The sequence below is a fragment of the Hyperoodon ampullatus genome (genome assembly GCF_949752795.1).
Source record: "Hyperoodon ampullatus genome assembly, chromosome: 9".
NCBI lineage: Eukaryota > Metazoa > Chordata > Mammalia > Artiodactyla > Ziphiidae > Hyperoodon > Hyperoodon ampullatus.
Genome location: NC_136922.1, coordinates 96,416,297 through 96,560,475, shown reverse-complemented (window position 1 = coordinate 96,560,475; position 144,179 = coordinate 96,416,297). Strand labels below are relative to the sequence as shown.

The window sequence follows — 144,179 nt, the reverse complement described above, 5'->3', positions numbered from 1 at the left end:
TCCTTTCAGTTCATTGAGTTTTCATCATATGTCTTCTCTACAGAGCAGATGTTCTTTAATTTGTTTCGTAACTGTATTTAAGTTTTATTTTTTGGTGAAGACACATTTTGCATTTTCAATACATAAAATATTGTTTACTTTTTGCAGAGAAAGATGTTCTCTCCCATTTTTCTGAAAGCATATAGACTCTTCATTCTACTTTTTGTTTTCCCTCTTTCAGAGACTTTAAACAACTCTTGCTCTACTCCAGGAAAACAAAATGGCTATGTAAACATGACAATAGCTTGTACAGTAACTGGATTCCTCCCAGTGAGATGGTGAGATAGGAGGCAGCCGGAGCGAGCCCCAGCCCCTGCTCCAATAAACTACTGCCCGGAGGGAATGTGTTTTCAGCAGTGTCAGATCTTCTAGATACCTGGATAGCTACTGAAACCTCCAAAGCTTCAAAATGTTAATTCAAATTTCTTTCTGTTTAACAGATCAAACAGAATATAGCTGCAATCTGTGGGCCACCAGTTTGTAACCTCTGCCACCAATTTGCAGCCTCTCCCTAATGGGATGTGAGAGAGTATTTTTCTGTTTGAGCAGAAAAGAAATGAGGAACTGAGACAAAGAACCATGAGATAAACTCCTAAGAAGGTGCTATTTAGGCTGAATAACTCAGAATGTAATGTGGGACTATTATCTACTGGTGCACATAGCCCTGCAGAATCCTCCTGAAAGTTGCTGAGTTTCCAAACTAGAGAGAAGGGTAGACTCTTTCATCTTACTAAGCTTCCTATCCGTTAGGCCTATAGTCTGGAGACCACAAAGAGGCTCTGAGAGCTCCCAGTATGGAGAGAGTGGGGGCTGGGTAGAGGTCTAACAGCCACAGCCCATGAGCAATTACAAGTCAAACTCTGTATTGCACTTGACTTAGTTCCTAGATCACAATGGTTCTCCATCAGAACTTTAGATATCAATTTATGGTCTTCTGGGATTTAGAATTTTTTTTTAAAAAATCTGAAGATTTTTTTTTACCTCCTTCTTAGGTTTTTCTACCTAGAAGCCTCTGGAATGTATTTTACCTACTTTTTTAAATTAAAACAAATCACTAGAATTATGCAGGTTTGAATCTAATTTCATTGATTTTGCCTGACTTTCAGCCTTTTCAATTACATTTTCTTCCACAATTTCTTTGATTATTACTGCTGCTTATTAAGTTTTCGTGTTTTCTCTTCTGCAAACCACAGCATATGTAAATGACCTGCTAGATCTGACATCACATCTCTCTTTCTCTCTCCTCTAATCACATTTCTTTTTTCCTTTTTTCTATGAATTCTGAATTAATATTTTAGTAATATCTTCAAATATTCTCATTTTTTTCTGGAGTATCTAATCTGCTATTCAGACCTCTTCCCTCCACTGATTTTTTTAAATCAATAATTAAATCTTGAAGCATTTGTTTTTTAATTTCATTATATTAGGTCATATTCTTTTTATAAAATCAGTGTTCTCTAAACTCTGAATGAAAACATAAGTGAGATGTTTTCTAACATTTCCTATGACTTATAATGACTTTATTTCACAGACAGGCATTGGATCTTTTTTTTTTCATAATGCTCATCTTATTTTAAGTTATTATATTCTCACACATCCATTGGTTTTTTTTTGTTTTTGTTTTTGTTTTGTTATATATTAAACTTTGAAGTAGGAGGTTAGCGAGTCTTTTACCCCACATTTGAAGTTGTGATGGGACCTGATAGATGTTGGAAGCATTAAATATTGTAAGATTTCATGAAGGAAGATGGGGGAAGTATTTTATTTTCTCTGGTTCTGTTTTGCCAGGCTACAGACAACCTGAGCAGAAAGTCTGATCACTGAACATAGTGTTTCTTCTGCCTGGTGCTGTGGCAGCTTGATAGAAATGAAGTCATGTCCTCCCTACCCAATTGAATGACTGTCCTCAGCAGAAGGACTTCTAATTTATTCAATGAGCCACTGCACAATGTGAAAGCCAAGTGTGAGCATCTCCCTCGGATCTCTGTGCTAGAACCTGACAGCCTTCCCACAGGCTCTACAGCATCCCTTCTCCAAGCTCCACAGCCACACCTCACCTCCAGGCCCTAACTCTTCAGATTAGGGTATATATCATAGAGTTCTCCTAGGGGGTCCTTCTAGTTATTCCCCAAGCAGGCTTATTCTGTGCATTCTGTGAATTCTGGATTGTCACCTTGTCTGAGTGGTAATGTACCTTAAAATAACACAGTAGTGGTGATATGTATGTGAATATAAATTAACTCTATCACAAACTAGGGGGCGGTTAGCTACCATCTGAAGTACTAGAGTCATAATTCATACTCCAGGGTGGTTATTTAAGATATGAAGCTTTCTAATCGGGAATTAATATCTTCAGAAATGGTCTAGCACTTAAAGTTTCCTTATTGAAAACTACAATAGCAAATGTGTTAATTAACATGAAGAATACAACACAAATTTTTAACTGATTAGGAATATTTTGTGGACCCTACAAATGCAGAAATTGCAAAAATCCAACAAACCTAGAAGCCTAATGTCATACTGCAGTGTTCTAAGCAGTATGGATGAGCTGCAGTTACAGCAGTGATGAAGACAGACTCAGCCCTGCTTCCATGATTTCACAGAATCTAGGAGGGAAAGCAAACAAGTGCATTAGCATGCACTTTCCCCTCAAGGATAAAATATGAGACTGTATCATGAGACCATAGATATGGGGCACCTAGAGCCAACTGGGGCAGGGAAGGAGAACTGGCAGGAAAATTTCCCTGAAAAAAGTAACATTTAACCAGAGACCCAAAGGATGAATCAGAATTATCTAGTTAAAGAGAGTATACAGGAATATAGGACTTGCCTGGCAGTCTGGTGGTTGAGACTTCACCTTCCAATGCAGGGGGTGAAGGTTCGATCCCTGGTCAGGGAGCTAGGATCCCACATGCCTCACAGCCAAAAAACTAAAACATAAAACAGAAGCAGTATTGTAACAAATTCCATAAAGACTTTAAAAAAAATGGCCCCCATCAAAACAAAAACAAAAAAAGAGAGTATACAGGAATATATATGTGCTTGGGAAAGGGGAGGTGGTTCTATTAGCGCTTTGTACATACTACATGCTCAATAAATATGTGTCAGGTGAATAAGTGAAGACTGGAATCCAAAAGAGAGTATATGAAGAACCAAAAGTTTAATGTTGCCAGCAGACAGTGCTAGGGGGCTAGCAGATGTAGTGTCATAAGATGTACTGAAAAACCAGAACCTATATCCCAAGTGCCTAGCAGAGTCTCTGGCACATGGTAAGCACTCAACAACATCTGCTGAAAAACTGAACGTGCAAAGACACATAGACCATGTTAAGGAGCCCAAAACTTATCCTAAGAGCAATGGAAAGTTACTAAAATATTTCATCAAGGGAATGATATGATCAAGTCTGCATTTCAGAAAGATCATTCTGACTAAGAGTGGAAAACTGTTAAAGCCAGATTATGGCAGAGAGGTTTCTTTAGAGACTGTTGAGGAGGTCCAGGAGAGAGCAGATGGTGACTGGATACAGGGTAGCAGGGAGAAAGTGGAGGAGAAGACAGGTTTGATAAGCTCTGAGGAGACAGAATCATCATGACTTGGGAGTTTTATTGAATGGGAAGGAGGAGAGAGAGAGAAGTCAAGGATAATACCCTCATTTCATGATTTGGGCAACTAAATAGATGGTCTTCCCATTCAGAGATAGGGAACTCAAGAGGATGAACATGTTTTTAGCAGAGGATGGCAATTAATACACTCGGGGGCAGGTCGACACTGCGCGGTCTGTGGAGCATCTCAGTGAAAAGTGAAACCAGTCAGAAGACACACCGATCTGAAGCTCAGTAGATACTGGGGCTCAGGTAAAGACTTGGGAATCATCTTCATGAACTTGGTGACTGAAATCATGAGACTAAGAGAAGAGGGAAAAGTACAGAATTTGAGGAATAGGCAGAGGAGAAGTAAATAAAGGAGAGGGCAGAGAGAAAGAAGGAAAACCAGGAGAATGTAGAATCATAGAGGCCAAGAAAAAGAGTATGTAACATAGCATGATATGGGCCCCTGTTGCAAGATCAGGCAATATAAAGACCAAATGGCGTTCATTTAATCTACTGAGAAGGAGTCATTACTTGGGGATGTGGTTGTGGTGGAATTCAGACTGGAGGGAGTAAGGAGTAACTGGAAGATAGAGGAGGCAGTGAAAACTGACCATCCTTTCAGGAATTCTGACTTTGGGGATAAGAGGAAACATCAGGTCTCTTTCAATTCCTAGTTTTCTCATGAAATGTCTTGAAAGAATTCCTGTAATATATACATTTAAATGTATATATGCCTAATAATAAAGCTCAAGAGACAGCAGTCTTCCTGTGCTTGAGGTACAAAATAACAACTTTTTTGTAAATATTTATATTCATATCACTCCAAAACTCCAATCAATGAATCACAGGATGTCCGTTCTTCTTCTAGGTTTCCATTCTCAGACATCTTCCTGTAAGTATACACATGGCGGCTAATCAACCAAACAGGTCAATCACAGTTCCTACTGCCACAAAGGCTCACCAGCCCACCGAGCTGGTGTTGTTGCTGCCATTGTCACCATAGGGAGGTGACTCTGAAAATATGCAGTCCATCTGTTTGGTGCCGGACTCTGTCAGTTTCAACAGTGGATGCTGGAAGATGGCATAAGGAAAACTACATTGTCCCTATTTTTGCTCTTCCTTAGAAGAGTTCTTGACTATCCATTTCAATCCACACACACACACACACACACACACACACAAGCTGTTTTCCCCACAACACACCCACAGTACACCTAGAAGCCTTGTTTAACCATATACTACGTGTCCCCTACAAATTTTTTCCAAGAACAACTGTGGGCATGATCTTCATCTCCCTTAACTCTCTGGTAATTACAGTTTACAGCAGACTCCACTGTCTCAGTAAGATAATTATAACATTACATAATACACTTCCTAAAAACTTAGCGTTTTCATCTTAATATTACTTGAAGACTATCAAAGTCAAATCTGTTTTGCTATGTTTTTCATTGCTTAGAATTGTGGTAAATATACATAACATAAAATTTACCATCTTAACCATCTTTAAATGTACAATTCAGCAGTATTAACTACATTCGTGTTGCACAATCATCACTACCATCCATCTCCGTGGCTCTATCCATTTCGTAAAACCGAAGATATTTTCAACATATATAACTGAAAAACAAGTAACATCTAGAGCATTTATAGAAGTCCTATGAAGCAATATTTTTAAAATTTAATACACAAAATTTTCAAAAGACATAAAAGAGTTTTTCCCAAAAGAAACATTATTGTCAGAAGGAGAAGGAAGAGGAGGATGGGGGCAGAGGATGTTAATCATCACTACTAGTAAAGGTAATAAAATTAAAATGATAATAAGATATTTGACAGTTAATCAGCAAAAAAATTAAAAAGCTTGACAATACCCAGTGTTGGGAGAACTCCTAAATTGCTGGAGGGTGTGTAAAAGTGAACATTTGCATGCTCTATGACCCAGCAATTCCACTCCTAATTATATGCTCTAGTTATATACCAAGAGGTGTACTTACAGATATAAAATGATATGTGAATATACCAATACACACACACACACACATACACATATATACAAAATATGTATCACATATATATATATACAAGAATACTTTCTAAGGTATGTGGTACAAGTACATTTACAGTAACACTGTTCAAAATAGCAGAAAACTAGAAATAACTCAAATGTGTGTCAAGAAAAGAATGAACCAGTGTGAATTCATATTGAAATATAATACAGCAATGAAAAATAAAATACCATCACATCTAGCAGTTTTGGATGAATCTTAAAAACATTAAGAACAGGGCTTCCCTGGTGGCGCAGTGGTTGAGAGTCCGCCTGCCGATGCAGGGGACACGGGTCCGTGCCCCGGTCCGGGAAGATCCCACATGCCGCGGAGCGGCTGGGCCCGTGAGCCATGGCCACTGAGCCTGCGCGTCCGGAGCCTGTGCTCCGCAACAGGAGAGGCCACAACAGTGGGAGGCCCGCGTACCGCAAAAAATAAATAAATAAATAAAATTACTGGTTAGTGGGTTCAACAAGTTAGATAAAAGCTTGCTTTCTCCAGTTTAGGAAAGGACGGAGGAAAATATAAAACTATTAATTTTTTAAAAATCTATGTTCTAATTGGGGCTTCTCTTGCTATGTCAATTTATATTTCTGGGTCTATTGGTTTTTCATCTATACACATTACATAGTAAAGGAACAATGACTTGTACAATATCCCCAGCATTTAGCACAATGTCTAGCACATAGTAGAAAATCAATACATATATATTATACAAATGGATTAATGAGAGATTAGAACTCACTTTGTGTGCAGGGGTCCACTGGAAGGCTATGAAATTAATGCAATGGTTTTATGGATTCATATGTGAAGCAAGCATCATCAGAAGGCTAAAAGTTAATATTATGTATACATATGCATGTACTTTTTTTCCAAATCTATATATGCATGCATTTATTTTTTTAATTTACTGAATACTTATATGTACCAGGAAATATTGATATATTGGATGTTAAATATAAAGGGGTATCCAAGAGAAAAGCAGACTTTGTCTTCATGAAATGAGGGAGGTAGACAATAAGCAAATTGTGATAACACAATAAAAAAAAAATTGTGATGAGACAGTAACAGTGTTTTATGAGAAAGAATAATAAGGGCAGTAAATGAAAAATCTAATTTACTTTGGTTGGCAAAGAAGTACTTGCTGGGAAAGTGACCATTAATCTGAGACGTAAAAGATGAGAAAAAACAGCCATGGGAAGGTTAGGGTAAAGAGTTTCCCAAGAGAGGAAATGCATGTGCAAAGGCTTAAAAATGGGGAAGAACTAGGAGTGCTCAGGAATCTGAAAAGAACCAGTGAGACTGAAGCCTAGAGAGCAAGGAAAATATTGGCCTAAGGTGAGCCTGGAGAGGAGGCAGGGACCTCATCAAGCAGGGCTTCAAAGCCATAGTCAGGAATTTGTATTTTATTCTAAGCGTAATAGAAAATTTTGAAGAATTTCATGTATGGGAGTGATATGATCCTATTATATTTTTAAAACATCGCTTGCTTCCGATTAGACACAGGGTTAAAAAAGGCAAAAGTAGCAACAGGTTTATTGAAGTAGACCTAGCAAAAAGTGATGTGGCTTGTGTTAATGTGGCAGCAATGAAGATGGAGAAGGTCAGATAAGTAGATGGATATGAGACCTATTTCAAAAGTAGAGTGGACAGGAAATCCAGTTAAATACTATTTTGATAATAAAATACAAATTGCTTTAGCATGTATAGTTAATTCACCTTTCTGTTATTATATAAGTTTTTAATAACATCATAAAAAGACTCAAAATATTTTAAGACTAAAAGGGGTTCTCATGCTCAAAAAGGTTGAGAACCACTGGCATAGGTAGTGTTCTCATTCCTTCTTACTCTAAGCTCTTCCTGTATATAAATCTAAGTCTTATTTAACTCCCATAATCTATCCCTGATTCCAGACCATCTCTCACTAGCTTCTAAGTCTGCACTACCACTAGATCCAACTTCTCTCTAGCAACAAGATATCCAGGGTCCCTTGAAGTCACTGGGACTTCCAAGGAAAGGTGAAGAACAGATCTTCTCCTAATTAAGACTGAGTTATGTACCTGGCTGAGCCCCCCAACTAAATATTGGTCATATACTCTAAATGTGTCCAGGTTTTTTTCCACCAAAGCCTTCATGCCCTGTGACCCAAGGTACTGTGTCACTCTTAACAGAGCTTTATAAAGTCACTGATTCTAAGAACTCATTAGAAACTTATACATTGACTCTTTTTCCCCCTCCATTTCTTATCAGACCCTGCCTGTTTTTACTTCCCTCTCTACCCAAGTTAGATTCCTTTATTTATCATTTCAACTATGCTCTTATTCTTTGGAACTCCCTTGTCCTAACACCCTTGAGCCATACTTCAACTGGCCAAATCTTAACTCCATTTTAATGCAACTATATGCCTTCACTGTATCTGTAGCTTTAACTTTCTTAATTTCTCACAGGCTCATTAACTACACTCTCCTCTTAGAAACAGACTCCCCTGACTTGTATAAAATCACATTTTTATTCCCTCCTGACCCTTAAGGTACTTCACTGGTCTCTCATCTTCTACCCTCCAAAACATGAAAGCTCAACTTCCAGTTGATCCAAGATGGAGTAGCCCCATTCCTCCCAGCTCCTCCCTTTTACAACTAAAAGAACCCTGCACAACAAGCACAACAAACAAACATAGACTCAAAGTTGAAAAGAAGGAAGTGTACTGCCTAGAAAACTGGAGACTTAAGGAATAACATGGCAGTAACTTCCCTGCGCTTACCTTTTATTTATATCTCCAAAGATCCAGGACAGGGCACAGGAGCAGCCCACAACCCAGAACCTCCAACCGACAAAGACAAAAAACAAACAAACAACAACAACAAAAACCCAAAATGACCTCCAAGTAAAGACCTGCTGCTCCTAGTTACAGGAAAGGGAAATGGGTGGTCTAACAGGACGTCTTATGGACAATACCCACCCTACTCTAACCAAACAACAAAGGAAAAAATGCCCACACACCATGGCTTCACCAGGGCTGAGCAGGCAGCTCATCTTCTATCCCCAATCCCAGTGGAAGCAGGCTTCCTGTTAGACCACCTTTTTCCCTTTCCTGTAACTAGGAGGAGCAGGTGTTTACTAAAGGCTCTAATGGATAAAGGAGGCAGCATGCAATCACAGAAGGGAAAATATAAGCAGAGAATTGGAAATCTCAAGAAAGAACCAAAAAGAAATGTTAAAAATAAAAAACACTAACAGAAATATGCCTTTGACAGGTTTATTAGTAGACTGGACATAGCTGAGGAAAGAATCTTTGAGCCTCCACATGTATCAAAAGAAACTTCCAAAGCTGAAAAAAGAGAACAAAGACTGAAAAAGACAGAAGAGAATATCCCAAAACTGTGAGACAACTATAAAATGTGTAACATATGCATAACGAGAATACCAGAAGAAAAAGAGAGAAGGGAACAGAGGAATATTTGAAATAATAATAACTGAGAATTTCCTCCAAATAAATGACATATCAAATCACAGATCCAGGAAGCTCAGAGAACACCAAGCAGGATAAGTACCAAGAAACTACACTTAGACATATCACTTTCAAACTACAGAAAATCAAAGATAAAGAAACAATCCTGAAAGAAGCCAGAGGGAAAAAAGACCTTACCTATGGAAGAACAAAAAAAAAAAAAAAAAAGAATTACATCCAACTTCTCCTCAGAAGTCATGCAAACAAGAAGAAAGTGGAGAAAAATATTTGAAGTATTGAGAGAAAATAAACACCAACCTAGAATTCTGTACCCTGTGAAATTATCCTTCAAAAGTGAAGGAGACATACTTTGTCGACAAACAAAAATTAAGGGAATTTGTTGCCAGTAGACCTACCTTGAAAGAAATGTTAAAATAAAATCTTTAAGAGAAGGAAAATAATATACAACACAAACTCAGATCTACATAAAGAAAGGAAGAGCATTAAAGAAGAAATAAGCAAAGGTAAAAAACTTTTTTCCTATTTTTAATAGTAATTAATATCTATTATATCATAATAGATAACAGCTTGCTTAAAATAATAGTGGCAACTATGTATTCAATTATGTATGCTTACATATACACATATATATGTTAAATGACAGCAATGATATAAGGGACAGGAGGAAGGAAGTAGGATTACTTTGTTATTACAAGGTACCCCACACTACCTGTGAACTGGCATAATGTTATCTGAAAGTGGACTAGGATTAGTTGCAAATGTATATTGCAAGCTCTGGGGCAACCATATATAAACAGGAAAGTATAAAGAAGAGAAGTATAACTGATATGCTAAGAAAGGAGAGAAATTGGAATCATATAAAATGCTCAGTTAAAACCACGAAAGGCAGAAAAAGAGTGGAAGACAAAAACAAACATTCTTATTATTGTTAATAAGAAACAGTAACAAATATGGTAGATATTAATCCAACTATATCAATAATCACTTTTGAATGTCAATGGTCTAAATGCACCAGTTAAAAGATGGAGATTGTCAGAGTGGATTAAAATATAAGACTCAACTGTATGTTGTCTACAAGAAACCCACTTTAAATATAAAGATGCATATAGATTAAGATTAAATGGATGGATAAAGATATATCACAGTAAGACTAATCAAAAGAAAGCAGGAATATCTATACTGATTTGAGACACAGCAGACTTCAAAGCAAGGAAAGTTACCAGCAATAAAGAGGGGCATTATATTATGATAAAGGTGTCAATTATCCAAGAAGACATAACCACCCTCAATGTGCATCTGCCCAATGAGAGAGCCTCACATTATATGAGGTAAAAACTGATAGAACTGAATGGAGAAATGGTTGAATCCACTATCATAGCTGGAGACTTCAACACCCCTCTATCAGAAATGGATGGTTCCTCATCAACAGACAAATGGATAAAGAAGATGTGGTACATATATACAACGGAACATTACTCAGCCATAAAAAGGAACGAAATTGGGTCATTTGAGGAGACATGGATAGACCTCGAGACTGTCATACAGAGTGAAGTAAGTCAGAAAGAAAAAACAAATATCGTATATTAATGCATATATGTGGAATCTAGAAAAATGGTATAGATGAACCAGTTTGCAAGGCAGAAATAGAGACACAGATGTAGAGAACAAACATATGGACACCAAGGTGGGGGGGTGGGATGAATTGGGAGGTTGGGATTGACATATATACAGTGATATGTATAAAATAGATAACTAATGAGAACATGCTATATAGCACAGGGAACTCCACTTCGCTGTACAGTAGAAACTAACACAACATTGTAAAACAACTATACCCCAAATAAAAAAAAAAGAAAGAAATGGATGGTTCCTGAAGGCAGAAAAGTAATCAGGACATAGTTGAACTCAACAGCACCTTCAATCAACTGGATATAGTAAAAAAATTACAGAATACTTTATGCAAAAACAGCAGAATATATATGTTTTTCAAGCTCACATGAAAAATTCATTCAAGACAGACTACATTCTGTGTCATACAAGACACATAATAAATTTAAAAGAATAGGAAACATACAGTGTCTGCTCTCAGGCCACACTACAATTAAATTAGAAATCAATAACAGAAAGATAGCTAGAAAATCCCAAAATACATGGAGATTAAACAACTTACTTACAAATAACACATGGGTCAAAGAAATCTCAAAAGGAATTTAAAAATATTTTAACTAAATTAAAATTAAAACACAATTTACCAAATTTGTGGATGCAGGAAAAACAGTGCTGAGAAGGAAATTTTTAGCATTGGAGGTATATATTAGAAAAGAAAAAAAAAGATCTAAAGTCAATAATATGTTTTCACCTTAGGAAGCTAGAAAAAGTGGAGCAAATTAAATCCAAAATAAGCAGAAGAAAAGATATTACAATATTATAATAATTAGAGCAGAAATCAAAGAAAATGAAAATAAGAAATAGAGAAAATCAACAAAACCAAAAACTGGTTCTTTGAAAAGATCAGAAAAATCAATAAGCCTTAGCCAATATAACCAAGAATAAAAGAGAGAGGACACAAATTACTAATATTAGAAGTGAAAGAGGAGATATCACTACCGACCCCATGGACAGTAAAAGGACCATAAAGGAATACTATAAACAACTCAACGCGTGCAAACATGAAAACCTAGATGAATTCGGTGAAAAACATAATCTGCCAAAACTCAAACAAGAAGAAATAGACAATCTAAATACGCTTATATCTATTAGAGACATCGATTAAACAATAACCTTCCAAAACAGAAAACACTGGGCCCAGATGAGCTCACTTATGAATTCTACCAAACATTTAAGTAAGAAATTATACCAATTCTCTGCAAACTCTTTCAGAAGATAGAAGCAGAGGGAATATTTCCTAAATCATTCTATTAGGCCAGCATTATCCTAATACCAAAAACAAAGTCATTACAAGAAAACTACAAAAAAATCCCTCATGATCATAGATGCAAAAATCCTCAACAAAATATTAGCAAATCAAATCCAACAATGTATAAAAAACATTATACATACACTAAGACCAAGTGGGATTTCTGCTAGGTATGCAAGACTGGTTCAACATTTGAAAATCAATTAGGAGCTTCTTCCTTATGTTTTCTTCTAGGAATCTCATGGTTTAAGTATTTAGTTCATTCTGAGTTAATTTCTGTGAGTGGTGTAAGACAGTGTTCCCATTTCATATTTTGCATGTGGTTATCCAGTTTTTCCAGTACCATTTGTTGAAGAAACTATCCTTTCTTCATTGAGTGTCCTTGGCTCTCTTGTCAAGTGTCAACTGACTGTACATACATGGGGTTATTTCCAGGCTCACTATTCTGTTTCACTGTTCTATGTTTCTATTTTTATACCAATACCACAATGTTTTAATTACTATAGTTTTGCAGTATAGTTTGAAATCAGGAAGTGTGATGCTTCTGGCTTTGTTCTCAGGATTGCTTTGGCTATTTGAGGTCTTTTGTGATTCCATACAAATTTTAGGATTTCTTTTCTATTTCTGTAAAAAAAAAGTCATTGGAATTTTGATAGGGATTGCATTAAATCTATAGATGGCTTTGGGTAGTATGGAAAATTTAACAATATTCATTCTTCCAACCCATGAACATGGGATATCTCAATTTGTTTATGTCTCCTTTAATTTCTTTCTTCAAAGTCTTATAGTTTTCATTGTACAGATCTTTCACTTCCTTGGTTAAATTTATTCCTAAGTATTTTATTGTTTTTGATGCTATTGTAAATGGGATACCATAAAACTCCTTGAAGGAAACATAGAGAGGAAACTACTTGACATGGGTCTTGGCAACGACTTTTCTGACATGACACTAACAGCACAAGCAACAAAAGCAAAAATCAACAAGTGAGGCTACATCAAACTAAAAAGCTTCTGTACAGCAAAAGAAACAATCAACAAAATGAAATTGTAACCTACAGAATGGGAGAAAATATTTGCAGACTATATAAAGAGATAAAGGGTTAATATTCAAAACATATAGAGGACTCATACAACTCAAAAACAACAACAACAACAACAAAAACAATTTAAAAATGAGCAGAGGAATTAAATAGACTTTTTTTTCCAAAGAAGACATCTAAATGGCCAACAGGTACATGAAAAGATACTCAACATCACTAATCACTGGGAAATGCAAATCAAAACCACAATGAGATATCATCTCACACCTGTTAGAATGTCTGTCATCAAGAAGATACAAAAATCCTTAACAAATATTAGAAAATTAAATCCAATTGCAAAGGAAGAAATATAATTGTCCCTTCCTGTAGGCGACATGATTGTCTACATAGAAAATCCCAAGGAATCTACAAAAAACTCCTAGAATACATGAGTTCAGCAAGGTCAGGGAATACAAAATCAACACATAAAAATCAGTCTCACTTCTATATACTAACAATGAACATATGAAACCTAAAATTAAAAATGCAATATGATTTACAATCACTCCAAAGAAAATGAAATAATTAGGCATATAGCTAACAAAATATGTACAGAATCTTTATGCTGAAAAATTTTTAATGTTGAAGAAAGAAATCAAAGAACTAAATAAAAGGAATAACATGCTGTGTTCATGGACTGGAAAACTAAACATAGTAAAGGCAGCAGTTGTCCCCAGACTGATCGATAGGTTTAATGAAATTCCTATCAAAATTCCAGCAAGGTCTATTAATTATGGAGAGAAGCTTATTGAACATTTATCAGACATTCAGATGAGGTTTTAAGCCCATAATAAAAGTTTTAGGACTTCCCTGGTGGCGCAGCAGTGCAGGAATCCACCTGCCAATGCAGGGGACACAGGTTTGAGCCCTGGTCCAGGAAGATCCCACATGCAGTGGAGCAACTAAGCCTGTGCACCACATTACTGAGCCTGAGCTCTAGAGCCCACGAGCCACAGCTACTGAGCCCGCATGCCACAACTACTGAAGCCCACATGCCTAGAGCCTGTGCTCCACAACAAGAGAAGCCACCACAATGAGATGAGAAGCCTGCACACCACAACGAAGAGTAGCCTCCGCTCACCACTAAAGAAAGCCCGTGCATGGCAACAAAGACCCAATGCAGCCAAAAATAAAAATTAAATTAAAAAAAAAGTTTTAGTTAGGTTCTACAAATGACTGAGCCTGTACTGAAAATGACTAGTATATTACCTACTTCCCAAACCTTCCTGTTCCTAATCCATCTGCTCTCCCTCTCCAACAAAGCTCCACAGCCTCATCTCCTAGTAACGCCCCAATCAAGCATGAGATACCTTCAGTCAATCACCAGTTATCATCAGCAAGGTTAATAGGATACACTTCATGTTGATGCCTGAATCTTGTCCTGAGGATAAGGCTGAGGTGGAAACTAACAGGCACAAAGCAGGGATAGAAGGTATATCCTGCTTGGGGATTCTGAACAGCAGGAGAAAGTGCAGGCGAGAGAACTGGGGATGAGGATTCTACAAGTCTGTCATTTAGAGGCTTCTCCTTCCAGTATTGATCCTTGGTGTAAACAAAATCCTTAGAAACAAAATCTGAGTAAAAGAATGGCAAGTTGAGCAACAGTAGAGAGGCACATGCATTCGTTCAAGTGAGACAAGATTATGGCCTGGGTTGGGGTGACAGAAGTGAGAATGGAAAGATATGGATGGCTTTAAGAGACTTCGGGAAGTAGGACGGACTTTGGGATTGAGTGGTCAGAAAAAGAGAACATTTTGTAAAGTGGAAGGTAGAATTGTCTTCTAAAATAAGGAAAACAAGTAGAAGAATGAATTGGAAAGGCTGGAGGAGTAAGGAGTTTAATTTTGACATGCTAAATTTCAGGAGCTGAGAGGAGACACAAACAATGGTTTCCAGGAGGCAGCTGTATATGTGGGACCAGAGCTCTGGGCTAGAGATACCAATGTGAAGCTCATCAACAGGCAGCAGTCCCCAGTGCCAACGCCTCCAGAAAATCTGCTTTTCTGCTCTTAGTCCTCACATCCTCGAACAAGCCTCAAACTCCCTTCCTGGTCCAGACTCTTTCCAAAAGATCTAGGAAAACAACCTGAAAGGAAAGTATATCTCTTTCCCAAATTTTTACCTGTTTTAACTAATCCCACACCCACCACAGAAAACCTTCCATAACTCCATCCTGTCTAGGAACCTCAAATAGACTTCATAAACCAGCCCTCCTCCCAATGTATCTCTGTGTTCATTGTGAGGTTCAAGAAAGTATGTGTCGTGTTAATTTCTCATTCCACACTTCAGGGAATTTGTGTGAGGGACTGTATAGCTTTCCCAGATCCATGAATGCTGGTTAATGAGCTGAAGCCTGGAGGATGTGGTTGAAAAGTGGTGGGTATCCAGTAGTAAGATGTAGATTGTACTTGTAGTCTTTCCAGCCATGTGTGATTTGAGAAAATCATTTAAAGTCTCTGTTTTGGGTCTGTCACCTACAGGTCAGGAAAAAAGAAAAAATGATACCAGCCCCACCCCTGTCTCGTCTTTCCAGGGTTGCTGTGACACTGGAATGAGATTATGAGTTTAGGAAACTTTCAGGGTCTAGAATGATACAAAGCATAATTAATTTTACATCTCAGACTAACCTGATATAAAATCACCACTAACAATGTCTGTAAAGAACTTAGCTCAGTGCCTGGGATGCAGTAAGTGCTCAATGAATGTTAACTATTAGCATCCCTGCTCTTTGTGTTCCCAACTAGTCAGGGATGATGGTGGCAGTCTGTTACTGGCTGAGAAATTTTTTCATTAGGTAAAAAACACTTAGAGGTACTGCCTTCTGAATTGTCACCAACCGTTCAGTAGATCCTAGATCTAATGTAATCTAGAATGTAAGTCATTCTCCAACTGTCAAAATAACCGCTCAGTGAATGCTTTCCATGTCCACATTTCCATAGCTCAAAGCTGCTGATCAAACAACCAGACCAAGCTGGTGATGATGGCTGAGTGATGAAATAGTGACCACAGGGAAAGATGAAGTTAGTGTAATAAAGAAGGGAGGGGCTGAAGGAAAGTATAAGTAACTGTCAGGGAGTTCAGAGCAAACCTGAGCACACTGTCTTCCTGAACTAAGGTGGAGAATCCTGTCTCCCACAGCCCTGGCCTGAAAAACTCCATGGGGAGATAAGTCCTAAGCCTGGAGCTCCCTTTCCCACAGACGGTTTAACTACTTTTAGGCAGATGGGCTTTTAGGGACAGCAAATAGAGGGACCTGGATCCAGAAGTCTAGGAACTAGGCTTCCTTGTCCTTCCCTAAGAGACCCCAATAGAGGCACAGTTCCCCACCTTCCCTGGAGCAGAAGGGCCTCCATCTGCCTATCTGGAGCCCTCTTCCTCCTTCCTGTTTATGCCCAGAGCTGCTTTTCAATCCCGCTGCGTGCCCCCATGCCTAACCACACCCACTGACTCTCCTAGGTGTTCCTGAGGAAAATACTGAGCTGAGAGCTCCATTTTCTGCTGGAATTCCGCACCTCACAAGGAAAGATTTAGACGGCTATGAAATTTATCTTCTGTTTGAGTGTCCTTGCTGGTATGTATCCATGACTTTCTACTCTGTCCTATAAGGCACAGGTTAATATAGGATGGAGTGAGGCAGGGGCAGGATGTGTGGAAGGTGCAAAAGAAGAGTCAAGAAAAACTGTCAGAAGCATAATTAGGGGTCTCCTCTCTCAGACTCCAAAGGCTCTCGGGACAGGCTGAGCCCCCAGTGCTAGGCTATGGGGTAGGTTATGGTGTACACCTGCCTCAGAGAATGCTCGACAGTGAGTGTTCCACCCTGGTTATTCCAAAATGTGGGCTTCATCACAGTGGGCAAGCCTAGTGTAGTCACAAAGACAGAGTACTCATTTTGACATCTGATATGCCCCCTTTGTCAAAAGCTTAGAGACTCAGAATGCAAGGAATGGAGAACGTGGGAGCAAAAGATCAAATGCTAGGGCCCTATGTCCTACACTTCCTGACTACCATGAAGTTCTTCTGATGGCAGAATTTGCTGGTGAGGCCTTTCCCACCACACCCTGACTTGCCTAGGTTGCATCACAAATTAGCTGTGTGAGCTTGGACAAGTTAATTAATCTATCTGTGCTTCAGTTTCTACAGTCAAAATGGGGATATTACTACCTACACTATAGAGTCATTGTGAAGATTAAATAAATCCATGTAAAGCACTTAGAACAAGAGCTCAATGTCTCTTGCCCTTAATAATAGTCCACCCTTTTTTCCTTGGGGTTTCTAACTGTGTGACCTCACAGAGAAGGGTGTGGTGAAGTACAGGACTGGGCTTGGGGAGGATTAACATAAGAACCAAGGGCAGCTGAGACAAGAACAATATTTCTGATACTAGAATCAGCCTTCCTCCTCTTTATTCTCTAGTTTTTTTAAATAATATAATTCATTTATAAAAGCACTGCATGTTCATACTAGAAAAGTTGGAAATATTAAAAAGTAGAAACAATAAACATCATTCATAATCCCACCTCAGTCAACACATGCTAATGCATTGTCTGAATTTACTCCCAGGCTTTACTTATTTTTAATGGTTTATTTTTGTTTCTTTACTTGTTTTTAGACAATTAGATTACTGGATTAAATGTACATTTTTATTTTTTAACTTAAAGGTCATCAATATTTCCTTTGCTGTTTAATATTCTTTACAAATGCAATTTTAATATATATGACGTTCCATTTGTTCATATACTTTTGTATTTCAATGTCCAACGTTACTGCATTGGACACTCATATTTCAACCATTTAGCTATTATAAATAGTGTTAAAATGAGCACATTTATTAATAATCTTTGTCTACATCTGATTATTTCTTTAGAATCAAGAATTCTTGGCTTTGGAAATATTAGGTCAAAGTTGACGAACCATTTACAATTCTTGATGCCCATTTCTAAATTGCTTTTCAAGAAAATAGAATAAATTCCCATTCCTATAAGCAGTAAATGAGAGTCTCTCTCATTGTACTTTCTTAGACTGAATATTACCAATATTAAACAAAAATGATTAGTATAAATATTAGATGAAACACTATGTCATTTTGATTTACATTTTTATTCGAAAAAAAAGTCAAACATTTTCACATTTCCTGGCCAACTGATTACTTCTTTAAAATCATCCATATTTCTATTCAACTAGGAAGTTGTTGATTGTCTTATTCGTTCTAAGAACATCTTATGTATGTTTCTCAGGGATATTTTTCCCCGCTCACTCATCTGTGCAGAAAGAAGACCATGCCCCCTATTTGGTATACCTCAAGTCTCACTTCAATCCCTGTGTGGGTGTCCTCATCAAAAGCAACTGGGTGCTGGCCCCTGCTCACTGCTACCTACCGTGAGTGCTGGGCATCCTTACCCACTACAACAGCTACTACTCATTCTGCGTCGGTGGTTCTCAAGTAGAGGCAGCTTCCCCTCCAGGGTATTTACATTTGGCAAAGGCAGACATCTTTGGCTGTCACAATGGGATGAGGGATGGGGGGAGGCTGTGCTAAGGGCGCCTACCCAGCGAACAGAGGCCAGGGCAGGGATGTGGCTAAACACCCTCCCGCGCACAGAGCAGCCCCACCGCAGAGCAGTACCCGGCCCCAAACGTCAGCAGTGCTGCTCTTGAGGAGCCCCGTTCTATGTACTATGCCTCCTCAGTCTCCCGTTGGTTTTTCAAGTTTTTTACTGGCAATAGGAATGTGTTTTGTCAGTTAAGGGACCAGCAGGTAACTGATGGTACACTCAAATTTGATTAAGTTGAGGAGAGTTCATAAAAAGAACTAATGACAAAGTAAGTTATGGTCTCGTTATAGGGAAAACACAGGGAATAGTTCAGTCCCCCCGTGTTTAGCATTAGAAAGGTGCAGTTACTACCCCTAGACCTAAAGCGGCGGGGGAGAGAATGTTTACAAGGGGAGAGGGGGAAAGAAAGAGAGAGAGAGAGAGAGAGAGAGAGAGAGAGAGAGAGAGAGGAGAGAGAGAGAGCGCTGTGTGCAGGGACTGCCTGATAGGGGCTGTAACCATTGGTCAAGAGACAGCCAACAGCCACGCCCTGTGGCAACCTTACAGGAAGAAAGATGGGAGGATAAATACTCCAACCTCTCCCTTCTCCCTCCCCTTACTTTCTGGTGCTTCTTATTGGCCAAATACCAATCAAACGCTAGAGGACCAGAAAGCCCACTGACTTAATCCACATATATCGCCTTCCAAAGTACAGAGCAGGATGAAAGAGTTGTGAGTAGATCTGATGAAGCAAACAGGAGATACCCAACACTCAAGTCACCTCATTCTCTTACCTCCACCAGAATGGAAATGCCCAATCTGATAGGCTGGAGCTGGAAAGGAGGGAAAATAATATTTCTATGCCATGCATCCTTTTCTTCTCCACTACATTAAGGACACTACATGAAAACACAGTGGTTAAAGGTTCCACCACTCAACTGTGTGACATGGGGGAATACTCTTACGTGCCTCCATTACTTCATCTGTAAAATGGGGATTCAAAATAGAGTCCACCTCACAGATTTGTTGTGAGTGGTAAATGACGTAATCCAGAATCCAGATAAAGCCCTTGGCAAAGTATCTGGCACACTATAACATTCAACATCAGCTTAGATGATGATGACGACGATGATGATGATGACTTCCAACCCTTTATCCCTCCAGGAACCTGAGAGTGATGCTGGGAAATCTCAGGAACAGAATCAGAGACGGGACAGAGCAGATAATTGACCCTATCCAGATTGTCCGCTACTGGAACTACAGTCATAGTTCCCCCCAGGATGACCTCATGCTCATTAGGCTGGCTAAGCCCGCCAACCTCAACCACAAAGTCCAGCCCATTCCCCTCGCTACCAGCACCGTCAAGCCAGGCACCGTCTGTACGCTTTCAGGCTTGGACTGGAGCCAAGACAACAGTGGTGAGTGCACCTCCCACAGAAAGTCAGGGTCATCACAGAAAGTCAGGGTCATCAGTGCTCCCTGAAGAGGAGCACCCATGTCTGTAGAGCTGAGAAGGGAGGAGAATGGATGGAGACCAAAGGGAGATATATTATACGAGTGGTCTGACAAAAAGAGACCCTCCCCAAAGTCCAAAGCTCCTCCCTTCCCAGGGTGACTAATGCTCCACTGCTTCTTCAGAGCTTTGGCAGAGGGGGCCACCAGGCCACCTGAGTCTGCACAGAGGCCACGCCATTCCTGATCGTCAGAGGTACAATTCACATTAAAGAGTCTGTGCTCGCCTCTCCCATACTGGCTCACTTAACACGTGGAGGACACCTGAGAACTTGAGTCAGGTCACCTCTTATGCCTCCAAGAACAGACACAGAGAAGAAAGAAAACTCTGCTTTTTAAAGGGACATAAAGGCTATTTCAAAATCCTCAAGGTTAACTCTCATAACCATGCACAAAACCATGTCTTCCCTTTGTCTCATTATTTTCTTCAGACATACACAAAACACCAGTTGAAATAGAAGGTGGTAATTGGAGCGCTAAATAACAATTGTGAAAAAAAAAAAACAATTGTGAACAGGAAGGTTTCTTTTATCCCTGTCTTCCCTCAGGCAGACACCCTGATTTAAGGCAGAATCTGGAGGCCCCCATGATGTCTGATGCAGACTGCCAGAAAACTGAACAAGGAAAAAGCCACAGAAACTCCATATGTGTTAAATTTGTGAAAGTGTTCAGTCGAATTTTTGGGGTAATCTTTTCTCTCTATTCAAATTTCACTTACTTGTATTATATATGTCCAGTTAACTATTTAATCATGATATTTAAAAAACTGAAAGCCCACAGCTTCAAAATTTTTTGAAAATTTGATAAGGCTGCAGCAAAGCCCCCCATTACCTTCAGTAAAGGGCCCTCCTTAGAGATGTCTGTATTCGTTAAAGGGCATCATGCAGTACCTAGAGTTAATAACACTTTGCTAGGTTTTTATTCTCGTAGATGCAACTTTGAAACGGGCATTGCTTTTAAAAATTAATTCAAACTTTTCACAAATTGAAACTGGCTTCACCAGTTCAAACAAATGGAGTTTGACTCATTTTACATGTGAGTTCTAGAAAGGTTTTTCTCTGACTTTCTCAAAGTCACACAAGACTAGTTACGACAAAGCTAGATAAATGACTCAAGCTTCCAGTCTCCCAACTCAGTGCTCTTTTCTTGATGCAGCATGCTACCTCTAGACAGGGCGCATCCACATTGCGGACGAGAGGGCTCCTATAGGGAGAAGATCTGACCATATCTGTCTCTCTCCCTCTCTCTGCATGATCCCTTGTAGGAGGTGGCCGTTGCTACTGTCATCTGCAAAGGCAAGCTACAGGGGATCGAGGTCGGACACTTCATGGGAGGGGATGTGGGCATCTACACCAATGTTCAGAAATATATCACCTGGATTGAGAACGTCACTAAAGACAAATAAGACCATGCTACTCCCTCTGCATCCCAGTGGCTCTGCCATTGACAATACTAACCACAACTTTCCCCAAATTCAAAATAAAATGTCCAAATAGAAATATTTGGATGTATCACACCAGTATCCTATGTTTCCTTATTTGTGTCTCTGTCCATATCCCATAATGATCTGAAGAACCAAGAACAAAACATGAAATAAGCACTTTCTACACTGTACTGGGTTATATCCATTATCTCATTTAATGCTTATAACAAGCCTTTGAGGTTATCGTTTATTGCTACTTTACAAATAAGAAAATTGAGACTAATATAGGTTACTTAACATTATTATAGCTGGTAAATATCAGAACCTGAAATGGAACCCCAAAATGTCAGATTTTCACCCCTGTGCTCTTAGCCTCGAAATTACAGGCAAGTCCATAGCATCACAACAGATGCTGGCTTCTGTTTTCCTGCTACTTCTCTTAACATTCAAAGGGCTTGAAGCTCTCAATTGTGTCTCAGATCTTGGGTACTGAAATAAACTCTCCCAAAAATGCAGCAGGCTGAAAGGAGAGAGCTAGTGGATGGGTAGGAGGTTGAAAAGAAATGTCAGGACAGTGACAACAATCACAAATCAAGTCCAAAGGGAGGCCTGGCAGCTCCAGAGCAAGATGAGGAAGTCATTTAGATCCAAGGAGAGCACAGTGTCAGGGCAGCAGCAGAGCTTAAGAGGTAGAGATAGCTGAGAGGAGGTGAAAGAAGGGCAGAAATTGGGTTTGGCCTCAGACCATGGGATTAACAAGGTCAAGAAAGCAGGTACCAGTCCTCTGGTTGAGAACTTGGTAAAACATCTCTCCAGGTATCCCAGATCTGGAAGTGATAGAGGAATTCAAGATACCCAAGAGATTTGGTCATATAGGACAAGGAAGGTTAAAGTAATCTCCCAGCAGATGAAGATTCAGGAAACAACCCCACACTATCCTTGAGTAATATTTTCTATTCCCAAGGTTTAAAATACAATCTATACTTTAATGATGTCTGTGTTAGGCAGAATAATGCCCCCCCCAAAATGTCCACACCCTAATCTTCAGAACCCATGAATATGTTACTTTACATGGAAAATGCAGCTTTGCAGATGTGATTATGCTTATGGACGCTGAGATTATCCTGGATTATCTGGGTGGGACCAATGTAATCACACTGGCTCTTAAAAGTGGAAGAGGAAGGCAGAATATTTGGCCAGAGAGATGTGACAACAGAAGAGGCAGCAGAGATTCAAAGCATGAGATGGACCTACCTGCCACTGCAGGCTTTGAAGATGGAAAAAGGGGGCTACAAGGCAAGGAACATGAGCGGTCTCTAGAAACTGGAAATGACCCTCAGCCACCAATTAGCAAAGAAATGGGGACCTTAGTCCTACAATCCTTGACAACTTGATTTTAACCCAGTGAAATCTGTCAAATTTCTGACCTACTACTAGTACTGTAAGATAATAAATTTGTATTGATTTAAGGTAATACATTTTATTGATTTAAGGTGTTCGTGGTAATTTATTACAGCAGCCATAGAAAACTAATACAACTTTTAAATCCACAGTCCAGTCCCTAAAAGAACTGCTTTTTATAATGGGATTTAAAAACCTTCAATGGTTCCCGATTGCCCTGAGAATATCTAAACTTATTAGAATGGCATCCAAGCCTCCTTGATACTTCCCACCAACCTCATCCCACTCCCAAAATAGAATTTCTAATACTGTCTTGCCACTTGGCATTGCTTCCTGACCCTGTGAAATGTAAATCAGGTTAAAAAGAATGTCAGAGGAAGACATAAAAAAAAAAAAAAAAAAAAGCCCAATGCCCTCTTTCCTTTTAAGGTAGCAACCTGGTCAAGGCACAAACTTAACAAAGTTAGATCCATTCAAAAAAAAATTCCTTGAGTTGAAGTCAAGTCTTCGAGTGTTGAATGCAAAGGCAACAATACTCCAGGCAAAGTATTTCCTCTACTCCCATTGCCTATGACTTAGGCATAAACAAATCATATCAGTCACTCTTAGTAGATTGAAAACTGTGTGTGCTATGTTCAAATGTGTGAAAACTCCCTTAAATGCTGCCACGCGGCTGCTGTCTCCTCAAATGATGCAAAGAACAATTAGGCAACAGAAGCAACAAGAAAGATTAGGACTTGTTTAAATCAAAATTACTGCCAATATGACAAAAGATAACTCAAACAGCAGTGTAGATCTGGATCACCATTCCAAATCATCTGTCCTATAGCCTCAGCCAGAGGATGACCAGAAGGAAGTCTGAGAAATGAAAATAAAATCCATAGTCCTACCTGTCAGAAAATTATCAATTCTGCAAAACAAGCAAGAACAAACCACAACCTACCTGGAAAGAAAGGACCACAAAAGTTTCAGAATCCAGATGGAAAAAGAAACACTGAATGCACTCTGTGCTCCAAAGCCAATTAAAAGTGACCAATCCCTATTCACTGCCCATTTCCAAAAGCTCACCCAGTAAAGATCACCCAATTTATAACCATAAGAGCTAGCCCTTTAAAAACCTTCTGTAACTCCCCTTCTGTGGACATCACTGATGTTCTGTTCTTAATAAAGTATTCCCTAGCTGGAACGATTATTAATAAATGACTCTGCTCTTGACATAGGCTTTCCTGATGATTTTGTGTGGATTTTAACAGCGTGTATCTAAAGCAAAGGCTCCACTTATTCACTAGATCCCATCCCCTCTCTTCTAGTCAAGAAAATCACTCTGGTACTATTTCTCTTTTGGTCTCTCGGTCTCTCGGTCTCTCTGTCTCTATCTCTGTCTCTCTCTCTGTCTCTCTCCCCCCCCCCAGCAGTCCCATAAACACAGAACCATGTTGTTATATCTCCCATTAAAAAACTGTATTTAGATCTCATGTCCCCTGCCCCGGCTGCTATCCTCTCCTACAATTTACAGCAAAACTCCTTGAAAAGGTTGTCTATTTTCACTTTTTTTCACCAATTCCTCTCCATCCCAGTCTCTTGATCCAACTCAAATCTGGCTTTTGCACAGCACTCCCTCTAAAACTACTCTTTCTAAAGTCACCAATGACTTGTATATTTCTAAATCCACAGGTCAATTCTCAGCTCTCATTTTACTTGACATTATCAGCATCAACTGAAAATGTTACTCATTCCCTCTTCCTGGAAACATTTTCTTTACTTGGCCTCCAGGACGTCATCTTTTTTCCATCTATCTCACTGGCTACTTCTTTTCAGTCTCCTCTATTGATTCCACCACATTCCTCCAACCTCTTAACATCAGAGTTCCCCAAGTTTTAGTCTTGGCTCTCTTCTCTTATCCATATCATCCACTTCCTTAGTGATCTATGCTAGTCTTAAGATTTTAAATATGATGTATAATCTAACAGTTCCCAAATATATATCTCCAGTTTGGACTTTTCCCTTGATGTCCAGTCTCATGTATTTTACTCATATAGTCTACTTTGATATCTAATATATATCTCAAACTTAACATGTTCAAAACTGAACTCCAAGTCTTACCCACAAGTCAACCAGCCTCACCCACGATCTTCCCCATATGAACTGATGACAAGCTGATGACCCTGCAATTTACTCAGGCCAAAAATTTTGGAGTCACTTTTGATTCCTCTCATCTCTCATATCTTATATCTAATCTATAGGTAAATCCTGCCAGGTCTATCTTCAAAACGTTTCGACAATCTTACCACGTCTCCCTGTCTCCACTGCAACCACCCTGGTAAACCTGGAGCAGTGCAATATCCCCCAACCCATTTTTTTTTTTACAACTTTATTGGAGTATAATTGCTTCACAATGGTGTGTTAGTTTCTGCTTTATAACAAAGTGAATCAGTTATACATATATATCTGTTCCCATATCCCTTCCCTCTTGCGTCTCCCTCCCTCCCACCCTCCCTATCTCACCCCTCCAGGCAGTCACAAAGCACAGAGCTGATCTCCCTGTGCTATGTGGCTGCTTCCCACTAGCTATCTATTTTACATTTAGTAGTGTATATATGTCCATGAGTAAAAGACCAAAGTAAGTATATAAGTGAGGGCCTTGGCAGAAAATAATTTGCATAAACTGGGTAATTCTAGAAGAGTTTTTAAAAGGGATTATTTACAAAATGACGGACAGAGTACAGGGAAGCCATAAACAGATAGTGCAGTACCTCAGGGCTAGGAACAGTGGGGCACCATACCATGATACCACTGAGAGAGAGAGAGAGAGAGAGAGAGAGAGAGAGAGAAAGACCTTTGTGGAGGGGACCTCCTGACCGTAGCTGAGATTTTTCAGTTGGGAGACCCTGAAGAGAGTGAGCTGAGAGAATACACTTCAAAACACAGATCAGCAGACTAACAAGGCATTCTGAGATCATCTTCCACTCCTTCGTTATTCTTGACACTTTCTCCACAAGGACTTAGACATCATGGTCCAGGTCTTTGCATCATTCCCGCTTCTGATACTAATCTGCATGGCAATTGTGTTGATAAACATCCCGAGTACACTCGGACTGACATCAAGACAAATCATAGATAATATCCATTTCTACCAATCAAAGTTCAGTAATCTGAAGAACACAGAAGGAAATCAGTAGAGTTGAGTGTACACAGCAGAGATCAGCAATATATATAAAATGATAAGTGGTATGCAGCCTTCCAAGTCCCTTAAAGTCTTGACCTGGAGAATGCACAATGGCCAGTAATAAGTCTAAGTGAGCATCTTATCAGGATCCTAAAGGCCCACCCTCAAACTATAGATGCATAAATACATTCTGTATGTGGCTAACATGGATGATTTTCCATTTCCATTGCCTCCACCGTGGTCCAAGCTACCATGATCTCTCATATGAACTGCTCAATGGCCTCCTAACCCATTTCTCTACTTCTAATCTTTTCTCCCGTAATACATTCTCCATACAGCCACAAGAATGATCCTGTTAAAGTGTAAATTACATCTTCCACTTCACTACTTAAAACACTTCACTGGCTTCCCAGTGCAACTGCACAAAATATAAACTCCTCATAGTATACTGTATACTGAGAATCTCTTCTAAATATCCTTCTGCATGCAACAGAATTCAAGATAAATTTTATAATATCACATGGTCTGAGTTAAGGAATAGGCTTTATTGGATAAGAGAAAACTTCTACATCCACAACAGAAATGAAAGCATGGTTCCTCCTCGTCCTCCTATGACTACACAGAGGGACCTGGGCACTGTTAGGGTAGCAGTATACATCTGTATGCCCATGGAGATACCTCATCCTCTCTATTGGTATCACTTCTTGTAACAAAAGTGTGAAAGCAACTTTATCAGTAGGAAAATAAACAGTCTGCCTAATCCCAGAAAATCTGGACTTGGGAAGCCAGCTATTACAGGAGCTGTCTAGGAAGGCCAGCTGACCAACACCTGGGGACCTTAGATGTTCTAGTTCCCAGTGTTAGAAGGAGAAAGTCATCAATTCTGTGGGAATTGAGCTTATGTGAAACACATAAGTGCTTCACAGAAGTGAAAGAAAGATAAACAGGTTATCTTTTCCCAGATAACCTGTTGTCCAGGCAACCTAGATTGAACTCCTAGGGTTATTTTTGGATGACTTTCATCTTTGCAGTATAAATTTCCTATAAGAAGAGTGTTCAAATTTCCCAGTTTGTCCGGGACAATTATGGTTAGGTGCCTGTTGCTCCGAGTAATTTGTTAATAATGCACCCTTTTGGTGTTTTACTCACTGAATACCGTCTGGCCCTAAGCTCAGTCCTTGGAACACAGTAGAACCTCAATAAATATATATGGAATAAATAAATTTTCCAGAAGTTTCATTTTTGCTTTTATCTCAAGTTTTAGATTCATTTTCTAATATCGCTGGATTTCAGGAAAAATAATGGAAAATAAATGAACTAGAAATTAAATCTTATTTCTGTACTGCCAATCATTCATCTAACATTTCTTGAGCATCTACTATGTGACAGGAAGTGTACCAGGTACAGGAAATCATGGACTAGAAAGCAAGAGAGACATATCTACAAAAAAATTACATAACGATGTGACCAATGCTTTAAGAGATAGATACAAAATATACATGTTTGCACAGAGAAGGGACAAAATTCTGCCTGGAATAGTCACAGGATTGAAAGAGGAGATAACATTTGAGATATGTTTTTTAAAATAAATGGGAGTTCACCTGGAAGGCAAGGTAAAGAAATGGGAATTCCATGCACTACTGAAATAGATGATGATTTATCCACGAACACATACCCACAGACTATCCAAGCAAGAAAATAATAAACATACATAATACTTAATTTCATGCTATGCACTGTTTTAAGGTAGCTAGAGTAAGTCACTTAATTTTCAACACATGAGGTGAGTTCTATTATTGTCCCCATTTTTAAGGAGGAGGAAACTAAGGCTCAGAGATTCTCATAGAGTTAGTAATCAGTACAGCAAGGATTCTGACCCAGGCACTCTGGCTTCAGAATCCATTGCCTTAACTAAAGACCTCAAAGATCACCTATTGATGACACCTCAATAAATACAAGAAAAAAATGGGGCCTTGAGCAGTAATGTTATGTCAGAGACAAGATCTTAGATCCCCTCTTTTTAGATCACACTGCGTCATCTGCTCTGGTTCTTACTGACCCCTATAAACTCTCAAACCATGGGCTGCACCTCAAACCAACAGGTGTTTTATTGAGAACCCTCTGTGTCCCATTCTCTTCCTTTAACATTACTCATTTATCCGTATAACACATTTTTATCAATTAGGGATCTGCCACTATGGCAAAATGGAAAAAATCCCAGAAGATAGTAACCTAGGATACTTGCATCCTTCCCATAGAAATGCTTTAAGCTAATGATGTGACAGTAGGCAAGTGTCTTGATCTTTCTGATCCTCAGGTTGGAAATAAATAAAATGAGGAGGTACCAGATAGTCAATATGAATGAATGGTTTAAGGACCTGGGTTCTGGAATCAGGCCTGGATTTGAATCTGAGTGCCACTGCTCATTAGCTACGTGACCTTAGGCAAGCTAATCTTCCTAACCTTAGATTTGCTCATCTGTGAAATAGGCATAATAATAATAGTACCTATTTCACAGAATTGTTAGAGTGACTAAATAAGATAGTGACTATAAAAATGTAAAATGCAGGAGTGTTTTTGAAACGTCAGCTATTAATAGGGTCACTGCCCTACACATTACCCATACTTAGGATATTTTAATGAAAACTGCTATTCTTTTAATGTAATATTTAATACATATAAAAATACATGTAATATATAGGTAAATTATAAAGCAAACGAAGTAAGTACCCATAATCCCACCACCCAACTTAAGTAAAACATCACCAGTGGTACCATGGCACATGTGTGCTTCTTCTTTGTCCTACCCCTTGTTCCTTCCCTCAGCTTCCTATGGTAACTCATCTTGAATTCTGTATTTATCATTCCTTTTTGAATAGTTCTATCATACAGGTATCTATCCATTAAAATATTGTATACTTGATTTTAACCTTTATAAAAATATTCTCTGCAACCAGAGCAACATTGTTTATAAAAGCTATTCCTGTTACAGGATAACTGTAATTCATTTACCCAGCTGTATGATAATCTACGGTGTGAGCATTTATTTATCCATTCTCTGTGGATGAACCTTGGGGTTGTTTGCTGTTTTGTACTATTACGTCCATTATTGCTATGAACACCTTTGGACCTGTTTCTTGGGCCACATGGGTAAGAGTTTCCTACAGAGTGTACCTTAAAGGTTGAATAACTAGGTGAAATTTCAACAATATCAAAATGATTTCTCAGACAAGGCAAGTTAATTTCCCTCAAAAAGAGGTGCCAATTTACACTCCCCCCACTAGCTTCCATTGGTCTACAACATCCTCCTTCACACTTTGTTCCTTCAAATGTGTTGAAATTCGCTAGCATGGAGGTCTTGAAAGTTCATTGCAGTTCCTGGTTTTCATTTCCTGGATTAATGAGGTTGACCACTTTTTCATATATTAATGGATTATATTTCCTTCTCTGTGAAATGCCTCTGTCTTTGACCATTTTTGTACTAAGCTGTCATTTTCTTATTGCTCCATAGGTTTTCATATATTCTAGATCATATTCTTTTTGCTTTGTAGGTCTTTATATGTTCCAGATTGTATTTCAGTTATATTATTTCAAATATCTTCTCTGCCAGTTTGTGACTTGTCATTTTGCTTTCTTTATGGTGATTTTTGGTTTAAAAAAAGGTTATTTTTAACAGTTAAATTTATCACTCTTTTCTACATTCAAGTTTTTGTTTAAAGAAAAAAAAAAAAACCTCCGCACCCCCAAATTATAAAGCCATTGTCCTATATTTTCTTCCCCCAAAATTTTTTTTCTAAAGAAGGGGGAAAGTTCCCCCATAATTTTTACCTCCTATTTTTTATTTATTTAGGCCACCCCACACGACTTGCAGGATCCTAGTTCCCTGACCAGGGAGGAATCAAACCCAGGCCCCCAGCAGTGGAAACACCGAGTCCTAACCACTGGACTGCCAGGGAATTCCCCTCTTCCAAAATTTTTGTTTTCCTTTTTTTTTTTTTTTTTTTACGGTACGCGGGCCTCTCACTGTTATGGCCTCTCCCATTGTGGAGCACAGGCTCCGTACGCGCAGGCTCAGCGGCCATGGCTCACGGGCCCAGCCGGCTCGGCGGCATGTGGGACCTTCCCGGACCGGGGCACGAACCCGTGTCCCCTGCATTGGCAGGCGGACTCTCAACCACTGCGCCACGAGGGAAGCCCTCCTTTTACTCTTTAAATAACCAAGAATTGACTTTTGCATAAGGTGTAAGGTAGAGATCCAATTTCACTTTTTTCTATTGATTTATGGATGACAAATTTTCCTAGCATAATTTATTGAATAATCTATACTTTACCCAGTGATCTAGAATGCCACTTTCGTCATATATACTTTCCACATATGCATGGTCTGTTTGTGGGTTCTCTATTCTACACCACTGTTCTATGTTTATTCCTGCATCCATAGTATACTTATCACTGTAACGTTACTTTCAAAAAAGAAAACTGTCTTGCCAACTGGCAGAGCAAGCCCCCCATCTCACTCTTCCTCTTCAAGAACATGCTGCCTGGTCTTAGATCTTTGCTCAACAATACATCTTTAGAATCAACTAGTCCAGTTGCCCCAAAACACTTCTGGGAATTTTTGATCTGTAAACATCAACTTGGGGAAAGTTGACATCTTTACATTGTGATGCTTCCAATAAATAAAAATGGTGTACCAATGTGTTTAAGTCTTCTTTTAATGTATTTCAATAAGTTTTATGTCCTCCATAGGAACCACACACCTGGAGACATCTTTCATCTTCTGATGCTCTTGTATATGGCATCTTTTTAAAACTACATTTTCGCTGCTGTTGTGTGCGATTGACTTTGGTATACTGATCTTATTTCCAGCAACACTTAATTACTCATCCATAGATTCTTTTGTATCTTCTATGTAATCACAGCCTTGTAACTTTCTTCCTTTCCTGTCTTAAAACTTTTTCTTTCCCTTCCTAACTGTGCCCTGATACAACAGATTAGTTCCTCCAAAGAGATACCAGAGCGCTCTCATTCTCTCTCTGCCAACACTCACAAATAAGAGGTCATGCGAGCACACAGTGAGATGGTGGTCACCTATAAGCCAGGAACACAGGCCTCACAAGAAACCATGCTGGTACCCTGACCTTGGGACTTCCAGCCTCCAGAATAGTGAGAAAACAAATGCCTGTTGTTTACATCTCCTAGCCTATGGTATTTTGTTATAGCAGCCCCAACTAAGACAGCCAATGATGCAAATAAAAACTATGTTATACTTAGGATCCAGTTATTTTCCTGTGGAAAATCTCCTCACTCCAGATTATCTAGTCTGCTATACTGCCAGGAGAAGCGTAAGGGCAGGGCAGTACTTCTGTTCTTAAGTGTTCCTTTATTTAACAGGGGGCTGTTAACTAAGGGTCCTCATTAGGGACTTCAAGCAAAATTAAACAATATTTATTTGATGAGAGTGTGCTCATATTCATGCTTTTTAAGGCTAATTGCTAAGGTTTTGTGTGTCTTTGTTCCAATCCCCTCCTCAAATTTAGAATGAGACATAAGTTAAAAGCCTCAAGGATTGTGGGAGCAGAGGTGAGATTTTACTTCTACTTACAGTGGAAGTCGTACAAGAGAAAGGCAAGAGTAAGGAGTTGATCACGTATATGGAGATAAAGGTAAGAATGTGTAAATCCGTAAGGATTAGGTTTAACTGCAAAGCACAAATCAGTGGCTTAAACAAGGTAGAGATTTATTTGTGTCTCCAAAAGAAGTCCAGAAGTAGACTGTCCAGGTCTGGTATGGTGGTCCCATGGTCATCACAGATCCCCATTTCTTCTGTCTTCCATCCTGAAGATAGTATCATGCTCCAAGACCACAAGTGGAGATTCAGCCCCAGAGTCCACATTTCAGACAAGAAAAAGCCAAATGAGGGTTTAGAGAAGCACACAGGATGAGCCTCCCAACAGAGTTAGTTCACTGAAGGAATTTCCCTGGAAACACCATCAAATAACTTCTGCTTATAGCCCCTTAGCAATCCTTAACTGCAAAGGAGAATAGAAATACAATATTTTAGCTGTTCACACTGTCATCCCCAATAAGATATGGATTCTGTAAATGTAGAAGGAGTAATAGATATTGGGTTTCATATTAACAACGTTTTGTTTTGTTTTTTTAATGACGTTTCTCATTTTCTGTATTTTACGATGCTTTGACATCTTGGGGCCTGGCAGACCCTGGGAGGGACTTTCCCCACTCCACCCCCAAATGATAGCTGATTCCTAGAAATAGTAAAGGACTTGCCCATGAGCATGCCTTTGATATGCACACCAAGCAAACCTGAGTTCATACCCTTCATTAGCCTTTCATCAGGCTCCTGAAGTCCAGGACACTATTCCTCTGCCTGAAATCACCCCAGGGCAAGGTACCTGACAACCAGGGACCACCCCTATTACCCACTGCCTGCTGAAATGTATTCCAGCTGTCCAATCCTAAACTTGCTCAGCTCTCCTATCCTGTCTCACCCATTCTTTCCCCATGAAAACAACAATAAAAGCTCTGACCCATGCTTTTCCCTCGGTCCTTCTGCCTCCTGACCTACCCTGGTACCTCTCCGTGTGGTCCTGGCATGGTGTGTTGCAAGCCCTCCTCTTGAGAACTGTAAGTAATAAACTCTTCGTTCAAAGGCAGTTGTCTCTGTGTCTGTCATCATACCATTTCTGATTAGAACAAATCCCATGTACATCGTAAAACAGGTAGGCAACTGGAAATCCTTCCCACAATATGGTTTTCCACAACAGGAAGCTGGAATCCTGGCATCATCTGAAAGTTATCTCACAAAAATCTGCTTACAATGTGTCTGGCAGAAGAAAAATAAAGTCACTCTTGCCTCAGCATCTCTTCTGAGCGCCAGACTCGTTAACTAACCTTCACCCTCCCAAATATAAGCTAGAAAGTCTACAGTTAAACTATTTTCAAAACTAAACTTATTATCTTCGCTTTTCTCAAATCTGCTGCCACATCCATGTTCCTTAGTCTCTAATAAAATGTCATCATCTACACAGCTGCCCAAGCAGATGTTTCAAAATTATCTTCTGGAGTCCCACGAAGTGGCCTCTGGGATGCTTTCAGGCACCCGGGTAGACCCACGCAGTCCACCAGGGGGGTCACTAGAGGCCACAGAGCTCTAAATTGCGGCCGGACAGCGTGACCGGGAGTAAGTGTAACACACACCGGATGCCAAGACTGAGGACGGATGGGAAGGGAGTGTATGATATTCCCTTGATGACTTTTTATATTGACATGTTGGAATATTTTGTATACGTTGCGTTAAGTAAAAGTATTAAAATTTAGAAAAAAAAATTATCTTCTGATGGCCTTTTCTCTTACCACCAACACCTGTTCTGTCACCACTAGGTCCTGGACAGGAGCTATGCATTCTCGGTTATCTCCAACCCAGAGCCTAGCACAGGATCTGGCACGTAGTTGGTACGCGACGAATGAGTCAGTGTGAATCCTAAACATCCCTCGTGTCACCTCTCATCCCCACTTTACTAACCTTTCCAGGCTTATTCAGTGGTTTCCTAACTACCGCCAGGCTTTGCTCCTTCTAACCCTTCAACTGTCTTCACAGTTCTTTCTAAAGCACAATTCTGATGAGACGTCCCTGTTTTAAAACCTTCTATGGGTCCCCATTGCCAAAGTTCTCTGCAAGCTTTCAACGCCCTTTACAATCTAGCCTCGAACACCTTTCGTGTTTTATCTTTGAATGCTTTGTATACTTTTAAGTTTCTGGACCTTCGTTCGTGTTGTTTCCTCTGCTGAAAACTAACCTAACTATTCTCTTCTGGGCCCCACAGGACTCTGTTTCTACCGTGACTAGAGTGTCCCTTCCACCGTATCACACTTGTCTACACAACTCCTGCTTTTACCTCCCCCATCCAACCCCCATCACCCTACACTGCGAGTCCCTTCAGTGCAGGAGTCCTGTTATATTCACCGCTACATCCACGCTGTATGGCTGCATGGCATATAGCAGGTGCCCACATGGCCTCTAAGTGTAAAAAAAGATGCCCAGGTTAATTGTAAACAGCCATAGAAGATTAACAACAAACCAAAGAAAAAAAAATGACCAAAGTGGAATATGTGCTCAGTAACCCACGGACATTAATAACTCAACAAAAAAAGGTCAAGTACAATAAACTGAAATTAAAATGCTCTCCTAAGTATCTCCTGAGACTTGGTGAGATGGGCATGGTGACTGAGAGATATACCTTGTTTAAAATAACTGCAACAACAGTAATAATAGCCAGCATGTATTGAGCACTTGATTTAGTTACTATGTGCTAAGTAAGTTACATGTATTACTTACTGTGTTCTTCACAGTAGGCCTATAAAAGTACGACTACTATTATCCCTGTTTTATTCACAGGAAAACAAAACAACAAAAATCAAAGGCATGGAGTGTTAACTCACCAGAGTTCACCCAGCTGCTCTGAGTAAAGCAAAAATTCAAATGCAGGCTTTCTGACTGCACAGCCTTAAGTGAACTATTATGACAGACCACCTTTTTCCCAAATTACTGGTACAGTAGAAAAACTAAAAAATGTCAAGATGTAGACTTATTTGGACAAATAGGACCCTAAGGTCCAAAGCACGGCAGAGAGCTAATGGATGAAGGGTAAAGAGAGAAAAAGAAAAATTTCAACATTGTGGATGCATGATTCTGACAGCCAAAAAAGCTACACATCATCCTATCACAGACTGTGGGACTAGCACAGGGGCCAAGAATAGTAGTTTTGAGAGGGGACTTCAATGCTGTTGGTGCCTGCCAAAAGTCTCACTCTCTGAAAAGTGAGCCTGACAAATTCTTGAACAATCTTCCTGACAATTTCAATGCTCAGTAGGAAGGAAACCATTGTAGGAAACAATAAAAGGAGCAGACAGTCTGAACTTATTTTAACCAGTAAAGAGACACTGCTTGATAAAAAGGAAGCAAGAGGAATATGTAAAGATAACCTGGTAGAGAAATTAAGCGTGACTTATCTTCCTGTGGAATCATCGGACTGAAAATGAGAAAGAATAAAGAGGCAGAGGTATTTCTCCCTCACTCGTAATTCTCCCCCCCAACCAAAACCTAGTATGTACTGAACTCCTGGTGTGATCCAGATGCACCTTGCATAGGGCGCTGGTCACAAGTCAGCAGTGGGGTTCTGGTTATGCAGGGCCAATGTGAGCGGGAAGGCAGCAGGAAGGAGACCATAAGGCAGAAAGCAAAATGCAAACTTCACGTACCCAAGTTCAAACCCCAGGTGTGCCTCTTACAGGCTGTGTGACTTTGACATGTCTCTTAACCTCTCCATTTCAAGTTTCCTCACCTGTAAAATGGGGATAATACTACCTTCTTCTCAGGGTAATAGTTAAATGAGACAATGATAAACAGCACTTAACTCAGGGCCTTGTGTGCAGGTGGTAAGCACACAATAAATGTCAGTCATTAATATGATTATTGTTACCTTGTTAGATATTTCTCTGTAGCGCATTAACCTTGGGATTATTTCTCATTTTCTGCAATGATCTGCTTGCTGTTACTCCCACCAAGTCTTCAGGGCACATAATGCAAACCCTGACAGCAAAATAAGTAAAGTGACCCTGCCCTCATTTTCATGTTGATGTTTCAGGGCAATCCAACTGAACAACACACATTTACAAAGCCCGAAAATGTCACTGTGCTCGGCTGAGCTGGACAAGGGCAAAAGGGTAGTCTGAGTAAAAGACAACACTGCCTTCAAGAATTACACAGTATCTTTTGGGAACAATGAGAAACTACCACTAATTTCCCCTAAATAAGCTGCAAAGGTTAGACTGAAACGCAGTTGGCAATGACAAGTAATCCCCAAAACAGCCAGAGAAACATGTCTCTGGTGTTTGCAGATGTCTTTGGACTGATCAATCATCCAGAGGTTTTTAAGAAATGGATGACTCTCTGAGAACTGCACCTTGCAGCAAACAGTGGATCTTATCTTGGTTGGTCTTTAAAGTCAGCCATCCTGGGTTGTGTATGTTTATTAAGAGAATACAAAAAAAAAAAAGAAGAAAAAAAAAAGAAATGAAGTGCTTAAGCATGAGATGTTATGATACAGATAATGGGGAAAAAATGCATGAAAGAATATCTTGTTCACCTCTAGCACATGAAGTAGTACTAGCTTAACGTGAATGAGGAGAGCAAGCCTGGCTTGGAAATAATGGAAAGATTTTTTTCCCCAAAAAATGTAAAGAGCTTTATTTACTTCTTCTTCTTATGAAGGTAATACATACTCAATGCTAAAAAAAAAAAAAATTACAAAATTGTAAAAAATAAGGAAAATCATACATAATCTTCTCAGAGATCATCAGAGCATTTTGATTTTTCTCCTTCCAGACTCTTCTAAGTATATATTTATATCAATTACTTTTTTTCAAATATGGGAATAACACCACACATGCTGTCTGATACTTTTTCTCCCACACTTCCATGTATCATACTCATCTTTCTACCTAACCCTGAATCCCAAAATAAAAGTCACAGGGCAGTTTTCTGCAGGTACATCCCCTGACACTGTAAGAACATGAAAAACGGAAATGCAGAACACAAAACTTGGACTAGAAGACCCCTACGGTCTGTTACTGCTATCAGATTCCACAGATCTACTCTGAGACTAGGCTGGGAACAGTAGAAAGTTTCTCAGGAGACGGGGCTGCCTGCGGGGGGAGGGCAGACTTTATGCTCCCACAGCCTGCGTGGTGGTGGCCCCCGGGTCTGCAGTATCACACGCACGCTGAGGCCTCCGCACTGAACACCTGACTCTGAAAGCCCTGCTGCCCAGCCTCAGGGCCTCTCAAGCAGTCTCCAGTGGGAGTCTGCAGAAGAGCCCCTTGGCTCACAGGGATCCTGGAGGACACACTCTTCTCCTGCCCTTGCACCCTGGACTCAGAATCGCTTGGGGTTGGTAATTAAGCAGTTTGGTTCAACATGTCACTTACCCAAAGCACAGATTCATCACTCAGTTTAAACAGGAATACTAATCCGCATTAACTTCTCACAACTTTGAAGGAGCATAAAAGTACCTTTGCTGAAGAAAAAAATTAAAAGTTGCCCAAAAGACAAATTTTATCTACTTTACAATTTTGCCTAAGGAATGTGGCGTAAAGGAGTGAGGACTACATCACCAGACAGTTTTAATGTGGGAACTCAAGAGAGCAGACTTAATATGCTGACTAGTGGTCCCAGCTACAGGAAAAAAAGAAAAAGATGGTTGAAAAAAAATAATTAAAATTTAAAAATAAATAAAGATAGCTGATATGAGGAAACAGTAATTAATTTTCTACTGTCCCTGGGAGAAAGAAAGGATAAAGCTAAGGAATTCCATTTTCCCTTAACCAAACTGTGAGTACAAAATGCTGCTGATGTGTGCAGAAAATACCTTAAAACAAAAAGTCAAGGGTCCATAAAATAATGTGTGAATTCTGAACCTGTTAAAGTCCAGCAGGGTCTAAACTACAGTTAGCACCACACTCTCTCAGGCAGTGGGGAGAGGACATGTTAAAGTAAAAGATGCATTAAAAAACTGAGTTTGTTTTATGTAATCTTTACTAGTAAATTACTAGTACTCTGTCAGAATCTTATAATAACTGTGCATACACAATTGTACACAGTATGTACATCAAGACACCATGTAGAAAAATAAGAGGAAAATGTCATACCTGAGGCGCTAACCTAGAGAGGCAGGGACTACCCTGAGAGCTCTGTATGAGACTAAAAGGACAGAGAATGGGGTTTAGAAAGATAGAAAATAGTGAAACCAGAGCCTACATCATCACCTGGAGATGGACTAATCATCCCTAGTTATACTTTAGGTTTTTACTGCTAGTAAACTCTGTTTCACAAATGCTACTAGTGAAATTGTCCAAAAACATAAGATGTGAATAACGTAGGTTCATCTTGAAGCTATTTAGATTAGAGATTAACCACTGTTCAGCAAGCCCCTACAATTTAGGCTAAAGCTTAATATCCCGTTGGGATCATTCATGTGTCAACGTTTATTGCCTATTCTGTGCCAAGCAATGGTTAAGACGCAGGTACATAAAGAAGATACAGTTCTTGCCTTCTAGTCTATAAACCAAACAGATAAGGAAATCAGTATTTACAACCATGGGATAAACGTATGACGTACAGCAATGCTCAATAAACACTGAGTGGCTAAATCAATACTATAATAGAAGTGTGCACAGAAAAGCGGGGGGGGCCTTCCGAAAGGACAGTTATCCCTCTGCCATAACACGGATGAACCTAACAGTTCACTATTTTGTATACTTATACACAGAAACCATCTCTTAAAGAATAAACAACTAGTGAATACCATAACATACAGGAGCTACCAAGGTTCATGACACAAAAAGGGGAAGGAGGACAGCAGCCAGGGAAAATATTATCACTCATTTTACAAAGAGTATTTTAATTCTTGTCCTCAGAAACTATAAAGACTACCAAGATTTGGAAACGAGACTGTACCAAACAATGGCCAAAGAAGCATCGTCCATTCTATGCCTTGTCTTTCGTCTGGTCGCTCAGAAATATAATGTTATCTGTAAAGAAGCCAAAGCATAAATGTTATTTTCAGAACGCTTTCTCCATCTCGTTTAATCATTCCCCTCTACCACATACATATTTTAGTGCTATTCACTGAAAAGACTTTAGACAAATTCTCAAAATATTATGTTCTTGCTATATTGCTTGCTATGTCCTTGAGAGGTATATACAATAGTTATAATGGAGCTAAAAGCTGGGCTTCAACCGTTTATCGACAACTCAGACCTTGTGAGAAAAGGTGGGATATTTCTCATCTTCCCTGAAGGTAGCTAAGGTCTTCTCAGTAATAACTTTCTACAAAAGAGCTAGTCACAAATTCTGATGCTTGCAGTGCTCAGACAGATGCCATTAAACCAGGGAGCACATCCTCACAGAGAAAAGGATCCCGGCCTCACAGTCCACAGGCTGGAGGGATGGAGGAAGGACAGGGTTCAACAAATGGCCCCATCACACAGACAGACTTACAAAATTTATGTTTTTTAAGTCTGAACACTTATATAGAACACATTTTATTTTTAAATTTTAAAACAGAATGAGTTTTATATATTCACTCTTGAGAAAATTTTTACTAATCAGTATTTCAGAGAGAACATTTTTATCTAAAAACATCAGACATTGCTCTTAAAATATTGTGCAGAAAGAGTTAGTTTAGGACAAGCAAAGGAAAAGAAGTAGTATCTCCCGTATAACACCGAAAGATCTACATTCTTAAAACTTCAGAATTATTCAAAAATGGTTGTTATATAGTAATTGAATATTTGTTGATGACTAGTCTTCTAAAACTAGAATGTTTTGGAACAGAATGGTTACTATTTTAGAAGAGATTATCAGAATTGACATCACTGTGTAAAAAAGACAAGCGTGCCACCTGCTGGTGGTTATTTTTAAGCTACATTGATCCAAAGGAGAAAAAAATATGGCCTATAAAACAGATAAGCCAAATTAAAACTCAATTCCCTTCCATTCTAATGTCACTAAAGACCTGTTCAATTTTATTATTAGCCATAAACCTATGTCAACTGCTTAATCATTCATGCTAGTGAATACTGGTGACAAGGAAAAAAAAAAGGCAGATAATTTGAAATGCTTCTATTTGGCCTGGTTTATAACAATTTTCACAATCCAAAATTTGCCCTCACAACAGGCTGACAGTGGAATATGAAAGTGTTAAATGCTTCATAAATACATGATCAATAGATTTTAAACTGTCAGTTATTTTATTAGAAAGCTTGATCTTCCACTGCTGAAATCACAGGGGTAGTTCTATACCATATACAGGTCTAGAAAAAACTTTTTGAATAGGTAAGATATGTCTGGAGGCTTGACCCAAGGAGGAACAGGGCAGGCAGGAAGTAATTTACTGTCAAAACACTCAAGAATTATGAAAGCAAACCGGTCAGAAAAAGACCTCATCTAAGTTATCAAGGTCAGTATACTTTCAAAGAAACCAGTAAGAAAATATACGATTATTATTTACAACAAATTATAATTTATCCATATGGCACGGTAGTTAAGACAAATTCTGGAGCAAGTGACAAGAGAAAGATAAGAGGAAAATCTGTCAATTAGGAGACTTAAGTTGTCAGACTTTTTGCCTCCAGAATTGTGAGAAAATTCATTTCTGTTGTTTAAAAAAAGAAAATAAGAGACACTTAAGATACATATAAACCATGTAATATGATGTATGGACTGGTATTTATGAAGCAGTCAAAGAAATTTCAATACTATGACATCTGGTAAAAAAAATTTAACAATAATTTCTTAATATTAGGTGTGATAATAGCACTATAGTTATGTTTTAAAAAGGAATCTGTATCTTTCAGAGATACCTACTGAAATATTTACAGATGATATAATGTCTGAGATTCCCTCAGAATAATCCAGGTGGGAGAAAAGGGGGCTGGGGCATAGATGAAATAATATTGGCCATCTATTGATAATTGTTAAAGCTGCATTATGGGAGTTTTCGTTTCTTACTGTTCTCTCTCCTTTTGTGTATGTTTGACATTTTCCATAATAAAAAAATTAATTTTTAAATGATATCTAATTTGGGCATACCTCAGAAGTTCATAAATATTGAGATACTACTATAATAAAAGTTCTTTTATTCCCATCTACTTATTTATCAAAACAAGGTTTCTCAGTTTTTATATCGATAAAAAACAAGAGAACAGAATGAATACTTAACTATTTTAGCAATTTATCCAAAAGGCAAAAAATGCATCATCTATCTCATTAAGATACATTTTCAATAAAATTTTAGTTTGTATACATATATACTGAAGTTGTTTTGGTCAGTTATGTTCTAAAAACAACTGTAACGATAACCCAATTCAAGGAGAAACCTAACATATAGAGCTCTACTGTTGCAGAATTTTTTTTAATATTTTAAAATTTCTATTTATGCATGTACTTTTGTTACAGGTAATCGAATGAATGACAAAAGAGTCTTGACTATACAATATATTAAGGTACACTTCTGAGGAGAAAATGAAATTGAAAAACAAGTTCAGAGAAAAGGGAATAATGTAAAATTTCCAAATGTTGAGTTTGTATCTTTTTTAATGATGATGGATATCAAATTACCATAATATTTAGATCCATTAATACCTTTAAGAGTAACATAATTTTATATTAAAAAAGTTTAATGTCAACTTAAACATGTCCAAAGGGGTATATTATTTTCAAAATTCTTGTAGAATTTTCAGAAAAGCTTGAAAACTCTGCTCTAGAGGATATCTTCTTAACCTCCTGAAGCTTCATGTGTCCATCTTTTCTATGTTGTTTTGTATTTTGTTTAATGAGAACAAAAGGAATTTAAAACAAAATCATCATGTTAAGTACCAAACAGGTTCTGAACAAATCTGCACAAATGTCTAATGCCACTCACTTTAGTATAACTCTGTCTCGACACATGCTTTTTCCTGTTTAGGCCATGTCCTTCAAAGACACTAAAGGTTTCCTAAGTCCAAATAATAAGTACTGGCATAGACAGTTCAACTGATAAGTTACTTGTGAACTAAAACTGTGAGTACAGAGATAATTTTCTAAAGGAAGAGATAAATGTAGAAACCTGGAGCAAGCCCACAAACCTCACTTGGAATTCTCCTGGTGAAGTGCCCTACAATCTCATTGGCATCAGTACTGACAGCCTCGGGTAAAGTTACAACATAGCCAAGCTTTCAAAAAAGGAAAGGAGAAAAAAAAAAAAAGAATAGCTATTATCACAAGAGCCTTACCAGCTATAATTGTTGTTGCTTGTCGTCTCACATTATTTTTATCCATATATTCACCATAGTCTACTTTCCCTTCCACATAAATTCGAGACCTGATATAAATAAAATTTACAGTTTTTAGTCTGGAGATTCTAATGTACTTTACAGGAGAGAGTCAGGACAGAGAGGGTAAGTATACATTAAGGATGAAACAGATAATCATACAGAACCTCATTTTTGCTACCACTTCTCAAAATTCAGGATTAAGAGTACTAAAACAGAGAGTTCCCTTGTGGCCTAGTGGATTCCTAAGGAATGCTAGCTCTAGGATTTCAGGCTTTCACTGCCAGGGCCCAGGTTCAATCCCTGGTCAGGGAACTGAGATCCCACAAGCCACGTGGTGCAGCCAAAAAGAAAAAGTAGTGAAAACAGAATGTGCACAGACTTGCCACACTTAGGAAAAAGGACAATGTTTTCATCCTTGAGCTAACTGTGGTCCTTATGGAAGTTTTTTGTTTTTGTTTTTTGTTTTTTTTTTTGCTATACGCGGGCCTCTCATTGTTGTGGCCCCTCCCGTTGCGGAGCACAGGCTCCGGACATGCAGGCTCAGCGGCCATGGCTCACAGGCCCAGCCGCTCCACAGCACGTGGGATCTTCCTGGACCGGGGCACGAACCCGTGTCCCCTGCATCAGCAGGCGGACTCTCAACCACTGTGCCACCAGGGAAGCCCTTTATCGAAGTTTAAAAAAAAAAAAAAAAAAAAAGCTGTTCAAAATTTTAAGCCAAAATTAAAAAAAAAAAAAAAAGCAACCTTAAGACCATGAAGAGCAACCTAGTGGCATCCTTTAAATCTCTATGGTTAATTTCCAATGTGTTATTTTCTGTCACTGCTGATTTTGGATTCTCTAACAGATTTGCTGATTTTTTCATTTATTTTTTAGTTAGTTCCTTTCTATATTAAGGTTCATAAACTTACTCTCAAAAGACTTAGATTATTAAAATGCAAAATTTTCAGTTTTAGTATTTCACTCAGAGTTAATTTCTAAGACTATACTGCACTCTCTAGAAGGCTGAACTAGAAGACAACTGTAACTCTGATTTCAAAGAGTAGAAAATGGCCATAATGACACCAATTTTCAGAGTCTAACACCACCAAAAATGTACAATACAGAAAATAGACAAGACTGGTAAAATGACTGGGTGCCAAAGGGAACAGTCACACAGATTCATCAATCAGTAGGTGAAACTGCATATAGACATTTTCCTTGAAATTTCCTCTGTGTTTATATGTGTATATATGCACATATCATACATACATGACAATGGAGGTACATATAAAGAAAAGGTATGCACTTATTTTAAAAAAATAGAAATTTTAGTTACTGCTGAAATTATTTTACATGAAATGTTTTATTTCTATAAAACAAGTACATTTCTAAACATACTATGACTACAACTGCTGTTAAACACATCCTTTTGTCCTTCTGTGGGTTTGGAAAAGATACTTTTTATACATAATCAATCCAAGCATTCCAAAAGGGAACTACTAAGCTTACATAAAATTATCAAATATGAAATAACTGCTGTGAATATTACCATAATACCTGTGTCAGGCTTCCGACATTCCAGACCCTCTGTTAGGCCATCGTGTGATGCCAAGAGGCAAGACACCTGTCTTTAGGATCCCTGGCCGTGGAGGTACTTGCTCACATGGTACTCGGTACCCTGTGCCTTCTCTCTTACCTCATCAGCTCCACTTAAGTACACATCCTCTTTGCCCTAAATTATAAGTTCTTAAAAGGCTAAACCATGTTAAAACCTTTAGTCACATATGGCAATGTGCTATGTTTATAGTATTAAGCATTGCATGAATACCTCTTGGGTTAACACAGAGTAATTAGTGGTACTACATAAATAAAGGAGCTACGCAGTCCATGAGAACACGTTACCAGTTTCTTAAACCAGCGGTCCCCAACCTTTCTGGCACCAGGGACCGGTTTCGTGGAGACAATTTTTCCCTGGACGGGGGTGGAGGGAGTGGAGGGGGTGGGCGGGTGGCTCGGGTGGTAATGCGGGCCATGGGCAGCGGCAGGTGAAGCTTCGCTGCTCGCCCACCGCTCACCTCCCGCTGTGCGGCCCAGGGCCTAACAGGCTGTGGACCGGGACCGGTCCGTGGTCCGGAGGTTGGGGACCCCTGTTTTAAACCATTCAATCTGTAAGATCCTTCCTTCCTCAACTTACCCCTTTTTCACATACTGATATGCCACATCTCTCAGGCCTGGTCGGAATACTGAAATTCTGTGCCACGTTGTCTTTTGACTGACATCACCTAAATCACAAGAATAGGGAATGTGGTTACAAATGCAAGACAAGTGCCAAAGGACGACGTGTCCCAGCAAAACCAACGCCACGATTTCTAAAAGAGCAGAACAGAATGAGAGAAGGTCGTTTCTAAACGTATCTAATTAGATAACTCACAATAAATAATGTCTACTTACTGCTGATAAAATTAAGAGCCCGGGCTTTTGTACTCACCCATGTGGTGTGTTTCATTTTCCCCTGATCGCCACATCTCATTTGTTGCTAGAGAAAATATCGTGACTGGGTTTTTTCCTTCTACCTGTCTCATGACAGGGTCCTGACCTACTCGACCAAGTAACTGCACACGATTCAGAGCTGAAAGGCAATGTGTAGATAAAACGAGACTGAGAGAAATGTCTGGGGAGGAACAGCTACAAACAGTACTCCAACTTCAGTCTTGGCATTAAGCAAAACCCAAGTTCTAGAAGGTTTGAAAATAAGTTGAAGGGGCAAAGAGACAGAGGTTGGGAGGGGAAAAGAGGATTGGCAAGAAAGGAGAAAATATTCAGAGGAAGTAGCCCCACAAAACAAACGTTAAGCTCTTTATCTAAATTCTTCTTTTAAATACCTAAAAAAACTTCTTTAAACTGTCTGTAGAGTTAAAAGAACAAATCTGAATATCTTCATAAATACAAGGGACTATTTCTGTGAAACAACAGCTTTCACAAACATTCACTACTTCAGCCAAATAACACATACCCTTGGAAGACTTAGATAACCAAATAGGACTCAAGGAAATTCTTTGGCAGGAAAGTGACAAGAGTGAGTAAAAACTGACTGGTAAAGGAAGAAGGGCCCAGTTTACAGGAGCCCTGCAGCCTGGTGGGGCAAGGCCAAGATCTGAGAGGCAAATATGAGTCAAGAGCGTGACGACTAACAGCTTATAACCCAACGAACATACCTCTTGTGCAACACTGAGAATATTAGCACACTGCTATAAATAACACACTTTAAACTTGGAAATCAGCTACTACTTACATCTTTCGAGAACCAAACTGCCAGCTATTTCAGACTCATGTCTTACAAACTGATGAAGGACCTAAAGTGGAACAAAGGAGTAAAACAGCTTTAATCCGGGGGGAAAGGCAAATACAAACAGAAGACCCGTTCACACGTGGTCACCATCTAGTCAGTAGCTCCTATGGCATACATCCACACAAGACAAGAGGTGTGCCCAGCACACAGAGCCAGAAGCACCATGCAAACACTTCAGGGCAGCCTACTGCAGAAGCCCACAGGTACACAGGAGGTGTTACACAGTATACCCAAGAGAGCTCATCTACAGTCCTCTCCCGCTTCTTTCGGGGCAATCTTCCTGATTACGGTGCCTCTGTGTTTGCACACAAAAGGTAAATAAATACATGTTGGAAAAAGTCATGCTTTCGACAGACCAAAGAAAAAAGTCTAAGGTAAACAAACATGATTCTTTGATAAAGTGCAAAGATATGCCTGCCCAAATGGGTCTGTCAGACAAAGGGAATCACTGCCACGTAACAGCAGCACTCAATGATAACAACAGCTATCATTACTGAGTACCCGCTAACTGCTTTACCTCATCAATTATTCCTCAGACTAAATCTATAAACTATGTAAAATCACCATCACTTTATCGATGAGAAAAATGAAGTTCAAAGAGACAGAGTAACTTGCCCAAAATCCTACAGGAAGTAAGTGGCAAGTCATGCCGAGATCCCAGGGCCGTCTGACCCCAAGGCTGCTGCTTTTCCCCCTGCCCTCTGCTGCCTCTTCAAGGACGTTCTGTGTAAGGGCTACTGCCAAGATATGAGGACACATCACTGGGAGCATCACTGGGTTCAGAGAGCTAAGCATTACATCAGAGAAACATGTGTCAAGTGGTGGCACTGTTAATAAGCGACCAATTAAAACAACACCCACTCCAGGGGTGGTACTTCTGGCTATGGAATCCTAGCGCTATGTTTGGGAGCAGAGAGTGGGTAAGAAAATAAAAATGTGAGTTACAACCTATTAAAGATCAAACTGCTAACTGCTACCTGAGTCATGATTCCAGAAAGGTGCTAATCTGAGGGCTCAGATGAGCCAGAGCTCCTAAGTTTCACGGGAACAACAGTTTGCCTCATTGGGGGCACACAAAAATCAAGACCTACTGGAGGAGCAGAAATGGGGAAAGAATTAATTTAACTGGGATACTTTTTTAAATTAAACATTTAACTCTTTTATACACAGCTTTAAAGATACCGTAATACTGTAAAATAGTGTATTAAGACAGGAATAACTTTTCCATGCTTCACATTTCAACACATGAAAAAGTATACGTTTCAAAAGTACGTTATAAGTTAGTACGGATCCAAGAATATAGGGCCAACTCTACAGCAGAGCGGGGGAAATGTGAACAGGTTTCACGGAGGAATTGCTTCTTCCTTATCTTCACAAGATGAGTGAGAGAGGTGTTCTAAGGGAGAATCTACAGCACTTGGTGCCCAGATGAGCTTAAGTGAGCAAAAAGGGGTCTAGGCTGGCTCAAGGCTGGCGAGGCTGACTGAGGAGATCAGGGGAGGAGTCTGACTGGGTGACATGGGAAGCAATCCTGGACCTGGAAAACGTGTGGTGATGCTGAGACTTCCCCCGCTCTCCTCAGCACAAGGAAGCAGGGCGGGGTGGGGAGGCAGGCTGACAACACATGAGGCACATGGTCAGAAAAGGAACCACCTGTCTTATTAAAAAAAAAAAAAAAAAAAAAAGCTGGAACAACGGTTCTCATAGTCTGCAGATCAACAACGACTTTCAATGCTCTCTCATCTACGTGCAAGTAGCACATGTTTTTAAAAGTAATTATTCCCATTATACATGTGAACACACTAGAAAAGTTTCGTTTTGCTTTAGTGAACATTATTTACCCACGTAAAATCTGTCCCCAGCCCTCATGTCAGATAAGTACACCAAGGTGTGTGGGCTCCAAGGACTTTTGCTTCTGCAGGCAAAAGCCTAAAGAAAACTTGATCACTATGGCTTATAGGAACACATCCCAACACTAATACGAAGAAGTGATTACCTGCACTACAGGTCTTCGAAACATGGCTTCTATTTCCTTTTCTTACAATCTAATCTTTAACCTTTTCCTGAAGAAAAAAGAGATCAATTAGGTCCAACAGCAAGAACATGAATTCACTGAGTCCTAAGTGCCTAACTGCATCCACGACTTTTACGCAACCCACCTTTCGACCGTATCGCATCAACAGCCCTGCACAGGGGACGGGAAGGACTCCCTCCTGCTCCCAGAAAGCCCCTCTCGCACCTTCATGCCTCTTATCCCCCTTAACTTCCTCTTCCTCCAACCCACACCAAAAAATCCTGATTCTATCCCCATTTCCGTTCCACTGTCTTCTCAAATTTTATTAAAATGCAAGTTCCCTTCGGGCAGGGACTTCTGTCGGACTTTTTCACTGTTACACCCAATACCCCTAAAACAGTTCCTAAGACATAGTACGGGCTCAATAAATATTAAAATGTTAGCACGGGGCTTCAATCTGAAACGTGTGGCCGTAAAAACTACCGCCTCCAGCCCCGTCACCAAAGACCAAGGAGAACCCTGGGCTTCGCCGCCTCACAGCCGAGATGTGCGGCCACCCCTTCTCCAAGATGACGCTCCCAACCAACAACGTAAAGGAATTGAGAGGGGCGACGAAACCACGGAGTCCTCTGCGCGAGGGAGGAGACAAGGTCCACACACCGACACAGTACCGCCTCCAGGACCCACGAAGAGCCTTCAGCCCCTTCTCCCTCCCTCACCTGACGCTCAGGTTCCGACAGCTTCCAGGCAGGAACTCATTTCCGGTTGCTGCTGGGACGCAAGACTCGCGAGAAGAAGGAGAAAACGGAAATCCCTCTGCGTGCGTCGTAGAAATGAGGCCGGCGGGCGCCGTGGGAAACACGCCCCCTTAACGCGGTAGTTCCGAGAGCTTCCTTCTGGGCGGGAGCGAATGAGTCAACGCCGCCAAGTGGTTCAGTTAACCTATTTGCAAGCTTCTAGCGAAATGAAATTACGATTTGAAGAGGTTCCCGGCCCGGCCCGGGGCTCGGCAAGGTGGACGAAACAAAGGATAGCTGTGCCTCTGGAAAAAACTAGAAAGGTTCAGGCCTCCAAAAGCAAGAAGAAAAAAACAAAACAACAACAACAAAAACAAACAAAAAACGGAAAAAGTAGTAGAGAAAGAGCCGAAAGCGCAAAATTTAAGGGTCACCAAAAAAATGGGAATCAAAATAAGTAGTAATGCAATGTTTTCAAAAGTCAGAATTAAGGCAAAAAATTCATGAATAAAATATGAAAATTTTTATTAAATACAGTATTTGAGCCAGATGGGATCCTAAGGCACCAGGAAAAACGTTTTTATGTATTTTAAAAAAACTTTCCAAGAACACTAAAGTACTTGGAGAAATATTGAACATCTGAAAATTAGGTGTATTAAAACTAACAACGTTGCTTTAAGTTTAAATATTTTGCTTTTATCAAAAAGATAATTTTACCTTCTTGGCTTTAATGGAACTAAACTGATTGATAGTATTTTCAAAATCTACTTCTTCGCTTACTTTATTTCCAATTGCAAGAGTTGCTGTGCCTGATCATGTTTCCTGAGGAAGTGGCATTAACTTCAGCTTACTGATCTTGCCTTTATTTAGAATTCTGATATTTTGTTCATTGTGGATTTTTCTTTAATTTTAATATCTTTAAAATATTGCATTAAAGTAGCATTAATCTTGAATGCTGGGTTTCTTGGTCCCACTTAAATTTTGTCTCATTCCCCCTAATCCTGGCTTTGGTAAGGAAGAGGGGAATGGAGGCCCATAGACTGCAGAATACAGGCCAGAGGGAGCCTCCCCAGGCCTGTCCATCACCTGGTCCTGGCACTGTCCAGCTTCTAGAAAAGGTACCCTCCACATCGTTCTAATAAGCAAATCTCCTCCTCAGAACCCTACTTAAAACCTTTCAATGGCCCATTCTTGCCCTAAAAGGAAAAAACACGAACTACTTCATGTGATTTCCAACACATACCCTAACCCACTCTTAAGAGTATGATTTACTAGTTGGTGTATTTCTTGACGCTTACCTCTGTTTTACTTCCACCTTCAAGATGTTTAGTCCTGGAAACATACCATGTTATGCTGCCTTCAGGCCCTGCACAGGCATTAATCATCCCACACTCCACTGTGTTACTACTGTAACGTACCCTCTGATGATTTCCTATTTAAAAATCCTATTTCCACTTGAGCTGTTGAGTCAAGTGAAAAACCAAATTCACCCTTTCCTTCAAAGCCAGTTTCCCCCTTCTAAGTTCCTTGTTTGTTTTAATAGTACCAAGATTCTCCCAGACTTGAACTTTGGAATCATCTTTGACACTTCTCACAGATCACCTACATCTGTTCATCCATATCCAATCACTTGGCCCTAAAAGTTCTATCTTCACTAGGCCACAGATCTCTCCCTCTTTCTTTCTGTTCACAAACACTTTGGGGTAAGGAGTGTGGAAAGGTTTGTTTAAAAAAAAGAAAAGCAGGGCTTCCCTGGTGGTGCAGTGGTTGAGAGTCCGCCTGCCTATGCAGGGGACACGGGTTCGCTCCCCAGTCTGGGAAGATCCCACATGCTGCAGAGCGGCCAGGCCTGTGAGCCATGGCCACTGAGCCTGCGCGTCCAGAGCCTGTGCTCCACAACGGGAGAGGCCACAACAGTGAGAGGCCCGCGTACCGCGAAAAAAAAAAACAAAAAAAAAGCAGAAAGCACCATGCAAATTGAAAATAGACACATCTCTGGCAAACTTTTATAACCTTATGAATAACATTTCAGTGGAGAATCTGGGCTAATCTGAATTCTCTCTCAGACAGGAGTTACCAATACACCTTCTCCTTAGACTGTTGGCTGGAGAAAGTTGCAAGTGCTGTTTTCTTTGACAAAGAAAAACATATTAAGATGTATAATGTCATGGAAGAACAAAGTTAAAACATTTTCTTCTGTCATCAAATAGATCCTCCTTCACAATATGACAAATACTCCAGCGTTGCTTTACTCTGTCTTCAGCATCAGAAATGTCCTTTCCACATACTTCCAAAATTCTCTACTCAAATCGTCTTTCCTTTGTTCTCCCATTTCACTCTCTTTACACACTCAGTCTATCTTGTATTAGAATTTAAATGCCCATGAAGGTGCCTCCTCTTCCCCATTGATTGTGAGCTCTTAGAGAATAAGGACCTTGTTGTGAATATCCAGTTGGCAATTATGCTTTAAACAAGAACAGGCCACAGGCCAGAACAGAGAAATAGAACCTAGAAGGATACTTAAATAGGCCTGAAATTAGAAAATTAAAAAAAAAAAGAATCTAGAAGAGTAGCTGAAATGTATTTTTTAATTAAACACACCACTTTTACAAGAATCTACAATTTGCATTTTGGTGAGGAATTCCTGAAACCTCTTCATAGTGTGCATATACCTGCACACACTCTAACATAATCATAAACTTTCTGTAGTTCATCTATGGGCCCAGAAAGTACCTTCCCAATGCTGAGAAGTGGTGAAAGCATCGTGGCTCTAATCAGTTACAATTACCCCTGGCAACAGTGGAATAATTCAGGGCTTTCATCCTTTACAAATCTAGCTGAGAAAGAGACATGTCTATTATATGTGCCCAAGTCCACAAAGTTATCTTTGGCCTTGCCTTTCTTTTTTCCTTATGATAACAGATCAATTTTAATTCTAGCACCTGCAGCTATACAAGGGTGTGCATTATAAACTTCATGGAACTGTTGTACACATTCAATAAAGTGACAACTGTGCAATACCACTTAGTATCTCAAAATCAGGAACATACATTGGAATTGTTTAAACACAATCCACAGAATTAAAAACAAAATCAGAAGTCATCCCCAGTTATACTCATTGTCAATTAAAAGTTTTATCACTTACTACTTGATATAACAGTCAATATCTAGTAGGGGATATCGGAAATGATTTCAGATTCTCATCCTGTTGTACTCTGTTGGGAAGGTTTCTTGAGTAGCTATGTGACTGGCCAAAGGTGGGTACAACTAGGACCAGAACAGCATGTAAGGTTCTACCACAGTTTCTGTACTTTTTTCCTTTGTCAGTGAAAAGTGAACAGTAAGTATTAAATACTTATCTTTACATATACACAAGGTATGCTGTGAAAGCATATTTGCTAAAAATATGGAACGCTTCACAAATTTGCGTGTCATCCTGGTGCAGGGGCCATGCTAATCTCTGTACCGCTCCAATTTTAGTATATGTGCTGCCAAAGCGAGCACTGGCCTTGCTTTTTTTCCCCCCTAAATTAAAAAAAGTCTCAGCTATAGGCATCAAGTGGTAGAGACAAGGGTTGGCAATGCTTTCTCACAGATAGGAAGCTTTGGACAATTTCAGTGCTGTAGAAGATTTTTTAGGTATTTTAATCAAGTTTTCACTTTGCTTTTAAATCAGTTTTTCCTCAAGCCTCATAACTATTGGAAAATTACAGCACTTATTACTTAAACTGATTACTGTCATGTTTTACATTGATTCAAAAGCAATTTTAGCAATACTCCATAGTTACTATGGCTATTTTTTTGTTAAAATGTTTTTTGAATTTTATTTTATTTATTTTTTATAAGCAGGTTCTTATTAGTTATCCATTTTATACACATCAGTGTATACATGTCAATCCCAATCTCCCAATTCATCCCATCACCACCACCATCCCCACCATTTTCCCCCTTTGGTGTCCATGTTTGTTCTCTACATCTCTGTCTATTTCTGCCCTGCAAACCAGTTCATCTGTACCATTTTTCTAGGTTCCACATATATGCGTTAATATACGATATTTGTTTTTCTCTTTCTGACTTACTTCACTCTGTATGACAGTCTCTAGATCCATCTACGTCCCTGCAAATGACCCAATTTCGTTCCTTTTTGTGGCTGAGTAATATTCCATTGTATATATGTACCACACCTTCTTTATCTATTCATCTGTTGATGGGCATCTAGGTTGCTTCCATGACCTGGCTATTGTAAATAGTGCTGCAATGAACATTGGGGTGCATGTGTCTTTTTGAAATATGCTTTTTTCTGGGTATATGCCCAGTAGTGGGATTGCAGGATCATATGGCAGCTCTATTTTTAGTTTTTTAAGGAACCTCCATACTCTTCTCCATAGTGGCTATATCAATTTCCATTCCCACCAACAGTGCAAGAGAGTTCCCTTTTCTCCACACCCTCTCCAGCATTTGTTGTTTGTAGATTTTCTGATGATGCCCATTCTAACTGGTGTGAGGTGATAGCTCATTGTAGTTTTGATCTGCATTTTGTTAAATGTTTTTTAAAAACTCAACCTGACAGTTTTTATGCAATTCAAGATTGACAGTATGGTTCATACAGAGATTTTTAAGATACCTAACTGTTCAGGCTGAAATGTTGACATTTATCTTTCAGTGTTAATCTTTCTACAGTTTTAGATAAATAGCTTCTATAAATTGGTAGATATGTTAGAGCTTAGTAAAGCACAGTAGTATTTCTTTATAAGATTTCTTTAACTCAAGATTGTCTGTTGGCACCTTAACGTCAGTGTTCATGTTTAAGAAACAGAACTTCATGACTGAGGGTGGAGTTTCTCACTGAGGCCAGGGGTCAACTTTCAACTGAAATGGAAGGGATTAAATCCCGAACCCATTGAGGATCCAGTCCCTCTCACACTCAGTGTCTGTGCAGCTGCCTGCTCTTTTGGTGACTTCCTGCTACTGTGGAGCCCAGCAGAGAGAAATGGAGAGAAACCAACAGTCTGGTATCAGGTCCATTCAGGTGCTAGAACAATCTTTGAGGAACGTGGTAGAGAAGGGGTTGTAGACCCTAATAGTAGTTGTCAATGCCTGAGAAGAAAAGTGTAAGCACAGAATTCTGGGCTATACATTGCATACTTTTAATAATATACCTGCTTATAAATCGTAAAATGTGGTTGACCTTGCAGCACTGTACCGCAAGGGACATGGCTGGTGTCAGGGAGGCAAGAGATAAATTAACTCAGTTTTAAAACCTGAATAATCAACTATACTCCAATATTAAAAAAAAAATAAAATAAAAAAATACATAAGAGTACAGGGGAAAAAAAACTGAATAAAGACTCATTCTTTTTTTTTTTTTTTTTTTTGTGGTATGCGGGCCTCTCACTGTTGTGGCCTCTCCCACTGCAGAGCACAGGCTCAGGACACGCAGGCTCAGCGGCCACGGCTCACAGGCCCAGCCGCTCCACGGTATGTGGGATCTTCCCGGACCGGGGCACGAACCCGTGTCCCCTGCATCGGCAGGTGGACTCTCAACCACTGCGCCACCAGGGAAGCCCAAGACTCATTCTTTAAAATGTCAATGGGCAATACAGAGCACTATACCCCACTTAATTGCATGGAAGAAATTGCTACTCCAAAGCAGAAGAATGATGTGATGGTTTGTTCAATGATTTATTCAATTTTTTTTTTTTTTTTTTTTTTTGTGTGTGGTACGCGGGCCTCTCACCGTTGTGGCCTCTCCCACTGCAGAGCACAGGCTCCGGACGCACAGGCCCAGCGGCCATGGCTCACGGGCCCAGCTGCTCCGCGGCATGTGGGATCCTCCCAGACCGGGGCACGAACCCGTGTCCCCTGCATCGGCAGGCAGACTCCCAACCACTGCGCCACCAGGGAAGCCCGATTTATTCAATTTTTAAAACTTCTTAATTTGCCTTTAAAAATTAAGGGAAAAGAAGAAAACAAGGCAGCCAAAAAGCCTACAAGCCATGAAGAGGCTAACATCATCAATATGACACAACCAGGAGTTCTCAAATGCCTTTATGACCAACATTATTTTGTATCATAGCTTGGCCATTATTAGCTTTTAGGGCCGTGAAGCTGGGCCTTAAAGTCAAGACCTGTTAGTACCAGCCTATTGAATTCTCTCTCCTATCTACTCATGGTTTCCAACATAAATTTCTTATTCTTTGTTAGTTACATATTTATAAAGACGAGTGCTTTATTCATATTTGGCTTTGGACAAGATAAAAACCTTTATTTACAAACATTCTATTCCTTTAAAAATATATATACAGAGTAAAGGATTTGGATAAAATAAGTTAAATCACAGGAAGCAAAGCCAACTTCTGTTAAAATCAAGGAGAAATTGGTGACAACCAGAGAATCAAAACCAGTTATAACAGTTACAAGAGGCTCAAAGCAAATAGATTGAGGAACAACAAACCACATCAAATTTCCCTTGAACCCTCTACCCAGTGGTTTTGTTCTACAAGTTAATAGCCAGCTCAGAAATCTGAAGTTATGTAGAGTCTTATTTCTACCCACCTCATATGGTGGTGAAGTCATTTACTTAATAAATACAACATCAGAGAAAGGGGTTGGCTCCATTCAGAGAATGCAGTAAGAAAACTACTTGCTCAAAGTGGCTGAAAATTCCTTGAGGAATAAAATCATCTAACCTGGGAAATGTTGTTGAAATCCAGGCACACTTGCTTGTAAGCTGTTACCTCAACTCAAAACAAAATTGAATTCCTTTCTGTTTGCCCGGAGAGTCCCTGGGATCCTTGATAGGTAGGTAGGCAGCCTCATAGTCCACAGGCTGCACAAAGGGCTGCTTTCAGTTCAGAGGTCCATGCTTTTCCATTGTGCATCAACAAATCTAAGAAGTGAATGAACTGTTGACAGGTGGTGTTAGGAATGTAGCAAGAGAGAAGAGAAATGGCTACCAATGATAATACCTACGACCATTGCTGCTAGGAAGTCTTGATAGCTGTAGGATCTTGGCTGAAAACGCTAAATTAGGAGTGGCTTTTGAAATCTTTGGGCACCCAAGTCTGTTAGTTTCTCCCTTTACAAGAGAAAGGTTGACACAGTCGGTATCTATTTCGGGGATAAAAGGTGAGTTGGTGTGAAAGGAGTTCTTACGGGGAAGACTGTCCCCAGGTGAAGCTTGAAGACTTGGCACTCTTTCCTCCCACCAGGCGTTTGGTGCTTCTTGATCCCGTGGGGGTCCCAGAGACCCCAGGGACACTGTGGCATTCCTTGGGGGACTGGGCCTGCTGGGCTTCTTTCAGTTCTCTGGAATTAAAGAGGAAAAATGTACGCTACTTAGTTCTAAATTAGAGATAATATTTATGATCAAAACTGATATAGATGTGGCATGGACATACATACACTACCAAATGTAAAATAGATGGCTGGTGGGAAGCAGCCGCATAGCACAGGGAGATCAGCTCGGTGCTTTGTGACCACCTAGAGGGGTGGGATAGGGAGGGTGGGAGGGAGACGCAAGAGGGAAGAGATATGGGGATATATGTATATGTATAGCTGGTTCACTTTGTTATAAAGCAGAAACTAACATACTATTGTAAAGCAATTATACTCCAATAAAGATGTTTTTAAAAAATTAAATTAAAAATTTTCTAAAAAGTGAAAAAAAAACTGATATAGATTTTTCTTTTTATTTCAGTATTTATAGAAACAAGCCTGAACTATACACGGAATAGAAAATTAGCTCCTGTGATTATCTTAAAAAATGGCTACCTCACACGTGCCTCAACACACAGCAGGCTTGGCTTACTGAATTCTACTGATTAGGGCATAAATGGTCTTTAAAATTAAAGAAAAATAAGAGAACAACTCTAGAGGCTATATACAAAAGCTCCAGGGGTCTGCGAAGCGCAGCCCATGGGTCAAATCTGGCCTGCCACCTGTTTCTGTAAATAAAGTCTTACTGGAACTCAGCCATTCCCATTCATTTGTATATGGTCTATGGCCACTTTCACATCACTCCAGTAGAGCTGAGTCGTTGCAGCTAAGATTATATGGCCCACAAAGGGTGAAATACTATCTCATTCTTACAGAAAAGTATGCCAACCCCTGGTCTAGACAATTTCAAAAAGCAAAAAAATATTGAGTTGCTTATTAGGAAGGATTACCTGACTAAAGGCTCAGTTAGAGCTTCCACAGCTCATTGCCAAGAAATCATTTGGGGGACTTTTCAAGCTAATCATTTTAAGATGGGTTGTGCATCCAAAAGAAACTGGACCTCTAAGTTTATTCTAGACAAGGACCATTTTTCATCTGCTTTTATATTTTCAACAGTTCACAGTATGTAATAATTACTTTAAAATGCCTTCAGAACTGTGCTCAAACATCACTTCCTGACCTTTATAATACCAAGCCCACCCTATCTAATTAATTAATTTGTTAAATGAAGGAATAGATTAATAAATAAATGCCTGCATGAATACAAGCTTACATGCATAAGTAATAGGACTGCTTCCTTTGGCTTGGAAAAATACTTCTTTCTCTAAACATTTCCCAAGACAGAATATGTGCCTGCCCCCAAGATTTAATGGATTTCTAATAGATATCTTCCCTCTTTAACTATGGTTATCTTATATCGGGTGATCATCCACCAGTTACTTTAAAACTCTGGTCACTCAGAATCCTGCTAATTTTTCTTTACCAGTTGTATTTCCTTGTATTCATTTGCATTGACTGGAATTTTCTCTCTCAAGCCATCTAGTCATGGAGCATCCAGCCCCTTGTTACAAAGAGCCCCATGCTACTAGCCTCTTTGTGGGCAGGGGCCCCTGTGTCATACTGTTGGATTCCACTTGAATCCATAGAGAAGACACATCAGACCAGTCATGTCACTGTGAGTAGTACATAAATAGATTCTTTCTCAACTCCAGCGTCCAAAATCTACCTTTCCAGTGTGGCTGTCTTGAACTTTTCCAAGTTCAACTGCTGCTGAAGCTCTTCTGTTTTCCCCAGAGAGGGACAGAGAACTCGACTTTTGGCCAGAGCTGCTGCAGAAGGTCTCTCTGCTGGATCAGGGTGGATCATGTTCTGATGAGGTAGGACCAAAAAGGAGGAAATAGAACCTTCACTGTTGGGAAAATTCTCCCCACCCAAGCCAACTCCAACCCAGGTTCTGCTGGTGGATTTTGTGAAACTCGCTTCTCCTTTGTACAAAGGGAATAAATAAATGAAAACTTAGCTCCACCTGGGACAGGAATATCATCCTTATCTGGTAGCATCAGTCATCCATACCTTTGAGTTGTCCTTAAGTATCATATTTTAGAGCTGGATGAATGATGAACCAGCTTAATTGCCTTAATTTTAAGCAGGAAGAAACTGAGGTCCTGAGATAAAAAGTGGCTTGTCTAAGTTATTGACAGGACCAAGACTAAAACTCGGGTTACCCAACTCCTAGTTCAGCTCACTTTCTACCATAACGTGCTCATTTTTCACTTAAAATTAATTAAGGATATCCCACCATGACAGTATTCCTACAGCATTTATCTTCAGGTAGAGGATGTGTATAGCCTAAAATGACTGGAATACAGTAGAAAATACCTAATATATGGAAATTAGTAGTGTCGAATAATGAAGAAAACACTGACCTTTCCATTTGGGGAGCAACGTTCAGAGCCAGCTCCACCACTTATTATGTAGCCTTGAGCAAGTCACGTACCTTTGCTGAAACTCAGTCTCCCTTTCCTATATTTAGGATAGTGATATTCACCTTCTGGACTATTGTGAGAATTAAATGAATTAACATATGCGTATTACCTAGCACAGGGACAGCATTGAGGTACTCAGAATCAACTAAATCTAAGAGCAATTTACACACAGAAATAGGTGATTAGACTATGAACCGAAGACCACTGTGAGGAAAGGTTTGTCTTCTTTCAGGAAAGCAGAAGTGAGGAAGGACAAGTTTGGAACTAAATTTGAAGTGTTCAGGTAAACTGTGAAACTTAAATTTAATCTCCAAGAGAGTAGATATTTCTAAGGCTATTTTAGGGATTCTAACCATTCCGGTTCCTTAAGCCATGAAGTAAGTCTTACATATACATTGCTTTTCTAGTATAATTCTAGTTTCTTGACAGTGTAGGTATTTTTGTACCTCTCTTTGTTTCAACATAATACCTTCCTTTCCTTGTCCCTTCACATACTCAGGTATCATTAAGGACAAGGAACACATAGATTCCTAAATTAACATTATGCCTTTCTTCTGCTCAAATAACTGGTGGGATTGTCAGTTATCCATTAATAAAGTAACTTATATTTCCTCTATACACACAAAATTCAATTTTTTGAGTAATATCACTGTTACCATTGACTGTAGTTAAAACCCTGAACTAGGAGCCTAAGAGCAGGTTTGATTTTGGAATTAATCAATTATCGAAAATGAAATACAAGTCAAGGGACTGCTCTGAGTCTTGGTTTCCTCATCTGCCCACCTCGCAGGGTTATTAGGAAAGGTAAATGAAAAATACAATAGGATTTTTAAACTACAACAAAAGGTTTTCATGTTATGCTCTAAGTTTCCTAGAGAACCTTTCAGTCTGTTCTGTTTTTTCTGGGCTTCCTAGTCATGCTTCCTTTCCCTTCTGTCAATGGCACCACCATTTCCCTTTTCCCACCTATTTGCCATTACATTTTTTAAAGAAACAGACATTTCTATCCTCTCTTCATTTCATTAGAGACGCCACCTTGAGTAGTTGGTGAAATTCTTTGGAGAGCTCCTGAGGAACGTCTGGAAGGCTCCCCTCACGGATGTGATGCCACGCCGCACCATTGGTAGGTAATGACTCTGCTCCTGCGGCCACTGCAATGGTCAATCCCAAGGCAAATATGTCTGCTTTAGGAAGGTGCTGATAATTCTTCAAAACAGAAGACAGGACGTTCGCCAGTTAGTTCGCCAAGTGAAGTGAGTCTAGACTAAAACACAACTGGTAAGAGAGATTCATTTGAATGCACATGAACTTAAACAGACGCAGTGGGCAAGGTTATAGCTGCTGTGGTTAGTGGTCTATCTCTAGGGAAGACAGGACACAGCACAAATCCACTTGATTAGCACTGCCCTGCCCCAAAGAGTCTGAGGCAGAATCTCAGCGCCATTTTGCTCTCTCAGGCTCAAAGAGGCTTGAAGCATAGATTGGCTGATCACAGATAGGAAAGACTCCTCTTTTCCCCCCCTGATTATTATCCTGTAGAAAGTTATACCCTTTTCCTAGGCCAGACTCACAGACATCTTAGAAGGTGAGCAATAAGTGAAGGTCATTCCAATGACCAAAGCTGGAGGTGCTATCGAAAGGATAGTAGCATGATAAAGATGGGTTCAACCAATAATGGCTTCCTTCCTACTAGGAAATCCATAAATTTAAGAATTCTAAGAAGTATTAGAAACAGTAAAGGACCTTCACAAAAAATAGTAAAAATTTTGATTAATCCATGTTTGAGCCAGCTTTCCCCACGCTTTTTTTGCAAAAGTTTCTCTCCTATCTTTGGTCTCCATTCTGGATAGCAAAAGGATAATATAAATTTAAATTATAAATATATACTTTTCATTTCTTGCACTGTCAACGTTCATTTGAGACTCAAAATGTTCAATGGATTATAAAATACCCTCCATTTCCCTAATCTATACCTCTTGCAAAATCTCATTAGCCAGGAAGCGACTATCTCCCTCTTCCACTTTGGGCTTGCTTATTGATGTCACATGACCCAAGTCACCTAAAAAAAGAAAAAAAGAAATAGAGTTCTTTAAAAGCATGTCTTTCTTAAAACTGGAATAAATGGAGTAGTCGTCAGCATAAATTTTATAGGATAATAGTATACCAATCAGGTTACAAGACAGACTCACCAATTTTATACATCACATTGGCAGAGAGAAACCAATCAGCTTCATTTTCAATCTCTTCTGGGACTACTGGAGAGTCACTTTGCATCTTATGACATATGAAGATGTTACCTGAAAAAATACAGAATTGTCGTTAAGTAATGAATCCTAAACCTTTTCACCCGAGATTCTTTTCTGTAAATAACATTTCAGTCACCCTCCTTTTCTGTGTGCATGTAACAAGGCTACCAAGGTTTCTTTTCTTCCATGGAATCTCTCACACTACTTCTGAACAGCTGAGTGATTGATAATACCTATTTCAGTGAAACTTAAACCTCAAACATACTCCATCCTCTGAAGAGGCTGGTGGCTTCAAAACAAAGAAATAAGCAAAACCACAAAATAGTAACCACATTTCCTCGCATTTCACATTAATGAGTGCCTAAACCATTCATTGCTGCTCACTTTGATCAGGGCTGAGTTAGAAAGAGTTAGAGCATCAGCTGTAAAAAGTCAAGATGCAGCCAATATGCTGTCACTTATCTATGAGGTAGATTAAACACTTATTTTCATACTTTTGCTTCACTATCTGGGAGTCTTTACTCTCTGTCCTCTAGGCCCAGGGGGGAAATGGCTAAAGCTCTTTAACTGAAATTTGGGCAGGGAAGGGGGAAAGGAGAACTGATGAAAGGGATTCTGCCAGCAAACAGCATCTTTGACACTTGATAGACACGCAGGCACAGATTCTGACAACAGCGGGGAAAGAACTAAATACCGCCGGAGGAGAGCTGTACTGACTAGGTTTGATGTCCAGGTGTGCCATGCCAGAGCTGTGGATGTACTTAAGCCCAAGGGAAATCTGTAGAAGGATGTCTTTGAGTTTGCACTCTTGGAAATGATTGCCAGACTTTGCGTTTTCAGATATAGCAGCTTGCAAGCTCCCACCTGGGAAAGAAAAACAGAGAGTAGCCCCGCAAAATGAGAGAAAAGGTATGAATCTTATAAACGAAAGCATAGTACGTATTCAATAAATTCCTCATGAGTGAACGCAGTCCAGCAAGTATAAACTGCTTCAGTGTGAGTTTGAAACATAGGATCTGCTCCCTGTCTATACCATAGACATATTGGAAAGAGGAGTTAAGGGCCTTTAAAGAGGAAAAGAAAATGCCATATCCTAGGTATCCAATATGTGGCCCTATTGCTTTGAGTATGCCCCAACAAACATTTTAAAAGTTTTACCTAGTTATTAACCAGAAGGCCAATCATCCCTAGTCATGTAGCTACTATGATGTTGATGAATAATTCCATGTTGGTATCAAGCTAGTAATTATAGGCCATTAGTAATTTTAATGTAATTGGCTTCAAGTTTCATTCCATTAAAATATATATCATGAAATAAGAACATGTAATGATTGTTGACCCAAGGAAAATATAAAACCTCCATATACACCTAAACCCTATTTGAGCCACCGTGTTTGTATATCAACTATTTATCATTGTTATCAATAAAAAGATAAGGCCCCAGCTCATCTGACTACCTGATCTTAGATGTCCCTATCCTAAGGTATTAGAATGCTTCTGAACCCTTTGTTTCATTAATTAGAATTTGTTGGCAGCCTCTTCAGTCAAATTAGAGACTCCTGGGACCCCCTGTCAGAAAGCCCACAGCTCTACACTCCAAGTATGTATCAGAACAGGAGGATCTGAGATGGTAACTGTACTTTTAAGGAAATCGATATTTTAAAGTATCTATGTAAAACTGAATTTAAAGCTTGAGCTGCCATGTGAAAGTAAGTTCAGAAAGGAGAATGCAGCCCCTTTCAGAAACACAAAAAGGGCTAAAGTAAAAGTTATTTTTTTTCTCCTGGGAGTCTTCTTAGGAAAGAATTTATGGACTGTTAAAGACATTAATTAGAAAGGAAGATTAAGTAAAGAAAGAGTGCGTTGTGCTTGTTAAACATGCAGTCACCTCAATACCAAGTTTGCGGATAAGGTTATGAGCTGCAACAAAGCCCCCGGGTCCCCACTAGCCCAGGTGTTCCTTTAGGACAGGGCCCACAGCTCTTTCATCTTCACTGTGCCAAGGTCTGGCATGTAATAAGTATTTTCTGAACTGAATGTCTATTCTGGCAACAGAGGGAAAAGAAAGGCTGAGTCAAGGACCCTATGAAAGGTATGGAAAGAAAGAAGCATCCTAGGTAACTTAGGATCCACTTAATATGTTCCTTTAGATTATAAGCAGAGGTATTTCTAATCCCCTGAAGAGCTGCAGATATTTAGTAAGGGTAACTAGACCAGTGCTAGCAGCACTTTTAGTTACTCAGAATCTCTATAGGTAATATTAAAGATAGCCAAGAGGTAATTAGAAGAGTAGAGGTTACTGGAAAGTAATCATTTATACGACTGTATTAGAATATCCTTATTTTGCTACAGCTAAAGCTGATAGTCCACACACTCTTAGAGAAGAGCATAGTTAACTGTTCTTTACTAAATAGTATTAACAAGGAAGCGTGTGTTTATAGACATAGCAATACTGAATGACTGTAAACTTAAGTCCTCCTAATCTCACCCAGCTGCACTGGAGCCTTAGCTCTGTAACCCAAGGCTCCCCCCTGGAGTTGGCTCCTGCCAGCATGGTGCCCTAGGAGGAAACAGCCAGCTCCTGGCAGCTCTTTTCAAACCACCTTTGTGAGAGGAGTTGCTGAATTCCTTCCTTTAGATAAAATAAAGATACTCGCCCTACTTGGCAGGAAAAAAAAAACTTAAGAAAAATATATCCATGTTTTCCTGTCTGCTCGTGAGGCCTAACTGATACCGAAACAAATAAATAGCAAATGCCTTCCAACGATGAAATGCAAAAAGCAGACCAACAATTCAACAGGATATTGTGTTCATACATCTGTATTCTCACAATCTTGATTTTAAGTTGCTACCAACAACACAAAGCATATTTTCCTGCTGGTAGAGTTGTTCCTTATTTGGTGGAAAAATATAACCAGTATTCATGGTGTTCCACAGAAGACACAGACTTCTGGATGTCACATCACTTGAGCAAGTATGAGAACCACCATTCTAGGGGAACATGCCCTGTAAAACTTCTGTGACAGATGTCAAAAGAAAATACTGCCTTTAGGGAGAGATTAATCATCCAGTCCTGAATTGGTTAGAATCCTGGTTGTTGCAGAATCAGCCTGCTACCAGAAAACCTTCAGATTTCTGAGGCTGGCCCAGAGGTGGCTTGTAGGGGATCTTGGCTAGGGTGGCAGAGAAGGAGGGAACTTTTGATTAGTTCAGGGTTCAGGAGGGACAGGAGGGGAAATCAGATGACTGTTAGCCTCTAATAGTTAAAATCTAAGTTATCAAAATCATCTAACTTATAATCAGAGTTAAAACCATAAGCCTACATGTTCCAGCCGGACTGCTATGAGAGGCTAGGGGTGAGGGATAAGGGTGGGCATGGGGAAACAGGGCATAAGGATGAAGAGGTGAGAAAGAGGGAGAGGATGCAGTGGGGAGGGAGTGGAAGGAATGAGGCACTGACTACTCTGCTACTTCACACATACTTTGGGCTTATTATCCTCTACTTAGAGCCATCAGGCAAAGTCTCAGCATGGATTATCCTTAACTACAAACAAGGTATAAGGACATGCTTTATTTTCCATGATCAGTTCACATATGAAAGGTTCAATGTATGTGAATTACATTTTGCTAAATCACAGTCCCATTTTAATTGGCAAGTGTTGCGTGAAGTTGGTGAGCCTCCATGATGAACAAACAATGATTCCCCATAATCTATCCCATCTAGTCAGACTCACTGCCTGGCTTTCACAACCCACTGCAGTCTTCCCACCCTTTACCTTGCTGATCTTATTTCCTCCTGTAGGGTCACCTCAGGCCTGTTAGTCTCCTTACCATCTGCTAGGCCAGACCGGTTCCCAGCACGGTGCTCTTAGCCTGCCTGCTGTTCCCCTAACTGGGTGGTCTTCCTTCTCCTTGCCTAAACTCTAGTAATCCTTCTGCAAGGTCTCATTCAAGTCTTACCTCCTTTATGAGATTTTCTGCGGATATGCTAATGACAAGTATTATCAAGTTCTTACTCTGTATTGGGACTTGATATTGTGCTAGCATTTGACATATATTGTTGTTAATTTTCAAACTACTCCCTTAAGTAAATATTACTGTCTCTTTACTCATTGAGATTAAATAACATCCCAGTGATCCTACAACTACTATGGGACAGAACTGGATTTTTTTTTTTTTTTTGCGGTACGCGGGCCTCTCACTGCTGTGGCCTCTCCCGTTGCGGAGCACAGGCTCCGGACGCGCAGGCTCAGCGGCCATGGCTCACGGGCCCAGCCGCTCCGCGGCATGTGGGATCTTCCCGGACCGGGGCACGAACCCGTGTCCCCTGCATCGGCAGGCGGACTCCCAACCACTGCGCCACCAGGGAAGCCCCAGAGCTGGATTTTGAACCCAGGTCTGCCTGACTTTAAAGCCCAGGCCCGTCCCACCACACGGCCTCTTGCTCACATTCATCCGCTCTGAATGCTTTGTATCCACAGTTGTACCATATGGCTTTGCATCAGATTGTCTCTTTTGTATTCATTTTAACAGAGCAGATGGAATAAAGCGCCTTGAAGATAAGGACTTACTTACCTTATCTCACGCTACAGTATTTCTCACCCTAGAGCTTAATACAGTGTCGAGCCTATAGAAGGTATTCAAATGTTGAAAAGAATTAGAAGGTGATTTGTAATAGATCACTTCATCTTATTCTTTTTGAAAATTTGAAACTTTTACATTGCCCCAGTTAAAATTTACATTGCCTGCAGGTTAAAATTAGTTGTGTTTCACTTTATTAATTTTTAAATTTAATATTCTCTTTGTTAGTAGCTGAATGTCATGGAAATAAAATCAATCTTCTTTATAGAGAGAGGGAAGAGAGAAAAAGAATAGGGAATCTCAGGTTATGATAAGAGGAAATTAAGAAGAGAAGATGATACGAAAGTCTCAACCTCTCAATCACAAGTATAAGGAAAGGGTCCATTTTTTAATCCCAAAGAAACTATTAGAAAAAGGGATTTGGGGTGAGCTTATTAAGAAAAAAAACTCATGAAGTTCACAGGTAAGGCTATGAGAAAATCAGGCTATAAGGAAACAATAAGGGAAATGCCAAATCATTATTTTATAGGATATGTCTTCTATACCATTTTCTATGTTTTTGGCAACTCGTAATGTTATTTACTTACCTACTTATAAAATCAATCATGTATACGGTGATGAAGCTTTATCACTGATCACTGTCCTCAAAAGCCAGGCTGGACGTACATACTCAGGGCTATCCAGTGGTCATTAAACTTACCCAAAGACAGACTGTACTATTAAAGAAGCTCAGGGTGGGTGTATATGTTGGGGGGGATGCCGTTATCCAATATTACTGTGGCTAAAATATGGATTGCAAAATATGGATGCATCCTAAAATGATGGCAAGCTTCTATTCAACTGGTAGCACTTTTCTACTTTACCACTGAACATTTTGATGAAAATGTATTTCCGAGAATAACAATACACAGCTACTGTTATGTCACCCCTTAATCATAGATTAGAAATATTAATCATGGATTAGAAATATGTTAATCCAAAGGACCACTCTTATAATTTAAGTAGCCCAGAAAAAAAAAGGTTTTACTGGTTACGGTGTATATATGGTCCTGAAGGACCTAGGAGAACATATCTGAAGTCACTAAGTTTCAGTCCCAGCACCCCACCCCATGCCCTTACTCTCCTGAGAATACTTAAAGCTCAAAGGTAAGAAGCAGCAAGAAACATGAACAATCCCCAAACATAGGAATCCACTTCAAAATTAATCCAAATTTGGCTATATAAGTTTACCATCCCTTCCCCAAAATCATAGGGACTATGGCTTACATCTTTTAGAATACCTAGTAAATGGTAAAAGGATGATTTACCATTCAAACCACCAGGGTGAAAGTTTTCTCTTTAAGTATTAAAGCGTGAAGGATGTGATAGCTTCTGTGTATTAGCTGTGCATCAGCTTTGAAAGAAATACATAACAGCATAAGCCTGAAATTCCTTTCCAGCTCAACTCATTTTCTCCAGCTCTCTGTTTCCAAACAAAACAGTAGTACAGACTTTTAGGTATGACTCTAATATACCTGCCATGAACTACAAGAAGGAGGCAAAGATTTTCTTCTGAGGACTTAAAAGTTCATCGCCCTCTCCAGAGATATTAGACCACGTACTTACCATTGCAGTATTCATTCTGGATGATCATGTGGTCATCTTCTGCCCAAGCAGAGTAGTAACGTACCACATGGGGGTGGTGCCCAAGCACCGCATGAGCATAAACTTCATGCATAGCCAAATTCCTAAGAGACGGAAAAGCACTGAGAAAATTGCATCAAGATAATAGACATACAAAGGTTTTTAAAAGACAAGCTATGAGGCATTATTAACAATGGCAGAACATTTACTGAGTGCTCACTGCTTGCTTACTATTTTATCACATTTAATGTTTGTAACGCCTCAGTATGATATAGTGGCAAGGATTAAGGCCTTAGAAAGTTAAGTGACTGACCCAAAGTCAAGCTGGTGATAGTAGATCTAAGACCAGAACCTTGGTTGTCCTGGACCAAAGTCCATGGTGTTTTGATTGAACATGACATATGTAGAGAGGAATCCTAGGTGGTTATTACCCCAGCAGTAGACCTGCTTTAATTCTTTTTTTTAAATAAACAAACTTATTTATATATTTTTTATTTATTTATGGCTGTGTTGGGTCTTCATTGCTGTGCACGGGCTTTCTTTAGTTGTGGTGAGCGGGGGCTACACTTTGTTGCAGTGTGCGGGCTTCTCATTGTCGTGGCTTCTCTTGTTGCGGAGCACACGCTCTAGGCGCGCAAGCTTCAGTAGTTGTGTCATGTGAGCTCAGTAGTTATGGCTTGTGGGCTCTAGAGCTCAGGCTCAGTAGTTGTGGTGCACGGGTTTAGTTGCTCCGCGGCATGTGGGATCTTCCTAGGCCAGGGCTCGAACCCGTGTCCCTGCATTGGCAGGCAGATTCTTAACCACTGCGCCACCAGGGAAGCCCAGACCTGCTTTGGTTCTTATTTTCACTGTATCACAATCTAAAAACCCTGATGGGCTTAAGAAGAAATGGACTTGATTGTGGATATTGTGATGGGCCCTCTACCTTCCCTATGAAGGCTAAACAATCATTATAGTCAATATTAAACTCAGCCAGTATGATGTAGTCACAGGGACAGTCTTGGGGCAGATATTCATTATGCAATAGGAAATCCAATACAAAACAAGCAAAATATAGTACTTGATCAATTTCATTATTCAAATGAAGAATTCCAAAGACTGATGTCAGATTCAGCATTTTAGTATTATATTCCCCAGAGTTCATAAAAAGCAATGGTTGAATCTGAAAATATTTGTTTTCCTTGTGGAAAGGAAGAACTTTTGAACATTTAGTTCTGCAAATGAAACTTAAATTTTTGTTAGGTTTTCCTTGCTTACAAGGAAGGAAACTTTGAAACTTGACTATTGAATTTATTATTAATGCAAAGTAGAGATAACCAGTGAGTTAATAATAACTTGGTAATATTTCTGATGAACTAAACAGGCACCAGAAGGTTATTCCATAAATCTATTCATTTAAAAAAAACAGTAAGACCAGAAGTAAAAGCCACAAGAACTACAAAAAACAAAAAAACCCACAACATGATCCTAAATGCTCATGGTATTTTTCAGGAAATAACTTATCTCTGATCTTGAAAATTCAGAAAGGTTATGAATGTGAGACAATTTTCAGTGGGGTGGGGGGTGATTAAAAAAGAGTAGCTAATGACATCAGTGCCCTGATTCAAAATGCTTTGACAAATCCAAGTGTGCATTTCTAGTACATTTTAAAGGTACTCACTCATCTGATGATCCTACCAAAGGTTTCGTGGAGCGTTTTATTGCATAAACACATCCATCCAGCCTCTTAATGCACTTGTAGACCGTACCAAATTCCCCAACCCCGATTTTTTCCACCTCCAAGAATTCTTTTTCATAGCGGGAAGCCATGTTGGTTTCTCGTAGAACACATCTCTGAAATATTTCAGTAAAAAAAATAATTATCCCTAACATATTGTGAGAATAAAATTAAGGCATATTATTCCTAAATTTCTCTAAGTTTTCAAAAAGACTTTTGAGGCAAATGCATTAATATTCTTGGTAGCAAACGCCTCTGCAACCCTGCCACAATTGCTGACTACCTTCTCTGTGTTCTTTATAACCTGTCATACAACTCTGTACTGACATTTCTCTTTGCTATATTATTACATCTTTTTCTATATTATTTCCTCTGTCTGGCCATACTCTTCTTCCCTATATGTGCCTAGAGAGGACACCTCACTCACAGCCAGAGCTACTGTCCTTAGCTGAAGGAGTGGGTGGGCTCTTGGAGGAGGATGTTAAACAGAGAGAACACCTCTCTTTGACTCTTGTTTACTTGTCTCACACTCTGGCTGCTGATGTTTCATCTCAAGTTGAATAAACATACTGTGTTCAGTTTGCTTCCCAAAAAATCTTAGTCTGGAGAACAAAATTGTCAAATTGATTATTTCAGAATGTGTGCTCAGATATAGCAACCACTCCTGCTACTGGCCAACTAGCGACATCACTCATTGCTCTGCTAGTAAATAACTCGAGCAAGTCACTGAACTCCTTTATCAGTTTTCTCATTTGTAAGATGAGGATCATAGCAACTATGCCTCAGGGTCCTGTCAAATATCACATGAGAATTATATATGTTACAAATATAGATAGATAGATAGATAGATAGATAAATATAGATAGATAGATAATTCTCAGTAAATGGTGGCTATGATGGCAAAAATATCCAGAGATTTATATGAATCTCAATCCAAGCTGATTTGTCTCTGTGAACTAATCTTTTCCCAATATCCTCCTTAGCAAGAATTTTTGCCATCCAACTTTAAGTGTTTAAAATATCTTGAGTCTTACTAGCTCTTCATTTTCAACATGCAGTCCCAGCCAAAGATTTATAATTTCCCTTGCCCTTAGCCAGTCTCAAGCTCTGTTTCCTCTAAGTCTGGATTTGCTACAGCTACCAGCCCTCTCTCCATCTCCTCTAATAGGAAGATTGTTTTTGCAAAATGATGCTGTAGAATCAGACAAATCTAATTGTTTCCCATGAGAAACCCACACTTTTTTTTTTACTGTTTTGTTTATTTATTTTTAAAACATCTTTATTGGAGTATAACTGTTTTACAATGGTGTGTTAGTTTCTGCTTTATAACAAAGTGAATCAGTTAGGAACCCATACTTCTGATCAGAAGCCTGAAGGCGCTGGTCGTGCTTACCTGCTACCTTACCATCCTTATCTCAGACACCAAGTACCACCTTATCATCCATATCACTCCCTCCTCCTCCCCCTCCCCGACCCTTCCCCCTCCCATTTACATGCACTGAACATTATAATATCATGAAGACATGCCTATGTTCAAGCATCTTAATGGCAAGTTTATATTCCACTGACTTTAAACTATAATTTACTTGGCCATTCTTCTATTATTGGACATTCAGTACTCCCCCACCCCCCTTTCTTTTTTCCGCTATTACAGTTAAGGCTGCAACAAACATCTCTGGTGGTAATATTTACAGTATGATTTTCTTAGTTTATATTATCAAATGAGGGCTACTAGATCAACATTATAAAAATCAATGGATACTGACACATTTAAGAGCTAAATTTTACGTATAGACCTCTGGCTTTATGCCCTTTTTCTCTGTTTTGTCTTATTCATTTTTGGACCTTAAATATCTTGATTTTCCCTTCACTTCTTCTGGAGTATAGAATTTTCCCCCAGATCAAAGACAGTAGCAGTAGCCTTTAAGAATACTCCAAGGTAATGGTTCAGCAATATATTTGTTAGACACTGTCTGGTAAAGTAACAACTCGCTAAGAATATAGACCCTGATGAGAGCCCAGATAAATTTAGCTGCAAAACATATTTACTACAAGGTGTGTGGAGGGTTGGAGAGGAGAGAAGGGAGAAAGGAGGGAGGGAGGGAGAAAGAAGGAGGCATTAGGATGAAATGACTGTGTCACGACAGCTGGACCAAAGAACTGTGCTCACCTTGGCAGGCAGACCTTGTTCTACTTTGCCTTCTCCTGGACCAGCTTCCTCACTTGGGAAAAAAAAAAAGTGAGATCAGAGTACGATTAGCACTTATTGAGCCTAGCACTATGCTAGGTTTGGGCGCTCTACAAGTAAATAAGACCATTACTTCCCCTCTTCAATCTATATTTGGGCACAGGGATAAACAGAAATTTTCAATACAAGAACTTAGGACAGGATAAAAACAAGATATCAAGGGATACCATAGACAGCACCCAATTAATTATTTGAAGAGTAAAAGCCTTTGCCAAAAAAGAGGACATGTAAGCTAAGATTCCAAGAATGAGTAGGAACCAGCTAAAAGAAAAGAACAGGGTTTTAGGCAAATGGAACAAGGTATGCTGAGATGCGGATCAAGAGAGTGCACAGAACATTCCTGAAACTCTAAGGGCTCTTCACCACCAGTATACATTTCCCCTGCAACACCCGCCTCCCTTAGAGCCCGGCCTGTCTTAGGTTCACAAGCCAACTGTAAGTATAGCAGAATGTGCTCTAATCCTGGCTAAGATATTTTCAATTACTTTTCATTAAGCTAAGTCTCTGACGGACACCCTCTTTGGCATGAGCAGATGCATCCTGGATCTTTAAGCAAAATTTCAGTTTCTAGATCAGCCAGCTAGGTTCTTCTTCTGGACAAGTACAGGGTAGAAGTGGCAAGTGGAGGACATTACACTCGTGCAAATTAGGTGACGCAGGACACTTGTGACTTACATTTAATACTACATTCTAATACTTTATAAAATAACAATGCCACGGTGAGAAAGAGGGGAAAATACCCTCTCAGAATCACTAAGTTATTGTACTAAAATGTCATCACTTTCAGGGCCAGGAATTCAAATCAGCAGTCTTTTCCTGCTAGCTTCAGTGAGAGGTGAAGCCATTCACTCTGAAGGTTTACAAAGAATCCTAAAGAGCTAAAAGCAGTGGAATAGTCAGTAGCAAGAATAGACCAGTGTGCTTGTGCTGAAGTCCTGTTTACTTAAGATCCAGGAAACAGTATTGAGAAAAACCTATTCTGGCTACAAGGCTGATTAATATGTAGTCATGGATTCCAAAAGAACACAGCATATTAACTGTTCTACAGGCTTTTAGATTGTTAGCTGTGCATTTATTTTGCTGAGTACATCTAAGCATAAATGACTGGCCTGTTGTAGAGGTGCTTCCATTCTATATAAAAGCAGCATGGAGGATACAATAGAGAAATGTCCCTGAGTAATCTGCACTCTCCTTATTTAGGTGATTTCTACCATTCAGTGGCCTTTGTGGAATAGTGCAGCTGGCTTTCCATTTATTAGCACCTCCAAAAGCAGTACTCTCTTTTTCTCTTCAGCCAGCCTTCCATCACCTGCAGAGAAGTTCAAATCCTTGCTCTATGGCTCTCATCACCAGTCACACCACTAGACTCAAAACAGCAATACACTCTCTGGAATGGAAACTACACCTTCCCCAACTGCTGGATTCGTAGTAACCAGAGGAGAGCCCTTGAGTGCAGTTCCATAGCCCATTCAACTTCCTAATATAAGACAGATCTACTGCTTACTCTGCCCTGTTCTTTCAAAGAGAAGGCATTTTACGGTACACTTCAGAATGGAAAGGTGTTACGATCTCTATGACAAAGAAGGTTAAAGCCAGCACTGACATTTAGAAAGGAGGGAATATATATAAACATGATGTCGACTCATTCAGACAGACTTCTTGTTTATTCCTAATCTTTTTTTTTTTTTTTTTTTCAGTACGCGGGCCTCATCACTGTTGTGGCCTCTCCCGTTGCAGAGCACAGGCTCCGGATGCGCAGGCTCAGCGGTCATAGCTCATGGGCCCAGCCGCTCCACGGCATGTGGGATCTTCCCGGACCGGGGCACGAACCCGTGTCCCCTGCATCGGCAGGCGGACTCTCAACCACTGCACCACCAGGGAAGCCCTAATCCTAATCTTTAACACTCCCCCTTCCACTTGGCAATAGTAAGATCAGTTCTCAAAAGTCATAGCAACAGGACACTTACAGGTCGCCTCGGGTTTTCCGCTTGCCGTTGGATTTAAGGAATTGTTTCCTATAGGACTCCGGAGTGAAGGGATTAATATTGATCAGAGCCAGTGAGGTCATCGCATCGGTGAAGGGACCAGGTGTGAGCTTCAGATGCTTAGAGCTTCGGGAGGGGAGCTTCCCTGTTGAAGAGATCCCCGGCTGGCTCACCTGGCCCTGAATGAGGATGATAAAAGACAAATCAGAATGGAGGTAATTTTTTAAAAATGGTTCTGTATCCGTTAGTTAATTAATATTTCAACCAAAGAAAGTTATGGCTGAAAGGGACCTTAGAGGGTACCTGGTTCACTGCAAACACTGTAACTGGTTCTCTTATGAAAAATACAGATTCCCAGTCTACCTCTAGATATTTTGATCCCTGGGATCAGCACAGCAATCTGTGCTTTTGTTAAGCTCCACCCTCTTCCCCTGGGCGATTCTGATAGTCAGCTATGAGACCACCAATTCTAGTCCTACCTCCAGCTTTTCAAAGATGACCTTTCAGCTTAAACAAATGAAAATGACTCTAGAAGACCTGGTGCTTATGTTCTCAGACTGTATAGTTAATTTCCCCTCAATTATTCATCCCAATATTTGTTTGGTACCTACTAAGTAGCAGATGCTGGGTTAGGTGCTGAAGGGTCCAGAGGTGAATTCTGGTTCTTAAGGAATGCACAGTCTGTTAATCAGCAGTTCATTGATGTTTCAGAAATAATCACTTTGTAAGGGAAAGATTTCCTAGACTATCTAAACATGGAAAAAGAAGTTTCCAAGTCCACTAAAAATGTAGCACAAATTGAGAAAAGTTCCAGGAAGTGGGGTAAGGAGACTGAAAAGTAATACTCTAAGCCCTTAAGATGCAAGGCTTTGCAGTGGCTACAACTAGCATACCAGTCAATAGGAAAATGTGCAGGGCTTACCACTCCAAGTGGGGTACAGTAAGAGAACATCGGCCTAAAACCTAACCAGAACTAAATCAAACGACATAGGGGAGAAATCAAAGACAAAGAATTCTGATGAGATGGCAGAATGCTATTATGACCTAAGTGCCAGGGGCCAGAGGAATAGCTGGTAATAGATCCTCAAGAGGACAGTAGTAGACACAGGGGCCATGATGTAACCTCACAGTGTAATCATTGCACTGTGAGGCCCTTTGGAAAAGAATTCTATTTTGATATTCTCTGCACATGACGTTTGAGTGTAGAAGCAGAAGCTAGATTACAATATGATTCAGTATATAAAAATGTAATTAAAGAATGTGAGGCTACAAAGAATGGATATTAAACTTACTAATGAATACTCATTATTAGATTAATGATAGAAACAGAAATAAATACTCATTAACTGACTGATAGAAGCAGAAATGAAGGAAGCTATAGAGTACACATAGTAGCCTAACATTTTTTTAAGTGAAGAAAAATTGACACAGTCAAGAGTTTTGCCAAGGGTTTTACATATGTCTTAGAGTTCAGAGGGTCAACAGCCCTGGGGATATTATCAGACAAAGCCATCAATGACAAACAATTTTCCCATAAGTTTATTGTAAGGGTTGAGTATTGGTTCAAAAGAAATAAACTTATACTATATGACATTTCTCAGTTGTCAATGTGATTCAGGAAATGAATTTAGAATTATAGTAAATCATTTTCTGAAACAATTTTTTTTGTGATGCTGATTATCATATGGAAAATAAAATGCATCTGTCACATATGAAACAGTGGGGCATCCACACCTGGGACGCTGCACATAGTTCCAGTTGCTACAGTTCAAGGACAACAAAAAGGCCTAGAAACTTTTCAGATAAAAGTAAGGAAAAGTATTCCTATCAAGGAAGACTATGAGAATTCCTAGTCTGGAAATATGAGGGGTGATAGATTTTGTGAACTCCACTTACAATATAGCAAATATATTATGTTAATATGGACTTTATTGCCAAAATGATAGAATTATGAGTAATCTTTTTGAAATCTAAAAGAACACAGCTTGCAACAAGATTTATGAAAGTGAGTTCTGCCTAGAAGTAAAGTAGACTGAAAATTTCTGGAAAGATGACCAGGTTGAGAGTATAAACGTGTTGCAGAGAGTGTAGCTAATTCTATATAAGTAACAGCTCTTACTACAGATGATTAAGAGAAAGGAAATTTGGGGAATAGCTCCTTGACTTCTGAAGATGGTGAGAGGAGAAGGAGGCAAACTCCCACTAAGACACAACATCACAGGGACTGGGAAAGACTTTAAAGGCCCAGGTGGTATAATTCGTTCCCTGATGCTTGAATCCCTGGTACAGTGTTTTTCTACCAAGTGGTCATCAAATAGCGTTGAATGCATTTAGCCCCAGGGACCTTACTGCCTCCTAAGGAAGCTCTTCTATCTCTAGATAATTCTGCTAGGAAGTCCTTATGGGGACCTGAAGTCGTTTCCCATGATTTCTGGTCCTATCCCTCGGGCAAGGCTGAACTAAGCCAACCCTCCTTTCCTCTGCATCCCTATCTTTAGCACAACATTATGAATTATCACCCCCCTGGCCTCTCTCCTCTGACCTTGATCCAAACTATATTTTTCGTAAAATGTGTACTTTCCCAGTTGCATTTCAAGTTTCCCTCCCAAATGTTGTTTTCTTTCTGTCCCTCCGATCTTGGCATTTCTAGGGTCCCTAGCTTGGACCCCTCCTCTTCTTACTCTGGCACACAGACTATGTAAACTTATACACACCCACGGCTTCAACAACTTCCTAAATGCTGATGATATCCAAATATAGATCTCCAACTAGGTGGTTTTCCTGCATTGCAGAACCACTTATCCAACGATTTACACCACATCTCTTTCTCCAAACCTGTACATCCTCTAAGGTGACCTACCTTGATTCAAGGTACCATCGACTCTGTCAAACAAGCAGGAAGCCTCACAACACCCTAGGTCCCTGCTTTTCCCTCAACCCCTCCATCAAGTCAGTTAGCAATTCCTAAGCATCTCTCAACTTATCACTGTCCACCACTATCCAAGTTCAGGCCCTTCTTTTTTCTCAGTAGATCTATTATGAATACTGCCCTGCCCCCAGGGTCTCTCCCACTCCATTCCATCCCTCACATGAAGGTCATGATTTTTCAAAACTGCCTCTGACCAAAACCATTTAATGGCTCTCTCAACACTTTCAGGATAAAACCTCAGTGTAGCTGCTACCTACCTACTCTGGGCTCACTGCCAGACCCCTGCCACTCTGAATAACAAGCGGTTTTCCAGGTGTAGCGTGATCTTTCCCCTCCATAGCTTGGTAGATGCTTTTCCCTAGGCCTCGAGCTCTCACTCCCTTCTTTTCCTAGCAAACTGCGACTCATCCTGTAAGACGGCTCTCAAACATTACTTCCTCTGGAAAGGTGTCCTGGATATCTCGAAACTTAATTCCCCACTATTTCTCATCACGCTCTACAAGTCCTCTAGCATACCTGATCTGAACTTTATTTACCGTTGTTGTTTACCTTTATTCATACTTTTTGAGGTAGTGAAGGGTTTGCCAGCAGAAGGTCTGCTAACATATCAAGGTGTTCAATTAAGTTTTCAATGAGTGGATGAAATACACATACCGTGCCGTGTCCCCTTGCCTGCTTACTCTTGCTCTGAACTACATGCTCCTAGCCCACTCTCCCCATAATTTCCATGTATTAAAACCATACCAACTTTCATTGCCCTTCATATGCTTCCTTCACCTTCATTTCTTTCCTGACTACCCACTGAGAAGCGGTCCACCCAGAGAACTCTGACCACTCTTGAATCACCTATCACATAGTATCCGTAGGCACATCTTCCCTGCCAGAGACTGCCTCATGCTCCCAGCCCACAGTGGGTTCTCAGAAAATTAATGGTTAATTGATTGGTTATTGGGACCATTGAAAAACCCACAGACAGACGCATGAGTCTATTAAAGTAGTTTGTCTACCATTCAAACAAGAAGCTTAGTATTTGCTGGTTGTTGTGGTACCCATACTCAGCAGGTACAAAAGAGACCTGCTGGCAGTGACTGTGCTGCCAGAAGCACAGATGTAATAACATGATGATTTAAGCACCTCAAGCTGAGCCAGCAGGAAGCAGAGCTGATTCCAGGCCTAAAGCTCACACACCACGGCACCAGTCTATTAGAGGTAACCCTGCCCCAGTCCTGGCTTTAATAACATGAATGATATAATAGGAGATCAATCACAGCCAGGATAAAGGAATCTGCTTACTTGGGACCTTTACCTATTTGCCATCCTCAGCTTATAAAGGAGTATCAACAAGTTACCTCTTTGTTCACATATAAGAGCCTGTACCTCACTAGACCAAGGAAGGGAGAGGACTTCTTTCTGGAAAGAGCAGCAGCAAAGAGATAAAAAATATGTTAAATAGTGAATGTGAACATCCTTATATTAGGAAATATTAGTAAATAATCACAGAAAAATAGAGCCAGTTGGCATAATGGCAAGAAAAGTAGACCAAGCCCCAAAGATCATGTTTCTCAGTCCTTTCTCTGCCGTTGGCTGAGCTACAGGCCACTTTCTCTCCTGAGACCTTGGTTTTCTCATAGGTAGAGTACCGGTCAGGCTGTAGATCTCAATATTTTTTCCAGTTCCAATATTCTTTCACTAGGAACTTTTTCCCCACCCAAGATTTTTCTGTGGCCTACACCAATGGTTTTAAGAAAACAGCTGGGGGGCTTCCCTGGTGGCACAGTGGTTGAGAGTCCGCCTGCCGATGCAGGGGACGCGGGTTCGTGCCCCGGTTGGGGAAGATCCCACATGCTGCGGAGCAGCTGGGCCCATGAGCCGTGGCCACTGAGCCTGCGCATCCGGAGCCTGTGCTCGGCAACGGGAGAGGCCACAGCAGTGAGAGGCCCGCGTACCGCAAAAAAAAAAAAAAAAAAAAAAGACAGCTGGCAAGACACTTAATTCTGTTTCCTGGTAACTTTAAACTCTTCTTCATTTTCACCAGGAAATACGTAACTGAAGATAGATAGATACAGCCTGTGAAACAGATCTGTCACACATACATAGGACTGGGCCCTCGTTCTCCGTCCGCCGGACTGAAGGAACACAGACCTCAGCGGCCCGGCTCCCTCCTCCCCAACGATGGACTTACTTTGGGAGTGAAGGGGCCCTCGCAGCGTGGCGGCTTGCCCTTGTCTGGCGGGGCTGGGGTTTCAGGACGTGTGAGAGAGTGTGACACTGGCGTTCTCAGACCCTGACCTGGACTCGCTTGGTCTTTTTCCTGAAATGTGTTGAGGTCACGTACGTTACTAAGGGGAGTTCTGAGAGGCGTACGCTCTGCCTCCTGAACAAGTCCTGAATCCTGAACTGCAGACTTCTCTGGGGTTTGGCTCTGGGCCTCCTCGCTCTCTGGTGCTTCCTTCTGCTCTTCGTTCTCGTGCTCTTCCTCACAAGAGGAAAAGTTTAATTTCTGCTTCAGTTCTTTGTCCTCAGCGTTGTCACCCATCTCAGCCAAAGAGCTTTACAACCTAGCCAAGAAGGCCTCTCAGCAGAAAACACTACAGAGCTGCAGAAATGAGGAGAAAAGAAAGTAACCTGGCAAGTTCCCTAACTCCAGCCCAGCTTTCCTTCTACCAACTAACAGCTACATGGAGACACACCACTGGTTTACTCACTTAAGTACCACGTATCTGTGTGATCTCAGCTTCTCCTTATTTCCATTCTGATTAAAGAAGCCTCCAGTAACTCGTTGAGCAATTAAATCCAATTATGTATAGAGCTCTTCTGGATATCCCACAGTCTCCCTGCACCCATGTGCAACAAACTACTAGGGAAACAGGTGGATTCTTTAATTTAGCATGGCTTTAAAAATACATATTCGCCAACTGGGAACAAGCTCATTATTGGAAAGAAATTATTTTCACTCTTTTCCACCTACCATTTAGAAATATCACCCTCTCCCCCAGTTCCCACCTACCCAGTGGCTAGCAGCAGTTCCTTAGAATTCAGTATCACCTGGATATCATAATGATCCTTAAACAGCCGCTACCATATCTTGGCTGGAGTTCATCTCCCTAATAGAGACACACCTGAGGTCGCTGCCAGACACACTCGTCCTAATTCAGGCACCTCCACACCCTCCGCCCACCCCCAGGTATTAGCAGTTAAAGCTTTTAGGGAACCGACACACTTTCACACTGAAAAAAAGAAAGGTAGAAAGATCAGCAAACAGAGAAGCAGATATATGTATCACTTGAAAATGACAATTACTTGGGCCCCAGATGCCTTATTTTGTAAAATATGTTTTCTTACTGTTTAGATATCTTTAACATACATTATTCAATTTCTTTCTCAGAGAGGCCCCTATGGATGGGGGGGAAAAAAGCTCTTTGAAGAAAAAAAAGGCCACCAATATCACTTTGTAGGAGAAACCATGTGAAAGGCACTACATGAAAAAGGAAAATGATGTACATGAGCCCCTGGTGCCCTCAGGGGAGACTCTGGAGGGCCTGCACATGAGGAATTATTTACACGACAAATGTGGACCCAAAGAGAGATGCTGAGGATGAGTTTGGTCTTGACTGAAACAAATCCAATGTCCCTTCTCTTGATAGTCTTTGGTTACCCATTGCCTGTCACCCATCTTCCATCTTCTCTCTCTTCACCAATCCCTCCACCCCTTTTTTCTCACTCCTTTCCCGTTTCCCACCTGAACTCACGAGAAGGTTAATCCAAGTGAAGGTAACTGGGGTGGGGGTGATTGTGAAAGTGTTTCTGCAGCTAAACGCCTTCTCATGCCCCAGCTTCTTGTAGGTGTGCACACCACCCAATCCTTCCTTTGTCCTTCCCCAGTCCCTCTGGCCACACAAACTTTCCAAATCACTCAACAGGGTAGCTCACTGCTCACCTTTGTCAGAGACTCGGCATCCCACAGGGGCCAAGGAAAATAGAGTCATCCACAGGGAGGGGAGGCCGGTAAAGAAATTCCTATTAACTGAGATTCTGGGCTTCCGAGTGAGTTTCTTGTTTGCAAACCAGCAGACCATGTGATATAATTCCTTCACTACAACCTTGGTGCTGATCAGTTTTCCCCTCTCAAGGCTGTGGCTAGTCACCTCTCCAGGTCAGCTAGAGGCTGGCTCTGCTCTCAGGCAGGATGGGACCAACCTGAAACCCTCTGACTGTATCACGGGCCTGCAGCCAGGGCACAGGGGCTGGTGTATTGGGTGTTACCCAGTAGGCCAGGTTGGTTTTTATCATCACCCCTGCCTTTCCTCTCTGCCTTGCTAGAATTCTCAATTACCTTTACTTATGAGTGCACTGTTTGCCTAGGGAGGCAACTATGCCATCGTGATGACCAACAGATGATTGTGGCTAAGGCTTCAGAATAAGAAAGGTTTAATAACAAGTACAAAAAGAATATTCCCTATTTGGAAAATAGAACAATGAGAATTGGGCAGTTGCCGACCTTGATGGCCCAAGGGAATCCCTGGAGGTGCACAGCTGGCCTCTGGCCTGCAGCCCCACTATTTCTGGTGTCATGCTTTACTCTTTTCTGTGTCCTTAGCCCCTTCACATTGTGAAAGATCCCGTCTTTGCTCCAGTGCATGTTAATACCATAGGCATCCATCCCAGGCACAAAGCTTAACATCATAGTTGAGATGAGGTGTCAAAAGGGGAACCCAAATAACCTGTGACAATAAGAGGAAAAGGAGGGAGGATTTTTCCCTTAATGTGGAACACATGCGGGTGTTCCATAAACTTTTTATTTTTTTTTTTGCGGTACGCGGGCCTCTCACTGCTGTGGCCTCTCCCGTTGCAGAGCACAGGCTCCGGACACGCAGGCTCAGCGGCCATGGCTCACGGGCCCAGCTGCTCCACGGCATGTGGGATCTTCCCGGACCGGGGCACGAACCCGTGTCCCCTGCATCGGCAGGCGGACTCTCAACCACTGCGCCACCAGGGAAACCCCATAGACTATTTTTGAATGGACTTGGGAAAGTAAAATTAATGTATCTCATTTTGTTTAAAATACTCAGTATTTGAATTTTTTGAAGGTGGAATGTTGTTCATATTGATATAGGGATTTCTGCACAGCAGGAAGGTAATGTTCCCAGGAGTAAGAGGTACAAGGAGAAAGTCAGCTTTGCATCTTAGGGCCGGGTTCCCCAAACCGTGTGCTTGGGGGAAACTCTCCTTCTGCAGACACTTCTGAGTGATAAGAAAGCTCCTAGACTCAGAGCTCTGCTCTGACCAAACCTCAGTTCTGAGGCCTCCAAGACACTGATGGGAAGCACAGAAGCAGGAAAATCCAGCTAATTCAAATCAGATTCACAAGAGGTAGAAACTTGTATTCACCTTCGAGGTAGACTGTTCCTCTGCAAAAGTAAAGCTAAGGCCGTGGGAAATGAGATATTTGAGGGTCTGTTGCTCCGAGGAGGGACGTGCTAACCTGATTGTCTCCTCAGTTAGGAGGGAGAAGTGTAAAAAATGCTTGAACGAGCCAAAGTGAAGCTCTACCACACTATTTATTGAAGACTGAATTAAGACTGATTCATTCCAGAGTCTGAAATAATACTGATACTGGATTATGATGTATTTGATGGGACTGCCCCACTGGGAACCACTGGGAGGTCTGGTTTCCCAGATAAGAATTGGACATTTTTACTGCCTGGCTTAATGGAAAGCTGGCAGATTCCAGGACAGGAAGTGAAGACTTGAAGCCGGCTTAAGCTGAAAGCAACTCTCTGGGCTTTGGATGGTTGGGCCTAGAATCTGAAGACCAGAGACACACTTGAGGGAACTCCAAGATGGTAGAGGAGAGAAGTTGACCTTTATCCCCAGAATGTGCCCTGTAGAGGCAACAGTGCAGCCTCAGTGTTCTCAGACAAGGGCCCATGGACCTCATCAACATATGGAGGAATCATCTCCAGCTCACTGAGAAAACAGGACGAGTAGGCAGTGGTATCTCTCAGGTCCCTCCTACTTCAAGCCCATCGTCTTCCTTGTTCTCATCTTGCTCAGTCTCTCATCCAGCCGGAAGTGTTTCTCAACCCCGCGGGGCAATGTTTGCAAAACCTTAGAAAAAAGCAGAACATGTCATCACCGACGTGTATTGTTCAGCTCCCTGGACAGATCCATCAGCTACAGTGACGGTGAGCACGTGCTGGGCCTGGACCCGTCCCATCAAGGGTCTCAGGTGCTCCTGACTCCTAGCAGCTCTCTTCCCGTGACAAGGGTGGTCAGCAAAGCCAGGAACCGTGAAGGAGACCTTCTCTTGATCTCCTTCCCACACCAAGAGAGAGTGCACAGAAGCAGCGGCTGCCAGTCGCAGTCCATCTAGTGATAATTACAACAATCATAAACAATATTCACTAGCGGTACTTATATTTGGCCACCACATTTCTTCTTTTGAAGTCCTTGTACATCTATGTCTAATGAGTAGCATTCGCAGCAGAACAGAATTCCAAGGAAAGACTGTGGGCCAGGTAAGATAAAGCCTGGAAGTCATCTCAAAGCTTATGAGTCTATCATGAATACTTTTCTTCTTGTTGTTTTGCTTTTTCTTGTGGAAATGTTCGAACACACCAGAAGTAGAGGAAATATAGTATAATGAGTCCTGATGTACCAATAACCTAGCTTCAAAAATTGGGGGCAGTTTTACAGTCTTGTTTTGTTTACATCTGCAAATTTCTTGGGGGTGGGTGCTGGAGTATTTCAGAGCAGATCACTGATAACATGTCCTTTCACCCATGAATACTTTGGTGCTGTTAGTAAAAATCCTTAGATTAATCTATTTATTTGAAATCTACTATATAACTATGTAATGAGTAATCAGATTCTAATGAATTGCTTCTCTTGCCAGAGTTTTCCATTTGCTAGAACTAGAGGATAGTCATCAAAATAGCTGTTATAATAGAGATATACTACTTGTCCACTCACAAGACAGTATTCTTCTTAGAACAGGTACAGAGTTCTAACCTCATATCCCAATAATTTAGAGATGGTTGATATACTGCCCATACTTTAAGGAGCAGATAGTTTAAAATGATATAGATTCATTAGTCTGATCTTTTCTCTATGGGCCACAGTTAGGAGAATTTATGTGGCATTTGACCATTTCCAGGTTCTCTAAGATTAGAGCAGGTAGTAGTTGCCTATGTGACTGAGTCCAAAGCTAGCCCTGCAGCCACAGAGGCAAGATCTCTGTCTCCTCTCTTTCTCTCTCACACACACACAACATACACAACACTCGCGTGCACGTGCGCACACACACACACACACACTCTCACTGCTTTTTTTTTTCCCTTTTTTTGTGGTATGCGGGCCTCTCACTGTTGTGGCCTCTCCCGTTATGGAGCACAGGCTCTGGACGCGCAGGCTCAGGGGCCATGGCTCACGGGCCCAGCCGCTCTGCGGCATGTGGGATCTTCCCGGACCGGGGCACGAACCCGTGTCCCCTGCATCGGCAGGCAGATTCTCAACCACTGTGCCACTAGGGAAGCCCCCCCACACTCACTGCTTTAATGGGAAGAAATTAGTAGGGATGGAAAAGACGTTCTCAGAGCTGGACCTACTGTACCTCAATCTTTTTTTTTTTTTTTTTTTTTTGTGGTACGCAGGCTTCTCACTGCTGTGGCCTCTCCCGTTGCGGAGCACAGGCTCCGGACACGCAGGCTCAGCGGCCATGGCTCACGGGCCCAGCCGCTCTGTGGCATGTGGGATCTTCCCGGACCAGGGCACGAACCCGTGTCCCCTGCATCGGCGGCGGACTCTCAACCACTGCGCCACCAGGGAAGCCCTGTACCTCAATCTTGACTCATTCCCTTTCTCTGCTCTGAGGGGTGGGACTCAAGAAGTCCCAAGGAATTTGTCAAACATTCTCAGTCATTTCTTCACACTTCTGACCCAATTACAAGATCCCCACACTAAAGTTTTGCCTTCATAAAACTAAGCAAGGCAAGGTTTTAATGATTTTTTTGAAGTGTGATTAGGAATGAAAGCTCTTCCACAGGAGGTGACCAGCAGAAACTCTAAAGACAGAAACTTAAAATATTAGTCTCTCAGAAGAGAGTGTGGGTATGGGGGATTGGAGGAGAAGGAGATTGCTACTCATTATACGTCCTGCATGCAATTTGATTATTTAATCTTTGCCATGTATATATATGCCAAATATATATATATTATATATATATATATATATATATATATGTATATATATATATTTAAACCTGTCCAGAGTGTGCTTGAATCACTTTGCTCACTCCTTTTCATCTCCAGACCTCTGAACTCTGGAGGTCCCTGAGCTCAGTCCCCCAAACTTTTCTCTGTGTACACTCACTTCCTTGGAACATCATCCAGCCCATAGCTTTAAACCCGATCTGTAAGCTGGTGACCTTTGAATTGATATCTGCATCACATACCTCTCTGTTGAACTTCAGACTTGCAGCTACCAAATCAAATCTCCCTCTGGTTGTCTAACAGACATCTCAATCTCAACACGCCCGAAAACAAACTCCTGATCTTTCCTACCAAACCTATTCCTCCCGCAGTTTTTTCATTTCCCAGTAAATGGAAACATACCAAAAATCTGCGAGTGATCGTTGACTACTCTCTTTCTCTGCAGCTGTGCATCCAATCTATGAGAAATTCTTTCAGTTCTCTCAGCCTCCTCCTACTGGCATCCCCTGCTTTCCCCCGGCCCCTCTCCACCCAGCAGCCAAAGGGATCCTCCTAAAAGGATCCTGCACTCAGATCCTCCAGGGACTCCCATTGCACTCAGAATACGGAGCCCACCCCTCTACTAGGCCCCCAGGGCCATAGGATCCACCCAACAACCTGTCTGATTCCTGCTACCCGCTCTCTGCTGTAGTCTCCGCACTGTTTCTCCAGATGCCAAAACCTTTCCCACGTGTCTCTCTCACCCCATCGCTTCCCTCAGTTGTCTGCTCACAGGTCATCTATCAGAGAGGTCTTCCACATCAACCCCATCACCCATTCTCTGGTCCCTCACCCTGTTTCACATTTCTTCACAGCACTTACCACTACATCATATATTATATATGCAACGGTTCATTTAAAAAATTGTCTCCCTCATCCCAGCCCCAATAGAATCTAAATTCCACGAGCATAGGGACTTAACTCTTGCTTGATGCTGTTTTTCCATTACCTGGAGTAAGGCTTGGCACACAGTAGGTGCTGTGAATCAAGGCACACACTATGTGTTCTATGTACCCTTATGATGGACACTACCGCAGAATGGATACCTTTTACGAGGTTTCAGATGTTTAATTTCCAACTCCATTGCAAATTTCAGAGGCCTAAAAGGGAGGGATGTGTGGATTTTAAATAACTTAGTAATTTTGAATATATATTCTATTCTATTAATCCCTATACCATTTATGGCTCAACCGGAACTCAGCGTCTGTAGTATGTGATTTACTGTGCTTTCAACTTGGATCCGGCCAACAAGTGCCCGAAGCACAGATGATTCAGTGCAGATGGGGCTGACATTATAGTTGTGTGGCTAATGTATAAAGTAAATGTGTCTCCTCCATTCACATTCTAAATTTCACCCCATTACGCCTCAGCTTGTCCCACAATCTGGACTCCTGTCTGGACCACTGGTATTTGCCCTGGTCCACTAATTATGCAGACTGATCATGGAAGCAGAGCAACCTATTCCTCACATGGATGGAAGACTACCTGGCCAAATAAAATGGCGTAGTTATATAAAGATGTTGACCCTTCTCCAGTAAATATGTACAGATGACCCTTGAACAGTGCAAGGGTTGGGGCTCGACCTTCGGCATGGTCAAAAATCCACATGTAACTTACAGTGGGCCCTCTGTATCTGAGACTCCCCTGCATCCGTGGGTCCCCATCTGTGCTTTCAACTAACCATGGATGGTGTAGCACTGTAGTGTCTACTACTGACAACCCACGCGTAAGTGGACTCGCGCCCTTCAAACCTGTGTTGCTTAGGGGTCAACTGTAATTCTCATGCAGTTTCAAATGAACAAAGATCACATTTTTTTGAAACTGGCTAAAATGATTTTAAGTTTCACATGGAAAAATCATTGTCAAAGAAATAGCTGAAGGTTTTTTTAAAAGAGTAAACAGAGAAGACTACCTCTCCTAGAAACAGAACTTTAAATTGTATGTAGAATAGGCAGGTCAGTGGTGAAGAATATATAGCTTAGTAAATATCAGTAATATTAAAAATTTTAGGGTCTCACTTCCTATCATATATCAATATAAACAATGAATAGATGAAGCGATCAAATGTGGAAAATCAATCATAAATAACTAGAAGAAAATAAAAGTGAAGGTTGATCAAATTTCTGGGAGGGGAACAACTTTATAAATGTCAAAGCAACGTGAGAAATCACAAAAAGAATTGATAAGCTTGATGACATAAAATTTAGAACTTCTATATTTCATAAAGCAATTAAGCAGCATTGAAACCATACAGTAAATTGGAAGTAATATTAACAAAAATGATGCCAGACAAAAGATGATTCTTACTGCATAAAGAACTCATGCAAATTGATAACAGGTCTTCAGACAGGGTCTTCAGGCAGTGCTCTGAAGAGGAACCACAAATCACCAACATGTTATTTCGAAACCATGATTAGATTCAGTCACAAAACGTTAACTTAAAACAAAATGCCATGGTCATCTGACAATTGGCCAAAAAAAAAGATTTTAAATGGCACTATCTAATTGGGACAAGAGGGAAATGAAACTGATGCCTTGTACACTTGTGAATCAACAATTTGGCAGTACAATCAAAACATGGATACACCTTAATCCAGTACTGCCACCTCTGGCAATCTGTCATGTCAGCAGCCTGAATAGCTGATTGTACTTGCCCTGCCTGTCACCCCTCATTCTAGATTTCATTTTTTGCCTGATAGCTGCCTCCCCTGCTGGGCTATAAGCTTGATGCGAAGGGATGTCTGTTTTCTTCACAGCTGGACTGGGCATAGAATAGGAACCTAGTGTTAGTTCAGAGTGAAATTTAGGCACAACAAAAAAGGGAAGAGCTTGATTGTCTAACAATGAGAATGGTTAAGTAAATAAATTTTCAAACACACATACAAGAGAAGGAATTAAAATGATGCATATAAAACTTTCTAATAGAATGGCGAATTGTTCACAGTCTGATATTAAGGGGAAAAAAGAATACAAAATTGATATACAGTATGATTTCAACATGTAAACACAGAAAAGAAAAACAACTAAATCTATCATTTATTTTAAGATATACCATTATTATACCATTATTTTTACATGCCACTAAGAATAAAAAATGCCCATGATGGGGAGTCTAATATGATACCCCCTACACAACTTTGCCAAGTAAACCTCCCACGCAAAGAGGGCTAGGCAAGGAAGACTGCTTGTCTCAACTTTGTCATCGGGTGCAGAGAAGAAAAAAATCTCATCTAGGAATTAAAAGGCAGGGCTCGCACTAGCTTGTATTTTGAATTCACACTACCAGCGTGGTCCAAAGAACCTCCAGAAGAGAATTTAACTGAGTAGTCTCTGATTGATGGTGCCTCCAGATGGCTGACAAAAGCAAACACAAATCTCCCTTGTGAGACCCGGACCTCAGTGGGGCTGGCAGCAGTTATAAGTTGCCATAGCAATCCTAACAAGTGAGAAATTTTGCATCCTAGAACTGATGAGATAGGATAAGCAAAACCTTTGCAGGGGCCAATTCAGCGGTGAGATGATAGATCAAAAATACTTTTATATAATGTACTTTATGTACATTGTATTTTTATTGTAGAGATATTTATATAGTGTAGATATATTTTATATGTTTTACATATGTAGATATATTATTTGTAAAAGTGAAATAATTTTATTTTAAAATTTAGACATATGGGATTCTAGGGGAACTCATTAAAAAATTTAAGATTACCCGAGGGTCTCTGAATGTGACCAACCTTCATTTCTTGTTGCCCTTAACACTAGTTTCCCACCAGATCTATTCTAATAGCTAAGTTCAATTAATTCCCTTCCTATCATCTCATGAAATTTAGTAGACACAGAGATGATGAATCTGATGGTCAGGTACAGGGCCTCTCTCAGTCTGTGAATGCATGTCAAGCGGAGTGTCATCAGCGTCATTAACATTTTTGAACACCCACTATGTGCAAGATACTAGGTAAGCCTGGCAGGAGGGGGCCAGCTGTGCAGAGGTTTAAGTCTCTACTTTCATTCATTTGCTTAGTTGACAAATATTTGTTGAGCACCTGTTATGCAAGGCACTAGGGTCTGAAGATTGACCTGATGGCTGGTGAGCTAGAACACATGCTTAAATGAAGATTGGAAAAGGTGCTAGGTTTAGGGTTTGGACATTTGGGTCTTCTGTTTATACAGAAAATTGATTGGGATGGAGATTATGAGTTTATTTCTCCATATATATATATATATACAGCTTGAGGGTATTAAACTAGGGAATTCGAGGCTGGGGGGAGGCTCACACAAAAGATCAGGAAAAGGAAGTCCCTTGGAAAAAAAGGAAAGTCAGACTAAAGCTGATGGCTTTGGAAATGGATTAAGGACTTTTAAAGAGTTCCCCATTTTATATTTATAGGTAACATTTTGAATGCCTCACCCCTTGGGGTAAATCTGGTGGTTAAGTAATCAGAGGAGGTGGGAAAAAGAAATAGAAATAGCCACTAAAATAATGAGAAAGAATGAAGTGAGGAGAGAGACTTGTTCAGACACCCAATTCCTCCAAGGTTCAGGAAGGCCTGGGGTTTGCCTGCCCTTAGAAGGACACTAGGCGTTACCCGGGGGGTGTTGATGAAGAGTGATATCTGTGTACCAGACACGCAATGATAAGATGATTTAACCCCCCTTCCCAAGGAGATCATCAATGACTGCCCAAGGCTGCTGCTTCCAGACAAAAATCTATGACACAACAATAAATGAATCTATGCAGCATTTTACCCTGAAGAATGCAGACTGCTTTCATCTTGGCTATATTTATCAACATCTCCCCCACCCCCCAAGGGCAAGTAAGTGACCGTCGTCCACCACTCTCTGTAGAGACTAAGTCACTGAAACGGATGGGGAGCCCCACGCAGGGTCCAGGAAGGCCAGGGCCAGGCACTATCCAGCTCATTCAAGGGCACACCCCCTGGGTGATACACACACAACTACTCCAGGCCGGACACCAAAGCCCATAGCTTCAGCGGATCAGGCCACGTCCCAAGCGCAAACAACGCGGGCAGCCGGGGCTCCCAGCTTCTGCTTCACTCCCAGCACGGCGGGAGCTCTGAACACACATCCAGGGTTATGTAACACCTATCTGTCACGGTCCATATGGCCAGGGGACTTTCAAAATCATGCTGGCGTATAACAGTTCACGGTGGTACAGTCATCCCACGGAATCCTAGGTGAGAAGGCACAGGTAGACAGATCCAAGTGGCTGCGCGTCCATGTCACCGCACTTTTCCTATCCCCGGGCGCGCAGATGCATCCGTGAAGTCTCAAACCAGGCACGCAGTTCAGCGAAGCCCGTAAGGAAGAACGCCCTCTCGGGCAGGGTCGGAACTCCGCCGAGCTGGGTGGGAGGGAGGCGGGCGCGGCGCGGCGCGGCGCGGGGCGGGGCGGCACGGGGAGGGGCGGGGCGGCACGGGGAGGGGCGGGGCGGCACGGGGAGGGGCGGGGCGGCCGGGGCAGGTGCGGGCCTGGGGCGGCGGCGGCGCGGCGTGAGCGCGGAGGCCCGGCCGGCCGGCCGCCCGCCCTCCGGCGAGAGGAGTTCCCGCAGCCCGCCCCTGCGCCCGCCCCTCGCCGCCCGCGGCTCCTCCTCGCCGCCGCGCCGCGCCTCGCCTCACCTCGCCATGGTGGAGCGGGGAGACGCGGCGCCGCTGCTGCGTTGGGCCGAGGGCCCCGCCGTCTCCCCGCCGCTGGCCCCGGACCCGCAGGCTGGAGTCCGGGGCTGGGGCGGCGGCGGGGGCGGCCGGGTGGCCGCGGAGCCGCCGAGGAGGCGGGAGCCCGAGGAGCTGGGTCCCTCCCAGGTGCTGCTGCAGCCCGGGCGTCTGGAGCTGGGCGACGTGGAGGAGGACCAGGTGGTGGCCGTGTTCGTGGTCACCTTCGACCCCCGCTCAGGTGAGAGCCGCTCCGAGACCGCGGGCGGGGAGAGGGTCGCCGCCCACTGGGCTTAGGGGGCGGCGGGGGAGGGGCTCGCTGCGCGCGCACCCGCACACGTGCAACCCCCTCCGCGCCGACCGGGCTACCCTGGGCGAGCCCGGCGCCCCCGGGAGGTCGGGGCGTGGGGCTTTGTTCCCTGCGCCTCTGACCCCCTCTCCGTTGCGTCCCGCTGCCTCTCAGCGGATCCCCAGCCCGCGCGCCCGTCCCCACAGTCGTGTTTGCGCTTCTCCGATGACAGGGGATCTTGTTTGTGGCCATAGGCACGCTGGCTTTTGTTTTCGTTTCGGGCTCGGTTAAAAGGTTTCTCCCGAGAAGAGGAGGAACGCCCCCCAGGTGAATTCCGTCCGAAACTGATCGTCCTCAGCTTCCATGGTCTCTGCTTCCCGCCCTTGCTCCCCATCCCTCCGTGCACGGTAACTCTGTGAGCGGCCAAGTTCACTCTCTCTGACGGTATTATTTTGAGGAATTGATGCCTGGAGCATTAAGGGGTGGCACTGAGGCATTAAGCTGGAGACCGATGAAAAGAGAAGCCTCCTCAGGTAGGCTTTACCCTGACTATCCAGTAAGGAAGTGTGCATTTTACTGGTGAGAGAATTCATGGGGTTCAAAAGTGAATGAGTAAATACCTCCCTCCGAGAGCCTTAGGTATTCGGGGAAGGACCCTGCTCTCAGGATTGGAGGGATGAGAGCTGTAGTCTTGGTTCTAGGGTTTAAGAACGCCCAGGTGTGTCTTTCTATCCTAACTCCATGGAGGTTGCTGGAATGTGGAGTGTTTTTTAGGGGAAAAAAACCAGAACAGTTTCTTTCTGGAGTTTCCTTCCTGGTCTGGCAAGGGTGAGGTGTGGAAGCCATTCTGAAAAACTTGATACTGTGAGCTGGAGTGGGAGGAAAAAGGGTGAGGGTCTTGGGATGGCAGAAGATACAATCCAGGGAGGATTATAAACCAGCAAGACCCAGGAAGAAGTAGGAACAGCTGTGGCGAGACTAGGCCTTTCTGACTCCTGTGTGTTCCTTGGCCCCATCCCAGTGGGTTTGAAACATTTTTGACTGTGACCCACCATATGAAATTCATTTCACATACCAGTCAGTGTGCTCACATACGTACATACGTAACTGAAACAGAAGTTTCATGAAATGGTATTAACCCCTTTTACATGTAGTGCATACTGGCATTTTCTATTTTTCTTTTTCTTTTTTTTTTTAATACTCATCACATAGGCTGGTTGACTCATGTATGGTTGGGACTCCCAGACAGAAAAACTGTTCTTTTTTTGTCCAGAGTAACCTTTATTGCTAGACAAAAACAGATACTACTTTGTAATTAATAATATTCCTTATGCCCTACCCCATGACCTACATACAGTAAAGAGATGTGAGCATGAGATTCATTCTGGAAAGTGTTTAAGAGTAACTAGAAGAAATGGAGAGAAAGCGCTAACAGGGTCTGATTTAGCAGTGGTCGCTCTGGCGGTAGAGCCTAGAGAGGGGAAGAGGAGAAGAAAAAAAAAAAAAAATCCTACACTAACCACAGATGGAGTTAATTATATTGAAAAGCACCACAGAATTGGAACCCTCCCCCTGCCTTGTCAATCACAGCTGGTGAGCATGATTTTGTGGGTATGTGTAAATGGAGTATTTGTGGGTACGTGTGATGTGCACACACACACGCACAAGTATGTATTTGTAATGCTTTTCAGATTAGGGTTGGTGTGGAAAGAAGGGATTTAACTGACACTTGGACACTTGCTTTGTGCAGGCATTTTACTATAATGGTTTTTCTTTTTTTTTAATTTATGTTTATTTTTATTTATTTTTGGCTGTGTTGGGTTTTCGTTGCGGCACACAGGCTTTCTCTAGTTGAGGCGAGCGGGGGCTACTCTTCGATGCGGTGCGCGGGCTTCTCATTGTGTTGGCCTCTCTTTGTTGCAGAGCACGGGCCCTAGGCACGAGGGCCTCAGTATTGTGGCATGCGGGCTCAGCAGTTGTAGCTCACAGGCTCTAGAGCGCAGGCTCAGCAGTTGTGGCGCACAGGCCCAGTTGCTCCGTGGCATGTGGGATCTTCCTGGACTGGGGCTCAAACCCGTGTCCCCTGCATTGGCAGGCGGACTCTCAACCACTGCGCCACCAGGGAAGTCCCCTATAATGGTTTTTCATCTAATTCTCATCACCATTGTAATTTGATGATCATTTATAACCAAGGATGATTAAGTAACTTGGAAATATTAACTAGCCAATAAATACTTGACTCCGAGTCTGGTTGTCTTTCTAGAATACAACACTGCCTGAACCTCTGGCCCCTAACTTTTTATCCTACTGGGTGCAGAGAGGGGAGAGGCTGAGAAGGAGTGGGGGAGGGGAGAGAGTGTGTTTTTAACTTTGGTTGATGGTTTTGTTTTGGTTTTTTTTGGGAAAGCTGCTGTTTCCTGACCATAACTCTCTTGTCATCTTCTCAGTCCTAATTGGCACTTTACTTCCTGTAAAAAATTGTGATCGTACCTATAGCAAGTAAAAATTATATGGTGCAGTATAATTCTAAGAGTAGAAGATGGAATGAATGAATGCTACTGGGGTTCCCAGGGCTGCAAAGGTCGACACTAGGACAAGGGCCTCAGAGAGCCCGTGGAGTGTCCCTTGGGTGAAGGTTGAGGAAATCGCGGTCTGGAGAGGGGAGATGGAGGCCCTTGGATGCCCAGTGAGCAGGAGACGTTGCTGGGGCCAGACTTACGTCTCCCAGTTTTAATAGTTCAGTGTCTTCCTCATTCTGCTACAGAGGCAGGTCTGCTATGTGTTATTATTATTATTATTATTATTATTTATTTTTTTTTTTTGGCGGTACGCGGGAGTCTCAGTGCTGCGGCCTCTCCCATTGCGGAGCACAGGCTCCGGACGCGCAGGCTCAGCGGCCATGGCTCACGGGCCCAGCCGCTCCGCGGCATGTGGGATCTTCCTGGACCGGGGCACGAACCCGCATCCCCTGCATCGGCAGGCGGACTCTCAACCACTGCGCCACCAGGGAAGCCCTGTGTTATTGTTTAATCTTGGTCCACCAAGGCTTTTGCCTTCCTTAGCCCATGATACCCAAAGTAGTAAAGTGAATACTGGCTTCTTTACCCAAATCAGAACATATCACAGAAGTTCTTCCATGGGAGAAACTGTCTAGCGTTTCTGCGCCTGCCTGTCTGCTCCCCATGTCTCTCCCAGCTGTGGCCTCAGTGTTCTTCCCCAGGAGTTCCTCCCTTCTCCCCAAACCTCCCAGTCACCTGCTGCCCAGGCCATGGGTATTCCATTCATCTTCCCACCTGGTATAGGGAACTGTTGGCACATGTGCCTGCGAGAGTACAAGAGGGGATGGGGGAGGAGAGAATCCACAGCCGTGGGTCATCTGTCCGGGTGTGTGTGGTCTGGGTGCTGAGAGAGGTGTGAAGGAGGGGTGGATCCTGGTTACGAGCATATTCACACGCTCCTGGGCAGGGATGTGCTCAGTGATGCTCAGACCGGTGAATGGGAATAAGAGTAATTCTCCTATATTTTTGAATGCTAATTTTGGGTTGGGCATCTGTAGAAAGAATCAGAGAAGAGGCTGGGGCCATAAAGAATGTCATTTTCATTGGAGTCACGGTTTGAAAATTATGGTTTTTGGATCTGCCGATGTTGTGAGGTCTGTAGGGGCTTCAGGGTCAAGTGAGGCAGAGGCTCTCTCTCTCACACACACACTCTCCTTCCCGTCTCTCTCTCAGTCACTCCCTGACACACTCAGTCTTTATCTGGAGCAGGGAGTCCCTGGGATGGTGGTGGTGCCGGCCATGTGGGCTACAAAGCTGCTATTGAAACCAGGCCCAGATGCCGACGATGGGAGCCAAGTGGGAGAGGTTGGCAGCCAGAATACTGGTTTTTCATTGTGTCCAACCCATTATTTAGAGCTTTGGGTTTTAATTTTGATTCTCTTCTTTGGGTGGCTAGTAAAATTTTCGTTCTTTTGTCTGCTTAATTAAGGGAAAAGTTACTGTCACACTTGGAAATCAGCCTGCTCCCCCATCCCCTCTATGAAGGTGACATAGCTGGCTCGCCATGTGACTGAGGGCTTGTGTGTGGGCCTGGGGTAGGTAGAGCTCTGGATCTACAGTGTATGACACCTGTGAATCAGCCTCACTGGACTGTTTCTTTATAAGAGATTCACTTTCAACAGCTGCATTTTCCCCAGAGTTATTTTGTGAGTGTCTGGGGGAAATTCCTATGCTGTGCGTGTTTGTGTTGGGATAGCTGAGAGGAGGAAAACCTGCTGAGGTTTGTAAGATGTCTCTTTTTGCTTTGTTCTTCCTGATTAGGGATGAATTACCTGTGCCTCCTTCAACCTCTAGCCAGTGCCTAAATTACATCTAAGCCCCTATTTAGTTTAGTGCATCAAAATGCTCCTGTGTTCATGTTAAATGAACGTAGTATTTAAAATCACTCACATACACTAATTTTAACCCCCATACATTCTGCGTATAGTCAGCAGAATACAAGCATTTTCTTTTAAACAATGGCGATGTGGAGGCACAGGGAGACAGGGCCAGGTGTAGCATCTGAGGCATAACTTGGAGGGCTGCCCAGGTCATCTGACTCATGCAAATAATAAATGGCTCCAGCCACTGGTGGGAAAGTGACAAAGCAGAATGAGAATGGAAAATTTGGAGCGCCATTTTGAGTCTCAAAGAGCAGTCCTACGAATGGCCAGCTCAAAGAGGCCAAGAGAAGGCCGGTTCTGATAGCCTAGGCAAAGAGGCCAAGAGAAGGCCGGTTCGAATGATTAACTCTGCCACGTCCTTTCTCCGTAGTTTCTATCAGATGTCAGTGGAATACAGCTGTGGTGAATTTCATTAATTCACACATTGGCAAACTCTTTCTCAGGCTGTTGGTGATTCACCTGCTTGCGGTTTTCAGGGAGAAGTCAGTTGGTGACCATCGGCAGGGACTTCTGTTTCTCCTCATGAAAGTGGATGGAAACTAGAGTAGGAGTGGGAATCAAAACAACCGCCACTTACTGAGTGCCCACCGTGGACCAGGAACTAGCTAATCCTTTCAACAGTCTTCTCTGTAATGACGAGAAAAACAGAGGCACAGGGCAGTTAAGTCATGTTAAGTCACAGAGCAGAGAGGGGCAGAATTCCTGTGCTTCTTCCCACATCACACCACACCACTGCCTGGCGCAAAATGATCTGGGGCCCGTGAAATGGAAAGTTTCTTCCATGTAAAATTAATGCATTGGAATTCAGCCATGGATTGGCATATGGCTGACTTGAAATCACCAGGATTAATTTCTTCCTGCCTCAGGTTTCTTTATACTGACTCTTTCTTCCTTTGCTTTGGATATACTCTCATCCTAGGTGGTGGTAAGACAATTCAAAACTATTTCAGACCCAGAGTTGAGTGATGTGAGTTGTTGACTTTTCTGGCGTTAGAGTCTGAACCATATAAGCTTCTGAGGTTTCTTCCATCTCTGGGATTTGGGGGCCCCCTGCAGAAGTAGGGACCACAAGTACACCTGGATTCTTGCCTTTATTCAGGGCTTGTGTGTATGCCGATGGGCAGAGCTGATGGAAAAAGTAAAAATCAACGCACATGTTGGAGAGGGGAGAACTGGTACAGAGCTCCACTGTTGAGGTCAGAGGAGCCGTAACAGGACCTTGAGCTGAGGCAGCCACTGCTTATGAAATCAAGGGCTCAGGAGGAAATTCTTGCTTGGGAACCGCCCAACACGGAGGGAGAAAAGGAGGAAGGGAAGCCACGTATTTCCCATTAGACAGATTATTTCGGTTCAAGATCATTGCTTTCTCCATTTTAAATATTCTGAGATCAGCTTTCTTAACAGGCAGCAGCAGTAGCAGCTAATATCTATTCTCCCTGGAGAAATGGTGGTTGATGAAATCCAAATATGCTTGGGGGTGTGGTCATTTCACGTTTCAACAGAAATAGAAGGCAGAGGCAGCCCTGTATGTAGATAGGACAGAGTAAATCACATCTAGCGTAGGAGCTTGTGAAACATCAGCTCTGGGAGGCCCTGGCACACAGGGCCACGAGGTTCAGACCATCTCTGCATCTGCAGCCAGGCTCGGCATTGCCCTGTGGCTTCCCTGGGTACCTGAGCCGCCAACTCAGTAATCTGTTAGCCCAAATTCCTTTGCCTGAGCCCAGAATCTGGCACTGGGCTGCCAAGTTATGTTCCACCAATATTTACTGAATGACTGGCTGAATGTACACAAAGCAGATTGCCACGTTTGTTCCTCGTGCGGTCATGTCCATCCCTCCTAGAGGCTAGACAGGGCCTGTGGGTACCTGTGATGGGCCCAAGGTGAGGGGGGACATGGAGATGGAAGGAGAGCAAGTGAGGAAATAAGGCACTTGTCAGTGTTGACTCCTCTCTTTGATTGCCTACCCCTGGGATGAGCCCTTCTGTTCAATCTTGCCAGGCCCCAGCTCCCTGGCTGGGTTCCTAAAGTGTAGTGAGGAAATTTGGAAAACCAGATGGCTTTGAGTGTGAAGGCTGAGCCTGAGGTAGGTAGCATTCTGTGTGAGGTTTTTCTGGCCCTAAATGGCTCACGACAAGGATGGTTATTTCTGCCAAATCACTTTCCTTTAAGCCTCTTACAAGTTTATATATAAATGGGTTTCTAATTTTTGAGACTGGTGTACTATTTCTGTTAAAGGATGACCTTTAGCCATCATGCTGTTTCATCCTCTTAAATATAACACATTGTCTCAATTATTTTTTGCTTTTGCAAAGTCCTTTATGCTTAGCTTATGGTTTTTTGCATCGCTGTTATTTCAGTTCTGTTTCTTAATTCATATGTTGAAATTTCTTAATTTAATTTTTTTATATTGGGGTATAGTTGATTTACAGTGTTGTTAGTTTCAAGTGTACAGCACAGTGATTCTGTTCTACATGTATCCATTCTTTTTCAGATTCTTTTCCCGTATAGGTTACTACAGAATACTGAGTAGAGTTCCCTGTGCTGTACAGTAGGTCCTTGTCGATTGTCTCTTTTATATATAGTCGTGATCCCATACTCCTGATTTATGCCTCCCCCCACCACCTTCCCCCTCTGGTACCATAAATTTGTTTTCAAGGCTTGTGAATCTGTTTCTGTTTTGTAGATAAGTTCATTTGTGTCATATTTTAGATTCTACATATAAGTGATATCATATGGTATGTGTCTTTCCCTTTTTGACTTAATTCACTTAGTATGATAATCTCTAGGTCCATTCATGTTGCTGCAAATGGCATTATTTCATTCTTTTTTATGACTGAATAATATTCCACTGCATGTATTGATATGTACCACATCTTCTATATCCATTCATCTGTCAGTGGACATTTAGGTTGCTTCCATGTCTTGGCTATTGTACATAGAGCTGCAGTGAACATTGGGGTGCATGTATCTTTTTGAATTATGGTTTCCTCCAGATATATGCCCAGGAGTGGGATTGCTGGATCATATGGTAGTGCTTTAAGGAACCTCCAGATGGTTCTCCATAGTGGTTGTACCAATTTACCTTCCCACCAACAGTGTAGGAGGGTTGCCTTTTCTCCACACCCTGTCCAGCATTTATTGTTTGTAGACTTTTTGATGTTGGCCATTCTGACCGGTGTGAGGTGATACCTCATTGCAGATTTGATTTGCATTTCTCTAATGATTAGCGATGTTGAGCATCTTTTCATGTGCCTATTGCCATCTGTATGTCTTCTTTGGAGAACTGCCTATTAAGATCTTCTGCCCACTTTTTGATTGGGCTGTTTGCTTTTTTGATATTGAACTGCATGAGCTGTTTGTACATTTTGGAGATTAATCCCTTGTCAGTCACTTTGTTTGCAAATATATTTTCCCATTCTGTGGATTGTCTTTTCATTTGGTTTATGGTTTCCTTTGCTGTGAAAAAGCTTTTAAGTTTCATTAGGTCCCATTTGTTTATTTTTGTTTTTATTTTCATTAGGAGGTGGATCCAAAAAGATATTGCTGCAGTTTATGTCAAAGAGTATTCTGCCTATGTTTTCCTCTAAGAGTTTTATAGTATCTGGTCTTACATTTAGGTACTTAATCCATTTTGAGTTTATTTTTGTGTATGATGTTAGAGAATGTTCTAATTTCATTCTTTTACATGTAGCTGTCCAGTTTTCCCAGCACCACTTATTGAAGAGACTGTTTTTTCTCCACTGTATATTCTTGCCTCCTTTGTCCTAAATTAATTGACCATAGGTGCGTGGGTTTATTTCTGGGCTTTCTATCCTGTTCCATTGATCTGTATTTCTGTTTTGTGCCAGTACCATACTGTTTTGATTAGTGTAGCTTTGTAGTATAGTTTGAAGTTAGGGCACCTGATTCCTTCAGCTCTGTTTTCTTTCTCAAGATTGCTTTGGCTATTTGGGGTCTTTTATATTTCCATACAAATGGAAAATTCTTTTGTTCTAGTTCTGTGAAAAATGCCATTGGTAACTTGATAGGGATTGCATTGAATCTGTAGATTGCCTTGGTTAGTATAGGCATTTTGACAATATTGAGTCTTCCAATCCAGGAACATGGTGTATCTTTGCATCTGTTCGTGTCATCTTTGATTTCTTTCATCAGCATCTCATAGTTTTCAGAGTATAGGTCTTTTGCCTCCTTAGATAGGTTTATTCCTAGGTATTTTATTTTTTTGATGCAATGGTAAGTGGGATTGTTTCCTTAATTTCTCTTTCTGATTTTTCGTTGTTAGTGTATAGAAATGCAAGAGATTTCTGTGTATTAATTTTGTATCCTGCAACCTTACCAAATTCATTGATGAGCTCTAGTAGTTTTCTGGTAGCATCTTTAGGATTTTCTATGTATAGTATCATATCATCTGCAAACAGTGACAGTTTTACTTCTTTTCCAGTTTGGATTCCTTCTATTTCTTCTTCTTCTGTATTTGCCATGGCTAGGATTTCCAAAACTATGTTGAATAAAAGTGGTGAGAGTGGACATCCTTATCTTGTTCCTGATCTTAGAGGAAATGCTTTCAGCTTTTCACTGTTGAGTATGATGTTAGCTGTGGGTTCGTCATATATGGCCTTTGTTATGTTGAGGTAGGTTCCCTCTGTGCCTACTTTCTGCAGAGTTTTTATCATAAATGGGTGTTGAATTTTGTCAAAAGCTTTTCCTGCATCTATTGAGATGATCATATAGTTTTTATTCTTCCAATTTGTTAACAGGGTGTATCCACTGATTGATTTGCAGATACTGAAAAATCTTTGCACCCCCGGGAAAAATCCCACTTGATCATGGTGTATGATCCTTTTAATGTATTGTTGGATTCAGTTTGCTAGTAGTTTGTTGAGGATTTTTGCGTCTATGTTCATCAGTGATGTTGGCCTGTAATTTTCTTTTTTTGTGATATCGTTGTCTTCTTCTGGTACCAGGGTGATGGTGGCCCCATAGAATGAGTTTAGGAGTGTTCCTTCCTCTGCAGTTTTTGGGAAGAGTTTCAGAAAGATAGGTGTTAACTCTTCTCTAAATGTCTGATAGAAGAATTCACCTGTGAAGCCATCTGGTCTTGGACTTTTGTTTGTTGGAATTTTTTAAATCACAGTTTCAATTTCAGTACTTGGTGATTGGTCTGTTCATATTTTCTGTTTCTTCCTGGTTTGGTCTTGGAAGACTGTACCTTTCTAAGAATTTGTTCATTTCTTCTAGATTGTCCATTTTATTGGCATATAGTTGCTTGTAGTAGTCTCTTTTGAGTGTATTTCTGTGGTGTCAGGTGTAACTTCTTTTTCATTTCTAATTTTATTGATTTGAGCCCCTTCCCTTTTTTTCTTGATGAGTCTGGCTAAAGGTTTATCAATTTTGTTTATCTTTTCAAAGAACCAGCTCTTAGGTTCATTGATCTTTTCTATTTTTTCTTTGTCTCTGTTTCATTTATTTCTGCTCTGATCTTTATGATTTTTTTCCTTCTACTAACTTTGGGTTTTGTTTGTTCTTCTTTCTCTACTAGTTGCTTTAGGTGCAAGTTTAGGTTGTTTGAGATTTTTCTTGTTTCCTGAGGTAAGATTGCATTGCTGTAAACTTCCCTCTTAGAACTGCTTTTGCTGCCTCCCATAGGTTTTATATCTTCATGCTTTCATTTTCATTTGTCCCTAGGTATTTTTTAATTTCCTCTTTGATTTCTTCATTGATCCATTGGTTTGTTGTAGAATATTGTTTAGCCTCCATGTGTTTGTGTTTTTGCAATTTTTTCTTGTAGTTGATTTCTAATCTCATAACATTGTGGTTGGAAGAGATGCTTGGTATGATTTCAGTTTTCTTTAATTTACTGAGGTTTGCTTTGTGGCCCAGCATCTGATCTGTCCTGGAGAATGTTTCATGTGCACTTGAGAAGAATGTGTATTCTGCTGCTTTTGGATGGAATGTCCTATACATATAAATTAAGTCCATCTGGTCTAATGTGTCATTTAAGGCCTGTGTTTCCTTATTGATTTTCTGTCTGGGTGATCTGTCCATTGATGTAAGTGGAGTGTTAAAGTCCCCCACTATTATTGTTTTACTGTCAGTTTCTCCTTGTATGGCTGTTAGCATTCGCCTTAATATATAAGGAGCTCCTATGTTGGGTGCATATATAGTTATGATTGTTATGTCTTCTCCTTGGATTGATCCCTTGATCATTATGTAGTGTCCTTCTTTGTCTCTTGTAACAATCTTTATTTTAAAGTCTACTTTGTCTGATAAAAGTATTGCTACTCCAGCTTTCTTTTGGTTTCCATTTGCATGGAGTACATTTTTCCATCCCCTCACTTCCAGTCTGTATGTGTCCCTAGATCTGAAGTGGGTCTCTTGTTGACAGCATAATATACAGGTCTTGTTTTTGTATCCACTCAGCCAATCAGAGTCTTTTGGTTGGAGCATCTAATCTATTTACTTTTAAGGTAATTATTGATATGTATGTTCTTATTGCTGTTTTGTTAATTGTTTATTTGGCTCTGTTGGGTCTTAGTTGCGGCACGTGGGATCTTCGTTGTGGCATGTGGGATCTTTTGTTGCGGCATGTGGGTTCTTTGTTGCAGCACATGGGCTTCTCTCTAGTTGTGGTGCGCGGGCTCAGTAGCAGCGCGCAGGCTCTCTAAGTTGTGGCATGCGGGCTCCAGAGGGTGCAGGTCAGTAGTTGTGGCACGCGGGCTCCAGAGTGCATGGGCTCAGTAGTCGCAGCACATGAGCTCTCTAGTTGTGGCGCACAGGCTCTAGAGCGCATGGGCTTAGTTGCCCTGTGGCATGAGGGATCTTAGTTCTCCTACCAGGGATCGAACCCACATCCCCTGCATTGGAAGGTGGATTCTTAACCACTGGACCACCAGGGAAGTCCTGCCATTTTGTTAATTGTTTAGGATTTGCTTTTGTAGGTCTTTTTTTCTTCCCTTCCTCTTTTGATCTCTTCTCTTGTGATTTGATGACTATCATTAAAGTTGTTTTTGGATTGATTTTTCTTTTTTGTGTGTGTATATATTATAGATTTTTGGTTTGTGGTTACCATGAGGTTTTGATATAGCAGTCTATATATATATATGAAAATATACATATATAAATATATATATATATACACACACATATATACATATATATATCCAAGATTGTTTTAAGTCTCTGGTCTCTTAATTTCAAATGCATTTCGAATATCCTGCATTTGTACTCACCTCTTTGCACAGTTGCTGGTTTTGATACCATATTTGTGGATAATTTCTTATCTTTACTGTATGTTTGCCTTTACCATATGTAATTTTCTTTTTTCTTATTTCATGAGCTTTCCCATTTGTAATTTTCTTATTTCTAGTTGTGGCCTTTTCTTTTCTGCCTAGAGAAGTTAGTTGAGCATTTTTTGTAAAGCTGATTTGGTGGTGCTGAATTCTCTAAGCTTCTGCTTGTCTGTAAAGCTTTTGATTTCTCTGTCGAATCTGAACAAGAGCCTTGCTGGGTAGAGTATACTTGGTTGTAGGTTTTTCCTTTTCACACTTTAAATATATCAGGGCACTCCCTTCCAGCCTGTAGTTTCTAATGAAAAATCAGCTGATAATCGTATGGGGGTTCCCTTTCTCTTTGTCTTTAATTTTTGTCCATTTGATTAATATGTGTCTTAGCATGTTCCTCCTTGGGCTTATCCTGTATGGGATGCTCTGCGCTTCCTGGACTTCAGTGTTTCCTTTCCTATGTTAGGGAAGTTTTCGGCTATTATCTCTTCAAATATTTTCTCAGACCCTTTCTTTCTGTCTTCTTCTGGGACCCCTATAATGCAAATGTTGGTGTGACGAACATCGTCCTAGAGGTCTCTTAGATTGTCCTCATTTCTTTTCATTCTTTTTTCTTTATTCTGTTCCACGGCAGTGGTTTCCACCATTCTTTCTTCCAGCTCACTTATTCATTCTTCTGCCTCATTTATTCTGCTATTGATTCTGTCTAGTGTATTTCTCATTTCAGTTATTGTATTGTTCATCTCTGTTTGTTCTTTAAAGCTTTTAGCTCTTTGTTAAACATTTCTTGTATCTTCTTGGTCTGTGCCTCCATTCTTCTTCCAAGATCTTGGATCATCTTTACTATCATTACTCTGAATTCTTTTTCAGGCAGATTGCCTATCTCCACTTCACTTAGTTTTTCTTCTGGGGTTTTATCTTGTTCCTTCATCTGAAACATATTCCTCTGCCATCTCATTTTGTCTAACTTTGTGTGTTTGTAGTCTCTGTTTCTTAGGCTGCAGGTTTGTAGTTCCTCTTGCTTCTGGTGTCTACTCCCGTTAGGTGAGGTTGGTTCAGGGGCTTGTGCAGGCTTCCTGGTGGGAGGCACTGGTGCCTGCCCACTGGTGAATGGAGCTGGGTCTTGTCTCTCTGGTGGGCAGGACTGTGTTACGGCATGTGTTTAGGGGTGGCTGTGCACTCAGGATGACTTTAGGCAACCTGTCTGCTGTTGGGTGGGGCCAGGTCTTGGTACCAAAATGGTGACTTCTGGGAGAGCTGATGCCAATGAATATTCCCTGGGCCCTCTTCCACCAGTGTCCTTGCACCCACAGTGAGCCACAGCTGACCCCTGCATCCCCAGGAGATCCTCCACGACCTGCAGGTAGGTCTTGCCCAGGCTCCTGTGGAGTCACTGCTTTGCCCTGGGTCCCAGTGCACATGAAACCTTGTGTGCATGCTCCAAGAGTGGAGTCTCTGTTTCCCCTAGTCCTGTTTAGCTCCTGCACTCAAGCCCTGCTGGCCTTCAAAGCCAAATGCTCTGGGAACTCCTCCTCCCAATGCCAGACCCCCCAGGCTGGGGAACCTGACATGGGGCTCAGAAGTCTCACTCCTGTGGGAGAACCTCTGCGATACAATTATTTTCCAATTTGTGGGTCACCCACCTGGTGGGTATGGGTTTTGATTATATCATGAAAACACCCCTCCTACTGTCTCGTTGTGGCTTCTTTGTCTTTGGATGTAGAATACATTTCTGGTAGTTTCCAGTTTTCTTTGTTGATGGTTGTTCAGCAGTTAGTTGTGATTTTGGTGTTTTCGTGAGAGGAGGTAAGCTCAAGTCCTTATAATCTGCCATCTTGTCTCCCTCTCATATGTTGAAAATGTTTAAACCTCAGAAAAGTTGAAAGAATAGTACAGTGAAAATCTATACATCCCTGACTTAGATATATGTGTCACTCCGCGTTTGTTGACATTTTGCCATATTTGCTTTATCTAAAGTCAGTTCCACAATAATGTGAAATACGCATTCCTAAAAACCACTGTGCTAAGCAAATCATGCAGTAAAAGTCACGGGCTTATGGGGAAGATGGGGTGAGGGGCACAACACTCAAAAACTTTGTCAGTGACACATTAAAGAAAGATAGGTGGGCTTCCCTGGTGGTGCAGTGGTTGAGAGTCCGCCTGCCAATGCAGGGGACACGGGTTCGTGCCCCGGTCCGGGAGAGGCCACAACAGTGAGAGGTCCGCGTACCGCAAAAAAAAAAAAAAAAAAAGAACATAATAAAAGTGGTAGGACGGTTGTACATACGTTAAATAAGAAATGCATCAATCAATACTCAAAATACGGCACTCTACCTTAAAAAAGACCTGCAGTTTGCATACGAAGGTGGGTGTTGGAAGGGTTGAGCTTGTGAATTATAATGAAGCAGACGAAGAGGGCTTTGTGAAATTGGATGGAAAGTTGTAACACTAGAGGAGATAAGTGTGGCTCAGAACACACATGGTCAACCGAGGTAGCAGGCAGATGTTTGAGTGTTGTGTGGGGTTGCGTTTTGTGTGGTGCTACAGCTGGGTGCAGTTTTCTGTGTTCACATTTTGAACCTTGAGATCAAAACCACATATCAGCAAACATGAAATTCCCTATGAATTGTTAACATATCGATTGCTTTGGAACAAATTCGGCCAGCATTAAAGCAGAGCTGAGGATGTATAAATATACTTTTTTTTTTCTGAACTATTTGAAAGTAACTTTCAGACATCATGACATTGCATTTCTAAATACTTCAGTTTAAATCTCCTAAGAATAAGGCCGTTTTCCTACATAACCACAATATCATTACTACCCCTAGGATAATTAACCTAGGTTAATTAATTTATTACCTTTCTCAATAAATTTTATTTTATTTTTAACAATTTTAGGTTTACAGGAAAACTGAGCAGAAAGTACAGAGTTTCCATATACCCTCTTCCCCTACCTGCCTGCCCGTCCCCCATTACCTCTATTATTGACATCTTGCATTAGCGTGGTTATTTGTTGTAATTGATGAACCAGTATTTATACATTATTGTTATCTGAAGTTCATAGTTTACATAAGGGTTCACTCTTTGTGCTGTACATTCTCTGGGTTTTGAAACATGCACGATGTTAGGTATCCACCATAACAGGATCTTACAGAATAGTTTTACTGCCCTAAAAATCCTCTGTGCTCTGCTTGTTCATCCCTGCTTACCCCCTGATCTTTTTTACTATCTATAGTTTTTCCTTTCCAAAATGTCACATAGTTGGGAGTTTGCAGAATATAGCTTTTTTAGACTGGCTCCTTTCACTTAACAATATGCATTTAAGTTTCCTCCATGATTTTTCGCGGCTTCGTGGCTCATTTCTTTTTATTGCTGAATAGTATTTTGTTATATGGATATCCCACAGTTTTTTTTTATCCCTTCACCTTTTTGAAGGACATCTTGGTTGCTTCCAGTTTTTGGCAATTATATTAACAAAGCTGCTATAAACATTAACGTCCAGGCTTTTGTGTGGGCCTAGGTTTTCAACTCATTGGATAAATATACAAAGGAGCATGATTGCTGGATCATGTGGCAAGAATATGTTTAGTTTTGTAAGCAGCTGCCAAACTGTCTTCCAACGTGGCTGTACCATTTTGCACTCCCACCAGCAGTGGATGAGGTTTCCTGTTGCTCCACATCCTCGTCAGCATTTGGTGTTTTCAGCGTTTTGGATTTTGACCATTCTAATAGGTGTGTAGTAGGATCTCGTTGTTTTAATTGGCAATTCCTTGATGATATGTGATATTGAGCATGTTTTCATATGCACGTTTACCGTCTGTATGTCTTCTTTGGTGAGTTATCTGTTCAGATCTTTTGTCCATTTTTTAAATTGAGTTGTTTTCTTAATGTTGAGTTTTAAGTGTTCTTATTTTGGATATAAGCCTTTATCAGATATGTTTTTGCAAATATTTTGCCCCATCATTAGCTTGTCTTTTTATTCTCTTAATGGTGTCTTTCACAGGTCAGAAGTTTTTAATTTTAATGAAGTATAACTTACCAATTTTTTCTTCATGGATGATTCTTTTGGTGTTGTATCTAAAAACTCATTGCTAAACTCAAAGTCCCCTAGATTTTCTATGTTATCTTCTAGAAGTTTTATAATTTTGCATTTTACATTTAGGTATACTATTCATAATGAGTTAATTTTTGTGCAAAGTGTAAGGTCTGTGTCTAGATTCATTTTTTTCCATATGGATATCCAGTTCTAACACCACTTGTTGAAAAGACTATCTTTTTTCCCATTGTATTACCTTAGCTCCTTTGGCAAAAATCAGTTGACTGTAATTGTGTGGGTCTATTTCTGGGCTCTCTAGTCTGTTCCATTGATCTGTTTGTCTAATCTTGTGTCAGTACCATACTGTCTTGATTACTATAGCTTTATAGTGAGTCTTAGAATCAGGCAGTATTCTCTTCAGTATTGTATTGGCTAATTTCGGCCTTTTGCCTTTCCATGTAAACTTTAGAATTAACTTGTCAGTATCCACAAATAGCTTATTGGGATTTTCATTGAGATTGCATTGAATCCATAGCATTAGCAAATGTGAAATTCCCTATGTGCACATTGTTCTTATTATTATTATTATTATTATTATTTTTTTTTTTGCGGTACGCGGGCCTCTCACTGTTGTGGCCTCTCCCGCTGCGGAGCACAGGCTCTGGACGCGCAGGCTCAGCGGCCATGGCTCACGGGCCCAGCCGCTCCGCGGCATGCGGGATCTTCCCGGACCGGGGCACGAACCCGTGTCCCCTGCATCGGCAGGCGGACTCTCAACCACTGCGCCACCAGGGAAGCCCACATTGTTCTTAATATATCAATTGTGTTGGCACAAATTCAACAAGCATTGTACTAGAATTGACTAAATACAGATAAAAACTTTTCCTCAGCCATTTGAAAGTAAACGCAGGGCTTCCCTGGTGGCGCAGTGGTTAAGGACCCGCCTGCCAATGCAGGGGACACGGGTTCCAGCCCTGGACTGGGAAGATCCCACATGCTGCAGAGCAACTAAGCCCATGCACCACAACTACTGAGCCTGCGCTCTAGAGCCTGCGAGCCACAACTACTGAAGCCTGTGCTCCTAGAGCCCGTGCTCCGCAACAAGAGAAGCCACCACAATGAGAAGCCCGTGCACCACAACAAAGAGTAGCCCCTGCTCACCTCAACTAGAGAAAGCCTGCGCGCAGCAACAAAGACCCAGTGCAACCCAAAATAAAAAATAGTAAATAAAATAAATTAATTAAAAAAAAAAAGAAAGTAAATGCAGACCTGACTTCACTCCTAAATACTTGAGTATAAACCTCCTAAGAATTCTGAAGGACATTTTTCTACATAACCACAATATCATTACTACTAGCTTTTTAAAAACATGCATATCCTCTATAAAGCTGGGTTTTTGCTTTGTTTTTGTTTTTAATGTCCATCCTGTCTTGTGCTAAGCACTGTGCTATGTTGGGATGTAAAGATAAACAAGCAGAGTTCCTGCCTTTAAGAAGTCCAGTGTCCTGGGGAGACAGACATCTAAGACAGTGATTGTATTAAGCTGGGATGAGGGCCATAGTAGCTTTATCTACTTTCCTTTCATTCAAGGAGTGTGTCAGCAGAAATGTTCTTCCTGTGGGATAAAGGACTGTTCCCAGAGTGGTGTTCTGGAGTCCATGCTCCTTTCTGTGATTCACCAGCCTGACCCTGATGGACCTTTCTTCCTGACCTAGAGGGGCTTGCATCCATCTAGAAGTGAAGGATGTAACTAACAGGGTGTCATTCACTTCGTCTAATTCTTTCAGTTCCTATACAATGAGGATTGGCCAGGCACAGAGGAATAAGAAAGAAGCTTTGAGGACCAGGCTGAGGAACTGGGGGCTTTATTCTTCAGATCAGCTGTATTAAGTAAGAAGACGTATGTTTGGCTATGAATACCAGAGACCCAAATTAGCAGTGACTTAATCAAGATAAGAGTTTAGTTTTCACTTAACAGTCAGGAGATAGCCGGTCCAGGGCTGGAATGCCGGTTCATACCCATGGGGTCATCCAAGGACCTAGACTCAAGTTGGCTCTCGGTCCATCATCCCCTCCTTGATATGTGGGCTGGTGCCCTCACCTGTGTGATTCAAGACGGCTTGTCACCACATCCACATGCCAGGCAGCAGGATGGAAGAAGGGACTACATACTCCTTCCCTTTAAGGCACATTTTGGAAAGCCACACCTCCCTTCTGCGTATATCCCACTGGCCAGAATTACTTGTGTAGCCATACCTATTTGCAAGAAGGCACAGAGAAACATAGTCACCATTTGGAAGGCCATATGCCAGGCTAAGAATAGGAGGTCCTAGTCCCTATAAGGAAGGAGGAGTGGTATGTACTAAGGGTCAACTTGCAGCCCCTAATATACTGGTATTTCTTAAAAAAAAAAGCCTTTTGTAAAATTTGGCCCTTAAGGTGCTCCTTAAAAATAGGTCTATTGGCCAAATAATTTTGGAAACATTTAGCATGGTATTGATCTCATAGAGATTCGTAATGTAGAGAAACATTAAAGGCTCTGAGAAGTTCTGCAGTAAAGGAACATGTTTGTCTTTGTTTAACCTAAACAAAGATTGTTTGGCCAAAATCCCCTTTTTTTTTTTTTTTTTTTTTTTTTTTACAAATTTTGTGTTTTGCAGAAGCCCTAGTCACCTAAGCTTTGGGAAACACTGCTTTGGGAATTATTAAAGTTTCCTTAGTTTGCAGTGATGCAAACATTTTTACAGCCGTTCCACTCCTAGGGATGTAGTCCACAGAAATGTGTGTATATTGTGTCAGTCAAAGTCAAGGTTTAATCAAAGAAGCAGAACCACTGGGAGATAAATAAAGGGATTTATTGCAGGGATTTGATCTTGTGCGATTGTGGGGGCTGGTTAGAAAGTCTGTGTAAAGCTGTTGCCTCGTGTCTGATGGTGGAGCTTGAAGTCTCTTGAGCGGACAGTTAGGAAGAAGAGAGTAAAGTTGAGAAGAAGGAGAACAAGTTGGAGCTCACGAGGGTGGGTGGGAACCTAGGTCAGTGTGTCACTGCCTCCTGTTCTAATGATGTGGTGCCCTGACCTGATGAAGCTGATGCTCTTCATTATGGAACTAAGCACACGCCTGGGGTGGGAGTCAGAGAAGCTGACAGAGGATCTGGGGGAGGTGGATCCGTCGGCAGCAGGCCTGGCAGCCACCCCCCAAGTGTGATGAGCCTGCAAGATAAGCAGCAACGCCCATGAGTTACCTGATGCCCTCACACTGGCCTTCCGACATAAACACAACATGGCTACCGCTTCACTTCGCCTCCCCAGTCTCAAACGGAAATGCGAATTCTGAGAAATGTGAATCAGCCCAGCCGGGTCATGCGTTACAAAGCTACCGCACGTGTAGTCACCAGATGACAAGTATGCAATTGTTCACAGCAGTGCTCTTTGTGATAGCTTCAAATAAGAAGTAAGCTAGGGCTTCCCTGGTGGCGCAGTGGTTGAGAGTCCGCCTGCCGATGCAGGGGACGCGGGTTCATGTCCCGGTCCGGGAAGATCCCACATGCTGCAGAGCGGCTGGGCCTGTGAGCCATGGCCGCTGAGCCTGCGCGTGCGGAGCCTGTGCTCCGCAACGGGAGAAGCCACAACAATGAGAGGCCCATGTACCGCAAAAAAAAAAAAAAAAAAAAAAGGAAGTAAGCTAAATGTGCATCAACAGTTAAATAGGTAAGTAAGCTGCGTTACATGCATAGGACGGAAGTAGTAAATGAAGAAATTGTTGCTGCATGCATCAACATGGACGATTCTTGCAAAAAAAAATTGAGCCAAAGAAGACAGACGCAAAAGAATACAAACTATGATTGCATTTATATAAATTTCAAAAAGAGCAAAGCCAATTTATCGTGTTCAGAGTCAGGATAATCGTTAGCCTTGAGCGAGGGGTAATGACTCGCACGGGGCAGAAGAGTGGCTTCTGTTTTGCTGCTCATGTCCTGCTTCTTGATCTGGGCTCTGCTCACACAGGTATGTTCATGCTGGGAAAACTCACTGTGCTGCGGAGCTATGATCTGTGCACTTTTCTAAACTTATCCTTCAGCACAAAGTTTAGGTACATTAAAGTTTTAACAAGTCATTGAGTAGTCATGGACAGGCTGGGTCAGAGGAAAGGAGCTAAGAGCAAGTTGAACCCTGCATGGAGTGGCATGGGGGCGGGGAACAAGGCGGCAGATACTAGAAGAAGCAGGTAAGTGAGAGGACAGTCTGCCAGAGGATCCATTGCAGGCTGTCCCCTCTCCTAGGCTGGCCATCTGTTGCCATCATGAAGGGTTCGGACCGTGTGCCCAGGAGGCTCATCAGCTGAAGCACCCACGTGGCACAGATCATGATCGTGTAGATTTGGGGTGAGGGTCAGCACCTTTGTAAGCTTCCTGGGTGTCCTGTTGCACCACACAGGGTGAAAGCCACTGGACCGAGGAGACCGTAGACAGGGATGCTAGTGGAAAGACAGGAATGTGGGGGAAGTCGGTGTGCGAAACCTTACCTTTCTCCCCACGTTCGCCCCTCATTCAGCGTGCAGCATGCTTTTTCTTGTCTTTAACCCTGACAGATACGACATTGTTCTAGCCTTTCTGTTGCGTGAAACCTTAATTCCTTTTTTCATGCTTTCTCTTTTAGCCCACTGATTAGTTGTTTGAGTTTATGAGTCCTCTTTTGAAAATAAACTACTTGAAAGTGCCTTAGGCTGCTGAATATAGCATAGGCTGATCCCCTGTGATGTCCACCCCATTCGGAGACTGGGTTGTCCAAGTAGACTTGATATGCGGTACCTCTGATGCCCCGAACAATTATCTGAAGGCATTGTTGTCTGGGATTATTAATGGTATTTCTAATGCCTGGGAAATTAGGGTTTGAGGTGTTGATGAGAAGTTTGTTCTAAAGTGAAATCTTACAAGTATCTTAGTATTTTTATTTGGAAAATTTTTGAATATGCAAGAAAACAGTAGGGCATATTCTGTAGCATTCTCTCAAGCCTCTAGGAAACACTGCTCTTGTGAACTTCTCTGATTCCCTCAATCTGATGGCTGCTTGTGATTGCTACGTTCTAAAATCCCATGTTATCCTCTGTCATAGAATTTACCACACACCACCACCCTCAGCCTCCAGAACTGTAATCACTGGTCTCCTTGTTTATCTCCATATCTGTCCCTGGAATCTAGTCTGTCTGAGGTCAGGGACTGTGTCTTATTTGACTTTGTAGCTCCAGCATCTAGCTCAGTAGAAACTCAGTAATTAGGGATAAGTGAATGAGCCCTTAAATTCTGCAGGCAGAGAACTGGGGTCTGGACCTTGGAGAAGAGCCTCATTTTGAGGAGAGAGGAGAAGGAGTTAGGGAAGGAAGCTGAGCTACATTTGATCAGAGAAGAAGGAAAAGAACCAAAATAGTATTCTATCACGGGAGTCAAGGGGAAAAGGGGAGACATTTTTTTTTTAATTTATTTGTTTTATTTATGGCTGTGTTGGGTCTTCGTTTCTGTGCGAGGGCTTTCTCTAGTTGCGGCGAGCGGGGGCCACTCTTCATCACGGTGCGCGGGCCTCTCACTATCGCGGCCTCTCTTGTTGCAGAGCACAGGCTCCAGACGCACAGGCTCAGTAGTTGTGGCGCACGGGCCCAGCCGCTCCACGGCATGTGGGATCTTCCCGGACCGGGGCTCGAAGCTGTGTCCCCTGCATTGGCAGGCAGACTCTCAACCACTGCGCCACCAGGGAAGCCCAGGGGAGACATTTTTGAGGAATTATCAAATGCCACAAAGAGATTAATGAAAATGCGAATTAAAAAGAGTTTGGGGGTTTGTCAGAGTCATTAGTGGCCATAAAAAGGCAAGATGGAAGCAGGATCTCGAGGGGGTAAGGAGAGAATACGAGATGAGGAAATGGGGGAAGAGGGTCAAAACATGCACTTAGAAGTGAGGCTGCAAAAGGAAGGAGATTTGGAGGTGGCCAAGCAGAATCGGAGAACCAAAGCCAGCAGCCTCGCTAGGAAGAGCTGTGTTCATTTGAAGGCGGAGATCGGAGGTGCCTTCAACACCCGTCTCCTGGCCCTTGGGATGACTCAGGGACTCTGCTGGCATGTAGGCGATGGAGGGATGAGCCACCTGAGCACCTGGTGGTCAAGTCAGTAGTACATTTACTCCGAAGCCATGTGCACTTAGCCCTGCGCTAAGCCCTTTGAATGATTTTGTCTCTTTTAAACTTGTATCCTCCCTTCTTCCCCACAGGAAACATGGTGGAATGGTGCTTACCTCAAGATATTGACCTTGACGGCGTGGAGTTCAAGTCTATGGCCAGTGGGTCCCATAAAATTCAGTCTGATTTCATGTAAGTACTGCTGGTTGCAAGTCTTCTCTGTACCATTTCCTCTCACTCTGTGCTTTCCCCCAGAGAATAAGGGCTCTCATCGGGGCATTTTCAGGAAGTGTGTGTAAATGCCCTGAAAATATATACTGGCTTGTGTTTTTATATCAGTTTTCTAGCAAGAAGTTCCTAAGCTCTCATTAGGTTCTCGATGAGTTTCATGATCCCAAAATGTTAAGAACTCCTGCCATAGAGGTTCTCTCTCCTTTCCTAAGAAATGACTGGGCCTTGCTTGAGGTTTGGCTTTAATAAAGGAATAGAGTTTCGGTTGCATTGGGGTTAACTTAAGACATGTATGTGCTAAAACCTGAAATTCCAGCTTTAAGTAAGGCCAGTTTGTAGTCCTGTGTAATTAAGATTCTTGTGAGGAGGAAATTGAGAGAATGTCAGGGTGATGGAGTAGCTTTCATCTTCTCATTGGGCTGAAACCATGACAGACAAAAGTGCCAGAAAGGGGAAGGAAACAAAGTGACAGCTCTGGTCAAATGTTCTATTTAAAATATCAGAGACTCAGGAAGCGAGGAGAGAATCAACACAGTTTATGCTAATAAAGCAGAGGTGCCCCCATCAGGTCAGTTTCTATGCAGGAGGAGAAAGGCTGTATCCATGGTCGTGGGCGACTGAGCAGCAGGCTTTGCAGAGATCAAGTCCTGGCTCCAGCGGGATGACCCTTGGCGAGTTCCACAATTTCTTTGAGCCTTGGTTTTCCCATCTGTGAGGTTGAGGGGCTTGGGCTGATAGTCCCGCTGAGATTCTAGAAAAGGTTTTTCTCAGGCTGAGTTTTCTCATGTAGAGCCCTGGACGCAGTTATGTCTTTTGTTCGCGACTGCATCTCAAAGGCAAAACACAAAGTAAAATGAAATTTCTCTCTCTGATTTCGAGCCACGCTACACATTGGGTCTATTTTAGCTATTTCCGAAAGGGGCCCTTCTTTGGCCTGGCCTGCTTCGCCAACATGCCTGTGGAAAGCGAGCTGGAGCGTGGCGCCCGGATGAAATCCGTGGGCATCCTCTCTCCATCCTACACCCTGCTGTACCGGTACATGCACTTCCTGGAGAACCAAGTTCGGTATGTGGCTTACATACGGGGTGGGGTGCAGGGAGGGCCGAGGCAGCAGGGCTCTGCCAGTTGGTGTGCTGTGATGAGCCCTCAGGGGTAAAGGCTGTCCGTCAGAACAGCAGATTCCTCACCAAGAACATCCATGGCTGTGTCTCCCACCTCGGGTGGTGGTCTTCGTGTTTCAACCAGCGTCCTGCATAAATGATTCTTCATCCTCGAATGAAAGCTGGGGTAGATTTTGCTTTCAGCTTATATTAATATTGTCATCAATTTTGTTGAATTAATTTGTGGACATTGACATGATCTCTGCTTACCTTAAACTACAATAATTATCTCCTTGCCCCAGGCAAATAGACTCTCAACTTTTTTTTAAGCCTAATCATTTATTATTGGAGGTAATTATTATCATTCGGGGTAATAGGAAGGGAATTTTTAACAGAAGCTGCAAAACTATTAATTACTTCATTTTTTTTCATCATGTGAGTAACCTAATTTTATTTCAGATTTTTTTTTTTTTTTTTTTTTTTTTTTTGCGGTATGCGGGCCTCTCACTGTTGTGGCCTCTCCCGTTGCGGAGCACAGGCTCCGGACGCACAGGCTCAGCGGCCATGGCTCACGGGCCCAGCCGCTCCGCGGCACGTGGGATCCTCCCAGACCGGGGCACGAACCCGCATCCCCTGCATCGGCAGGCGGACCCTCAACCACTGCGCCACCAGGGAAGCCCTATTTCAGATTTTGAAGGGAAAATCTACCCCTGAGCCCTGAAGCACTGTTAAAATTTTAGCACATTTGCCTCTCTTCTGGTATGCATGTGTGTGCTTTATTTATTTATTTTTTAATATTTATTTATTTATTTATTTATTTGGTTGTGTCAGGTCTTAGTTGTGGCAGGCGGGCTCCTTAGTTGTGGCATGTGAACTCTTAGTTGCGGCATGCACGTGGGATCTAGTTCCCTGGCCTGGGTCGAACCTGGGCCCCCTGCATTGGGAGTATGGAGTCTTAACCACTGCGCCACCAGGGAAGTCCCATGTGTGTGTACTTTAAAATAATATATACATACTTGGCACCATACGACATACATACTTTTATATCATATGCGTTTAAAAGTTATTGTTATTTTAATTTTTGATATAATCTGTCTTGATCATCTTTGAAAGAATATGAAATTGTGGGAAAAAAATGTTTATTATTGAAAAATTCATGTGAACGTACAAATGAATTTTAACAATTCTTCCAAATACTAACACCCAGTGAGATATCCATTGTCAGTATTCAGCAAATGCCATTATAAAATAGACATAATTTTACAAAAATAGGATTAATATTTTATGAAGATTTAATTTTATCAAATAGGCTAGTTTGAAATATATTTAATTTATTTGTAAATATCAGAGAAAAAGAGTAAGTGAAACTGAAGGAATTGTCAAACTTTAATATTTTTTTCACAGTAAGATATGTTATTTCTTGGAATGTTCCTCCAGAGTTAAGAAAAAAAGACTGCAAAACATGAAGATACAGTGTCATTCTTATTGAGAAATAACGTATATATAATAAAGTGCACAAATCTTTGTATAGGTGTCATTGGTGCTTTTAGGTTGTGTTTTAGTTGTAGACAGTCAGGTATCTTATACTTCTTCCCAGAACCCCTCCCCGACTTTACTTCTCAACTTTCATATACTGTGAGATTTATTACATTTAGTTCTGTAATCACAATTCCCATGATTCTTAAGTCTCAGTTATATGTTTACGACCACATCCAGGGCTTAACTGTGTCTTGCTACGTTCCAGAGCCCGTGATTTATTTCTTGGTTGGTTGGATTTTGCCATCAAGCATCTTTTGTTTCTTTTTTTTTCGTGAAAGGATCATGGGTGCTGCCTTCTCTGAAATCTTACATACTTGATAGTATTGGTCTTTTACCTTTACTCTTGGCTGGATATAAGATCCTTAAATCTTTTCTTCCTTCCTCTCAGGATGCTATAAATATTGCACAGCAATATTCTGATATTGGTTGTTTCAGAGAAGTCTCTTTTGTCTAGATCCCTATAGATTCTTTATCTGTGATGTTTCTGAACAGTTTTTTTCTGGGATAGTTTGTCCCTTTTTATCTATAGATATGACATTTATTTTTAATTTCAGGAACCTTTTTTTCTACAATAAAACACTTAACTTTTCCTCTGCATTTTCCCTTCTTCAGGAACATGAGTTATGTGTATGTTTTCTCCCCATTGTCCTCCATATTTTTCATTTTGATTATTTTTTTTTTTTTTTTTTTTTTTTGCGGTATGCGGGCCTCTCACTGTTGTGGCCTCTCCCGTTGCGGAGCACAGGCTCCGGACGTGCAGGCTCAGCGGCCATGGCTCACGGGCCCAGCCGCTCCGCGGCATGTGGGATCTTCCCGGACCGGGGCACGAACCCGTGTCCCCTGCATCGGCAGGCGGACTCTCAACCACTGCGCCACCAGGGAAGCCCTTGATGATTATTTTAATAGCTCTGTAGTGCTAGAGCTGTCCCATTAGTTTACTCGATTGTTCCCTATGGTTAAGCAGTTAACATGCTTCTGATTGTTTTCACTGCTCCTCTACAGTTTGGAGCTGTGATACATATTTTTCTGTATTTGAAATATTTCCTCAGTTTTGTGTCTCAGAAGTAACATTGAATTTAAAAAAAAACCATTTTTATTGGGATCTTGACACTTTAAAAAAATTATTACTGCTTTTGAAAAATTAATTTCCCAAGGAGGCAATACATTCTCGTGGTTCAAAAGCCAAAAATTATAAGGAGGTATTCTATTAGAGCCCTGGCTAAATGGTAATAACGGAGGCCCCAAAATACACAGACTCAAATGAAGATTCTTCCCCATGTAACGTTCTAGAAGTAGGAGGGTGGTCAGGGTGAGCAGCCTGCTGTCCCCACAATTCAGGGCCCACTCTGCTTCTCTTATTACTCTACCATATCCTAAGAGTGATTTTGTGTTCTAAGGTGTTCTTCTCACCTGTTTGAAGCTGCTCACCACTACTATGTCTGCATTCCAGCCCGTAGGGAGGAATGAAGGATCTAGAAGTTGCATACATCACTTCTCATATCCCATTGTCAAGTCCTCAATCACAAAGACACACCTGACAGCAAAGGACACTGGGAAAGGTAGTCTCTAGTTGGGTGACCTTGTGACCAGTTAAAATTCGGGGGCTCCTGTTGCAAACAGGAAGAAGAGAAAAATGGATTTGGAGGAAATTATAACAGCCTCTGCTTCAGTTTGCCCCCCTGGCGACCTAGGTATCCGTGTGTACTCTTCTTCCCAGACACAGAGGACATTCCTCCCACCCCGAGACATCATAGAGTCTCATCTGGTTAATGTTTCTAGTCTAAAATCCAGGGTTTCTGTGTGATTTGAGGCAATCAGGACATGGTTCTCTTATCCTGGAAGGCTATGAAAGAACAGTCACGTCCTCCATTCCCACCTCCCAAATACAATATAGAAGTAGAGAAGGAACCACAGTACAAGCTCCCATTTGAAAAAGAAGAATGAGAAATAATATGAGCGGTCATTAGTCCATAATAATAATGAAATTCTGCTGAGCAGGGATGGCAAAGACCCCTTGTCCTCACAGAGCAGTATGCTCCTGGCTACACCATGGTTCTGCTCACTAGAATCCCCTTGTCCATATTCCTCCATGGCTCCTGGCTTTGCCTTCTGGGGGTTCTTTATCCATTTTGTGCCATAACCACTTTTGAAGCAGGCATTGGTGAACATTGGAGAAAAGCTGCATGGCTTTGGAACATGTTTCCTGCTGGTGTGGATTGGGGGGTCTAGTGATTTCTTTAAGGGTTGAGAAGTCAGCGGCTTATATAGGCCAAGAACATGACAATACAGATGGGATCTGGCGATTTCAGGGTGGTATGGCCGTAAACAAGAATGTGACAATACAGATCCCTCAAAAACTGAATAGGCTTCTTGGTCTGTTTGCTTCCACTCAATTCCATGTAAAAATATCCACTGCCAAAGATCTCCTCTGGGTCTTAGTTTTTAAGTCAGTAGATGGTGGCCTAGTTACTACTGATCACTGTTCTTGGCCTATCTATCTTTCCCTGGTTTTAATGGCAACTACCTTGAGACTGTAGCCTAAATCTGGGCTTTATAAATGGGCAGACTCCCATGTCTGGGAGAGTTTCTTAGAGGCTTTGAGAGAAATTCTTATCTCCTGCATTTTTTTTTCTTTTTTAATTTTTTTAACATCTTTATTGGAGTATAATTGCTTTACAGTGGTGTGTTAGTTTCTGCTGTATAACAAAGTGAATCAGCTATACGTATACATATATCCCCATATCTCCTCCCTCTTGTGTCTCCCTCCCACACTCCCTATCCCACCCCTCTAGGTGGTCACAAAGCACCGAGCTGATCTCCCTGTGCTATGTGGCTGCATAGCTAGTGGGAACACTAGCTATCTGTTTTACATTTGGTAGTGTATATATGTCCATGCCACTCTCTCACTTCGTCCCAGCTTACCCTTCCGCCTCCCCATGTCCTCAAGTCCATTCTCTATGTCTGTGTCTTTATTCCTGTCCTGCCGCTAGGTTCTTCAGAACCTGTTTTTTTTTTTTTTTAGATTCCATACATATGTGTTAGCATACGGTATTTGTTTTTTTCTTTCTGACTTCATTCTGTATGACAGACTCTAGGTCCATCCACCTCACTACAAATAACTCAATTTCGTTTCTTTTTACGGCTGAGTAATATTCCATTGTATATATGGGCCGTATCTTCTTTATCCATTCATCTGTCGATGGACATTTAGGTTGCTTCCATGTCCTGGCTATTGTGAACATTGTGGTACATGACTCTTTTTGAATTATAGTTTTCTCAGGGTATATGCCCAGTAGTGGGATTGCTGGGTCTTTTAAGGAACCTCCATACTGTTCTCCATAGTGGTTGTATCAATTTACATTCCCACCAACAGTGCAAGAGGGTTCCCTTTTCTCCACACCCTCTCCAGCATTTACTGTTTGTATATTTTTTGATGGTGGCCATTCTGACCACTGTGAGGTGATATCTCATTGTAGTTTTGATTTGTATTTCTCTAATAATTAGTGATGTTGAGCATCTTTTCATGTGTTTGTTGGCAATCTGTATATCTTCTTTGGAGAAATGTCTATTTAGGTCTTCTGCCCATTTTTGGATTGGTGTGTTTGCTTTTTTGATATTGAGCTACATGAGCTGCTTGTATATTTTGGAGATTAATCCTTTGTCAGTTGCTTCATTTGCAAATATTTTCTCCCATTCTGAGGGTTGTCTTTTTGTCTTATTTATAGTTTCCTTTGCTGTGCAAAAGCTTTTAAGTTTCATTCGGTCCCATTTGTCTATTTTTGTTTTTATTTCCATTTCTCTAGGTTATCTCCTGCTTTTTGGGTACAGAGGGATTGGTTTTTTCAGTCCCGTGGGGTCCCAAATATTTCAAGTCTCAGTTAATTTATGTTGCAGACCTCAGAATGTCCACCCTATGCTGTATATCCCACCACTTCTGCTTGCAAACTGACCAAGTCTTGCTTATTTCCATCTTGCTGTTGTAGTAGTAAGATGAAAACTACTAAAAACTAAAAACATCAAGGAGCTATCAGTCCTCTGTTTCTCACTGCTTCCCTTAAAGTTACAAGTTCAGATGATACAAGCCCTGTCTTCCAAGTTATTGAAGTTCTAGCAAAGATTTTTTTTTTGTTATTGTTGTGGTTTTTTTGTTTTGTTTTGTTTTTAGCGATCTTCCCTTTCTAGCTACTAAGCCAATGCTACAATGTGGTTTTTGATACTATGGTAAATCATTCCTAAATATCATTTTCTGCTTTAGCTCACATCCAGGCTAAGTTGCTCTAACAAAGAAACCCAAAATACGGTGACTCAAACAAGGTAGAAGTACAGCTTTTCTAGCGTGACAATCCCAGGGGAAGGGAAGTAGTCCAGTGTGGTAGATGGCTTTGTTCCCCTGGGTCATTTCTGGGACCCAAGTCTTTCTGTTTTGTATCCTGCCATCTGCTAGAGTATTGTCCTCACCCACATGGTAAAAGTTGATTCACCATGACTGGGTCTTACAGGAAGGGGAAACCCACAGGAATCCCCGAAATTGAACACATCGCTTCTGCCCACATTTCATTGACTTATTCTTAGTTTCTAGCCACACCTAGCAGCAAGACAGTCTAGGAAATGGGGTCCTTAACTGGGTGGCCATGTGACCAGCTAAATTTTGGAAGGTTCTGTTACTAAGGGAAGAAGAGAGTGGCAGTCTCAACCACTGGCATAAAGTGAAGTCTTCACCCAGTTCCCATATCCATCCAATAATCCCAGTAATCACTGCTGATTTCCAATGTATCTTTCCAAAGTTTGTGTATGTGTATATACAAATACAAATGTATATTCTTATTTTCCCTCTTTTCCTACAAAAGGTGGCATGTTATACATGTTGTTTGCACCTTGCCTTTTTCATTCAACAATATATCTGGGAGATCTTCTCATATTAGTACATGGAGAGCTTCTTCATTGTTTCTCACAGTTGTATTATGTGCCCTGTGTAAAAGAACCATGCTTGCTTTATCAAGTCGCTTACTGATAGACATGTGGTTGTTTCCAGTCTTTTGCTGTTATGAGGCTGCACTGGATACCTATGAGCAAGTATAATTTCACACATGAGTAGTATATGTGTACATTAAATTTCTAGAAATGAAATTGGTGATTCAAAGAGCATATGTGTTTGTAAGTTTAATAGATATTGTCAAATTGCTTTACATAGAGATTGTACCATTTTACATGCCCGGCAGTAATGCAAGAGAATGCTGTTTCCTCACAGCATTGCCCACACAAAAATACAACCTGTGGATTTTTGGCATTCTGATTGGTAAAACATGGTACATGAGCATAATTTTTTTTTTTTTTTTGCGGTACACGGGCCTCTCACTGTTGTGGCCTCTCCCGTTGCGGAGCACAGGCTCTGGACGCGCAGGCTCAACGGCCATGGCTCACGGGCCCAGCTGCTCCGCGGCATGTGGGATCTTCCCGGACCAGGGAAGCCCAAGTATAATTTTAATTTGCATTTTTCTTAGGAGTGAGGATGAGCATCTTCATACATGCTTGAGTCATTTATATTTCCTCTTCTGTGAACTGTTCCGAGCCTTTGCTACATTATTTTTTTTTTTGCTACATTATTTTTTGATCATTGGTTTTTTCTTATTAATTTCTAAGAGTTCTTTGTGTAATATGGAGATTTGTTCTTTGTGATATTTTTTCCACTTTGTCGTTTGTCTTTTAACATTACTTTTTGTCATGCAGATGTTTTTCTTCCTTGAGTTCGATAATATTCCTATGGCTTCTAGATTTTGAGTCATAGCTAGAATGGTTTTGCAGTTTGGTGATTAAAGAGGGCTCAGGGTAACATGAGAGAAGGACTTGCATGAGAAGGTATGAGGAAAAGAAAGAAGCGTAGTGATGTAAGCCCAGGTCTAGGCAGGGGTGATACTTGACTGCAGAAATGACTTTTATATAAATTAACTAGACTTGATTTTTGAAAACACTGAATCCATGTTTTTTATATTTATTCTTACTTATGATATCCTAATGTTATTTGTTAATATTTCATCCATAACTCTTGGCTTCGATATCTCCCTAGTTAGAGAGTCTTTTCTATGACTATTTCTTATTAATCAGAAGATATTGGAGAACTACTATATAATTTTAATGGATTAATTTTAAACCACATTTTTGACCTTGCTCAGATCATGATTCAAACAACCTACTGTAAAATAACATTTCAGGGACAGTTGGTATAATTTGAAAGTGGACTGGATATTAGTTTGGATTAAGGCACATTATTTTGTTAGGCAAGATAATGCCGTGGTGGTTATGTTATTTTTTAAATAGACTTTATTAGTTAGAGATGTATGCTGGCATATTTATGGGTAAAATGTTATAAGGGATTTGCTTTACAACATTTCAGGGGAAAGAGTGGTGGGTGGGCGGGCGGATAGGGTATAGATGTAACCATATTGATAAAATATTGTTGAAACTAAGTGGTGGATAATGGGGTCTATTATTCTCTTCTTTCTACTTTTTGTTTATGTTTGAAATTTTCCATATTGAAAAGTTTAAAAAGACTAAATATAAAATTAACATAGAGTTATTGCAGAAAACTGAAAAAGGGACAAAGGTTAACGGGAAAAAAAGAACGTTGGGCTTCCCTGGTGGTGCAGTTGTTGAGAGTCCGCCTGCCAATGCAGGGGACATGGGTTCATGTCCTAGTCCAGGAAGATCCCACATACCGCGGAGCGGCTGGGCCCGTGAGCCATGGCCGCTGAGCCTGCACGTCCGGAGCCTGTGCTCCGCAACGGGAGAGGCCACAGCAGTGAGAGGCCTGCGTACCGCAAAAAAAAAAAAAAAAAAAGAACGTAATCCCACTAGCCAGACATATCTGCTGTTAACATTTATATCTTTCTGGTCTTTTTACCATGTATAAATGTGTACATACACATTAATTAAAAAAAAAAGAATGTTGAGGTCATTCAGTATCTAAATTTTCTAACTGAAAGGTGTGTTAACCTTTCAATGATCATGAATAATCATAGTCCTCATCGTCATTTTGGTGGTTCCATAACATCTCAGTATATGGACGAATTACAGTTTATTCAGTTGTTTCACTGTTATTGGGCTTTTAGGCGGTTTCTTATTTTTCACCACCGTGAACATGAGTATCCTTACGGGTAAATGATTGTTCATATCCATATACAGATCTTTAGGCCTCGTTCCTAGAAATGGAATCGTTGGGTTGCAGGGTACATACAGGGTACAATTGGATACAAATTTCAAGTGACCCTTCAGAAAGGTGGTACCATGTCGTACCTGCACCAGCAGCAAGTGGGAATGCCTGTTCTTCTGTACTTGCGAGGCCGGAAAACAGACTGCTGCAGAGCAGTAATGAGTACACAGGAGTGATGAAGTGTGATTGCTGAACAGAGGCACCTCTGATACTTACATTGGGTGCATTATTGCCTGGTGTGGTGGGGAAGGGAGGGTTAGTTGCAGTGGGCATCAGCATGGACACATAGCTTACGTTGTATCAGTGGAGGGGCTGTGGGCTTACATAGTACCCCAGTGTCTCTGGCCCTTCAGGGGAATCTTTGATCTGGCCCAGAGCCCGTGGCTTCAGGTCAGTAGCGCGTATTGTGCCGGTTACCCTCTCATTTTCACGTTGTCATGTCTCTTGGTCAGTTTCCATAGATACTTGGGCTGTGTTCCTTAATCCATGTATCTGTGTAGGTAAGATCACCAGGAAGGCCTCCTCCTGAATCATCTTTGAAGCCCAGCCTATCTTCCAACACTCTCAGCCTTGTTTCAGTACCTTTCAGTACCTTTGGGTTTATCTTGGTGTTACACTTCGATAATCAATCTTGTTTACTGCAAAATCTATGTAGTGTTTAACCTTTGAGGCTTTCCTAAAACGGTTGTTTAACATTCATCCGGGAACTATTATATTTGTGTCTGTGTTCGCGTTCTGTATTCCATGTGGTTGCCTTCTCCTGTCCCATCAGCCAGTGGTATAGGCTGTCAGGGGACAGGATCCTGAAACTAGCTTTTTGTGTAAGAGACCCTAACCTAATAGTGAGCTTTTCTTTAGAATCTTGGTTCCAGTATAGAGTTTAATGTAGTCAAACAGGTAGGACAGTTAATTCAGAGGCAAATCAACAAGGAAAATAGTAGCCAAAACATAGTATTAGAAATACAATAAAATGCTTCCCACGGTTCTTTTTAAGGAAATTAGGTCCTAATGGAAACACCTTTGAACTTAATTGTCTATCTGTTATTTTGTAGTGATCAAGCTTTTATCCCTTTGACACATCCCTGAAGAGTGTCTGAAGTCGGCCATCAGAATCGTCAGACACAGCTTAGCCCCCATGGATTTCCCATCTAGCGTGTGAACGTTTGTAAGAGTGAAAGGAATGATTATAAACGCACATACCCCCAAGGTCATTTGTTATTACATCACACGACTGCCTCCTTTTGCAAAGCTTAAAACAAAATGTGTAGGAGCCCCCAAATTAAAGAGCTATCACTCAGAGGAGAGTTTATTTTTGTGATCTTTTTTTTTGGGTGTACTTGATGATTTTTTTTTCTTTTTAAAAATGTAAATTTGGGACTTCCTTGGTGGCGCAGTGGTTAAGAATCCGCCTGCCAATGCAGGGGACACGGGTTCGGGCCCTGGTCTGCGAAGATCCCACATGCTGCAGAGCAGCTAAGCCCCTGCGCCACAACTACTGAGCCTGTGCTCTAGAGCCCGCGAGCCACAACTACTGAGCCTGTGTGCCACAACTGCTGAAGCCCACGTGCCTAGAGCCCATGCTCCTCAACAAGAGAGGCCACTGCAATGAGAAGCCCGCGCACCGCAAGGAAGAGTAGCCCCTGCTCAACATAACTAGAGAAAGCTCGTGTGCAGCTACGAAGACCCAGTGCAGCCAAAAATAAATTAATTTTTTTAAAAAATGTAAATTTGCCCGAAGTTCTCTTCCAGGGCTTGGCCTGAATCTTCCCCGTTTACGCACTGTTTCCGAACCCTCCCTGTGCACCTGGCTAGCCTCCGCCCCATGTGCTAGGGAGGAAGGAACCTAGTGTTCTGTGAGGGGCTGAGATGTATGAGGCTCATTTTCTGCTTAACTCCATTTACACCCCAAAATGATATCGCGGTGTTACTAGTTATCTGTGTTTTTAAGGAGGGGAAAAAAAGCAGATTTTGAAAAGTTCAGTAGCTTGACCGAGATCTCACAGGGAAGAAGTGGCAGCTGTAGCCTTGACATGAGGAGCTGTACGTCCCTCTGGAGCAGAGATGTTTGGGGAGCAGCTGGGTACCGGTTGGATTGTGCGAATCTTGAATCTGAGTTTGTGTCAGCGTTTGGAGGAAGCCGGCAATGACAGGTTGGGGGCATCATTGCCTTTCAGCCATCACTGTACCAGGGCCAACCGTAATTGGCGATGCCTCCCCTTGCTCAGTAAAGCTATATTTTGATTCTTTTTCAGTGTAAGAGAATGGAAATTATAGGGTTCTAAAGAAATTTAAATGGACTAAAAAGGTTTTAGTGCCTTTTATTTCTCCCTATATTAGTTTCCTAACGCTGCTCTAACAAAGTACCAAAAACTAGGTGACTGAGAACAACAGAAATGTAGTATCTTACAGTTCTGGAGGCTAGGAGTCTAAAATCAAGGTGTCCGCAGGCTTGGTTTCTCCCCAGGGCTCCGAGAGAGAATCTATTCATTGCCTCTCTCCTATCTTCTGCAGTCTTTGCTCTTCCTTGGCTTGTAGATGCATCACTCTGATCTCTGCCTTCATTTTCACATGGTGTTCTTGTGTGTGTGTGTGTGTGTGTGTGTGTGTGTGTGTGTGTGTGTGTGTGTGTGTGTGTGTGTGTGTGTGTGTGTGTGTGTGCGCGCGCGCGCGTCCACATTTCCCCTTTTCATAAAGACACCAGTGGTACTGGATTATGGCCTCATTTAAAGTTCAACCCATTGTGCTGTCAGTAATCATAGTGCCAATATGGTACCCATGGTCCTCCTGTGCTTGACCTGAAGACAGGATTGGATTCTCCATTGTCCAGATGCTCCAGGGCCTCAATGTTGCTTTTTTGATTTTGGGGTCAGTTGACAGAACTACCCACAGCCAAGTCTCTGCCACCCGAGCAGGCTAGGTTGGGGAATAAAAGAGATTCTGAGCTTTTTATTACTTTATTACTTGGTGCAAAAATTATAAGCCCTTTGTGACATCTAATAATTGTTTTCCATTATTTGAGACATTGAGGGGTACTCTTCGTCTTATTCTTTTGTATCAGCAAAGCAAGAACACGACTGTGCTTTCTAAACAAAGAGCAGCTTTCAAGCAGGGAATTTGTGGTCTTCCAGGTTACCCCTTCTCTGGGAAGCATCCTTTGCTCGAGAACAATAGACGTTAGTTACAGTCTGTTAATTCCTCCTCTTTCCCAGGAGGAGGAGGTTGCTTCCACAGCACTGTTGGGGACTTTCAGAGCCTGTGTTAGAGTTTTTCATAAGGAGCTTCTGTAACACCAACAGAGGCGTTTTAGGCGACCTCAAGAAGGGGGTCTTTTAGTTTATCCAGGCCTTTGCCCTCCCCACCCCCACCAAAGTATTACTTCCCTTGGGGCCAGGGAGTGAGTGGCAGGTCTGTGGGAAGAGCCATTCTCACTGTGTGTGTGTGTCGTGCAGACACCAGCTGGAGACACCGGGACATTACTCTCATCTGGCTGCATTCTACGAGGACAAGAAGGGGGTGCTCCACGCCAGTCCGGGGAGAGGTGGCAGCCTGCCCCCTGTCTACTGGCTGCCTTCCATCCACCGCTACATGTACCCCGAGATGAAGGTAGGTCAGCCAAACTCTCACACAGCCCCGGACTTAGGTCTGGGGACAGCAGTTGTTGATTATTGTTTTAATGAATAAGGAAATTGTGTCTTGGGCTGATGCCCAAAGTCTGCTTTTGATCGAATAGGATTGTAACCTAAGCATTTGATTCTTTTAAAACATAAGGCAAGTTATCTTAAACTAATACGCTTTCTAATACTTCTGTAATCATGGTGCAAAGCCGTATTGATAGGCCAGTTGTGGTGGACTCCAGGGGGATGAGGTGGACCTGATTCTAGTGATTGCTTCAGGTAGTTTAAAGGCAGACATTTGAACTAAAGGTGAAGAGTTTGAGCAGTTAAGATATTTCTTAGTTACAGTAGTTTCGGTATTCCTTTATTGTGTATTTTTTTTCTGAAGTACTTTGTAAATACTAGAATATGTTTATTTACCATTAACGAAACACCCAGCCAAGTGTTAGGCGTTGGGAGGGTATAAAGATCACCCCTCCTCCTCCTTTTTCCCCCATCCCCCCTCCTCCATCCTGCACTTCCTCCTTCCCATCTCCCGTCCCCTACAGGTGGTCACAAGATACTTCAGTGGAAATTTCAGTCTCCCTGGTAGAGAAATTATGCCACGAGTTCTAGAGAACTCTGGGAAGGCATCTTGGAAGAGGAGTTGGTCCTTGAAGTATTTGGCTGGGGGAACGTGAGGGAAGCTAATTTCAGACTGAAGGAAGGCATGAGCAACAGTGGGGACCATGGTCCCTCACTTTGTCAGCACCTTCTGTGAGTTAGACGTTCTGCTGACTATTTATCAGTACCTGTTGCAGCACTCTTTAAAGTGGATTTTTTTTTTAAATCCATGTTTTACAGATAAACCAGTTGAGGTTTATAAAGGTTCAGTGACTTGGTTAAGGCCTTATAGCTGGTAGGTGATAGAGCCAGGATGTAAACACAGGCCTGATGCCAAGGCCAGTGCTCACTCCTTACCCCACTCCACTGCCTTTGTGAGGTCGTGGGCATGAGAAAGCACAGGGCAAGTTCATGGGATGTGAGCAGAATAGTTTGACTGGGATTGAATTTCAATGTCAGCTGGCCAGGAGAGAAAGAATTGGAAAAATAGGTTGGAATCAGATTGTAGAGAATCTTAAATACTAGACCATGGAATTTGAACCTGAATAAGTACCAGTTAGGGTCTTGTTAGGAAAACACAAACTATGTCAGATATTTCAAACTAATTCAATACAGGGAATTGGTAATACAGGAATTGGAAAACCAAAGGCACAGAAAGGTAACAGGATAACCTAAACACTAGAAATACAGACAGTGGCTACCACCCTATATTAGTTATCTGTTGCTGCATCACAAATTGCCCCCAAATTAATGGTTTAAAACAGTACATATTTGTTTCTGTGAGTCAGGGATCCAGGCATGGCTTAGCTGGGTCTTCTGCTTCATGGTCTCTCATGAGATTGCAGTCAAGGTTGGGGTCTTATCTGAAGGCTTGACTGGGGAAATATCCACTTCTGAGCTCACGTGGTTGTTGGGAGGATTGAGTTCCTTGAGGGCTGTTGGACTGAGCGCCCTGCGGACTATTTGTTGCCCCCAGTGGGTCTCTCTGCAACATGATGGCTTGCTTCATCAAAGCCAACAAGTGAAAAAGACTGTTGGCGAGATGGAAGTCATAATCCTTTGTACCTAACTGTGGAAGTCACAGCCCTGCAATGTTGCCATATTCTCGTGGTTAAAAGCAAGTTCCTCAACAGGAAGAGGGGGTTGCATAAGGCCATAAACACCAGTAGGTGGGGATGTCCCTGGGGGTTTGGAGGCTGCCTGCCACGTGCTCCCGGGGCTGGAGTAACAAAGAGGGAAAAGTGACGTTATCAAAACCGCAGGAGCTGGAGGAGGGGCCCTGCACAGCTGGCGCTCAGACCGCTGGCACTGTGCACCTGCCACATGTTAAGAAATTTTAAGTATATAGTTTGGTGAATTTTTTACAAAGTGAACACATACATAAAGAAAAATTTTAAATCAGCTTATAAAGTAGAGGTCAGATTTAAGACTGTTACAGAGGAAAAAAAAAAAAACCTGGAAAGTGAGAGGAAGGCAGGATTGCAGTCTCTCTGAGAGGCCCAACAGTGGCTGGTAAATGTTCCCCCAGGGAAATGGGAAAGTGGGAGACAGAAATGTGGGAAGTGAGCCCCAGGAGCAGATACATTTCCTAGGGGGCTACAGGTGAAAGGTGAGGGACGAAGCGTGAACCCCGAGGGGCTTGCCAGCAATGGTGAAAGAACGGAGAGGAGAGCGTACCTGGCATGAAAGGGCAGAGGGAAGACAGGTGTGAACTGGGCAAGTCAAGAGAAGCAGCTACAAGGCCACGAGAAGGGAAATGGCTTGGAGCAAAAGCAGGAGAAATGTCGGTGGCACTGTGCTGCTGGGCCGGAGAAGGGTCGAGACGCAGACTGCGGGGCCACCTCTCTCCGAAGTGAGGAGGGCCCCTCGCCGGGCCCAGGAGGGGCTGCTTCTCGTACCTGCAGGCCTCCGCACGCCCTCCTGCAGTCCCCGCTCCCCCCCCACCATCGCGGCTCGCATCAGCCTGGCCTTTAAGGGCTTGTGCACCTGCCTCTGCCGCCAGCCTGTACACTGTGCCAGGGCAGGGCCTGGCCTTCTGTTCATTGTGGGAGCCAGACCTTAGCTCAGGGCACAAAGCGAGCACGTGGGAAATGCTTCTTGCCAGAAGGCACACGTGTCCATGAATGAACGAATAAATAAGTACAGGCAGAATTGAGGGCTGCCGGTTTACTCTAGGATTCTAGGGCCCAGGACACATTTGGACAAAACCCTGCCAGGGCTTCGTGCAGGAGAAGCACACGTTTAGGGCGTGAAGATGAGCAGAGTGGGCGCTGAGAGGAACTGGAGGGGCTTTGGCTCTGTTCTGCCTGGTTGGCGGGCGGAGGCCGGCGGGGGCCGAGGTGGAAGAGCCGGGAGGAGGGAGGGAAGCAGAGGACGCGCGGATTTCGCGAGAGGGTGCGGCTGGCCGCAGTGAGCGGCCGTGGTCTCGCGCCGGCCCTCCTCCCGGAGAGCTGGGACGTGGTGGCAAAGGAGTGGCAGAGGGCAGGCGGGGCCCCCCAGGGGACAGCCCTTCCGCAGGCACCGGGCGATGCCTTGGGTAGGGAAGTCCTCTCCTGGGTGGTCCGGAGGAGGGGGGCTGGAGGAGCGCTGCGGCCACCCCGGGGCTCGGGTGGCGGGTGCCCCAGAGGGCTGCCAGGTGTCACACCCAGCGCGCCGCCTTGGCGCCAGTGGCACCTGCCTCCAGAAGCGCTCTCACCTGCATCCCGAACGGGTGAAGAGCCATGTCACTTCTGATGCTTTAGCATGAAAGTGACCTTCCAAAAGGCTCACAAAGCACCTGGCTTGAAGCCTCATGTCTCGTCGGCGACAGTTGTGGCTGCTGCATGTGGCTTTTCCCACGTGCTAAGGGTTCCACACGGTTTTTCTCAAGTGGTCCTTCTAGCCAGATGAAGGATGTGACAGTGGTCTCCCCATTTTACAGATGAGGAAAGAGAGCCCGAAATGTTGGCTGGCTTTCCCGAGGCTTCCCTGTGAGTAGAGGGCAGAGCAGGACTGGCCCCCAGCTTTCCCCGGGTCAGAGCTCGAGCTCTTGACCCCAGGATGTGCCTTGGCGGCAGGGTCCCGGGAGGCGACCCTCAGGGTTGAGGGTCCTCGCATCCAGCACCGAGAGGAGATGGGGGTGGGCTTAGGTGCAGGGGCTTGTGTCAGGGGGTCCCGGGGGGTAGCCTGTCACCTGTGCCCACACGTCACCTCGCACAGGAGCCGGGCCCCCGTACACGTGGGGTCTCCCCCGGGACTGTCAGCGCATCCTTTTCTTCCGGTGCTCAGTCGTGTTGGGAGCTGAAAGTTCTCACTGAGGCGTCCGTCAGACGTCCCTGGGGGTTTGGAGGTTGCCGTCAGTGAGGTGTCCGTAACTGAAGTTACGTCCAGTTTTGCTTCCTCTGCACCGCGTCCCCCGGGTAAAGTCGTTTAATGATCCCTAAACTTACACTTCGGTGTATCAGGGGAGCTGTTGAATGATGGACCTCTAGCTTAAAGATAAGACTTTCAAAGTGAAAAATACCATTTCACATGGAAGTAACCGTCCCTTATTGAATCTGTTTGGTGGTACCTTGGTTTTTTTGTTGTCGTTGTTGGCAGGGGAAGGGGTGGTCAGCACACACCTGTATTGAATTTTTTTTGCAATATTTCTAACAAGCTATTCCCCTCCCACCCCCTTTTAATTTTTTCAGATCACACACCCAGCTGGCTGCATGTCTCAGTTTATTAAGTTCTTTGGGGAACAGATCCTCATCCTTTGGAAATTTGCCTTACTTCGAAAGCGCATTTTGATATTTTCTCCCCCTCCTGTGGGCGTTGTATGCTACAGAGGTAACTAGAAGCCAAAGTCAGGGACTCTTCCCAAGTTCTCTGCAACAGAAACTGCCCCGGTCTTTCCAGTGTTGGCCAAGGCCAGAAGGGATTGAGCCATATCAGGGCCTCAGGGGTTTTAAGCCTGGGAGTGACACGGTTGGCTTAGTGTTGTAGAATGTGGACTCTGGCGGTACGGAAGCCGGATCGGGTCACACGTCAGTAGTCTGGTGAGGGAGAAGGGTCTGGATTAAAGCAGAGAGGATGGATGCTTGATATGTTTAAGAGAGAAACCTGACAAAGTCTGGCGTCTGGGTTGTAAGGTTCTGATGTATGTGAGGTAACGGAGGAAGATTCTAGGATGCTGAGGACGGTGAAGCCACCACGTGGGGGACCGAGGAGGAGCAGGTGGGGGCAGTGTGACAGAGTTACCTTGGACGTGACAAGCGTGTGCCGCTCTGAGGCCTTCTCGAGCGGTGCTCGAGGCACTGCTACAGTTGGGTCAGGACCCTGGGGGACAGGCTGGGCCAGAGAGACAGACCTGGGGGTGGCACAGAGGCCGAGCTGATCGCCGGTGGGTGGGTGCCGTCATCTGGGGAGAATGTGAGTGAGGAGGGACGTGCCAGCGTGTAAGATGCAGGCCTGGGAGGTGAGCCAGTGAAGGCGGAAGGCAGAGGGGGTGTTGGCGTGCAGTCAGAAGAGGGGAGGGGACCAGGAGGTGCGGGGGTCGCGGTGGGTAAGAGTTCTGAGAAGGGAGAGGGTCACCAGTGCCAAATGCTAAGCAGGGCCTCGTGGGACGAAGACTGAAACGTGTCCGTTGGGTTTGAGCACCTTGGTGGGGCTGACAGCTCCGAGAAGGTGGCCGGCAGGCTGGGAGGGAGGGGCTGGAGGGGCCCGGGCGGCCTCACTCCGCTGTCCCCACAGTGTACTGCTGCTGCTGCCTGGCCAACGTCTCCCTGCCTGGCATCGGGGGCACCGTTCCCGAGTCCAAGCCTTTCTTCTACGTGAACGTGGCCGACATCGAGAGCCTGGAGGTAGAGGTGTCCTACGTGGCCTGTGAGTACGGGGCCCGCCCCATCCTGCCCGCACATCCCTGGCGGGGTCGCCCGGGGCCCTGCTTCCCGGCAGTGTCGGGCTGGTTCCCTATAGGGCCGTCCTCCGGGGTCCTGCCGCCTGAAGCCCAGCTCCCGCAGGCACCACCGAGAAGATTTTTGAGGAGAAGCGGGAGCTGTACGACGTCTACGTGGACAACCAGAATGTGAAGACGCACCACGACCACCTGCAGCCGCTGCTGAAGATCAACAGTGCCGACCGGGAGAAGTACCGGCGGCTCAACGAGCAGAGGTAGACCGGAGCCCGGGGCTGCCGTGCTGCCCTTGTCGGGACAGCAGGGGGGTGGGGGTGGGGGGCTCCCGTCAAGCCCACCTGCCGCCCCTTCCCTCTGGGCACATCTCTGCCCCCCTGCCGGGAGCCGGGGTTGAGGAAGCTCCCAGCATATACCGATGGGCAGCGGGCATGTGTGGGGTGACTCCTTTCTGGCGGCCTCTGGAATCTGTGAGGCCCGAGGAAGCGTGTTGCTATCAGTGGCGAAATAAATGGCCTCATCACCTCATCCCTATTTTATGGCAGTTAGGAAAGGTGGTCACGTGAGTGGGATTACACACGGGCAGAGCCAGCCCTGGCCTCCAAGCTGCTCTCCCTGCCTTTGGACGGGGGCCAGGGTGTGTGTGTCGCTCTGGATCAGCCTCCTTCCTGAGAGGCGGTGGCCCATGCAGATGCCTGGCCGGTGACCCAGCCCATTGCTGGGGTCCTTGTCACTGCGCCAGAGGCTGACGGTCGTCTCCTCCCCGACAGGCAGATGCTGTTGTATTCCCAGGAGGTAGAAGAGGATTATAACCCTTGTGAAGAGGACCTCTTTGTGCTGTAAGTCGGCCCAGGCGGCGGTCGGGGGCCTCCCCGTGGGTCCCTTAGCACTAAGGGCTTTAGCCTGGATCCCTCCCGTGTTACCTGCTGCAGCCCAAGGATACCCTTTATTGCCACCGAGGGCACTTAGAGCTGGGCTACACACAGAGTCAACCTGAGCCCCAAAATGCTGTTAGGGGGGACCCAGGAAAGTCAAAGCAGCAGGGGAAGGTTATTAAGAGAAAATGGGAGTCCCTGCAGTTGTCTTCCTGCTGGGCATTTACATCCAGATGTCTGCTGCATAGGAGCTCTGTGTGTCCCTCAGGATGCAGGGACTTCTCACTGCATTGCTTCCTTTGAATAGAGCAGTTCCTTGTACTGAGTATTATGGGATAATCAGAAACTTAACTCTTGAATCGAAGGACACTTCTTTCCTTCCGAGCTGTTGGTGGTCAGGGTGGGAGCCATGGCCTTTATACCTCAGAGCATTGATCTCATTCATAAGCAGCTGTGTGAAACAGTGCTCAGTGATAAGAACAGAACTGTAATTGAACCAGAAACAATGTTCCCAGCTTCCGGCTTGGTCTTCCTACCCTGCCTCCCGGGATGGGGGTGGTGAATAGCACTTGCAGTTAGAACTGTTTCTGGCTTTGATATTGGCTTTGATAATTCAACAAAGGTGCAGTACTTTGACTCTAATAAAGTGTACTTTCTAATGCATACATGCTGTTTAGCTGTAAAAGTATCTGGGAACTGAGCAGAGAACCAGCAGTCTCATCAAGGCTTGACACAGTCTATTGAATCTGAAATTCTAGAGCGCCCAGAGCTGCTTTGGGCACTAGGCACCTTGCTCTATGGAACACAGCTGAAAAGTCTAGACAGTTAATGCCTTTTCTGACTACAGTTCATATATTCATACAGTACTGTAAGTTCGTGACATTCAAATCATGCTCTGTGCATAATTAAAACAAAAAAAGCAATCGAAAGCACACAGCTGCGCACAGATGGTGGTGAACTGTGGCGATAGCGGTACCTCCAGGCTGACTCCACTTCCGCCTTCACTGCCCGCTCCCGCGGGGCTGGCTTCAGGTTGCCCCGTGCCCGCCCTAGCGCCCCTGAGCTCCACCTTTTCTGTGTGGGTGCCTCAGGGCCTGGAGAGCCAATTCAGAGCCCTTCTCTGCCTCTAGGAAGGCTCACCTCCTGCTACGGGCTCTAATTACCCATCCAGGGCTTTGAAGGTGAATTTCACTTTCTCACATTAAGTCTTGACCTCAGAACTGCGTTACCAGTTTTTTTGGTTTTGTTTTCTGTCCCTCTCTTCCCTTTATGACTAAGCAGAAAGAGAGGAACAGAGTTTATGGGGGCCTCTCCCTACAGCTGTGTTTAAACCCCTAGTGACCTCCCTCTCAACAGGAAAATAAATTTTTGGCAGTCAGGCCATCAGTTGCTTAGAGATTTTGCTCATCGTACCATGGTTAACGCCAGTTCTTTGCTGACCTTAGCGGCGCTTGAATAACCGTTTAACTTTTATCCTGTTTTCTTCTTTTAAAAGATATGTCTGAGTTTTGAAACCATTTAAAAGTATATCAAGCAAAGCAGTGTAGTTTTGGTTCCCCACATGTGGCTTACTTGGTGAGCTTTCGTGTCTTTTCTGCCCTCCCTTTCCCACATCTTGTCTTGTGAACGCAGGTTTTTCCTAGAGCAAAACAATCGGATATTTCAGACTTTGCTGGAGGTGTCCGCCAGTCAAGACAAAACTCTGACAGCTGAGCATGCCCGGGGCATGGGTCTAGACCCCCAAGGAGACCGGAGCTTTCTTATGGACCTGCTGGAGGCCTACGGCATCGATGTCATGTTGGTCATTGACAACCCCTGTTGCCCATAGGAAGGATGAGTTCACCCAGGCCCCAGATGGCCTGATTTTTCATTAAGTTGACACAAAGGAATACTGTTCATACTTCCAACAAATGTAACTTTTGCATCGCCTTCCCTCCCTTCCTCCCAAGAGGTAAGATGAGAGCACCTTGGTCTTGTAGGTCGTTGAAAGCTACCGCCTTCAGAGCTGCCGCCGGTTTGGTCTTAGGAGTTATCAAAGCAGATTCTCTCATTGCCTTGTTGAGGGACTTGAGGAGATGGGCGAAGACCGCGTATCACCAGGCGCGGGCCGAGCTCTGGAGACGTGGGGCTGGACTGTTGAGAAATTCTGTCTGGTCTTTGTCGCTTGACATATCAAGAATAAGACAACTGTCCAGTGTGGCGTTGGATGTCCACCTGCCTGAAGCAGAAGCTAGACCAGGTGGCTTTTCAAGGTTATTTTCATCAGTTCTGGGAGTCTAGTCTTGGGATCAAATCCCTTTTCCTGTTTATTAGAGTAAATCTGTGTTTTCTCTGTTCACGTAGGTAAGAGACTTCACAGAGGGACAAAGGATATTTCTGTCACCAAGTGTGAGCTTCTGTAAGGACAGATGACAGGGAGAGGTTGCTTCTCAGTCACCTGAGAACTAAAATTGTAGAATGAAGCCTTGAGACCTTTCTCTGAGTAAGTTAATGGTGGCCACTCCACGTAATAGTCCTTTTTCTCTGAATCCCCTCCTCTTGGGATGGGCTGGCAGATTCCTTTGGGCCGATGTTAACAGGAGTGTCTACCAGTTTGGAGCCCTCGTAAACAGACTTCTCTTTAGCGGAGACGACATTTGTCGAGCTGAGTAATTGGGACCAGAGATGTGCAGGTTTGTTAGAGAGCAAACGTGGCAGTCCCTCCACCCAGGAAAGTAGTTGGGAAACCTGAGTGTGGATGATGAGCTCCTCCGCTTTGCTCTGGAGCGTTCTGACCTGGGACAGCTCCTGTCGGCCCTGCCTATTCTCTTTGGCTGGGGCGTTCGGTGGATGCCAGCTTAGGTGAGACAGCCACAGTCTGTCAGCCAGAGAAGCTAGCTCCTGGAGTAGCGTTTAGGTCTTTTTGTTGGTGACAAATAACTTCTTGCCTTTCACTGTTCCTGCCTGGCTCTGTTATTGGAATAGCCATCAGTTATATCCATTGTCTGGGACCAAGTTCCAGCCAGGCAAATGGACACAGCAGAGAGAAATAACTTCCAAATAGATGGATCCCATGTCTTATCGCAAGACTAGCTTTATAGGGCTTATTGCTTTATTTAAAAATATTTTCACTGTAGCTCCTTGACATGGAATTCAAGACTAAAGAAATTCACATGTGGAAATGCAAACAGACATTGATTAATCAAGGTAGCATCTTTTATGTAAGTATATAAATAAGTTTGGGCATTGAATTGTAAACTGTACATTTTTCTCCCCTGTGGGTTTAGCCTTCATTTCAGTAATACATATGTTTACAAAAGAAAAAAAGAATCTGTGTTTAGAAGCTGAAGCTTCACTGCCTTTTTCCTGGAAGAGTGACTGTCTCCTCTTGCCCCTGGAGAAGAGGTGGCCTTTCTAACTTGGGTCAAGTTATGGTTACTTTTATACTTTTAGTAGTATCCAAAGGTTCAAGGCTTTCTAAGTTGGGGGTGGGTGGTCAGAAGTAGGGGCGGGCATAAAAGGGAAGGTCAGATTCTCGTGGAGGACACAAGCAGACCCTCCTTCTGTGCAGCTGGGGAATTTGTGGGGAGAACACTCTTTTTAAGCACTTCTGCTCCGGAGGCCTTCTGCGTGTGAACGCTTTTGTTTTTGTGGTATTGTAACTCCAAGCTCAGACGTGCTGATGTAAAGGTAGTAGGATGAAGATGAGATGCCTGTATTTCCCTCTGAATGGTGGGCCCAAGCTTCTGTGCTCCTTTTAGCTCCCTGCCGTCCTAGGCAGCTGTCCATCTGGCATCTGTGTCCCCCCGATGCTCATGCAGAGGTCTGGGCTGGGGGTGGTTCTGGGAGGGGGGCACCCATGAGGCAATGCCATTCTGAGGTCATACGCACCCTGGGCTTGGCTGACCTTGAAGAGGAAACCCAAGAATTGGTTCTTCCCTGCATGGCCAGCTTCGGGGGGTGGGGGTTGGGGGCAGGAGTCAAGTGCAGCGCCCTCTGCTGGGCTGGCCAGCGCGCTGTTGCCCTGTGGTTACCCTCGTCACTGCCTGTCGTCCCCCAAGAATGCACATGTGGAGCCTCTTCCTTCCGAGGTCAGAGGTCACCGTTTGAAGGCTCCCGCCTCCTCCCTGATCTCTCAGGTGAGCAGCACCCACAGCGTCACTTGCTGCCAGGTCTCTGAAAGGGGAATTCGTGGGTGAGGTACCAGGCAGGACTCCCTGCACAGGGACGGCAGAAGCTAGAAGCCACACAGACCTGCTTTTGTGTCACTGTGGAAATATTTTCTGAGAACCCCCCTGCTTTTGTTTGGAAGCTTTGGAGAATGTCCCTCCTCCCTGTCCTCCACAGGGACAGGGCTTACTGTTACTACTGTGGCCTTCCGGAGCAGGTTGGGAGCCTCGGGTACACTGACTGATGGTGGCCTCCTGTCCCTCTAGACTCTTGGACCACCTCCCCCCCTCCCCACGGCCCCCCTGCACCAGCTGGCCTGGTCCTGCTGGGGAACTTTAAGCCTGATCTAACGCCAAGCTGTGAGCCACGTCCTAACTTGGAAACACTGCTGACCTGAGACACGGGGGCTGCCAGGTCATCCCTGAGTCAAGTTAGAAGAAACTCTTGGTGGCGAGAGTCCTTGTGGGACCTAGAATCCAGGCTTGGGGTTTGTTGATGTCTGTAAGGTACGACAGAGTCCTGGTAAAATGGATTTTTCACTTGTGCAGGCTGGGCAGATGGTACCATTCAGCCTTTGGGACAATGTCCAGTTGTCCTCTGGATTAGGGCTCTTCAGGAGTCAGAAATGGTAGGACTTACCTTTCACCAGACCAAAAAGTATGGGCCAAAAAAATAGTTTAGAATTAGCTTTGGCTTTTGCTAAGCGTGAAGCACTCCTTAGGCCTGGTGGAGATCCCTTCTAATGTAAGTGCCTGTACAGCCCTCAGTGAGGTAGGATTGCTGTGGGTCAGCAGGCATCTGTCTCCCATGGCCACCATGCACCCTGGCATCATGTCTTCCATTTGGCTGAGGAAGGGAAGCTGAATTCATTGATCTATTGATAGAAATAATTTAGCACAGGAATTTGCATTTATAACTTACCTTGTTTTGTCCCACGTGAAAATCAAGATGGGAAATTTAAGTATAGCACAGGGTGCAGATAATTCTCAACACCACGTGTGAAGATTCATTTATCAGTGTAACTACCTATGATATTTTAGCTAGAAGATAAAGATAAATGAAATCATAGCTGAATCACTTTTTCATTCTGGTGGTTATGAGGATGAACTTGCTATTTGTCTTGATACACTGAAAGCCCTTCAAACGCAATAAAAAGGTAAGATTATTCACCTTTAAACCGAGGCCTTTGGGGAACCTTTTGTAAAGGGCAGTGAAGAGTTAACCTTTTAACGGCAGTACAGCAACCCTCCAGGAAGAGGTGGGGACCTCAGGGACTGTTTGTTTTGTTTTGTTTTAAATGAAACTGCAGAGCCCAGGGAATGAATTGGGGTGCTTCCTCCACTCCCAGGACGGATCACACTTGGAGAGGTAGAGGGAGGGGGAGGGCGCTGCTGAATAAAATAAGACAGTGAACTTGCTTTGGTGTGATGACAGTTCTCAAACAGGCAAGGTTAGCCTGGGGACTAGCGTGTCTCACACGGGCTTTCATCTCCCCGTTAGGTTCCTGGCTGGTGGGCTCAGACTCTGCGAAAAGGCCAGTCCTCGGGTCTTTTCCCTGCGTTCCTGCTGTACTTAGCGCCCTGCAGTGAGGATCCTGCAGACCTGGGGCTCACTTCAGCAGGCCAGTCCATCCCCTCTCATTTCAGGGAAGCCCTTTTGTGATTCAGGTAGGGGAAGAGGAGTTCAGGGCTCCTTTTACTCCCAAGTCATGGATTTTTAATATTCCATTTGTATTACCAATATACTTCTGTTCCCCGGAGCTGCTGGGGTGCAGAGTGCTGTGGAAAAAGGCTAACTGTGAATTTAGTTCATGTTTTTCTTATAAGAAATGGAAGTTTATTTTTATATCGATATTACTATGTGATGAATTGAGTATGCAGATGTTGGAAGGAAATTTCAAAACTATAATCCTAGAAGAAACGGGCAGTATTGCAATTTGGAAGCAGCTGAGACCCCATAAGAGTTTTGTTATTTAAATGTTTTGGTGAGTGAATAAGGACTGTCCTGTGAAATCTAACAAACAGCCTCTTGAGGAGATAAAGTTGACAGTCCGATGGAGGATGACACACATTGACCAACCTTAAGTAAGATTCTTGTATGAAAGGGGGTGAATGTGATCATGCTGATTACTAGGCCTCTTAGCTGGAGGGAGGTGGGAGGCAGGGGTAGTTTTATAACTGGCACTTTGACTCATTTGTGGAGCTGGAACACAGGGGCCATTTGGTGAAACTGCACATTTAGAAAGGAAATAAGAATTTTCCAGAGCTAGATAGAGAAATGATGATGGAGAAGTAAAGCCCTGCTTTCATCTCTTTAGCATTTATTCTAGAAGCTCAGCATAGTGGGCTTTTAGAGGTAATAGGATCTAAATTCAGAAAATTTATTTAACTACCATGGAAGGATAGGTATGAATTACCTCTGTGTGCTGTGGAATGCCTCTTTAGACTAATGGTACATCTACTTTGCTTTCTAAGGACAGTTGGGGGATGCAGGAGTGGGGTGTACGGTATTATGAACTAGCTGGAGATGATCCACAAAATGAAAAATCTACACACAGGTCACTGAGTTCACTGGTTGTTAACATATACCATTGACATTGGAGTGAAAAACTCCTTCCTTTGGCCAAATCAAGCAAAGATAAAAGTCTCAAAAAATTTTGAAGGCAGCATCAGGAAATGAGTTTCGGTCTAGCCCTCCCAGACCAGTGAGGAAGCTGTAGATTCTGTGCTTTTGAACAGACTGGGTAGGAGACTTTAGGGGTACAGAGTAGAGGAAAAACAAAACTAACCTCCTTTGTTTATCCCAAGCTTGTTGGCTAAATTTTTTTATAGGTCTGAGAGAGAAACCTTTTTTGAAAAAGAAATAGTTGTAAGCCTTGGGAAAAGTTCTGTTTTTTCCAAGTTAGGATCAGCATAGTCTCCCTGTCGCCTTAAATGTCAAACCCCTACTTTGATTAATACCCCAGTGTAAGAGTTACAGCAATAAGAGAAACGGAATCTATTTTTGTTTCAAGTATTTACCTCATAGTATGAAATCAGTAAGACAGTTCATAGATCTCACCCTGAATATACTGCATCTGGGTATGTTTTTTTCTCTTCAATGGTGATCATTTTAAAGGCCTAAAGGAAGCTGGGGTTCATCCCGAAGAGTAAATGTTTCTTGAATTGATTTTGTTCTGTGGTACAAATAACATCTGTGTATATCATATGTGTATATATCTGAACCAAGTTGTATGCAGAGAGGTTGATATAACTATATTTACAGAAGACAGTTTTTACAATTAAAATTCACATTTTAACATGAACATGTGTGCTGCAGTCCTTCACTTGGTCCAAGAAATGTGGTTTGTGGTAGGAAGCAGCAACAGCCCAGGGCACGAGCAGAATCCATGGCGCTCAGCACTGACCTCACGGTGATGATGGAAGAAACCAGAGCTGGTGCCTGTCCTCCTTGAGGCCATGGTCTGGATACACATTCTCCAGGTAATGGAAACCGAAGTTGGAAATAACAGTCCCCATTCCATTAGAAAAGCCAGGACTGTGCACCCTCCATCATATCAGACAACTTCTGGAGAAGGACCCCACGGAGACCAAAGCTTTTTGGTTTCACATCTTCCTCCTACTAAAGTTTACTTTAAAACAAACATCATCCACACATATACACACACACATATACACACATACATATTTTATTTTTAACCTTCTGCGGAGTTACTTATTTTAAGGCAGTAGAGACTCAATTCCTAACGTTGTTAGCTCTGTGTTCCAAGCCAGGTTCCCACCTTCCAAGTGACATGACCACGTATTACCTATTTCCTAGGGTTGTGAGAACACAGCTAATCATCCGCACATGTAAAGCACTGGCACATAGTAATTACAACCATGCATACAAATTGGCCATGGGGTTAAGCAAAAGGCTTTATACTGAACTATATTTAACATAAAATATTTGCTCTGTTTTTAATAGAAATACTCTTGGTTTTTGAGTGAAAGCAGTCTGACAAAAGGTTTGTACTAAACAAGAAGGGGGGACTCGGGTTCTCCTCGGACCCCTCAGCATTCCAGGTCTAGCTGACGAGGGTCTCTCATAGCTGCTGAAACATCCTTTACATGGACCTTATATGGAAGGACAACACAAAGAAGGTAATAGATGATAAGGCAACCATGTTCTCAGTAAATACTCTGAATCAAGAAAACAAAATTTGAACTAGGACATATTTACATTTAAAAATGAATAAAAACGAATCTGAATTAAATATCCTTCCCCAATCATATGTTCCATTATTTCTATGGAAAAATTAGAATCACTAAAACACATACATGCGGGTAGCCAAGATTCTGTGCTGGTCTTTTGCACTCTATTATAGAATCAATATATGCCAGATTCTCTTGGCTTATGTAGACTGTATTTTCTTATACCACAGCACTCCCTCTTCCCTCCATGGGCAGTATGGAGTGGTTGCTCCTTAGACTGCATGTTTGGACCTGCCTGCTTTTTGTTGTTTTTGCAAAAGCACAGCTTTTAACACCACTCTGAAGAACACAGAGGTAAACAGGTAAGCATTATTTTATGGGCTTTTCAGTCATAGTCTCTTCATAGCTGTTTTATAATCCTTTAAGCATTGGTCTTCACTCTCCAAGGGGTTCATGGGTGCCAGCATATGCACTGTCCTAAAACTGATTTACCTGAGGGTGAGCCAGCCAGTTCTCCTTTCCCTCTTCCCCCTTGTGCAATTTTCCTTCCTCTTTACAAAAAGAAAACCTTACGTTTCATCCGGCTTACTGTGGTGCACTGCCCTCTGGAATATAAAAAAAACCTCAGGGGCACCAAGGTGATTATCATGCCTAGCTACCAAATCCTCAGCAAGGTAGGTAAGTTTCTAGTTCTCTGTCTTCAACAAACTAAAGGAGCATCTAATCAAGCTGTTGATAGGTCACTGTGATTTTTGATATGCAACTCAAAAGAACTGCATGACATTGTTATAACAATTTTTTCTATCCCATATGCTTATTTATGTATTTACATCTATAAGGTTAAGCCTTGTTTCATCTTAGCTGTAAATAACATGTGCTTTTGGGAGGAGACAAAATGGTGGAATAGAATGACGTGAGCTCACCTCTTCTTACGGAAACAGAATCACAACTAACTGCTGAACCATCGACCAAAAAAAAAACCGCTGGAACCTACCAGAAAAGATACCCTATATCCAAAGACAAAGAAGAAGCCACAATGAGATGGTAGGAGGGGTGCAATTGTGATAAAATCAAACCCCGTACATGCCAGGTGGGCAACCCACAAACTGGAAAATAATTATACCCCAGAAGTTCTCCCACAGGAGTGAAAGTTCTGAGCCCCATGTCAGGCTCCCCAGCCTGGGGGTCTGGCAACAGGAGGAGGAGCTCCCAGAGAAGCTGGCTTTGAAGGCCAGTGAGGTTTGATTGCAGGAATTCCACAGGACTGGAGGAAACAGAAACTCCACTCTTGGAAGGGCACACACAGGGTCTCACGTGCACCAGGATCCAGGGAAAAAGCGGAGACCTCGTAACTTACCTGCTAGTATTGGAGGGTCTCCTGCAGAGGCGGGAGGCAGCTGTGGCTCACTGTGGGGACAAGGACACTGGCGGCAGTAGTTCTGGAGAGTATTCATTGGCATGAGCCCTCTTGGAGGCCATCATTTTCTCAACAAGACCTCGCCCCACCCAACAGCCAGTGCTAGGTTACCTCAGGCCAAACAACCAACAGGGTGGGAACGCAGCCCCACCCATCAGCAGGTAGGCTACTTAAAGTCCTGCTGAGAACACAGCTGCCCGATAAACACAACCCCTGACACAGGCTTGCCCACCAGAGGGACAAGACCCAGCTCCACCCACGAGTGGGCAGGCACCAGTCCCTTCCACCAGGAAGCCTGCACAAGCCTCTTACACAGCCTCAGCCACCAGGGGGCAGACCGCACAAGCAAGAACTACAACTCTGCAGCCTGCAGAATGGAAACCGCAATCACAAAGTTAGGTAAAATGAGATGGCAGAGGAATATGTCCCAGATGAAGGAACAAGATAAAACCCCAGAAAAACAACTGAGAGATAGGCAATCCACCTGAAGAATTCAGAGTAATGATAGTAAAGATCTCAGAAAAGAATGGAGGCACAGATCAAGAAGGTACAAGAAATGTTTGTTTAACAAAGAGCTAAAAGATTAAAAGAATAGAGATGAATACAATAACTGAAATGAAAAATACACTAGAAGGAATCAATAGAATAAATGAGGCAGAAGAACAAATAAGTGAACTGGAAGACAGAATGGTGGAAATCACTGCCATGGAACAAAACAAAGAGAAAAGTATGAAAAGAGGAAAATCCAGGAGACCTCTGGGACAATGTTAATAAACACACCAATATTGACATTATAAGGATCCCAGAAGGAGCAGAGAGAGAGAACCTGAGAAAATATTTGAAGAGATAATAGCTGAAAACTTCCCTAGTATGGGAAAGGAAACAGTCACCCAAGTCCAGGAAGCACGGAGTCCCAGGCAGGATAAACCCAAGGAGGAACATGCTGAGACACATAGCAAATTGGCAAAAATTGAAGACAAAGAAAAAATATTAAAAGCAACAAGGAAAAAGCAACATAAAATGTACAAGGGAATTCCCAAAAGGTTATCAGCTGGTTTCTCAGCAGAAACTCTGTAGGCCAGAAGGGAGTGGCACGATATATTTAAAGTGATGAAAGGGAAGAACCTACAACCAAGAACACTCTACCCCACAAGGCTCTCATTCAGATTTGATGGAGAAATCAAAAGCTTTATAGACAAGCAAAAGCTAAGAGAATTCAGCACCACCAAATCAGCTTTGCAACAAATGCTAAAGGAACTCCTAGGCAGAAAAGAAAAGGCCACAACTAGAAACAAAATTATGAATGGAAAAGCTCACCAGTAAAGGCAAACATACCCAGCAACTGTAAGAAGACAGCACAAATGCAGGATATTGGAAATACATTTGAAATTAAAAGACCAGCAATTTATAGCAGTCTATATATAAACAAGATTGTTTTATCAAAACCTCATGGTAACTGCAAACCAAAAATCTACAATAGATAACACACACAGAAAGGAAAAAGGAATCCAAACAACACTAAAAGTCATGAAATCACAAGAGAAGAGAACAAAAGAGAAAGGAAAGACATAAACAAAATGAAAAGACAACCCACAGAATGGGAGAAAATATCTGCAAACGATGTGACTGATAAGGGATTAATCTCCAAACAGCTCAGGTGACTCAATATCAAAAAAAAACAACCCAATCAAAAAATGGGCAGAGGACCTAAATAGACATTTCTCCAAAGAAGACATACAGACACATGAAAAGATGCTTAACATCACTAATTATTAGAGAAATGCAAATCAAAACTACAATGAGGTATCACTTCACACCAGTCAGAATGGCCATCACCAAAAAGTCTACAAATAATAAATGCTGGAGAGGGTGTGGAGAAAAGGGAACCCTCTTGCACTGTTGGTGGGAATATAAATTGGTACAGCCACTATGGAGAACAGTATGGAGGTTCCTTAAGAAACTAAAAATAGGGCCTCCCTGGTGGCGCAGTGGTTGAGAGTCCGCCTGCCGATGCAGGGGATACGGGTTCGTGCCCCGGTCTGGGAGGATCCCATATGCCGCGGAGCGGCTGGGCCCGTGAGCCATGGCTGCTGAGCCTGCGCATCCGGAGCCTGTGCTCCGCAACGGGAGAGGCCACAACAGTGAGAGGCCCGCGTACCACAAAAAAAAAAAAAAAAAAAAAAAAAAAAAAAAAAAAAAAAAAAAAAAAAAAAAACTAAAAATAGAAGTACCACATGATCCAGCAATCCCACTCCTGGGCATATATCTGGAGAAAAACATGGTTTGAAAGGATACACGCACCCCAGTGTTCACTGCAGTGCTGTTTACAGTAGCCAAGACACGAAAGCAACCTAAATGTCCATTGACAGAGGAATGGATAAAGAAGATGTGGTACATATGTACAGTGGAATGAATGAAATAATGCCATTTGCAGAAACATGGGTGGACCTGGAGATTATCATACTAAGTGATATAAGTCAGACAGAGAAAGACATATCATGTGATAGCACTTATATGCAGAATCTAAAAAAAAAAAAGATACACATGAACCTATTTACAAAACAGAGACAAACTTAGAGAAGGAACTTACTTACGGTTACTAGGGGGAAAGATTGGGAGTTTGGGATTGACATGTACACACTGCTATATTTAAAATAGATAACCAACAAGGACCTGCTTGTATAGCACAGGAAGCTCTGCTCAGTACTCTGTAATAAACTAATGGGAAAAGAATCTGAAAAAGACTAGATACATGTATATGTATAACTGGATCACTTCGCTGTACAGCTGAAACAGACTAGATACATGTATATGTATAACTGGATCACTTCGCTGTACACCTGAAACTAACAACATTGTTAACTATACTCCAATACAAAATAAAAATTAATAAAAAACTTAAATAAACAACACAGAAAAGCTGCTTTTTGATAAATGAACTCTAGGATAAAGAGTATTCTAATAAAATGTTGATTTTTAATTATCAAAAATTTATAATATCAATTGTATTTCAATAATTTATAACATTTATTATGTACTGAGTTAACACTTGAAGAAC

General features: G+C 42.2%; 4 protein-coding genes and 1 long non-coding RNA gene across 8 annotated transcripts; 2 read left to right on the top strand and 3 right to left on the bottom strand.

The window, feature by feature from the left end:
- Positions 1 to 16,673: 16,673 nt before the first annotated feature.
- PRSS37 (serine protease 37) lies at positions 16,674 to 21,584 on the top strand (the record flags this gene model as incomplete). Its single annotated transcript, XM_079711159.1, has 5 exons — positions 16,674 to 16,707; positions 18,371 to 18,512; positions 19,832 to 20,089; positions 20,732 to 20,864; positions 21,444 to 21,584. 5 exons carry the CDS (start codon positions 16,674 to 16,676, stop codon positions 21,582 to 21,584), a joined length of 708 nt encoding a protein of 235 aa, XP_079567285.1.
- Positions 21,585 to 31,892: 10,308 nt separating this feature from the next.
- On the bottom strand, positions 31,893 to 32,945 carry LOC307058106. Its single transcript, XR_013811084.1, has 2 exons — positions 32,759 to 32,945; positions 31,893 to 32,201 (listed from the first exon to the last, which is right to left on the bottom strand). It is a non-coding gene; the product is annotated as an uncharacterized lncRNA (long non-coding RNA).
- Positions 32,946 to 38,206: 5,261 nt separating this feature from the next.
- SSBP1 (single stranded DNA binding protein 1) lies at positions 38,207 to 48,148 on the bottom strand. 4 transcript variants are annotated; one of them, XM_079711639.1, is made up of 7 exons: positions 48,131 to 48,148; positions 47,394 to 47,460; positions 45,341 to 45,401; positions 44,537 to 44,677; positions 44,243 to 44,330; positions 42,025 to 42,113; positions 38,207 to 38,781 (listed from the first exon to the last, which is right to left on the bottom strand). In XM_079711639.1, the coding sequence occupies exons 2-7, from the start codon at positions 47,415 to 47,417 to the stop codon at positions 38,738 to 38,740; spliced, it is 447 nt and encodes a 148-aa protein (XP_079567765.1). In that variant the 5' UTR covers positions 47,418 to 47,460; positions 48,131 to 48,148; the 3' UTR covers positions 38,207 to 38,737. The 4 variants fall into 4 exon arrangements, with proteins under 4 accessions (XP_079567765.1, XP_079567764.1, XP_079567766.1 ...); XM_079711638.1 differs by lacking the exon at positions 48,131 to 48,148 and adding an exon at positions 48,072 to 48,112; XM_079711640.1 differs by lacking the exon at positions 48,131 to 48,148 and adding an exon at positions 47,895 to 48,020.
- A 7,151-nt stretch (positions 48,149 to 55,299) lies between these two features.
- On the bottom strand, positions 55,300 to 77,717 carry WEE2 (WEE2 oocyte meiosis inhibiting kinase; the record flags this gene model as incomplete). The annotated part of the gene is made up of 11 exons (XM_079711862.1): positions 55,300 to 55,456; positions 57,093 to 57,235; positions 58,888 to 59,058; positions 59,826 to 59,911; positions 60,042 to 60,149; positions 60,816 to 60,962; positions 66,285 to 66,406; positions 67,963 to 68,135; positions 70,190 to 70,241; positions 72,235 to 72,431; positions 77,364 to 77,717. The coding sequence occupies 11 exons, from the start codon at positions 77,715 to 77,717 to the stop codon at positions 55,300 to 55,302; spliced, it is 1,710 nt and encodes a 569-aa protein (XP_079567988.1).
- Positions 77,718 to 89,076: 11,359 nt separating this feature from the next.
- DENND11 (DENN domain containing 11) lies at positions 89,077 to 133,190 on the top strand (the record flags this gene model as incomplete). Its single annotated transcript, XM_079711521.1, has 9 exons — positions 89,077 to 89,344; positions 111,413 to 111,512; positions 112,458 to 112,616; positions 124,847 to 125,000; positions 129,286 to 129,424; positions 130,328 to 130,459; positions 130,597 to 130,747; positions 131,258 to 131,326; positions 132,995 to 133,190. The coding sequence occupies 9 exons, from the start codon at positions 89,077 to 89,079 to the stop codon at positions 133,188 to 133,190; spliced, it is 1,368 nt and encodes a 455-aa protein (XP_079567647.1).
- Between the last annotated feature and the right edge of the window lie 10,989 nt (positions 133,191 to 144,179).

What these genes read in the sequence shown, in the direction of transcription:
- SSBP1 (XM_079711639.1), bottom strand. Translation starts at nt 47,417, where the DNA reads ATGTTTCGAAGACCTGTAGTGCAG. An exon ending in TTCGAAGACCTGTAGTGCAG is followed by an intron (nt 45,402 to 47,393) that starts GTAATCACTTCT and finishes GTTCCACTTTAG; the next exon opens with GTCCTTCATCAGTTTGTAAG. An exon ending in TATCAGTATGTGAAAAAGGG is followed by an intron (nt 42,114 to 44,242) that starts GTAAGTTGAGGA and finishes TATTTATATCAG; the next exon opens with GTCTCGAATTTATGTGGAAG.